The 144,179-nt window shown below is 33.5% G+C and overlaps 1 protein-coding gene across 4 annotated transcripts; it reads left to right on the forward strand.

Annotated features, from left to right (window-relative positions):
• The first annotated feature begins 810 nt into the window (after positions 1-810).
• Lmbrd1 (LMBR1 domain containing 1) lies at positions 811-103,142 on the forward strand. Of its 4 annotated transcripts, XM_040282899.2 has the most exons (17): positions 818-1,104; positions 9,151-9,327; positions 17,866-17,926; positions 41,966-42,063; positions 43,756-43,823; positions 49,202-49,290; positions 55,756-55,829; positions 63,166-63,291; positions 66,176-66,328; positions 70,131-70,195; positions 70,982-71,084; positions 71,827-71,931; positions 73,488-73,637; positions 75,011-75,089; positions 97,089-97,180; positions 97,353-97,484; positions 102,444-103,142. In XM_040282899.2, the coding sequence occupies exons 1-16, from the start codon at positions 1,030-1,032 to the stop codon at positions 97,464-97,466; spliced, it is 1,629 nt and encodes a 542-aa protein (XP_040138833.1). In that variant the 5' UTR covers positions 818-1,029; the 3' UTR covers positions 97,467-97,484; positions 102,444-103,142. The 4 variants fall into 4 exon arrangements, with proteins under 4 accessions (XP_040138834.1, XP_040138833.1, XP_077875937.1 ...); XM_040282900.2 differs by lacking the exon at positions 102,444-103,142 and having other exon boundaries at positions 811-939; positions 97,353-97,819; XM_005334423.5 differs by lacking the exon at positions 102,444-103,142 and having other exon boundaries at positions 819-1,104; positions 97,353-97,819.
• Positions 103,143-144,179: the final 41,037 nt, after the last annotated feature.

Here is a 144,179-nt window from a genome sequence, read left to right on the forward strand (position 1 = left end):
GTAGAGTAAAGTTCAAACATCTGCAAGCACAGAGAACTTATTCGTTTATGATACCGGTTCACATTACAATTACATTCTCTCCTATTCTCTTCTTCCCTCCTTATTCTGTCCTGGTAGAATTACCAGGCCATCCCTTAACTACTGCAAGTTTCCTGCCAGAAGTGGGTCCTAGGTAACGGATAATATAAGAAATTGTAAACAGACGATGATGTTCATTCACAAAGTTGTGTTTGGCCTACATCACAGACTATGCTTGTTAAACTCAGTGATAAAACTCACGCTAAACACACCAGTGGACCCAGCCAAGGCATCCCAGGAGTTCTCTTCCTCTGTTTCACTATGACCTATGGCAGTGTCTGTCTTGTTTACTTCTGAATATTATAAAAGCCTATCATCTCATTTTGAATGTTCACAAACTGAATTCACAAGTATGCACAGATCTAAACAAAAAGGCCACAATATGATAAGGAAACGTCTAGCCAAGCAGTTGCCCTGCCTGGCATCACGGCCAGCAAATTAGAAAGTCTTTGGGGGCAGTGGGTAAACTTAGTCTGAGTCAAGATATTCTCTTCCTGCATTCTGGTGAGTTTTGATAATCATATCACCCATTCTACATTTTCGGGAAGTGGAAATCCGTAAAATTCGTTTGAATCTCCACATGTATATAGTCCATGCTTTCCAGAATTTCTTGGCTCTCTCAGTCCATCCGCTTAGGCTAGGTTAAACATTCCAAAAATGCTGTGTTGCTGTGAGACGACCTCGTCCTTTGGAACTCAGCCGGTGTGAGGCAAACCAGCTCGATGATGTCACTGCGTCCGGGCGTGCCCCGCCCCTAGCCCGTTCTTCCCGTCCCGCCCGGCTCGACGCCAGGGGACGCTCGCGGGTCGGGTCTCCTAGGCAACCAGTTGCTCCGCCCCCTCCGCCCCTTTAACCTTTAGGGTGAGCGGTTCCGCGTCCCTCGCCCTCTCCCCTTTCCCCCTCCCCCTTCCCTATCCCCTTCGCTCAGGCCTGTCCGGACCGGAAGCGAAGATGGCGGCGGTGACTGCTGGCGCGGCTTCAGCCGAGCTGGTGATCGGCTGGTGCATATTCGGCCTCTTACTACTGGTAGGGGAGGCGCTTGGAGTTTCCCCAGTGTCTGCACTGGTGGGAGAAGGGAGGGGCCGGTCCTCCCGCTGGCCTCTCCAGGCCCTGGAGACCCTCCTTGCCCCGCCCTGCTTTTAGCTGGGACTCTGGGTTGCTTTCCATCGCGGGGGCGGGGGCGGCTCCGGGAAGTCGAGGAGGGGGAGCTGATTTCCGGCCTCTTTTGCTTCCATTTCACCGATGACGTCTGAAGAGCTGGTGTCATTTACCGAAACTCTTGCCCCAAGCCTTGATTGAGGCCTGGGGCCGGAGGTCTGTAGGCGGAAGAGACCCTCGGGTTGAGAAGGGTGTGGTGGCCTTTCATCCCCATAAGGCTGTACCTCTAGTACAGGTGTGCGGCGGCAGCGCCAGGTCTTTTGCAGTTTTGTAGGCGCTGGCGTTGTTGACTAGTCAGATTTTCTAAATGTTTTTTTCCTCCATGTTCCCTATCATTGGCAGCCTTCAGTGCCCATTGTGCGATTCCGCCTTGATGACGTGAGCTACTGGTTCTGACTTTGAGGTGTCACATTCTTTTCAATCTTTTATTGCCAATTGTAGAACAATTGTAAGGTAGAGCGGTAACCTCTTTCTAAGGCCAATGCCAGAGTATGTTACTCCCATTTTACCTCAAGGGCCTTCTGTTCCCCAAGATTCTTGTTTTTGATTATTCTATGGGACTGTAATGGCCCCAAATGGCCTTGTTTTTACTTCTCTACCCCAAAAGACAATTCTTTTTCCCCCAATTTGTTCTTCTTTATATCCCTCTACGTTCTCAGAATTCTTTCGTCCTTTGCCTTCATCCTGCCCTGTTGTTTTCTGTTCCAATGTATTTTGACTTCCTGCATTACAAGCGAAACAAAACAAAACTTTTCACTTCTAGAAATCCCACTTATTTGAATTTATGAGATTCCCTAGAAGTGTCTCTTATGTGTTCTGTTAGTAAATTTTTTAGCAGAAACTACAAAAAAAAAAAAAAAGAAAAAGGAAAGAAAAACTATTGAAAATGTAAGGAAAGGCTTTTCTTGCTGCCCTCACTTTCACAGATGCCTTTGCATCAGAATATGCTTTACCCCCTCATGAAGAAACTGGAAACACTAAGGGTTGGCTGTGGCCTTCAGAGCCATCCACTCCTGTGCTTGGAGAATTCCCTGGTTTTCCAACCCATCATATTTAGTTTATTTGGAAGAAAATAAACAAGTATGCAACTAGTATTAAAGTCTAGCGGGATTATTGTGTCAGTGGTTGGTGAATAAGCATTTAAACTACAATAGGTTTTCTGTAATTTGTAGAAGGATGCAAATGAAACAAAACATGGCCTTTAGCAAGGCTTGGAGATAGGTGGGAAAAAGAAAATTCTTGAAACATGTATTTTAAGCAATGAAAGCAGGAGTTTTAAAAAGAAATAGTGTTTCTGGGAATAGAGAACAACTTTGAAAGTGAGTATTGAGATAGATTTTAGATAGAAGAGGAAAGCCCACTTTAATTAGTAAAAGCACAGCAGGAACAAATGAAATGAGAAGACAGTTAATAAACCAGTAACCTGGATATTGGAGTGGGGAAAAAAATTAGTAATGCGAATCATTGTTTAAATTTCTGTAGATATATTTAATTTCTGGTTTTAGAAGAGAACTGGATTCTTATATCTACTTTTTCATTCAGTCTTTTGAGTTATTTTGGTTGAAGTATATGAAGAAAATCCAGTTTCAACAATACGTGGTTAGAAGCAGAGAAGTATTTTATGTATAGTTGCAGATGGTATTGGCTATTACACCAAAGCTCAACAGTTAGAAGCTTCTTATGTTTAGTTGCAATATGCAATCTGAAACCCTGTCAATGACTTTTCCTTGATATATTAAAATTCATTAGTCCAACATGGACTTTGAATGGATCTTTTACCCATGCATAGTTTTATAAGACAGTATGTTGACCATTTAGAAAATACTGGTTAACTGAGTCATGCACATTTTCCAAATATGAATGCATTTTTTTTTCTTTTTGCAGTACTAGGGATTGAGCCCGGTGATACTTTACTACTGAGTACTTTTACTACCAAACCATTTTTTTTGAGATGGGGGCAATCTCACTAAATTGCCTAGGCCAGCCTTGAATTTATAATCTCCCTCCCTCAGTGTCCTGAGTAGTTGGGATTACAGGCCTGCACCATCCCACCTGGCCAAATATGGATACATTTCATTATAACATATCCAAATGTCACATTCATTAAATCACTACTGATCTTATCAGAAATGTCTCAAACTTCCGAGTATTGAGAATTTGTCAAGCTCACAACTTTTCCAAAATTCTTTCTTTTTTTAAAAATTTTTATTTTTTAATTGATTTTATTTTTTAAATATATGACAGTGGAATGCCTTACAATTCTTATTACACATATACAGCACAATTTTTCATATCTCTCTTTGTATATAAAGTGTGCTCACACCAATTTATGTCTTCATACATGTACTTTGGATGATGATGTCCATCACATTCTACTATCATTGCTACCCCCCTGCCCCCTCCCTTCCCATCCCACCCCTCTGCCCTATGTAGGGTTGGTCTATTCCTTCCATGCTCCTCATCCCTACCCCATTATGAGTCAGTCACCTTATATCAGAGGAAATATTTAGCATTTGGTTTTTTTGGGATTGGCTAACTTCACTTAGCATTATCTTTTCCAACTCCATCCATTTACCTGCAAATGCCATGATTTTATTCTCTTTTATTGCTGAGTAATATCCCACTGTGTGTATATGCCACATTTTTTTTAACCCATTCATCTACTGTAGGGCATCTAGGTTGGTTCCACAGTTTAACTATTGTGAATTGTGTTGTTATAAACATTGATAAGGCTGTGTCCCTGTAGTATGCTGATTTTAAGTCTTTTGGGTTAGACTGAGGAGAGGAATAGCTGGTTGAAATGGTGGTTCCATTCCCAGTTTTCCAAGGAATCTCCATACTGCTTTCCATATTGGCTGCCCAATTTGAAGTTCCACCAGCAATGTATAAGTGTGCCTTTTCCCCCACATCCTCGCCAACACTAATCTGTGAGGTGAATAGAGAGTCTACATCTTTGGAGCAAATTTTTACCCCTCACATATCAGATAGATCACTAATCCCTAGGGTATATAAAGAACTCAAAAAGCTAAGCACCAAAAAAGCAAATAACCCGATCAATAAGTGGGCCAAGGACATGAACAGACAATTCTCAGAAGAGGATATACAATCAATCAACAAATATATGAAAAAATGTTCATCATCTCTAGCAATTAGAGAAATGCAAATCAAAACTACTCTAAGATATCAGCTCACTCCAGTGAGAATGGCAGCTATTATGAAGCCAAAATTCTTATTTTCATTTGAAAGCTTGAATTTTAACACTGGTTAAAAAATATTGTTAGTTTTTCTTGAAGAGATTGTTTTCTTTGTTCATTTGATAAAATTTGCTAAATATCCAAAACTGAATTATCAGTTTCAGTTTTTCTTTCAAGTAAAAATAGTTTTGCTTGAAAAGAGTAGCTGGTTCTACTTTTGACTCTTTAAGTTTTCACGTTTTCTTGGTGAACAGCCATCATACCTTGGTATGCAGTGGGAGGACTTTACTCATGCTTTATATTTTAACCCGAAGTATTTATAAAAATATCATGGGTCAAAATTTAACAAAATTTTTACTGCTTTTTCAAGCACAGTCTTCAGTTAAATTGCTTGTGTGTGTGTGTGTGTGTGTGTGTGTGTGTGTGTGAGATAGTAAAGAAGGCAGTGACAACTGGCAGTCTGATGCCATTGTCTTGATTTGTGGTAATGCACCAACAGTTTAATCTACTGTGGCTTTTCACTTTAACCATGAGTGAAAAAGGCATATGACATCTTAGTATTATTATGAGAATAGTTTTCATTTTTGAGTTGAAAGTTTGAATTGAGATTTGGGGACAAGCAGGGTCTGGGGACTTCAGGCTTTTAGAACTGCTGCCAGACATCTACTGAAGAATTGTGACACACATGTTCCTACTTTTGTGATCTTGACCAGAGTGGATTTCAATTTCTTCTACCACATAAAAATGATTAAATTTGGTCTTTCATGCTTATATACTGTGTTTACTATAGCAGTTATAAACTTTCTACTTAATTCCCAATGTCCTCAATAATTTGATTCAATCCATCTTTCAATTGTTTTTTCCAGTACTATAGAGATGATCTTCATTTCTGTAAAGCAAGTTTATCTTGTTTCTTAAAGTGTATCATCTGAGAACTGGTTAGAAATAGAAAATATATTGTCCCAACTTCACTGGATCAGAATTGCTGTTTAACAGGATCCCAGAAGTATGTATGCTTATTAGTTTAGTAACTGCTCCTTTATTCTCATTCCTTCCTCTGCTCCATTGGTTTTCAACCTTAGCCACTCATTAAAACTACCTAGGGAATTTTTAAAATCCCAGTATCTAGGCTAGTTAAGTCAGAATCTCTTGGGAGGAGTTGGGGAACTATTTTTAAATCTTTTCTGAATTTTAACAAAGTTATATATTAGTTTACTTTATAAAATGCTCTAAAATATTGTTTTGAATGACACTTCATAATAATTCCTATTTTTTTTAAAGTACAATGGACAACCATACTTCTTTTTTTTTTTTAAAGAGAGAGAGAGAGAGAATTTTAATATTTATTTTTTAGTTTTCGGTGGACACAACATCTTTGCTTGTATGTGGTCCTGAGGATCGAACCCGGGCGGCACACATGCCAGGCGAGTGCGCTAACGCTTGAGCCACATCCCCAGCCTATAATTCCTATTTTTTAAGCAGTTACTATAGCTAACCACTTTGTAAAACATCTCATTTAATTCTTACAATCTTCTGTGAAGGAATTCTTATGCTTATTTTATAAGACATTGGTTTATTTATGGTACAATTATATTGCTACAACAAACCTACATAAACAAGATTTTTTTGGTTCTTTTAAAATGTAAAGGGATTCTGAAACCCAAAAGTCAAAACCCATGCCTTACCTATTTGCCTGGTTCCCCCTTTTTAATTTGTCTTCTTGATGCTGGCATACTCCTTCCTTTTGATTATACCAACCACTTTGAAATTTATAAAAGTGCAGATATTTCTCAAAATCTAACAAATTTTGTTGAGCACTTTGTGTTGAGTACTCTGTAAGAATAGTAAGATAAGTCTCAGATGCCAATGAATTCAAAACAAATTTAAGGAACATTTAAAATATTTATTTATTTATTTATTTTAAATTTTTAAATCAAACTCAAAACAAAAAAATATTATTAAACAGTTAAACCAGAATTTAAGTCTAGGTCCTTTTATTTTTTTTGTACTAGTGATTACACTTAAAGCTTAATCACTGAGCCATCCCCAGCCCTTTATATATATATATATATTTTATTTTGAGGCAGGGTCTTGCTAAATTGCTTAGGGCCTTGTTAAGTTGCTAACACTGCCTTTGAACTTGGGATCCTCCTATCTCAGCCTCCTGAGTTTCTTAGATTATAGGCTTGTACCACTGTGCCTGCTCCAAGTCCTTTTTTTGTTGTTTTGTTTTATACCAACATCTAGGTTCTAAAGTCTAAATCTTTTCTCACCTGTTTTTTTTTTTCTTCCTGTTGATCTGTCACCAGTTGAAATGACAGCAATGTGAAGGAATGAGTCACAACTTGGATTTCAAATGCATTGTGTCATGTGAAAAGCCAAACTCAAATGACAGAATACTACTATATGAGTACCTAATGACATTCTAGAGAAGACAGAAATTATAGAGGCAGATAATAGATAGTAGTTGTGAGGGTAAAGAGCATGGTTAATTACAAAGGGATAAAGGGAAATTTTCTGGGGTGGTGAAACTGTTCTTATATCTTGATTGTGGTAAGAGAAATTGAAAACTGTAAAACTAATTAGATGGTTTTATTATTTCCATGCAGACATCTGAACTGGGATGCCTAGAAAGGAAATAACAGATCGTTCTTGAAAGTGAAAGGACAAAACAAGGCTTTTGTCCCAAAACTCTTACTTTATTTAGAATAATGGTTTTCAAGTTTGGCTGATTGAATCCTCAGGCATTTAAAATACTGATGCCTAGAGGACCCTAATTGACTTGATAGGGAGTTGTGGGGGAAGCAAAAACTATGTATTTTATTTAGCTTTATATATTATTTATTTTTAATAGAGCCTTACAGTTATAAATAGTATAGTTGGGTTCATCTTGGCAAATTTGTACATGCATGGAATTCTATGTCAGTTCATGTACCCCCCAATCCCCCTGCATTCCTTCTCCTCCTGCCTCAGCCCATTTTCCTTCCTCCTCTTTACTGTTCCTCCTTTTGCTGTGTATTTATTTATTTTTGTTTGGTTCTTTCTATTTATACATAAAGGTGAAATTCACTATTGTATATTTGTATATGCCCATAGCATAATTTAAAAAACAAATTCATTCCACATTTCCCTTTCCTTTCTCATCCCTCCTCTTTCCCTCTCTGTCTCCTTCTTTACTAATTTTTTGCATAGGTTTATGATATCCAATCCTCCTCTTTTTTTTTTCCCTTCTATTTTGCTGTAGCTTCCACATAGGAAGGAAAACATTTGATCCTTGATTTTTTTGAGACTGGCTTATTTTATTTGGCATGCTGTTCTTGATTTCCATCCATTTACCAGTAAATGCTATAATTTCATTCTTTATGGCTGAGTAAAATTGTATTGAATATATATAACCACAGTTTTTTAATTCATTCATCTATTGATGGGCATTGAGGCTGATTCCATAATTTGGCTACCTTGAAGTGTGCTGCTATAAACACTGAAGTGACTATATCACTATAGTATGCTGATTTCAGTTCTTTCACATAACTACCAAGGGGTGGGATAACTGTCATATCGTGGTTCCATGCCTAGTTTTTTGAGAACTTTGTATGTTGCTTTCCAGAGTAGTTGTACTTATTTGTAGTCCCACCAGCAATGAACAAGTGTACCTTTATTTGTGTTCTTTATAATTGTCTTTTTTATTGGCAGGAGATGAAATCTTAATATAGTTTTGATTTACATTTCTCTGATTGCTAGAGACATTGAACATTTTTCATATATTTGTTGGCCTTTTGTGTTTCTTTTTAAAGAAATGCCTGTTTGGTTCCAAAAGATATTTTAAACCTACACAGGTGATTCTAACTCATAGTCAAGGCTGAAAAACATTGATTTCATATGTCTGCAACCCCCTATAATTGAGTAGAGTGGATACTCTTGAAATATATTCCCTGGACCAATAGCAGCAGCATCTGAGAATCTATTACTAATGCAAAATTTTAAGCTCACTTCAGACCTCTTGAATCTCAGAATCTGGGGTTGGGGGCCAGCATTCTGTGGTTTAATAAACTCTCTACTTGATTCTGATACTCCCTAAAGTTAGAGAATCACTTTGGTAATTCAGTTGTTAGAAAGGTCTTGATAAAGTTATCAAGAGTACCTGATTGACAAGAGAGGTTCACTGAAGTATCTCTGGGTGTACTTTTTCTCATTTGCTCTGCATATGAATCCATTTTCTTTATTGATTTTTCTTTATTTAAAGCCCTTTAAAATTTGAATTATAGTAATTGCATAATAATTATTGCCAGTTAATCTTTTGAACTTTCAAAAGTTAATTTCAGTCTAAGTTATATTCCATGTCACTTCAGTAATAAGCCTAGGTTAGGACAACATCTAGTTATATTTCCTTTGGATGGAGAGATCCACGGGAAAAAGGTATTCAAAACTGGTTATAATTATGACATTGTATGTAACCACTAATGGTAACACTGTATTTTGTGAGGGTATATGTAACTGAGCACTGTTATCAGTAATGTATGTGTTAGCATTGAAGCAAAGTTGTACTACATTCATGAAACAGATTTTGAAAATGCTAAATTTTACAATTTTTTAATTGTACATGTAGAAGAACCTTCACATTACATAAAGTTTTTTTTTACTGGAAACCTTTAAACACATACAAATTCAGGGTTGGAAAATACATAGGGGAGTAATAAACATCCTTTTTGTTCCATTTCAGGCTATTTTAGCGTTTTGCTGGATATATGTTCGTAAATACCAAAGTCAGAGAGAAAGTGAAGTTGTCTCCACCATAACAGCGATTTTTTCTCTAGCAATTGCACTTATCACATCAGCACTTCTTCCAGTGGATATATTTTTGGTTTCTTACATGAAAAATCAAAATGGCACATTTAAGGTATGTATTATCATACTATGTAATTTTTTTTCTTTCAAGTTCTGAGCAATTAAGTCCAGTGTATTTTGTGTTTCCTTTTTTTGTATCTGGGTTGAAATAAGAATAGAAATGAAGTATAAAGGCTAAGAATGCAACATGGTAAACTAGAAGCAAACTATTAATTGACATAAGAACCATGAATTCAATAACCTTGCAAATGTGAGAAATGCCTTTTGTTGATCTGAAAATATTTTAAGCATAATAGATTTATTCTTGTGTTTCTCACAACTCTTTTGAAGCTAACATTTGTTGAATATTTACTATGTGTCAGTCTCTATTTTAAGCGTTTTACATATATTAACTTTGTTTGATCTCCTAAACAACCCTACAATGTAGATAAGATTATCCATAGTTTTATGGATGAAAAACCAAGGTTCAGCTTGTCAGTATTGTAACTGGAATTTGAAGTTCTGCAATCTGGTTTCAGAGCTCTTGTTTCATGAGGTTTCTTGAGAAGATGGCCTCTTAAGTAAAAGATACTTTCAAGTAGCTCAGTAAATGGGATTTCTGCTAAGGAGTCTATTGTTGTTGTTTTCATTTAAGCAATTCATATTGTGTATTGAACTGTCATAATAAAGCAAAACATTATTTCAGCCCATATTTTGGGCTGAAACATTATTTTAAGAAAAATGACCATTTTTTTGTGTGTGTGTTTGTGTATGTGTGTGGTATACTTAAAATTTCTGCTTTTTTTATTGGGCAAGAAGTAATATACCTTTAATAATTGTGTACACAGTACTTAAATGATTGATATTAACATTATAAGGTTATTATCTGAGAAATATTTCATTTTAAATCTAAATTCCATAGAAATGTTTGATTTCCTATAACTATGTAAATGGTTGTTTCTTGCATAAACCATTTAGACATTTTAAGAATGTCTGAATATTCTTTTTATTTAAAAACTGTAGTTAAGGTGTCGAGGCGTGTGTTATGTAGGGTAGACTGCTGCTTAGCATATTGGAAGGTCCTAGGTTCAATCCCCGCTTCTGCTAAATATACACCTGTGTGTGTGTGTGTGTGTGTGTGTGTGTGTGTGTGTGTATGTGTATGATAATTCCAGATGGATAAGACATAATTATAAACTTCTAGACTATTCTCTGTGAAGTTAAATAACATACATATATACACATATATGCTATGCATATATATATATATATATACATACATACATATATTATATATGATATATACATAATTTTTTTGCAGATATAATAGAAACAGTGTAATTATTCCTGTACAACTATTGTTTGAATAGGAGTTTTTAGTTGTGAATTTAGAATATTTGATTTTAGATTTTGTGGGGAAATATTTTCATCTTGAAATTTCTCAAGTAAATATTTTCATGAAATTGTGAACTCTCTCCTAGATTAAGTAAGTAGTTGTTTTGTGCCCATATTTTTAGCAGTCATTGCCTGGGTGATGATTTTAATTATTGTTTGTTTGTCTGTTTTTGGTGAAATTGCATTATATTCATTTGAGCAAAATTTTAAGAATTTATCTTCCTAAAGAGCAAAAATATTACTTGTTAAAATTTAGACTGCTTATTAAATTTCTCCTAAAAGAAGAAAATACACAGTGGTAATTTATGTGCTTACTTTATAGTTATTAAATATAAATGTGATATAAATGACTAGAAGGGAACAGAATTCATGATGAATTTCTCATACTTAATACAAAGCTTTTAAAAATTATTATTAGGATAATAAAACTGTAGGTTGTACTTTTACTTTTTGGGGGTGGCGGGGTGGGTTGGGGAGTACCAGGAATTGAACTCAGGGGCACTTGACCACTGAGCCACATCTCCAGCCCTATTTTGTATTTTACTTAGAGACAGGGCCTCACTGAGTTGCTTAGTGCCTTTCCTTTGCTGAGGCTAGCTTTGAATTCACAATCCTCCTGTCTCAGCCTCCAGAACTGCTGAGATTACAGGCCTGTGCCACCACACCCATCTATTTTCTTTATTTATCTCTAGTGTTGTTTGGTTTAGCCCCTTCAATTTAGACAATGTATAATTTTTTTTTTCTCTGTACATTGACACTTTTTTGATACCTTGAAACATTCTTTGTATGTCTCCCTTCCACTTTCTTCCTCTTTCCCTCTCTCTTTGGCTTTCTCTTCTTATCTTCTCTTTTGTTGAATAAAATTCACAGTTTTCATTTGGAGTCAGCCTGTTTGCTAACTCTCAAAAGTAGAACCAAAAACATTTTTAAAACTTTTCACTGATAAACTCTTCTCCAGAAAGCTACTGCTGAATTCTTTTCACGTACTCAACGACTAAGGAAAGTGTAAAGTATTTAACAATTAGTTCTTCAGATGTTATGCTATAACTATAAATATAGTCATGTTAATGTAAATATGCCACAATGGCTTTAGATCTATTCCAGGTTTATTTGTTGCTATAAATGTATGTTGGTTAGCAATATGTTCTGGTATTGCTTTCCATAGTGAGTGATACTTGCATTTTAATGTGCTTTTGTCTCTCCTTCCCTCCACTCTCCTTTCCATTCCAATCTCTTTTTTGGTACTGGAGATTAACTCAGGGCTCTACCAAATGATCTACATTTCCAGTTCTTTTTATTTTATTTGAGGTAGAGTCTCATTAAATTTCATTGTCTGGCCTCGAACTTTGGATCCTCCTGCCTCATTCTCCAGAGTAGGTGGGATTACAAGCAAGCAGCACCCATGCCCAGCATCTAACATACACTTCTTATTCCTAAATTCCTGCTTTCTCTGCCTTTTTATGGAAGCTGTACATTACAATGCCCAAGTTGTTTCTGTTGACATTTCTTTTAACATAAAGCATTGTAGATAATTGTAACTAAATAACTGCTTTGTTTCTAACTTCTTGTGAAGTAATCAACTTTTTATATTAAAAAAAGACCTTAAAGCTTAGCTATAAGTGCTCTATTAAACAGTCTTGTGTAGTTGGCCAGTGACTTTGGATAGTGAACTATACCATTAAAAATGATAAGTTGACACTAATATGAATAAATATTCTTTATTTTATACAACATGTAAAAAAATTCAAAGCTAGTAGTTAAGATATGGCATCAAAACACTTAGTATTTATTTACTCTTGTCCCCTAGTGATTAATCTCTTTGCGGCCTGCTATTACAACATATCTGGGTTGAACTCTGTTGCTTCCTTATTCCTATTTTCAAACAGTGGGTATTATATCTTAGAACTTTGTCTTGTTCTCTGAACCTTAAATACATTTATTTACTATTTATTAAGTACATAGTATGTGGTAGACAAGGTAGTTTCTGGAGATTATGATGAAAATAAATGAGATTGCAATTCACATGGAGCTTAAGAGTATGTAAAGCCAGACAAATGGTCAACAAATAAATGCAACAAGGTACTGTATTAGTGATAAATTCTACAAGGATATATAATATATTGACACAAAAGTCTATTTAGGTGTGGTTAACACAGAAATGGTGATAGGGAGGCCAGACTGCTGAGGTAAACCAAACTAGTGGGTTAGATGACAGCCAGCTAAGAGCAAAAAGAGAATTCTCAGCAAATACAAAAGACTTTAGGCAGGATGAATTGGCTTTTTTGACTGAAGTGTGGTATTGAGGTTTTGCTTTTGTATAAGCTAAGAACCAGTGGAAGGCAAGGGCCAAATGGCTTATAATTTTTTTCATGTTAATGAATTTGGATTTTTCTCTTAATAGAAAGTTAATGAAGGTAAAAGGTGCAGGTAAGTTGAATTGGAGTGGTGCTAGTGGACAAAAATGATTAAAAGTAATATATATTTTGGAGGTAGAACTCAAGAATTTGTTCATGGATTGGATATGACAGGATGAAAGTAAAAGAAAATTGGAGTGCCTACGTTTTTATACAGCTTAGAGATATAGGGAAGTCTAAAGGAATAACAGAGCATAAGCATGCACATGGGTATATGAGGGAGTGTAGAGGGAAAAAATGTGTTTTAAATAAGTCACCTTCAAAGTAACCATTATATATTTGCAAGTGTAGGTATCAAGTAGGAAGTTGAAGCTCTGAAGAGAGGTAGGACTGGAGAGAAATATTTGGGAGTAAACATGAATGTCAGAGCTGTATACTGGTAACTGGGGAGACTGAGTAGTGAGAGAAGACTTGACATTGGAGTGCTTCAATATGTAGAGGCCAGTCAAAGGGAAGAAGCTGGAACCCGAGAAGTAAGAAGAAAAGTAGATAAGGAAAGTAGGAGAAGAATATTTCAGGAATAGAGAATGATTGCTTTTTTGAGTGTTGTTGGAAGGTTAAGTGAAAGGGGTAAAGAAATGACAGCTGGATTTGGTCATTGGTAACTATGAAGAATAATTTTAGCATAGCAGTAGGACAGACAGGTTGGAGTGGGTTAAATATGGATAGCGAGGTGAGGATGTAGTGATAAAGAATACTGTCAACTTTTCAGGAAATTTTGTTCTCTAGGTGGGCATCTGTGTTTTTATTTGTTGTGGTGATGTCTTTATCTCTTTGAGGTTAATGGGAATTAGTTGAGTTTGTATACTTTAAACTTCATTAGAATAGGAAGAATTTTTGAGAGTGGAGATAGTGTGTCATTGCAGGTGTAAGATGCTTGACAGATGCTGAGGTAGGCCAGACCTCTAAGTCAGTAGTTCCCCACCATTGACATTTTGTGCTGGATAATTCTTTGTGGTGAGGGACTCTCCTAAGTTTTGCAGATGTCTACTTAACAGATGCCTATTCCTCCCTCTGCCTGATGTCTCTAGACATTTCCAAATGCCCATGGGAACAAAATGGCTTCTGAATGAGAATTACTGATCTAAGGTGAGGTTATCAGGTAAAAGTATGGAGAGTCATGTTGGAATTTTAGGTTGGACACCAGGTTTTAGAAAGTCATCTTGAAGGATAGGAAAATGAATTTATATATGTGACCCTACTACATTTTTGTTCTATGGAATTCATATCATTTTCTTTTCTTCTGAAATATTCTTCTGTAGTAGTCTCTATTTAGTATTAATTTTTGAGTGTCTTTACATTCCTTTGAGTCTTAAGTGATTGAAGTTTCTTTTTGTTTCTACTCTGGGAGGCAATAGTTTATAAAACATATCATGGGTATAGTGGTTTTCAAAACGTAAAAGAAAGAAGATTTAATAAAGTAAGCTTTCTTGACAATATATCAAATATTTTGGAGGCAGAGGAGTGCATAAAAGCCAAATACACTAATGGTACTTGAGTGATGTTGTGTATTTTACACATATTTGTAGCTTTAAAATAGTAACAGTTTTACTCTCTATTGCCTCAATGATTGGTTAAACACAAGAAACTTGTAGAGTAAAAGATGTTAAATTTGAATGATTATTTGGATATAAATTACTTTCAAAATTTCTACTTTCAACTCCCCCCCCCCACTTCCCCCTGGGTTTGGGCTCTTGTCCAATTTTTAAGTTTGAATTTTTTAAAATTCTAATTTGTTATATATGACAGCAGAATGCATTACAATTCATGTTACACATATAGAGCACAATTTTTCATATCTCTGGTTGTATATAAAGTATATTCACACCATTCTTGTCTTCATACATGTATTCAGAGTAATGATATCCATCTCATTCCACCATCTTTTTTACCCCCATGACTCCTCCTTTCCCCTCCCACCCTTTTGCCCTATCCAGTGTTCTGTTGAGGACATTACTACTTCTTGGGGCTGTCTTGGAAACTCCTAGGGACTTTGCATGAAATGTTATAAGTAAAAAAGCTGTAATTATCCTCTAGTCCATCGATAAATTATTCTTAATTTGATCATCTTCATCAGAAATCTTTTTACACTTCCAATTTGATGCATAAGCAATCACTAAGGAAGTACATCTCTTAGGAGGTGAAGCTTTGGGGATTATGTATATATGCATTTGGATATTTAAATCATTGAGGAAAAAATTTCTAATCATTACATAGAATTTTCCTCAGGGCTTTCCATTCTAGTTAGTAAGTACTAGTATGCTTTCTTTGACTTTTTAAAAATATTTTAGGTGTTTCTTTTGTTCCTCCCCCTTTTCTTTCCCCTAAAGAGTTGGTTGCATGTGTTATAACTAATGGTGGCAATATGTTCTCTTCCCTCTATTCAAAAGTACTTCATGTGTATGTTTCTATGGCTGTTTTTTAATAGGTTTGTTTTTAATGTCTGTGTGATATTCTCTGTTATGAATATACCATAATATGTTTTACCATTTTTCCTGGGGTATTTAGATTTTCTTCAGTTTTAAACAACACTATACTGAATATGGTTGGGCAAAGAGCTTTTAAGCAAAAACCGTTATTGTTGCTTGGTGTAGACTGTCATTTACTGGAATAAAAATCAACAAGTGCTTATGTTCATGCATAAGTTGAAATATATGCAAGAATAAGCTCTCCCAAGTGCAGATACTTCAGTACTTCAACCTCCTTTCTTCTATCTTATAGGGGAGTTAGAAGAGTGGTCTTGTAGATAGATAAACACTTGGGACTTCAGTGTCAAGTAGTCTGAGCTGAGTAGGTACAAGCTGTTCAGAGGGTGTTAGGACATTCTCACTGCTGAATAACTGATGAAGACTGTGGGCTCCTTTGTCCCAGGAGTAGTTGAAATTAAGTGTATTCCTCTTGTGTGGGAAAGGGAGGCCGCCCTGTTCAGGCTATCTTGTTGCCAGGGAAATCAGTAAGAATCTCAAAGTCATTCATTGGCCACTACTACTGTTAAAAATGTCCCTGTACTGATATCTGTCTTAACTTGTGAATATTTTTAGGATGGATTCAACAAAGGATATCTAGATCATAGAGTCTCCTATTAATGTGAAGGAAATGCTTTCAACTCCACATTTTGCGACTACTTCATATTATTGTTTTCTATCATGCCAGTTAGTTAAATTAAACATTATTAAAATAAAACATTTTCATGTTTTACTAGTAAAATATAGTAATTAGGAAATTACTTATTGTTGGTCTTTTTTAACATATTAACATACTCCCTTGGTACATTGGGATTTCTTCTTTCCTCCCTCCCTCCCTTGCCCTTCCCTTCGTTCTTTCTTCCTGTTTTCTCCCCTCTCTCTCTCTACTTTTTCTTTCTTTTAAGAGAAAAGGTCTTGCTATATTGGCCATGCTATCACTGAACTTCTGAGTTCAAGCAATTTTCTCACCTTAGCCTGCCAAGTAATTGGGACTATAGGCACATGCTATCATGCCTGGCTCACTCAGTACACTGGGGTTTTGATTGGCAATATATATTATTTTTATAGATTAATTTGCGTGAATTAGTATTTATAATCTTTCATGTTGCACAGGTGATTTTCCACTTATCTAGAACTTTAATAATCTACAGTTAGGTTAGTTTTCTTTATATAGTTCATTTTTAAAATTTGATTTATTAAGCTATATTTTTATAGCTGTTTGGAAGTATTATTGTTCATTTTGTATATAGGTTTTGCACTTGCAAGTTTGGATCGTCCACATTTTTATTTTAGTTATTTATCAGCAAGAAATTCATAGATGTTCATTGCTAGATGTATTTGTAGGCAAAAAGAAGAAGAAAAGAAAAATCCTAAGTTATTTTAAGAAAATTAAGTGTTGATAATTTCCTTAACAGCACTTATAGTAAATGTTGACACTAACTTGAATTCCTGAAATGTTTATTAAAAAAAAATGACCTGCATTCGAATTTGAACCTTGCAACTTAATATCAATGACCAGTTCCATAGACTCTCCAGGTTTAATTTTTTGCATGCACAGAATTTAGGGTATTAGACAAAAATATTGATATTATTGATAATATTGATATTATTATACCTTCATTCTGACTCAGTAGTATATAGATTTTTTTTTCTATTGACAAGATTAATTTGAAATATAAGTTTATTAGTTGAAAGAACATTTATGGGGATGAATGCAAAGGAGTTTAGATGGACTTTTATATATTTCAAAAGTGATAATCTGTTCAAATCTTATTTTATAAAATACAAATTACATTTGTTAATGTCTGCATAAATTCATCACCATTTTTCATTACCTTTAGGACAAAGTCCAAAATACTTACTATGACTCACAAATCTCTTCAACATATGCTCTTCCTTTCCCTTATTCCACCTGTTTTCTGGTTTTTGTTTTTGTTTTTCTAGTGAATCTGTACTTAGCTTCTTTCAGTTTTTCTAACTCCATGCATATTCCTCTTTCCTCTTTCATCATTTTCTTTCTATTTTCTTTCCTTTTCCCTAAAAACATCTTCTTTTACCTTTGGTCTCTCATTTTAGATAATTTTGGGAAATCTATTCCTGATCTTCAGTTCAGTTAGGTGCCTTGGTGCTTCCCCAGAACTGTGTTATCTTATCTAAGCATTTCCATATTGAAATTTGTCTGTTTACTTGTCTGCCTCTCATTTTTTTGAAGATATAGACCATACCTTATTTGAATTAATGATAAACTTTAGAAGTGAAATTCTGTCAAATTAAATCTTAACTGTTGGGCAGGTGGATGTTAAAATTAATATTGCTATTGTTTCCTTACTGTCCTAGGACTGGGCTAATGCTAATGTCAGCAAACAGATTGAGGACACTGTATTATATGGCTATTATAGTAAGTATCTTTTTGTTATATTTCCTATTTGGGCTGCTATCAGAATGTAGAATAAAGCTACATATAAACTTTTAATTTTGATATCAAATATGAGATTATTGTTTTCTTTTATACCAGGAATGAATAAATAATATGTCTTCATTCTCAATATTCTAAAACTATTAGTGCCTATTTTGCATCTTTTAGGTTAGCTTATAACTTCTTTGTGGTAGTTCGATCTGATTACTTTATTTTCATGTCCCTTATGTTAATATTGCTGATTTCCCATACTTAATTGTGCTCTTTATTTAAAAATCTGTTTTCCAGAATTTTTTTGGTAAGTGTTGACAATAGTAGAAAGCTCTCTTGGAAGGGGAATTTTCACCAGTACCTTTATTGTGCTATACAGAGGTATTTAATTCAGAGGCTATGGTCGATAGGTAGCCTTTCTTCCTTCCCATTCCCCTCCCCTTTTTCTACTATTAGATCTTACAAATTTATAATAACTACCTACATTTTTTTTTCTTTTCAAATAATCATGAGACTTGTGCTATTTAAAAATGTAAGATTTCTTATTTAGAAAAGAGATGCCATTTTTTTCATCAGTAAATAAGATGTATAAGATTTTAGTTGGAAACTTTAAAAAACAGAAATTTCTGTTAATGGGAATTTTTTTCAAGTGTTTCATTGATTTTTTAATTTAGCTGTTTTGGTTCTAACCTTTGTCTTTTCTCCTGATCTAAAATATAAAGGACCCATTGTGAAATTCTATCCTTTTGGTATAGGTTTGGAAAAGTCTTTATAGTATTTTAATATTGAATAATATTTCTAAAAATGGCATTAATAGGGAAAGTGGTGACATTTGGGTAACTTCTGTAGTTAGTTACTAGTATTATACCAGCTTTAATTTTCTTGTTTTGATAAATTTTGTACAATTATGTAAGATGTTACATTAAAGGATGCTGGCTGAAGGGTATATGGCAACTCTTGGTACTACTTTTGCAACTATTCTACATGTCTAAAATTATTTCTAAATAAAAAACCTAAAGGACAAAGAAAAGAATTTAATATTTCCTATTTATACATTAAATTTTTTATAAATGTAATGTTAAAACTGTTGATATGGTTCTTATTAAGTAGAATGTTGCCTTTTCAGTACAAATTTATTGGAAGGATATGGCTTACTTCTTCAAAAACAATTTTGGTGGAGGAGCCTGTCACTTGTGTAACAATAAGATAAGATTATCCTGTAGACATGTAACAGGATAAGCCAATTTACATGTTAGGGAAGTCTAAGTCCAGGAACCACATCTTATCATTGAACCCAGAGGCTACTGAACTAATCTATTAAAACCAAGGTCACAGAGACTTGTAAGCCAGAATATTACTTCATCAGCTCTTTGAAGTTAGTATCATGTAGGAAATTAAACCTACAGAAAAGGCTTTTAGTATTTTTCTCAGTTCTCCCAAGGATAGTATGTCTTCAGTCCTCACAAGGATAAAGTGTCTATAATAGAATTTAAAATATTAGGAAATGAGTCAGTCCTTACAAATAATAGGTGCTTTAGGGCCTTAGGGCTAATTCTCTGCAGAACTTAGGCTATGCTGAAAAATATAACTTCCTTGGGTTAGGATAGTTGAGACACACTGGTCTAGGGAAGAAATTTGCATGAAAAGCCAAATGATGAATAGAATTTTTCGTTGACCATGAAGTCAAAACAAAATTTAATTGGATATTATTAATGGTTATTATTATAAAGTTAGTCACATCTTTTAACTATCCACCAAGGCCTTTGGCTTCAACTCAATGATGATCTACCTACAGCAAAGAACCTGAAAGGAAATAATTGTGTGGTTTCTAAGATAATTATTATTCTCAAACCCAGCTTTTTCTTCTGAAATGCTAGATACTATCTAGTTACTTATTACATAGACATCTTCTTCTGGATTCTGAGAACTAAAAAAATACAAAGCACTGTATTTATCTGTTGCCTCCATCAAATTCTACAGTTATCTAATCTCTCTCAATACATCAGCACATTTTCAGTCTAACCTTGTAGGCAATGTACAAGACTTTCATATTCAGCATTTTTAAAAATTTTCATAAATGTTTGTCTCCTCGCCACCCTGCTTTTTTTTTTTTTTTTTGTATTTTCTACCTTTTCTAGAGGAAGAAGTCGATGTTAAAGATCACCTTATTAGTGAGTGGCAGAGCTCAAAGTAGATCTTATTTCCCAAGATGGAGCTATTTGCCTTTAAGCAAATGATTCTGAGGATGTTTCCTATGGGAGTGGCTACCAGCATAGAACCTCCAGGAAAGCTTCAGAAATTTTCTGGAGACATTTTAATAATGTGGAATGCTAGATCATGTCCAGAAGTTCTGTTTTACTTGGCATGATAGGGAGCTTGGTAATCTATTACTGAAATGTTTATGATGCTGATTCTGATTTTAACACAGGCAGGTCTAGGAAGAAGTGATGGCTTTCATAATGTGTTTTTTTGTGCATGTATTTAGAGAGGTTTGAGGAATAGGGAAAATAATCAGGCTTGTAATTGTCTTCTGTGTTGTTTTCTGTCTTTCTTGTGTGCTTTTAAAAGAAAAGCTATCTGGTAACAAATCATTTGGCAGTCACTTTTCTAGACAAAGGTTAATTTTCATATGTTAATTAGTGATAATTTACAGTAGCTTATAGACATATTTTTGGAGAGCTGCTGTTTCAGGGCTCTCCTACCTTTGTCAGGTTCTTTTAATGCCAGTGTTCTAACTAAGATGCCAGTTTCTATGAAAAACCAAACAAAAACAAAACAAAACTGGTCACAAAGGTTTAAACTCTTATTAAAATTTTCTTAAAGTAGTTTTAGTTGTCTTCCTCCATGAAAATATTTAAGAGTGCTAACTACCTTCAAATTATTGATTTAAATTTATATGTTCACTGCCTTTTAATTCTTCATTGCCTTGAAATTCCATTTGCACTTTGAATCAATCTTTTACCTATACATGGTTTTTTGACATTTTATTGCCTTATTCATTTGGAAAATATTGGTTCAATGAATAATATAGGTTTTTCAAATGTTGACATATATCATTATACATTAGAAAAAACATTCAATATTGTCACCACTATTTTTATTAGAAAAGCCCTTTTGTATTGGGAAGCTGTGAAACTCAAGTTCTAAAGGTGATAAATTCAAGTATTCCTAAATTCTGATTTTTCTCTTGAAAGCTTGAGTTTTATTGGTGGTAATAAATACTGTTATTTACTTATTTTCTTTGCAGTTTCTTTTTTGTTGTTGTTTTATTTGCTTGCTTGTATTTTGAGATCTTGCTATGTTGCTCAGGATGGCCTTGAAGTCCTGGACTCAAGCAACCTCCTGCCCCACCACCACCTGAGTAGCTGGGACTGTGGTTGCATGCCACAGTGCTCAATGTTCACTGCTCATTTTTGACAAAGACTGCCTTATACATAAGTCTGGATAAACCATTACTCATTTGGCAGTTGTTCTTTCAAGCAAAAAAAGAGGATTTTTTAAAAATGCGGTAGTGTATCTCATAACTGGAATAGCATTATATTGAGACATTTGTAAGAAACCAGTAAGTATGCTTTATGTATACTTCTCTTGCCACAGAATATTAAAAGATACATACTTAAGGGTGGACATTTAATAGACAGTTTACTTTCATGAATAAAAGTCCAAACTACTTCTTCCCCTGAAGGATACAAAATGACTGGCAGTATAGCATGAGTCCACTGTTCTCTCTCCTTTTAAAAGGCCAGCAGTTTTATCAACTGTTGTTTCTGTTCCAACAATCAGTTCATGTTAAGCATAGAAGAAATGCAAATAAAAACTTAGTATCATTATAAAAAGAATTTTCATTTGTAGATGGCCTTTAAGGATCTCTGTAAATCCGAAGGTCTGGAAGCTCCATTTGGAGGGGATCTTGTGTTTTATTAATAGAACTCAGGTGTTTTTTTCCTGGCAAGTTTATAGAAGTCAGGATGATTGCTGTATCTGCCTGCGGATATTCCCCGTCTGTTGGTTATTAGCAATCCTGTTAACTGAAGCTACCTGAAAAGGAGATACAGTTTCCTGGAGCTTGTTGAAGATGAAATGTGAAGTTGCTTATTTCTGCCCATTTCCACTATGTTAGTAGTGATCTTCTAATCAGGAGACTCCCTTGGCTGGAGATGTTCTGTCTACCCCAGAAACATAAACCCATTTTGTCATATATTCCCAAATGTTTAAAAAAAACTTACAAACTAGTATGTAATATATAATTATATATTACATAATAGGCATATAATTATATTATGGCATACTAATTGGTATAATATTAATATTAGTATAATTATACGTAAACTCTAGATTATGATTTCCAACCTAGTTTACTATATCTGTGCCAATTTTGTTGAAATGTTCCTAGAATTAAAAAGTTGAGACTTGAAAAATTGAAAACTTAATGGGTTAAGCTTTCAATTTCTTTTTTCCTTTTTATTAATTTTATTTATTCATTATGTCTTCAAGTGTTTTGCTATTTTCTTTCATAAAACTGCTCTTGTATGACTTTATAGTTCTCAGTTCTGTCTAATTTTTTTTGTGTGTGTCCTATTTCATGTTTGTTCCCTTTTCTTCCTTTTAAAAGAAACATTGTTAATCTTAGGGGATGTTTCCTAAGTAGTTTCTGGTTAAGTCTGCTCAAGAGATTATCTAGATAAAAACTTCTTGAGACCTAAATGCCTAAGGATTTCTTTCCTCATTTCCAAGTGGAAATATCAGAAAAATAAGTAATCTCTTGGATTTATAGCTAGAGTGACTTGTGTGAGTTTGTCCATTGGTATCATAAACCTTCCTCTATATGCCAGATTGTGAAGAAACATATAATCTTGGTTTTTCATTTTACGTCCTTGGTTATGCCTTGTAAGTTTTCTTTGCAGCTTCTTTCTCTTCTTCTTGACCTCTTAATGTTGAAATGCCCAGGGTTTAATCTTTGGATCTGTTCTTTATCTTAGTCCTTTATTGATTTTATACTGTTGCTTGATTCTAAATATCATTTATATGCCAAACTTCCAAATTCAAATCTTTGTGTAAACCTCTTTTGAACTTCATATTCTTCTGTGCAGCTGTTACAGGAATTTCTACCAGAAAACCTCAAATTTCACTTGTTCAGAGCAGCTCAATCTTCTATACTATTATTTTCCTTGTTGTACTGTGTAGCAACCAGAAGGATAGAGTTCCTCAGGCCAAAAATCTTGAAGACTGTCCTTGAAACTATTTTTTTCATGTTTTGTATCAAATATGGCAGGAAATTTTCTTGTATTTGATCTTAAGAATTCTTTTAGAATTTACTTCTTACTACCTTCTGGCTACTATACTGTTTAACACACTGTTGTCTCTTTTTAGGTTATTATAGGAACCTCCTAACACATCTCTTACCTATCGATTTTTATTCATAATACAGAAATCATAGTGATCTTTTAAAAACATGACATATCCTATGCCAAGTCTGCTCAAAATCCTGTAATACTTTCCCATTTCACTCACAGTAAAAGACAAAGTCATTACTAGAACCTATGGAGCTTTGTATGATCTGGCATTCTTTCCCACCTCACAAACCTCTCTGACCTCATTTCCCACTACTCTCTTGTGGTTGGCTGCCTCTTAAGATGGCCCATAATGCCTTCTACTTCCTAATACTCATGCCCTATATATAATCCTCTCTTTTTCAGTGTGTTGTGGACCTAGTAATCGGCTTCTAACAAGAGGATTGGCAAAAAGGATGGGATGTCACTTCTGAGATTAAGTTATAAAAGATGATGACTTTTGCTTGTACTCTCTGGCTCTTTTCTCTTTCTTTCTTTGATTAAGCAACTTCCCTGTAGTACACTGCCTTATGGACAAACCCATGGAGGGACTAAAAGTATCCTCCAGCTAATAGCCAGTATAGAATGGAATTCTGCCAACAACTGTGAGTGAGTTGGGAAGTAAGGTCTCTTTCATTTGAGCCTTGAGAGAACTGCTAGATGACCAATATCTTGATTTCAGATTTGGGAGAAATCCTGAGTTGAAGGACTTAGCTAAACTGGGCTCATATTCATGACTCACAGAATCTGTCATAGTAAATGTTCTTTAAATTACAAAGTTTAGGTAATCTTTTTCACAGCAGTGGATACCTAATATATCTCTACCCCACTGATTATATTAATGTTGCTGTTAATGTTCTTTAACATTCCAGGTTCACTGTTCCCTTCCATTCTCCACTTTATGTTCCCTTTGCCTGGAATGCTTTTCTTCCAGTTATCTGCTTGATTAGTTTCTTTAACTCCTTTAACCCTCAAGTCTGCTCAAATGTTATTGAGTGTGAAAAGGTCTTTCTATCTTCAATTAATGGTCCCTTTTATCTTGGTCCATTTTATTGTATTTTTTTCTTGTAGACCTTAATCACCTTTTCATGCACTATGTATTTTAGTTTATTTTATTGTTTATATCCTCCTGCTAGAATTCATACTACACTAACAAAAATATCATTTTTGTTTCTTTTGGTCCTTGATGCATTTAGAAGAGTTACTGGCATGTATGTAGTTGCTCAAATATTTGTGAAATGAATGGGTCCTTTATTTGCTGTGTAACTTGGAGAACTCACGTAAATTTTACCATTTTTGTTAATGAGAGAGGATTATATGTGCTTCCATGTAGTTAAGATTGAGCTGGGGGTGGAATTTTATCCATGGCTAGATAAGAAGGTTGGCAGATTTTCTTCTATCCGCCCCCCCAAAAAAAACAATCATAAAGCTGGACAAAAATTGAACAAAACCCCAAAATCTAGTGCTTTGGAAATCAGACAAAGACATAAAACAGTCTGATAGGTGTTTGATAAATGCTGCAAGAATGTTGTAGTTCAATGTTTTAATCTAGGGATGCTGTATCCTACTCCCAGGTTGTTTATTGCTGATGGAACTCCAGGGCAGGGCAAGCCATTAAGACCAGAAACGGTCCTGTTCTGGTGGAAGGGACTTATTCAGATGGGTGGTGCTTATTTCTAGCAGTATTATTAGTGTAACTGACAATCTTGGAGTCAGCTAATTGGAAAAGGCCAGCAGTTCTACCTGCATAGGGTGTAGTCATGACAGACAATCTCATATCCAACTGTTTCTGTATACATGTATATCTGAGAATGAGGAGGATGCAAGTTAGTCATACACTCCTGTCTAGGGGCTGTATACACATATATAGAAGACCAGAAAGAGCCCAGCAGAAAATAAAACCCAGGGCCAACTTAAACTTGACCTGAACTTTTAATGCACTCTCTTGTCAATTATAGAGTAATTGGCAAGGGTTAGAGGACTTACTGGCTCAAGGCATTTGAGTAAAATTTCTTTCTGGTCACTGGTTGATCATTAAGCTATGTAGACACTGGAAGTCCCTAGAAACTGAGGCTTGAAGATAAAAAGAAGAATTTAAAAAAACCAACCCATAAACAAAAATCAACTGGGTAGACCAGCAGCAACTTAATGCTGTAGTTTACAGATATAATTCTGACAAGTAAGTGAATAAAGATACAAACTGTAAAACAGGAATGACAACCTTCAGGCATAATGACACAGTCCAGAGTTGATAAAATATATTGTCTAAAATGTTGAGTTTCAAAAATTATTAAGTATGTAAAGAAATAGGAAAATGTGACCCATGATAAAGAAAACAGCAGAAATAATATTTCTAGATTTAAAAACAGAGGCTTCAAAATACCTGTTATCAGTTAAAAGCAGAAAGTAAACTATTTAATTAAATGAAAGTGTGACAAATTGAGACTTTTAGTAAGGAGATAGAAATGATTTTTTAAAGAACCATACAAAAATTCTGAAGTTAAAGAGTATGGTAACTGAAATGAAAAATTCATTAGATAGTCCCATCAGCAATGGGATCAGATGTGGCTGATGAAAAAAACTCAGTGAACTTGAAGATAGATTATCTAATCAAAAGATCAGAGTGGAAAAAATATTGAAGAAAAATCAACAAAGCCTCAGAGACCTGTGTATCAGCTTCAGGCTTACCTATTCATGTATGATGGCACATTCAGAAGAAAGAAATCTTAGAAATCCATAAATATTTGGAAATTAAATAATGCACTTCTGAATAACCCTTGGGTCATTATAAATCATAGGCAACTGGAAAGTATTTTTACATGAAAATAAAAAATGGGACTTATCAAAATTTATAGGATGCTGCTCTAATGGTGCTTAGAGAAATTTGAAATTTTAAACTTCTATATTAGAAAATAATTCTTAGGTGCCTAAACCTATTACCTTAAGATAATAGAAAAAGAAGAGGAAACTAAATTTTAAGCTAGTAGAAGAATCAAAATCAGAGAAGTAGAAAACAGAAAAACATTAGAGAAAAATTAGTCAAACCAAAGTAGGTTCTTTGGGTGAAAATCTATACATTTGACAAATCTTTAGCCAGATTGAGGGCATGGAGCAAGGAGAAATAAGAGAGAGAGAGAGAGAGAGAGAGAGAGAGAGAGAGAGAGAGAGAGAGAGAGAGAGAGAGAGAAAGAAATAGAAATTATCAAAATGAAGAATAAAAGAGGTGTGTTACTACTAATTTTGCAGCAATTAAAAGGATTTAAAAAGACTCTAAAGAATGACTTTATAGCAACAAATAAGTAAGATGAATTAGAAAAATTCTTAGAAAGATGCAGATTACCAAAACTGATTCAAAAAGAAATCGCTCTATAGCACATAAAGAAATTGAATTAATTATTTAGTATATTTCCACAAAGAAAACTTGATACATAGATTTCATCACTGGTGAATTCTTTCATATGTTTAAAAGAGAAATTATACTAGTTTTTCACAAACCCTTTTAGGGATAGAGGATGGAATACCTTCCAACTTTTACCTTGACACCAAAATCAAACAAAAACATTACAAAAGGAAACTTTGGAATAATATTCTTCATGATGCAGACACAAAAATACTACACAAAATTTTAAAAAACCTGAATTGGACATCATATTTCCATTCTTGGGAATTAATTCCAAAAATGGAAGGCTGGTTTAATATTAAAAAATCAATTCATGTAACATACATATTAAAAGAACATAGGGCAAAAAAATGCATGATTTTCTCAGTAGAAATATAACAGAATTTGCGTATCCATTGTTGATAACAACTCTCAACAAAGGAGTTCTAGTAGGGAACTTCCTCAACCTGACATAGGACAGCTATGAAAAACTTACAATTAACATTATATTTAATGGTGAATATCTGAGTGTTTTCTCCTAAGATTAAGAAAAGAGTACAAACATCTCTCATCACTGATACTTAGCATTGTACTGAGGATTCTAGCCCATGAAGGAACCAAAATAGTTGTTTAAATAAATATATCTAAACTAGAAAAGAATTAAGATTTGTTTTCATATATGACAAAATTCTGTAGGTAGAAAATCTCAAGGTACCCATGTAAAGACAAATAAAACCAATAAAAAAGGTTGGCAGGGTCACAGGATGCAGTTTTGACATGAAAGCTAGAAACATAATTAAAAGGAAATAAGAATGTAATTCCAATCAGAAACCAGAAGTTCCTGTATTAATGCAGGAATGTTATAAGTTGAAATGATTGGATTCTGAGAGGTGTAACGTAATCAGCATTGAGTTTGTAGGCAGGTGGGGGGGTGACTGGAGGTGGGTCATTGGAAGTGTGCCCTGGAAGGTTGTCTTCTTTGTGGCCCCTTCCCCCACTCTCTGCTTTCTGGCTGCCTTGAGGTGAGCAGCTTCCCTCCACTATGTACTTCCACAAAGATGAGCTGCATCATCTTGAGCCCCAAGAAATGGATCTAGCCTTCTTTGGACTGAAACCTCTGAAACCATGAGCTCCCAAATAAACTTTTCCTCCTCTAAAGTTATTTTTGTCAGGTCTTTTAGTCACAGCAGTGAAAAAGCTGACTAAAACAGTTTATAAGCACATAAAAAGATATTCAACGTTTTTAATCATTAGGGAAATACAATGCATGGAAATGGAAGGAGACCCTCATTGTTATACAAAATTACATATAAGAGGTTGTGAGGGGAATGGGAAAAAAAATAAGGAGAGAAATGAATTACAGTAGATGGGGTAGAGAGAGAAGATGGGAGGGGAGGGGAGGAGGGATAGTAGAGGATAGGAAAGGTAGCAGAATACAACAGTTACTAATATGGCATTATATAAAAATGTGGATGTGTAACCGATGTGATTCTGCAATCTGTATACGAGGTAAAATTAGGAGTTCATAACCCACTTGAATCTAATGTATGAAATATGATATGTCAAGAGCTTTGTAATATTTTGAACAACCAATAAAAAAAAAGCTCTTTAAAATTAATGTACCCCTGCTACAGTTATTACATAACATTTTCTTTTTAAGAATGTATTAACTAGCAATATGTATATAACAATAACATAATAATCAAATATAGTATAAACAAATAAACATAAATTTATAAATCGCATTTTATAATAATATTGGTAAAATATGATCCGAGGTGAAAATAAACATTTAAATAATAAAAAAAACAAATTGCATTTCCAATGAGATATATAACACATAAATTAGAAGCAGAGACTGTTTAACAAAATAATATAGACTGGGTGACTAAAACAACTAATATTTATTCCTCATACTTCTGGAGGCTGCCAATAGATTTGGTTCCCTGATGAAGGTTTGCAGATAGCCATCTTCTTGCTGGGTTCTCAAAGTAATACACACTCTGTTCTTTCCTCTTTGTTTGATAATCCCATCATAGGGCCCTTTTTAGTGCCCTAATCTATACTTTATAACTTCCCAAAGGCCCCATCTTGAAATACCATCACAATTGGAGTTAGAACATCAACACACTATTTTGTGGGGCTTAATTCCTTCTATAATATTCCACCTTTGCATAGGAGAAGGACATGAAAATTCAAGTCCTTCTCCTATGCAGAATACATTCATTCCATTTCAGCATTCCCTAAAGCCTTAACTTATTCCAATATGAACTCAAAAATCTAAAATTAAGAGTCTTATTTAAGTATCACCTATCTGTGACACCCTTAAGTACTTGTCTATCGTGAGGCAAAAATTTTCTCTATGAACTCTAAAACCATATAAGTGATCTATTTCTAAAATATTTTTAGTGATACAATCATAAGATAGACATTTCTTTCCAAAAGGGAAAAATCAGAAGGAAGATAGGATCTCAATCAAGTGCAGAACTTACAAAGGCTAAGTTTGATGTTCTGCCCTTTGGACTCACTGGCACTTGGACGCTGGCCAAGTTTGGGCTTCCAGGTTCTACTTTGTAGGGTTTATGCTCCCAAGAATTTTCCATTTGGCCTTTGAAATCTGGGCGTTGCTACCTCCCCACACTCTTTGAAACCTAGGCGGCAATCTTGATGATTAAATAGCTTCTGGGGTCATTATTCCCTTGTGTTGTGGAGTAGTAAACTTTTGTCACCAAATATCTCTATGGTCTGGTAGAAGAATTTGAGAGATCCATCATCCTCTCTTTATGTTATCTTAGCTCAATCCCCTTTGGTTGAGACAGTGTTTCTGCTGGAGTAGCTGATTATATCCATGATTCTAGCTGATTATATCCATGATTCATATCTATACTAATTTGCTTATCAAATATTTTTAGTCTGTTGGGGGCACACCAACCTTTATTACACCAGAGGTTACTGTAAGGAACATGGACAATATCCAGCTGTTGACACGTACATAGAGAAAATTGAATATTCAAGTGCCACTATTTGGGAACATCAAATGGTACAGTTGCTTTGGAAAATTAAAAAAAAAAATAAACTTATTATATGATATGGATTTTCACTTTTAGAAATCTACCAAGAGGAAATAAGTGCAATGTCACACAAAGATATGTATGCTAACTTTCATAGAAGCATTTTTTGTAATAGCCTCAAACTGGAATGAGTACCAGAGCTCAACAACTGAAGAATGTTCAAGTAAAACCTATGTCCATACAATGGAATATATTCTGCAGTCAAAGTTAGAGATCAGCAAACTATGGTAAGGCCTCTGAGTCAAATCTAAATCTGGCCATACCTATTTGTTTACATGTTGTCTGTGGCAACTTTCATGCTAGAATAGCACAATTGAATAGTTGTAACAGATGTATAGGCTGCAAAGCAGAAAATATTCACTATCTGATTCTTTACAGAAAAAAAATTCCAAACTCCTGGGCCCAGATGAAAAAAAAAACTGTATCTATAATTATCTATACATAAAATATCCAGAAAAATTAAAATTTCTAGAGACAAAAAAGAAGTCAAAAGTTTGCCTCAAATTTGGGGTGGATGTGGCTATTATTTACAGACTTACAAGACAACCTTTTGGGGGTTATGGAAATATTCTAAAACTGTAAATTTATTAAATTCAATTCATACACCTACATTGTATAAGTTTTGTGATAGTAAATTACTTGTCAAAGTTGTTGGTAAAAATATTTAATGAGCTAATGTAAATAGAGCATAACAACAGTTTTGTGTTTTGTAGACAATAAAGGATAGTTGTAATACCAGTCAGGAATGGGTTCTCATTCCCAATATGTTAAAGATTAAATACCTGATAAATGCCAAGGCAAATATGGAAAGCACAGTTTTATTTAAGAGAGGGTTAGAAGTAGCAGACTTCTCCTGAAAAAGAGTACTCAGAGCTAGGTGCTTGCAGGAATGGGTGTGTCTTGCTCTTTTTTAGACCACAGAATGCCCTTTTAAATCCCTGCCTCCCTATCTACTCTGTGTATGTGCCTAAGGTCAGGAAAGGACAAGAGCACAGGGTATAATCCTTTGTGTTGGGAAGTGAGATCCCTGGAGGTGTTAGCAACCCCTTGAGCTGGAATGTGTGATCCCAGAGGTTAGCTGTTAGGAACCCAGTGATAAGCAGCCATTATCCTCTCTGGATCCCCATCATTCATAATGTACACTGACTGCCAGGTGTTCTCTCCACTGCCTCAGTTTGTTGAGGAATGTGACATTTCCTGCCCCCAGGCCAGGCAGGGCTGCAGGCAGATGCTTTTTGGCAAAGAAAGCATGTGGTGAGTCAGTACAGTGGGCTCATTTTATAGAATTATTCTCTTAATCTTGTGTTTCCACTATCCTCATCTATTTGTCCTCTTACAGTTACTATTGTTATAGCTTACAATTTTAGAGGACTTGCACTATGCTTTGGATAAGTGTCCCACAAAGATTTAGATGTTAAAAGACTTGATCCCTGATGGGTGTTATTGAGAGGTATTGTGGTCCTTTAGGTGAAGGGTTCTAGTGGGAGGTCCTTAGGTCACTGGAGGTGTGCCCTTGAAGGGATTTGTGGAACCCTGGCTCCTTTTTCTCCCTTTTCTTTTTACTGGCCGTGCAGTAAGCAGTTCACTCCATCATGTACTATTTGCCATTGCCATCCACCATTCCCAACAGAGCCCCAAAGCTATGGATCCATTGATCTTGGATTGGAATCACAAAAACTATGAGCCAAGAACTGATTCTATAATTTCATTCTGTCCAGCATTGGAATCTTTAATTTACAGATAAAAACATTGAGGTTAAGAAGTTAAGAAGACAGGCTTATCAATTGAAATGTGGTTCTTTGTAAGATTCCGCATGATCTCCAAGAGTAATGTGTCTGTAATGTGTATTAGTCAGGCTTCTCTAGAGGAACAGAATCAATAGGAAGTATGATTATCAAAAGGAGATGTATTTACTCAAATGCATTTCTATACATCAGTGATGAATCCTCTGAAAGAGAAATTAGGATTAGCCTTAAAAAAAAAATTCTTGGGAATCAATTTAACAAAAGAGGTGGACGATCTCTACAATGAAAATTACAGAACACTAAAGAAAGAAATTGAAGAAGACCTTAGAAGATGAAAATATCTCCCATGCTCTTGGATAGGCAAAATTAATATTGTCAAAATGGCCAAACTACCCAAAGCGCTATACAGATTTAATGCAATTCCAATTAAAATCCCAATGTTGTTCCTTATAGAAATAGAAAAAGCAATCATGAAATTCATTTGGAAAAATAAGAGACCTAGAAAAGCCAAAGCAATCCTTAGCAAGAATAGTGAAGCAGGAAGCATCACAATACCAGATCTTAAACTATACTACAAAGCTATAGTAATAAGACAGCATAGTATTGGCACCAAACTAGACTGGTAGACCAGTGGTACAGAATAGAAGACACAGAGACAAAACCCACATAAGCACAGTTATCTTATACTAGACAAAGTTACCAAAAACACATATTGGAGAAAAGATAGCCTCTTCAACAAATGGTGGTGGGAAAACTAAAATCCATATGCAGCAAAATAAAAATAACCCCTTTCTCTAAGCATGCACAGAGCTCAACTCAAAGTGGATCAAGGATCTAGGAATTAGACCAGAGATTCTTGTGCCTAAGAGAGGAAAAAATCGGCCCAAATTTTCATCATGTCAGATTAGGGCCCAAATTCCTTACAAGACTCCTAAAGCACAAGAAATAAAATAATAAATTAATAAATGAGATGGATTCAAACTAAAAAGCTTCTTTTCAGCAAAAGAAACAATCAGTGAGATAAAGAGAGAGCCTATATCTTGGTAGCAAATTTTTGCCACACAAATGTTAGATTATAAGAGCACTAATCTCCAGGATATTTAAAGAACTCAAAAAATTTAACACCAAAACAACAAACAACCCAATCAATAAATGGGCTAAGAAGCTGAACAGACACTTCTCAGAAGATATACATTCGGTCAACAAATATATGAAAAAATGTTCAACATCTCCAGTAATTAGAGAAATGCAATTCAAAACTATCTAAGAGTTCATCTGACAGTAGTCAGAATGGCAGTTATCAAGAATACAAATAACAGTAAGTATTAGCAAGCATATGGGGGAAAAGGCACACTCATACATTGCTGGTGGGACTGCAAATTAGTGCAGCCAATATGGAAAGCAGTAAGGAGATTCCTTAGAAAAGTTAGAATGGTACTACAATTTGACCCAGTTATCCCACTCCTAGGTCTATACCCAAAGGACTTAAAATCAGCATACTATAGTGATACAGCCACATCAATGTTTATAGCATCTCAGTTCACAATAGCTAAACTGTGGAAGCAACCTCTATACCCTTCAATGGGTGAATGGATAAAGAAACTATGGTATACATACACAATGAAATACTCAGCATTAAAAGAGAATAGATTAAAAAATTAAAATTAAATAAAAATTAAATAAAAATAAAATTATTCAGCATTAAAAGAGAATAAAATTGTAGCATTTGCAGATAAATGGATGGAGTTGGAGAATATCATGCTAAGCTAAGTAAGTCAATCCCCCGGAACCAAAGGCAGAATGTTTTCTCTGATAAGTGGATGTTGATCATGGGGGGAAGGTATGAGAAAAATGGAAGAATTTTGATAGGGCAAATTGGAGGAGAGGGGAGGAGAAGGAAGATGGGGACATGAAAGATGGTGGAATAAGATGGCCATCATTACCCTAGGTACATGTATGACTGCACATACATCATGTATAACCAGAGAAATGAAAAGTTGTGCTGCATTTGTGTACAATGAATCAAAATGCATTCTGCTGTCATATATTCCTAATTAGAATTTATAAATTAATTAATATTTTTTAAAAGGATATTTATTTAATATCCTTTTGGATTGGCTTACTCAGTCAGAAGCTGGATAGTCCATAATAGCTGTTGCAGGCTGGAGAGCTGAAAGAATCAGTAGCTGCACAGTCCAAAAGGCTTGAAGCCCCAGAATGTGAGAGATCAATGGTACTACCCTGGTCTAAGACTGAAGGCTTCTGGAAACTCCCCAGAGTATCACTGACAGAGTCTGCTTTGGAAGAGTGAAGAAATAAGAGTCCAATATCCTCAGATGATCACAGCACCAAGAAGAATGGAGCTTGCATCTGCTGCTGCTTCCTTGTTCTTCTTTTATTCCATCCAAGCCACCATCCTATAGGGCAGTGCTGCCCATTCTTAGGGAGGGTCTCTACTTCAGTTCCCTATCCTCATGCCAATCATTTCTAGACACACTCTCATCAACACACCTAGAAGCCTTTTAATCATAGGCATCTCTTAATCCAATCAAGTTGGCAATTTAAATTAGCCATTACATAATGCTAATTTATTTCATGTGTTTTCCACATACTGTTGTTTCTGTATTTCTGTGTAGCTTTGAAGTCAACATTATAGTCATCAGTTGCCATTCAATTAGGAGTTACACTATGAATTAATCTTTTTTTGGTTATTTAACAACTTATTGTTATAAAACTGGCATTGAAGTTTAAATCTTGGAATAAAGACTGTAAAGAAGGGAAACAATTTTTTTAAAAAAGGCATAAGTTAAATAAGTGTTGACCCATTCTTCAGAATAAAAATTCTGAGTCAAAGCTTAGAAATGATGTTATCCTCCAAGGTATGTATTCTCAGTATATACTCAGTATATATGCAATAGAATGTTTGAATGACTTTGCTGTACTATCAGAAGTTGTGCTAGTTATTTATTGTCATGTAACAAATTGTCACAAAATTTAGCAGTTTAAAACAACAAACATTATATTGTAATTTCTGTTGGAAAGGAATCCAGATGTATCTTAGCTGGGTCTTCTCTCTCAGGTTCTCTTGCAAGACTGGAGTGAATGTGTGTGCTGGAACATTCTACAGCTCCTCTAGGGGAAAATTGGCTCCCAATATCCCTCACAAGGGTATGAGCAGGCTTTCAGGTATTACCCTGTTTGGCCAGCAACATCAGTTTTGTGTCACATGAACTTTCCCATAGGGCATTTTATAACATGGCAACTGTGTTCTCTCAGAACAAGTCAGGGATAAAGTGATCAAGAGGAAAGCCAGTTTTTAAAATATCGCAAGATAATAGTTTTTGTTACATTTTCTTCATTAGCAATGAGTCACTAGGTCCAGCCTCTATCAAGGGTCTGTATCAGTCTGTCCCCTCCTTTAGAAGTAACCAGTATTTTAAATTTAGCTTGTGTTCATCCTTTGCTTTGCTTTATAGTTTTATATACATTACTCAGTTTTAAAGTTTTTAACTTTATATGAAATGACTTGTTTTCCTTCATCCTTATGTTCCTGAGATTCATACATGTTATCACGTATAGTGTGTAAATTTTCAGCATGAATGAATATATCACATATTACTGTGTACATTTTTTTATTAAAATTGTGCAATGAATGAAACTCATTATTCTTTCTAAGTGTTTGTACTACTTTATTCCCAAATAAGCCTTCTAGTTGCTCTGTATCTTAAACTATGATATTGTCATGCATATTTAGTATTTGTCAGTCTGGTGCGTATGAAATGAAGCCAGCCTGCACTTTATTTGGAAATGAAGTTGCAAGCCTTTGTATTTGTTGGCATTTCCATTTTCTGCTTGAAGGAACTATTTCAGTGGGTTTGTTGAATTAATTTTGGAATATTTTTATGTACTCTGAGTATACTATAATTCTAAATATTATGTTTTTTCTCCATTAGAATTAAGCTTTATGAGAGTGGGGACTTCTGTGTTTTGATGTAGCTATATGTGTACCTCCAGAATGTTGACTGAAACATAAATAGGTATTGGCTAATTGAATACATTTTATTAGGGTCTTTTTCTGTATCAAAATGATCATTTGAGTTTTTGTTGTGTTTTTATTCTTTCAAGTAATACATTAAATACCACATATCTAGCTAGATGGTTCTTCTTTTTTTTTTTGGTATTGGAGGTTGAATCCAGGGGCTGTCAACCACTAAGCTATATCTCAGCCTGTTTTTTTTTTTTTTTTTTTTCCTGAGACAGAGTCTCTGTAAGTTGTGAAGGGCCTCAATAAGTTTGTGAGGCTGGCTTTGAATTTGTAATCCTTCTGCCTCAGTCTCCTGAGCTGGTGGGATTACAGGTACCCATGCCAGCATAGATAGATTCTTCTTAAACCAACTTTGCATTCCTAGGATAAACCCAAATGGTCATGAATAGTGGCTTTTGTTTATTTAATTTTTGTAATGTTTTGCTAGATTTGATTTGGTGCCTTCTCATTCAGGATTCTTTTTAAAAATCCACCTATGGGTGAAACTGGTCTGCAAATTTCCCTTGGTCTTATTAGCCTTGCAGGGTTTAAAGTGAATCTAGAAGTTTTTCTCTCTTTCAGAGAATGCTGTAGACCCTTAAGCACATTATGGTTCTCTTTCTCCCATAATATGTACATGTGTTTCTTATAAATAAGGGATAGGAGTATATCATGGCAGTTTACATTGTTGGTCCTAATTCATCAGTGAATACATCTATAAGTTGTTTATTTTTGAGTAGTTGTTACTTACAAAACTTTTGCTTGTTACCTAGCATACTGATTTTGAATTCTTTTTTTTTTTATTTTTTGCATGGGTTGGGTAAAATTGTTTTTTTTTTATTGGTTGTTCAAAACATTACAAAGCTTTTGACATATCATGTTTCATACATTAGATTCAAGTTGGTTATGAACTCCCATTTTTACCCCAAATACAGATTGCAGAATCACATCTGTTACACATCCACATTTTTACATAATGCCCTATTAGTAACTGTTGTATTCTGCTCCCTTTCCTATCCTCTACTATCCCCCCTCCGCTCCCCTCCCATCTTGTCTCTCTACCCCATCTACTGTATTTCATTTCTCTCCTTGTTTATTTACCCATTCCCCTCACAACCTCTTATGTGTGATTTTGTATAACAAAGAGCGTCTCCCTCTATTACCATGCAATTTCCCTTTTCTCTCCCTTTCCCTCCCACCTAGTGTATCTGTTTAATGTTGATCTTTCCTTCCTGCTCTTCCTCCCTGCTCTGATCTTGGTTGTTCTCATTATATCAAAGAAGACATTTGGTATTTGTTTTTTAGGGGTTGGCTAGCTTCACTAAGCAGAATCTGCTCTAGTGCCATCCATTTCCCTGCAAAATCCATGATTTTGTCATTTTTTAGTGCTGCGTAATATTCCATGGTGTATAAATGCCACATTTTTTTTATCCATTCATCTATTGAAGGGCATCTGGGTTGGTTCCACAGTCCAGCAATTGTGAATTGTGTCGCTATGAACATCGATGTGATTTTGAATTCTTAATAGCTGTCCAGGAGTACTTACACCTTGGGATGAAACAGTGCTTTCATTGAATTTGAAGGTGCCATTCTCCCTAATCATTTTGATGTCCTTATTTCATTGAATTACTGGGAAATAAATAGTTACCATATCAGCAGGAATAGTAGGCTAGCCAGAGCTGTTATGTCAATATTATAATATAAGAGTCTGAAGTTTATTTCTCCTTGTCTTTCCATCCTTAGTACATTAGTACCACCTTAAGGAAACTACAGCATCCAAAATGAGATGGAGTTAAGCCATCATATATTTGTTTTCCTTCCATGGGTGTTGAATACTGAAAGGAAAATGGATATTCATATACAACTATTATTCTTGACCCCAAATTTCTTTAAGTGAATAAAGGATACTTTTAAAATTCTTTTAGGGTTCATATAATATCTTTATATTTTGACCCTCTAAAAGAAAGTGTTTTTTTTTTTAAGAGAGAGAGAGAGAGAGAATTTTTTTAAATATTTATTTGTCAGTTTTTGGTGGACACAACATCTTTATTTTATTTTTATGTGGTGCTGAGGATCGAACCCAGCGCCCTGCACATGCCAGGCCAGTGCGTTACTGCTTGAGCCACATCCCCAGCCCCCAAAAAACAAAGTTTTTTAATGACTACATTATTCTCTTACAATATTGACTGTTATTCTAAGTTTTTCTTGGACCAAATATTTTGATTTAAAGGTTAGCTTCTTTCATTGATAATCAGAAGGAATACATTTAAAATTTTTTTTTTATTGGTTGTTCACAACATTACAAAGCTCTTGACATATCATATTTCATACATTAGATTCAAGTGGGTTATGAACTCCCAATTTTTAAAATTTTAATCATTCAAAAGTCTAATGTATCCAATTTAATTTTATGGGAATTATAATTTAATGATACACAGCATTTATATGTAGATTTTGTTTTGTGTATATATTTTAAAAATCATAGGAATTATCCTGTATTCTTTGCCAGTTTTTTTTAATTTATTTTTTTAAATCAGTGGTCCTACATTCATTTGGTTTTGCTAGTTCTTAATAAGTTTTTTTTTAAAGAACATGTTTTATGTGTAATTCTTATTTATTTATTTATTTATTTTAGTTGTAGATGGACACAATATCTTTATTTATTTATTTTTATGTGGTGCTGAGGTTCGAACCCAGTGCCTCACATGTGTGAGGCAGGTGCTCTTCCACTAAGCTACCACCCCAGCCCAATATGAGTAATTCTTGTCAGTTTCTGTGGACATGAGATTTTAAAATTTGTTCTTAATATGTTCTTTGATGTTAGTGGGTCTATTAAACCAAAAATATATTATCTTTTATTTGCTAGTCTTTTAAAAAAAACAAGTTAAAAAAATCATACTTTATAGAAGTGTCATGAGAACATCACAACTGTTGGAGTTAAGAATATTTTTTCTTTGAAAATAGCTGTGAGTTTGAAGTATAATTTCAAAAGAAGCAATTTCTCTGTTTCATGATAGTAGTAGTTATAGCAATTTTTTTTCATTTATAGCGCTATAAACTCAACTTGGCATTAGAAATGATCCAAAACATACAATAAATGTTAATTTAATTCTTTCTTTACATTTCAACATTTATGGGCTAAAGGAGGAAATCTTTACGAAGCACACTGGAAAGAGCAGTCAGATTACCAGAAGACAGCTTAGAATGGGATGTCAGGGACATAAAGATTTAGGGTCTTCTAAATAAATCTGAATCATAAACTACTGGAGAGATATTAGAGAGTCTTCTTAATTTTATCTGTTCCTCACTTCCTTCCATGGGTGTTGAGTACTAGAAATTGTCTCTTTTTGAGCACTGCTATCAGCAGCTTCTCATTAGCCTTAGAAGCTTTCCCCAACCACTTTTTGTTTTTAATTCCTATAATAGTTTGTCTAGTGCTAGAATTTTCTTTAGTCATAGGAAATGTATTCTTGTGCCTGGACTTGTTTTATTCAAGTTTAAGGTTATGAAATTTATCTGTATCTCATTTTTTTTTGTTATTGCTGTGTGGTAATCTTTTGTATGAATACATTCAGTTTGTTTATCCACTCACCTGTTGATGGACATTGGGTCCTTTTTAGGTTTCTATGATTGCTAGAACATTCCTGCTGAGAGTTAATGCAGTAAATGTGCTATTGCTCAGCTCTTGTCTATCTTCAGGAGGATTAGCTTGTGTTACTGATCCTTGACCAACTCTTAGGAGCCTAGACCTTGCTATGTTTCGTGTGCTACTAATTGGTAAGGTGGTTTTTTACAATGGGATAAGAAAACATGTGGTACCACCTTGTTTAAATTGTTTTTGAAAACCATGATTTTTGGAGAACTCTTTTTTTCTTTCTTAGAGTCTGTAGTTTTGGTAATTGTACTCAAAACAGATACTATATTATAAGCCTCCAATAAAAGTCCTAGATTCCAGAACTCAATCAGGCTTCCCTGAGTGGAAACACTTTACATATATTATTGCACTTATCACTAGAGTAATAGAATTGTTGGGTCATAGAGTAGGTGTTTATTGATCTTGATAAGAAACTACTAAACAGTTTTCTACTGTGTTGTAACTTTTTACATTTCCACAGGAAAGTATGAGAATGTTGGCTGTTTTGTTTCTTGTTAATTCTTGGTACTGTCAGTTAATTTTAACCATTTTAGTAAGTCTGTATTATCTAATTATGGGTTTTTATGCTTTTCTGATAATTAATGGTAATGAACACCTTCTTAAGTATTTATTGGCCATTGTATGTATCTTCTATTGTGAAGCATCGTTTTAAGTCTTTACTTTTAAAAATGGATTTTCTTTTTTTTGTTTTGTTTTTGGATGAAGGTGCGTATTTATTGGTATGCAAGGTGCTTCATAACATAGTCATAAGCCAAAGAATCATATTTCAGGACAGCAGCTACTATATGACAAAAAGAGTTGCTTTTTAACTATAAGAATTTGTTTTATCCCTGTCATGTTAATTGAATATGATGGTAACTTATGCAATTAGAAGATAATTGTGTTTTATAAATGGCCTCCAGATAAATAAGATAGTGTGAGCAATTATTGAGATCATATTTAAAACTTCTATAACTCCTGCAGTTCTTCCTTCCAATGGAATAAGTAAATTGAGATTTTATCATGTATTAGTAACAAATGCTTTCTATTTTTTTCTTTTTATTGTGGCAAATTAAGCACAACAAAAATGTGTAGTCAACCATTTTATGTATATACTTCAGTGGTGTGAAATACATTTATAATGTTGTTCAGCCATCAACACCACATTTTTATAAATATTTTTATCTTGTAGAACTGAAACTCTATACCCATAAAAACAGTAACTCTCCATTCTTTTCTTCCCCTCAACTTCTGACAAGTACCATTCTGTTTTCTGGCTTTATAATTTTGACCTAAGTATCTCATATAAGTGTAACCATATAGTATTTGTCTTTTTGTGATTGGATTATTTTACTGAGCATAAAGTTTTCAAAGTTCATCTGTGCTGTAGTTTGTGTTACAGTTTCCTTGCTTTTTAAGGTTGAATAATATTCCTTTTATGTGTATGCTACATTTTGCTTCTCTGTTTATCCATAAAAGGATGCTTAATTTTCCAAAGGTATTGTGAATAATGCAGCTATGAACATGGTTATATAGGAAAATCTGAAACCCTGTTTTTTGTTCTTTTGGCTTTATACTCAGAAGTGGAATTGCTGGATCATGCAGTAACTCCTCCCCCCCCCGCCTTTTTTTTTTTTTTTAAAGAAAACATTATACTGTTTGCCATTTTATGTTCCCACCAATACTACACAAGTGTTCCAGTTTCTCTGCACAGTTGCCAACATTTGTTATTTTATATTTTTAATAGTAGCCATCCTAATAGATGTGAAATGATGACAAATTTTTTTTTAACAAAGGAATACAATATTTACCATTCTGTAATTGGTTAATATAATTATACTGGTACTATTGTTTTTCATGAACTTTATATGCAAGGAAATGTTAATACCTAGACTTCTAAAAAACAACTTTTTTACACTTATTATATCCCAAAGAAGTTGTTTTGGTTGTATTTCTTGTCTTTATGTGTGGTATTGAACCCAGGGTTGCTTTACCACTGGGCTTACATCCCCGACCCATTTTTTTATTTGTTTTAAAATTTGAAACAGGGTCTTGCTAAGTTGCCCATGCTGGCCTCAAATTCACAATCCTTCTACCTCAAATTCTAGTCACTGGAATTACAGTGTTGTGCCACCACACCTGACATTTATGCTGGTTTTAATATTAAACAATATATCTTTCATTATTCCAGTTTTTAACTTAGATCACTATTGAATTAATTTGATTAGTGTCTATAAAAGTATCTCAAATCTAACATTTTAAGGTAGAAAAATAGTAATTATTGTCAGTTAACTTTGAATCTAATTTTACTGTTGTACTGCTTTTCTTCTTGTTTTGTGTAAGGTCAATTTTATAATACTGCATATTTTAAACTTAGCATGGGGAAATTATTTATTTCAAAAGGACAGCAATATTTATAGCTGTTGTTTTAACTTGCCAGAGTGGCAAATGTTGGGTCCCTGTGATCAATTTTAAGTTGGAATGAATGCAAAAATTTGTTTAAATGAGATAGTTTACAGGAAGTTCGTAGCACTGTGGTTAGCACATAGCAAGAGCTCAGTGGTTACCTACCATATTTGTTGTTGGTACAATTATTTTAATTTTTTGTTATAAATTGTCCCATAGTTAACTTGAATTATAATATATTATTCTAATAGTGGTATTGATTTCTTGAGATGGAGGACAGCAAAGGCTACTTGAAAATCACATGTACAAAGTTATGAATACAGGAAATCAGATAGGGAAGTAAATTTTGGTAAGTTGATATATATATACATGCAGACATATAGTTAGATAACTGAATGTGTATGTATTAAGTAGAACTCAGTTTATTATTTGTTTCCACAGCTTTATATTCTGTTATATTGTTCTGTGTGTTCTTCTGGATTCCTTTTGTCTACTTCTACTATGAAGAAAAGGATGATGATGATACTAGTAAATGTACTGTAAGTTATCTCTACTTTAGAGGTCTAATTTTAGTTAAAAAAATATTTTCTTGTTTTACAAAGATGATATGACTCCATTTTAGTTTATTCTAGATCAGTGTTGTCTAGTAGAAATATAATATTAATCCCACGTGAAATTTGAAATTTTCTAGTAGCGACATTAAAATAAATAAAAAGAAAATTAATTTTAATTAAACATGGTAGTTAATGTTTCCCTTATTATAATTTCAAAGTAGTCAAATTATATTATTAATAAGATACTAAATTTTTTTTCACACCAAGTCTTTGAAATTTAGATTACAGCAATTTAACCAGCCACATTGTTCAGTAGCCACATAATGGCTTGTGTCTGTTGTTTTACACAGAGAAATTCGAAAGTAAACTTTCCTGTGAAAATTGTGTAGTAAATATTTTAGGCTTTGTGTCTTCACTATTCAACTCTGTCATTATAGTGTTAAGTATCCAGAGACGATACTTAATGAACATTTTGTGATGCATTAAAAAAGGAGTCAGGACATGGTTTGCTGACCCTTGTTCTGGGTTATAAGGAAGGAACACTTGCAGGTAGTTCAGACTAAATGACACTGAAAACAGAAACCTGATAAATATAGCACCCAGATGTTTCTAAAAGAGCAGACTAGTATCACTTAAGTATTAGCACAAAATCCCTAGCTATAAATATAATTGTGAGATGCCTTAAAAATATATTGATGATGCTGGGTGCGTTAGTGCATGCCTGTAATCCCAGTAGCTCAGGAGGCTGAGGCAGGAGGATTGCAAGTTCAAAGCCAGCCTCAGCAAAAACAAGGTACTAAGCAACTCGGCCGCTGTCTCTAAATAAAAATACAAAATAAGGCTGGAGATATGGCTCAGAGGTTGAGTGCTTCTGAGTTCAATCCCTGGTACCACCCCCACACACCCACCCACACACATTGATGTTGTATAACCAACTTAGTTCCATCTCTAGATTGCATGGATGGTTTAGAATAAAAAATCTACTATTATGTATTAGTTAATAGGTCAAGGAAGAAATTGTATTTTGAAAGGAATTTATCAAAATAAAACACTTTTTTAAAATTTAAGGCAGGGAAAACAGTATAATAGGAATAAATACCGAGTTACAGAAATTTGTTTTGTACTTTGTTTTATTTAAACACAAAAATATATTAACTCAAAAACCAGCATCATGCTTAATCATGCTTAAAACCTTAATAGCATTTAGTGTTAAGATTGGGAGCAAGTAAATCAACATGTTATTTATATTTTGCATGGACTGAGGATTAAACTCATGGTTGCACATGCTACGTGAGCATTCTACCACTGAGCCAAACCCCAGCCTATAAATCAACATTTTAAATGACTTCTAGAGTTACAAAGAATGTGGCATATTAGATGTTTATTTAAAGAGAGTCAAATGATTATTTGCAGATACTATATAACTTCATATTTAAAATGTGTGTAAGGTAAAGTGGCTAGTTACAAATTAAATAAATCTCAGTGAGATAAATGTTGTCATTTTCCCCAACCTTTGTTTGATCATTTTTCTTTAAATGTTAAGTCTTTTACCCAACTGGCAAAATTTTATATTGTTGATTCTAAATGCATATTTGACTTGAAAGTATAATTATACTGTTGCAAAAAATTTTTATGTAACAGCTTACTAAATGATATATTTTCCCCCCCGGCATCTAGCAAATTAAAACAGCACTCAAATACACTTTGGGATTTGCTGTGATTTGTGCACTTCTTCTTTTAGTTGGGTAAGTCTTAATTTTTTTATCCTGACAATGGAAATATAATTAGTTGAATAATAATAACAAAATGTTCATTCAGAGAAATCTAGGAAAGCAAAACAAAATGTGAAGAAAGAACAAATCACCATTTATACCACCACTGAACAACATAGCCCAAATCAACATTTTTCTCTGTATTGTGCCACATACACATATTTAATGCTTAGATGATTGCAGGGTGCCTGTCCCCACCTTGCATGCACCCTCCATGTTTCAGTTTTCCAAAAATGTGATTATATTTTATTCATTTCTTGATAATCTATTTGTTACACTATAGTGGGTACCTATTTAGGAAAGTAAGTGTGGGTCCATCAATTTTGTCGATATTGCAGTCCTTTCTTAGTAAAGCAGTTTTTTTGAATGATCTTCTAAGGTATGACTATGTAGACATTTATGATGTTTGCAGTTTCTTTTTATTATAAACAACACTGTGGTAAAAATCCTTGTCTCTACATCTTTATAGATTTGACCCAACAGTCAAATCTTTGTCAATAAGTTCCTTCTTTCGTGGTTCTTCCTTAAGCTTCATACTAATATCAATATATTTTACATGTTTGTTTAGACATTTAAAATTTGTTCTTGTTAATGGCACACATTTATCTTTGTTAAAATAGGTCTAGATTCTTTTTTTATGTTAGAGATACATTAAGTGCTAATAAGCCTTTAAAATTTTATAATTTGGTGTTACAAATTTCAATAATTAACTTTCAATAAATAAAAATTTCATTTATTAAAGGTAATTTGTGCTGAGAATGAAATTGGTCTGTAACTTTTTATAGCTCCAGGAGTTGTAGGAATGCAAGTGTTTTATAGTCTAGTCATGTTTCCAATTCCCTTTGCCTGCCTTTATGTGTCATGAAAAAGAGAACTTATTGAATGGATATTTTTTTAACGGTTTTGCTATTTATTTTAGCTACCAAATATACCTTTTAAAATCTTTTTTGGCTTTTAAAGAAAGCCAGCTCTATTTAATGTTAGTTCGCTTTGATAATGTGGAAGTCCCTTGTCTGTAAACTTAAATTATCTAGAACAGGGATCAGCAAACTCTTCATGAGGTATAGATGATAAGCATTTTGGGTTTGCAGTCTGTTTGATCTGTGTGGCTTAACTGTGCTCTCGTAACTCTGAAGTAATCATAGACAATACATAAACACAAGGTCTTCCAATAAAACTCTATTTATATAAACACAGGCAGCCAGTAGTTTGGAAATTCCTGACTTAGAACGTGACTGAAAGCCATCAATAAAAATACACATCTTTATAGCAGCCAGAGTAAAAGAGTAGTAAAAAAAGACTAGTAGTGTTTTGGTTACCCAGTGTAGTATTCTTTTCATTACCATATTTGAATGAGCATACATTTAGGTAAAGTGACTGATTAAATTCCTTGAAATTTCCTTGAAGGGGACATGCTATTGTTTCTTTGAATTGGTGTTTATTTGTTTATTTTAGCTGGTAAATTTGAGATAATTTTATTACAAAGATATAGCCTAGATATACTATTCCTATAGCTCATACACTTTTGGAGCACTTGTGTAATGGACGCTGTGCTAAGTAGTAGGGCCAAAAACAAAGTCCTGGTCTCTATTCTCAAGGTTTACCCTGGGAAAACATGCAAATAAATTATTTAAATTATACTGTTTAAGTACTCCGATAATATATATACCAGGTATAATGATGGAGGAACAAGTTCTTATTCTACCTTGTAAACTTGGAAGACCTAAGAGGAAGTAATACTTCAATTGAGATTTGAAGGAGTGTAAATTGGTTGGAGTGTTTGAAGAATGGCATAAAAAGTATGATATGAAGGGAAATATTGGGGAATGATATTGAACAGATTATATATGTGCATGTATGACTATAACAATGAATCCCACTATTTTGTATAATTATAGTGCACCAATAAAAACATGTAAAAAAAGTTTTTTAAAAAATATGATGTGAATTTAATTCTTCTAAGAAAAAAAACACACACATCCCCAAACAAAACATAAAGTATGATGTGATGTTCCAAGTATTCCTGTGAACCAGTGGCAGGACATGACATTAGCCAGGTAGGTAGGCTATGAATCTAATATGTAATGTTTAAGAAATTTTGATTTTTATCCTGCCTAATCAGTTGAAAGACAATGAAGATGTACATGTTTGTTTATGTGACTGTAAGAAAGTAAATATGTGTGACCTTGCTTTAAAATTTAAGATACTGTAAAGGGGTTATTTGGAGGTCGGACTGGAGAAATGATACATTAAATGGTAGGTAGGCAGATTAACTACCTGGCCATTGTAATAATTCAGGTGAGAGATGAGGATCAGAGCTAGTATAGTTACAAAGAAAGCAGAAACAGATAAGCCATTTGGAAGATAAATATGACTTGACTTGGTGATTGAATGTAGGAGGTAAAATTCTCATTTTCAGTTCTGCTGAAATTCATCATTTCAATTTCATTAGCCTTTTCTTTGTTTTTTTTTTCCTGAAGAAATAATCTGTATTAAGCTAATTCAGTGAGTCAGATTGGGTGTAAAATATTTTTAGTAAGCAATTTTTCATTTTTATTATTTTCAATGACATAAGGAGAAATTATAATCTTACTAGGTTTCAAGTTCTTATTTTGATCTAGTTTTGTGTCTTCAGAAACTGATATGCGTTTTATTTACTTTTTGAGAAGAATTGAGATTAAGAAATTATCTTTGCTTCCCCTGCATAAAATCCTACTATAACTCTTGATTACTGTGGTGTCATCACCACTTAGTAAATACATGATAATCTTATTAACTACTTCTTCCCTCCTTAAAACAGGTGTGTCTGTATTACATCTTCATTTGACTTCAGTTGCCTTTTTTTTTTTTTTTTTTTTTTTGTCATGCTGGGGATTGAACCCAGGGCCTTGTGCATGCGAGGCAAGCACTCTACCAACTGAGATATATCCCCAGCCCTCAATTGCCTTTTTATCCATTAGTAAATATTCCTTTTTCTTTATAGATCTTGTATGCAGGGCTGATATTTGGCTAATGAGCAGTAGTTTGTTCTTCCTGATGGTTAAAAGGTTGAAATGCTTCCCTACCAGTTAGCTGCTGTCCTATATTCCTGAGTCTAGTTACTTCACTCTAACCCCACTTAAAGGATAAAGCTTGATTTGTGAAGGTCCTCTAGAATTACGGCCAGCATCTGTGCTCATTGCATAGTGTCTTTGCCTACCAGTTGTTAAATGCTATGAATATTATTGATCAGAATTTACATCTATTTAGTTGTAATCATTTTGAATTCTCCTTATGGATGTTTCTCTTAATGTACAATGAGAATAGTTTTGGTTTGTTTCTTAGGTTATAAAATCTAGTGTTAAGGTAATTGAAAAATCTGTTTCAAATTTGTGCCTTGGTTTCTGCCTAAAATAATAACTGGTGCTCAAATGTTAATTCTCTGAAGGATTTTTTTTAAGTAAGTATTTTCCTGAAGTCATTCTGAAAATTTTTTGGACCATATAATTTTTTTAAAAGATTGCTTGATCATATGAGGTTTCTTCTACTCTTCATTAAAGACTTGAACTGCTGAATAGCCTTGCTCAGGAGTGTGAACACGAAAGTGTGTTTGCTAGTAGGATTACTTTATTTTTTTCCTACCACTGTACAATACCTTTGATTACCTAAAATTGCATATTCAGACTGAACTTTCTGATTATGAATGCTAGTTTTAGATATTTGCGAGATTTTTATTTTAATAATGTTTTAGATGATGTTTTATACAATGTAATTTTTTTCCCACATTCACACATTGGTTATTTCCAACCAACAAATTTCAAACATACTTTCCGGGATATTTAGAAAAAACTGTCTATATAGAAGTATATAAGTGGTTTTTCTTGCTTAGTTTGTATTTCTGTTAATGAAATATTAATACCAAATAAGTTAACATTATAGACATATAGAATGTAAAAGTTATTTAAAAGTTTGTTCTATCTCAGTACAATTATTCCTCTCTTTATTTGATTTTATAACTGGGCAACAAATAATGAACTGCTTTTACATTTATTTTTTGCTCTATATATTTGAGTGGTCACTTTTTTCCCCCTTAAAGTGGTGAGGTTTAAGTCTCAAAGATTAAGACAAGTGTAATAAACCACAGTCAACATGAATAGCTAGAAATTTAAATAACACCCTAATATGTTCTTCTTATTCATCTTTTTATAGAATTGTTAGTAGTTCCAAAGAATAAAGGTTTTTAAAATTAAAAGTAAAATTTTAGAATAATGACATTGTTCTACTTAAAATTTTAATCAGAACAAGATACCTTTATATATTCGTAAACTCATCCAGTATTTTCTTTTTTATAAAAGTGGATAGAATTTACATCTTGCTTATAATTAAAACTGGGCTAAGAAGAAGGAAGAATTAGAGTCACTTTTTACCTTACTGTTTGAATTTCAACATATACTATCTAAGGGATACCCAGCCCTTTAATCTCTTGATTACCTTTTGGTTCATGATCTGGGCTCTATAATAAAGTGACCATTTATTTATTTTATCTTCCATTTTTCTCAGTCTAAGCTCTTAGAACAATTCCTAGGACACTAGCTCTCTCTGTTATTTCAATGATTCCCCCTTATCTGTGGACCGAAAAATAAACAGAAACTGATTTTGTTATTTTTATTAAGCACAATATTGAAAGATATAAAGAAAAGAGAGCAAAATGAAACCCCCAATCCCACAATGTTAAATTTACTATTTATTATGATGTATTTCTTGTCTATTATTTTCAATGCATATAAATATACTGAATTAATTGCATGCCTATAGTTTGTTCTACTAATTTAATGCAGAAGATCTTCAACTTTTTTTGTGCGATGCACTATTTTGTCCATCTTAAATTTATAGGACTTTAAAAAATATTTCATGGGGCTGGAGTTGTGGCTCAGTGGTAGAGTGCTTGTGTGAGTCACTGGGTTCAATTCTCAGTACTGCATATAAATAAATGAATAAAATAAAGATCCATCAACACTAAAAATATTTTTAAAAAAATTTTATTTATTATTTGTTTTATTTTACTCACCTTTATGAAAGTATAATTGAAAAATAAGCCAAAATAGTTTTAAGTATAAAAATAAAATATATGGGGTTACAAAGGAAGGTAATTTTACTGAATACTGTAATAAAGTTATTAAAACAAATTATGGTAAAATATATACATAGATAAGAAAATTCTCATACCTCTGTATAAATGGTGCAGATTTATTAGTTATTCAAGGGAAAAGTTGATATTTGTTTCAAAAAACTACTAAAATTGAGTTTCAGACCATTTCTTTTATTCAACATTTTTATTTTTAAAGCAATTTAATAGTTATTTTCTGTTTTAGTGCTTTTGTTCCATTGAATGTTCCCCATAATAAAAATTCTACAGAGTGGGAAAAAGTGAAGTTCCTATTTGAAGAACTTGGAAGTAGTCGTAAGTATTCTTTTTATTTTCTTTTTTTCTTCTACTTTTTAAAATCTACCCATTGTAATTTATATATCCTGATCCTTAGGACTTTTCTTTGACAAGTAGCCCATTCTTACATTTTCTATTCTCTCACAGTGAAGCTGCTGAGAAAGAAATCAGGAAAACAATTGCATTTTTAAGAAATCAAGAAAACAATTGCATTCTCTCTAGCCTCAACAAACAAACAAACAATCCTGGGGGTAAATCTAGCTAAAGAGGTAAAGACCTCTGCAGTGAAAATAATTGAACAATTAAGAAAGAAAATGAAGTCTATGATGCAAACCTGTTATCCCACCTGCTTGGGAGGCTAAGGCCATAAGATCATGAATTCAAAGCCAGCCTCAGCAAAAGTAAGGCACTAAGCAACTCATTCAGACCCTGTCTCTAAATAAAATACAAAATAGGGCTGGGGATATGGCTCAGGGGCTGAATATCCATGAGTTCAATCTCTAATACCAAGAACAAAAAAAAAAAAAAAAAATTAAGAAGACTTTAGAAAGTGGAAAGATCTCCCATGGTCTTGGATAGGCAGACTTAATATTGTCAAAATGGCCATACTACCAAAAGTATTCAATCCCTATCAAATACTGATGATAGAAAACAGAACAGAGGGGCTGGGGATGTGGCTCAAGCAGTAACGCCCTCTCCTGGCATGCGTGGGGTGCTGGGTTCCATCCTCAGCACCACATAAAATAAAAAGATGTTGTGTCCACCAAAAACTGAAAAACAAATATTAAAAAATTCTCTCTCTCTCTCTCTCTCTTCTCTTTCTCTCACTTAAAAAAAAAAAAAGAAAAGAAAAAACAGAACAGAGAACTAAAAAAAAAAAAAAAAAGTCCTAAAATTCACATGGAAGAATAAAAGATCCAGAATAGCAAAAGTAGTACTAAGCAATAAGAGTGACCTCATCTCAATTTATACTACAGTGGTATAGTAACAAAAACATCATGGTAAGGGCACCAAAACAGACAAGAGGACCAGTGGAATATAGATTGGAAGACCCAGAGACATTTGATCCTTAACAAAGATACCAAAAACATATGTTGTAGAAAAGATAGTGTTTTTAACAAATGGTGCTGGGAAAACTGGGTATTCAAATGTAGGAGAAAGAAACTAGATTGCTGTCTCTCACCCTGCACAAAAATCAACTCAGAGTGGATTAAAGACCTAGGAATTGGATCAGAAACACTGAAACTGATAAAAGAATATATAGGGTCATACTCCAACATATCAGCAGGTACCAATTTCCTTAATAAGACTGCTAAAGATCAAGAAATAAAATCAAGAATCAGTATGCGGGATGATATCAAATTAAAAAGCTTCTGTACAGCAAAGGAATCAAATAAGAAAATGAAGAGAGTGCTTACAGAAAGGAAAAAAAATCTTTGATAGGTTACTATTCCAACAAGGAATTAATATTCAGAAAATATTAAGAAGTCAAAAAGTAACACCAAAAAATCAAATTAAAATGTGCATATAAACTAAACAGAAATTTCTTAAAAAAAGAAATGCAAATGGCCAACAAATATATGAAAAAAATGTTCCAACAGTATTAGCAATGCAAATTAAAAGTGCACTGAGATTTCATCTCACTCCAGATAAAATGGCAATCATCAGGAAAAGAAATAACAGTAAGTTCTGGTGAGGATGTGGTGAAAAAGATACACTCATACACTGTTAGTAAGACTATAAATTAATCCAACTTTGGAAAGCATTGTGGTGATTCTTCCAAGGATTAGGTATGGAACCACCATATGACCCAGCTATCCTACTCTTTTTTGTTTATCCAGAAGAACTGAAATCATACTAATAGTTTACAAGCAATTCATAGCAATATTTTAGCAGTAAAATTCCTGAAAGTTTCTATGTGATCTTTTTTTTTGGAGGGGGAAGGTTAACAGAGATTGAAATCAGGGGCAGCACCATACCACTGAGCCACATCCCCAGCCCTACTTTGTCATTTATATAGAGATAGGGTCTCACTGAGTTGCTAAGCACCTTACTTTTGCTGAGGCTGGCTTTGAATTCATGATCCTCCTGCCTCAGATGCTGGGTTACAGGTGTGCGCCACCGTGCTCGGCTTTCTATATAATCTTCAACTCACTTAAAATAATATAGAATAATTTTTAAAGAGCACTAAATTATTATTTGAAATGAAGTAATCTTTTATGTTGGTTATAAATTACTGAGACTTCATATACTTTAAGCAATGTTTTATCATAAATTTATCTCAACAAAACATTTTGGCATTACTTTTTCAGAAGTTCTAAAATGAATCCATGCAACTTAGTTTTTTAAAGGAAAAAAATAAGTTCAAGTGGTTAGGTTAAGGAAGTTGCTTAGTAGTTAAAAATAGCTTTGCCATTACAAAGTCATATAGATAAAAATGTGTATAATATTACTCAATATTTCATGTGCTTTTGGACATAGCTACTTTATTTTCTTTAATTAATTAATTAATTACATCAAATTAAAAAGCTTCTGCACAGCAAAGAAAACAAAAAAATGAAGAGCAAGCTTACAGAAAGGAAGAAAATCTTTGATAGGCTATTATTCCAATAGGGAATTAATATCCAGAAAATATTAAGAAGTCAAAAAGTAACCAAAAAATTAAATAGAAGATGTGCATATGAACTAAACAGATATTTCTTAAAAAAGAAGAAATACAGGGCTGGGATTGTAGCTCAGTGGTAGAGTGCTGGCCTAGCATGCATGAGGCACTGGGTTCGATCTTCAGCACCACATAAATGTAAAATAAAGGTATTGTGTCCACCTAAAACTAAAAAATAAATATTTAAAAAACAAAGAAATACAAATAGCCAACATATATGAAAAAAGTTCTAAAAGTCTTAGCAATGCAAATTAAAAGTGCACTGAGATTTCACGTCACTCCAGATAGAATGGCAATTAATTAATTAATTATAATTAGGTATCTTGGACAGCAGAATGCATTTTGATTCATTGTACACAAATGTAGCACAACCTTTCATTTCTCTATACAGGATGTAGCATCACATTATATGTGCAGTTATACATGTACCTAGGGTAATGATGTCCATCTCATTACACCATCTTTCTTGCACCATACCACACCCCACCCTCCCCTTTACCCAAAGTTCCTCCATTTTTCTCATGCCCCGCGCCCTGTGGATCAGCATCCACTTATCAGAGAAAACATTCAGACTTTGGTTTGGGGAGATTGATTTACTTCATGATATTCTCCAGTTCCATCCATTTACCTGAAAATGCCATAATTTTATTTTCTTTTAATGGTGAGTAATATTCTATTGTGTATATATACCATAGTTTCTTTATCCATTCATCCATTGAAGGGCATCGAGATTGCTTCCACAGATTAGCTATTATGAATTGAGCTGCTATAAACATTGTTATGGCTGCATCACTATAGTGTGTTGATTTTAAGTCCTAGGAGTGGGGGATAGCTGGATCAAATGGTGGTTCCATTCCAAGTTTTCCAAGGAATCTCCTTACTGCTTTCCATATTGGCTGTACCAATTTGCAGTCCCAACAGTAATATATCAGTGTACCTTTTTTTCCCCACATTCTCGCCAACACTTATTGTTGTTTGTCTTCATAATAGCTGCCATTCTGACTGGAGTGAGATGATATCTTAGAGTAGTTTTGATTTGCATTTCTCTAATTACTAGAGATGGTGAACAATATTTTTATTTTCTATGAAATGTAGAATACTTATTTTTATAGATACTATACTGAAAAATTTGTTTACTTTTGTGAGTATTCTTTCTATTAGGTACCATATATTCTTTGGTTAGTATTTCTTGTTTTTTTCCAGATACAATATTAAAATAATGATTAAATTGTGACTTGTTAGCTACACTATAACTTCTTAAATGTCTTGCTTTCCACTTAAAGATTTTTCTTGTAAATTGTAGTCCATTAATGTCATTCTGAAACCAGCAAGAATAAGGATAGCAGGACTGGCATCTACTAATAATGAATTGTTAAGGATTTATGCACCTTGATCCTTTTTCTCAGAAATAGTTTCTTTTCTTGCAGTTAACTCCTTCAGGTTTTTTACTTCTTCTGCCTAAATATTATTTCATAAATTATACTAGTACTTGAGTATTGATATAACTTGAATTAGTGATTAGACATACAATATTGTTCTGATTTTTGTAATCTCATTCTCTTTAGTCTCAATTTTTTTCCTCAAATTTAAATACCATGTTCTAAATTATATTTAATTTTAGGTCTGCCATCTTTTTAGGTTCAAAATAGTCACCCAGCTATTCTTAATTTTTAGTTTTGTTGTCCCTTACCACACCTCCTTATTTTTTTAGGCATCAACTTTATGCTTAAAACTTTATGACATAAACTTTAGACCTCTTTCTTTAGCCATTTTAACTTTTAAAAACTATACCTGTAGAGAAATGCATATGGCTTATACATACATGTATATAATCAGTGTAACTGATTGCAATCAAGATATAGAACATGTCCATCATTACAGAGGTTTCTTCAGTGTGCCTATTTAGTGTCATCTCTGATAAGAAATACCACTGTTATAATTTCACCTACTATGTATTAGTTTTTTTTTAAAAGAGAGAGTGAGAGAAGAGAGAGAGAGAGAGAATTTTTAATATTTATTTCTTAGTTCTCGGCAGACACAACATCTTTTGTTGGTATGTGGTGCTGAGGATCGAACCCGGGCCGCACGCATGCCAGACGAGCGCGCTACCACCTGAGCCACATTCCCAGCCCCTATGTATTAGTTTTTCTTTTTTCTTTTTTTAATATTATAAGTGGAATTATACATTATGCTTCTTCTTTTGTATGTCTGACTTATTTCACATAGTAATGATTTAAATTTGTGTAAGTAGTTGGTTCTTTGTATCACAGCAGTTAATGCATTTTATGAGTATACTATAACTTCTTTATCGGTAGGATCTCCTTATGTATATGCTCAGATCATAGACCCTATCTTATCAAGAGAATCTATGTTCAATGTCTTTGACAAGTTTATTATCTTTTACCAAAATGGGAATCCTTCTAAATGATTAATTTTGAACTCCTTGGCTCAATTGATTCGCTAATAAGTGAACATAATACTCTATCAATTCTAAGACATATTTTGTTTTCACATTTTTATATCTCTGGTGTTGGTAAATATAAGTTATAGTGCCTTAAAATTACTATCAGCCAGGTGGTAGACCTTAGTGGTATGAACACCTTGTATTGATACTTCTGTTATAAGAAAGTAACAACATCAAAATGACTTTGATTTGATAATAAGTATTTTTAAAAAAAGACTGAAAAAATTTGCCTTGCATAATTTGTGAATTTGTTAATGTTTTCTTTTTATTTTTAATAAAACTGATATTTGACTTTTAAGAAGATTTTATCATTTTATTTATAGATATGGAAATATTGGGAATATGTTAAATTGAAATATTATATTTGACTTTACTGGATCTGTATTTAAAGTAGATTAGTACAAGCCCATTAGAGCCTGTATTAAAGCTAGAAAAATTGTTACATCCTTTAACAATAATCAAATTTTCATAGTATTTCCTTATATATTAGATATATTTATGTGCTACCCCAGCTTCTCACTTGTGGTCTTTTTTTAAAATAAAGTTTTAAGTCCAACTTGTTAACAGTATTACTCTTTTTGTTGTTAAATTTGAATCTATTTTTTTTTTGTTTTTCTGCTAAGTGGGCAAGCTAATCTTTTCAAGTTAAAAAGTGAAGTAAACTCTTTTTAAGATCTTACTTTTAATCTGGCTGTGGTGGCACACACCTGAAATCCCAACTACTCAGAAGACTAAAGCAGGAGGACTATAAGTTCAAGGCCAGTCTAGGTAACTGAGGGAGACCCTGTCCCAAAAATAAAGTGTGAAAAGGTTGGGAATGTAATTCAGTATAATACCTCTGGGCTCAATCCTCTGTATAGGGGGAAATAAAAGATTTTGGGTTTAGGCTATATAGTAAAAACTCAATTAAAAAAAAACCTGGAAATATCAAGATTGAGGAGAGAAGGGAGAGTCAAGGTCAGTGGCTTTCTTATGTATTTTATTTATTAGTGTCTGCCATTGAGAAAGGCCAGGCAGTCTTTTCATTGCCTTTTGAGCATCTAACCATTTTATCAATCTCTTTTTTAGACCCAATAGACCTATAATTAAACAGTAATTTTTCTCTTAATTTTAAGAGATGAAGGAAAAAAATTTTAATTAGTCTGAAAGATCTTTTTAAAATCAGTTTTTGAAGAGGCCTTTAAAAAAAAACCTTTTTCCCATTTGAAATTAGCACTGCAAAGACATGGTAATATATATTTGTTTTATTACATCTGAATGTATAAGAAGTCTAATTTCATATATTTACATTGATTTGCTGAATATAAATGTGTGAGTAGTACATATGTGTGTTTCAACAGTCTTTTTCTCTCCACAGATGGCTTAGCTGCATTGTCATTTTCCATTAGTTCTCTGACCTTGATCGGAATGTTGGCAGCTATAACTTATACAGTAAGTGTAATGGTGTTAATTGAGTTAAAATTAAAGATTCACCCTATAAAACAGCTTTTTTTCAACTTAGTAATCTATTTAACTTAATTTTTTTTTCTTTAATGTTTTAGTTCTTCATTTTTTCTTCATTTTCTTAAGAGGATGATAAAGTTTGAACCACTTGGTCACAATAATTTTATCTGTATTTATAAACTTTAATATTCAGAAACAAATTTTATTATTGTGAACCTTGAAGATGGTTATGTATTTTACAATACTATAACTCTGACCTATAGATCAAGATCTATTACTGATAAACTGTCTTATTTAGGGATGCAGAGCTTTTAAAATAGGCTATTTTACAGCATGATACTTTTCTAGTATAGAAAATCTAATATTATATTATCCAACACTTTATTTTTTGTATTTCTAGAAATGACAAGGTGTGAATTATAAATGATTTCCAAATTTATATACGGACTGCTCTTTGAGTCTTTTGCTCAAATTATAGAGGAAAATTCAATAAGAAGTGCTCCTTTCTTACCTTCCAAAGATGTAGAAGCAGCATTAAAATTATCTTGGACCTTTTTAGATTAATGAACTTTTTGTTTAGAGCATTTTTGGTTCCTACAAAGATGAAAAATACTGTTTATAAATACTTTTGGATATTTTCCCAATATGTCTTCCTTTAGACATAAAGTATAGTATAATAGCAATCTGTGTTACATGCACATTCATATGTCATTTTGTATAATAAAAGAAGTCTAAAAGACATGCATTTTAATATCTTCCCAGTGCTTATATAGGTATTAAGTTTTATTATTTATTAGTACTTTTCTGTTTTTATTTGTTGGTACACAGGAATTTGCCATTTCTTTTAGTGGATGATTATCCTCCCATCTCACTAAATGTATGTAGAGGATGTTAGTTGTCATTTAAGAAGCAGTCACAAGTTAGAGGTTAGACCTGGAACACAAATTGCTATTCTCTGGTTTGTTATGCTGATCTTGGGTTTGTCTTTTACCTTTCCTTGGTCAGTGTTTTATCTATTCCATTGGAATAGGAAATATTTCAAAGGGATTTTTTGAAGGTCAAATGATAGATCCTGTTTATAAAGCACTTTGATGTCTATAGGGAAATTTGATAGCAGTTATGGAAGATTAGCCAGGAAAACCAAATGGAAAAGGAGAAAAACAACATGTAATTATACTGTCAGTAACTATAAGGAACCAAGTATGATCTCATAAGCCTATAATCTAGAGACTTAGGAAACTGAGGCAGGAGTATTTGCAAGTTCGCCGTAGCAAGGCCTTAGCAACTTAGCGAGACCTTGTTTCTAAATAAAATATAAAAATGGGCTGGGGATGTGGATCAGTGGTAAAGCACCCTGGGTTCTATTCCCAGTACCCCGACCAAAGAGGTAAAAAAAACTATTAAGGATCTAGAATTTTATTTTATTTGTAGCCTGCCAAAGTTTTATGGATTGTGATCAAAGATGCAAGACTTCTTTCTGAGTCAGAAACAAAGACTTTTCTTATTCACAGTAATAACACTAGCTTTAGAATTGGAATTTTCTTATTCTGTTTTCCTGAGTCCCAATTCCCACGAGAATTGTGAGTAGAACCATAGGAAACCTGTATATAGTGGGGTGCATTACAAAAGAGGAGCTCTGAGCTTAGGGAAACTAAAGCTTTTGTATGGACAGTAACCATGCCTGCCCCCACCCCTTTTTTTCCCAGAGGAGGATATTATGTCCTATACAGACATTATTGAAAAGGTAGTGCAATGCCTGGTTGCAAAATGTACAACAATTAAAGACCCATTGAGAATTCTTCCAAGGGTCAAGGAATAGATGCTACAAAGAATAATAAGCAGCCTAAGGGATTAGATAATAATAGAGGCTAATGTTACTGTAAAGGTCAGGAGTGCCTTTTCTAACATTTGAACAAAAGACCTAAATAAAATGAAAGCAAGCCATGATAGAAGATTAAGTGCAAAGATCCTGAGGTTTGTACATGTGTGCTGTTAGAGTAGCAACGAGGCAAAGCCCTTGTGGCTGGAGCTCAATTAACAAAGGAAAGAGGAAAAGGTGTAGATTAGATGTTGTGAGAAGTTAAGTAGTCGTAGTATAGACTGTGGTTAGGATTTCAAATTTTATCCGGATTGAGATTAGAAAGCCATTTGAAAATTTTTAATGCAAAATAAAGGGATTTGTCAAACATTTTGTTTTAATTTTTTTTGTAGTTAGATAATAACTTTATTTTATTTTTATGTGGTGCTGAGGATTGAACCCAGCACCTCAAACTTGCTAAGTGAGCACTGTGTCACTGAGCCACAGCCACAGCCCCTCTCAAACATTTTAAAGGTATTAATCTGCTGGCTTTGAATTAAAGAAGCTATCTTAATGGAGAGTAGAAGTGGAAAAAATGATTGAAATTATCAAAACTATTTGAGAGAGAACTTTTCCTGTAGGAACAATATTACTGTAGAGATAAATAGTTTAAACTAATATAATGTTTTGTATTGTTCAAATTAAAACTTTAAAAATTATCATTTAATCAAGTAAACCACATATAATAATCATGCTGAATTAGTTATCTGTCTAAAAGTTTTGGCTTTTCTAGAATACAGAGGGCTGAGCTTAAGGACATTGATAAAACGATCAGAGGACATTATGATGGTACTGAGGCTAAGAACCTGCAAGATAAGGAAGAGTTGCTGACTAAGTAGAAAAGACTGCTTAAAGCCTGATGTTAAGGAAGAGATTGCAATGGAATAGGACAAGATCAGACAACCTAGAAATTATGTTTTGTTGTATGTGGCATAGCAACAGAATCATGTACTTAGTGGAGAGACTTAAATGTGGATCTCAAGTTCTTGGGTTCCTTGACCTATTTTACCTACCAATTTTTATTGTCTTTAAAATAGAATTAATATTTAAGTAATAATATTATTGGGATTTATTAAACAACCCATCATGGATTAGAATCTAAATATTTGGTTTTATTTGGATCAAACTATAGTTTCTACTTCTTTTCTCTCTCAGTGAAAGTCAACCAGATGCTAAAAACAATTTTATCATGATTAGTGAAAATTGTGAATTATTCAAAGATGAGTAAGTCAAAGAGGCATCCGTAATTGAATGATAGTTGGAATTGGTAAGGTGTGGATAGACAGATGAATTTCCTTTAAATAGCACTTCAAGGATGCTCAAAGCTTAGTAAGAGAATGTTTTGCTACTTAAACTTTAGTTATACTTAATTGAAAAACTTATACCAGGGGCTGGGGTTGTGGCTCAGCAGTAGAGTGGTCACTAAGCACATGCAAGGCACTGGGTCCGATCCTCAGCACCACATAAAAAAAATAAATAAATAAAGGTATTGTGTCCAAAAACAACTAAAAATAGTTTTTAAAAACTCATACAAACTTTTATAAATTAATTAATTAATTTATAAATTTATAATTTATAAATAGGTGGTTTTATTATGAATAACTCATTAGTATTACTAATTTTTATATTTATCTGAAGTTCAGATGCAAAGTTATCTCCTAACTTGTTATGGAAAAGCTTGAGAATTGGGCATTTCATATGGCAAGAAAGAGGGTATATAGTATATGTTCATGAGGTACATTTTAACTAATGTACCCAAAGTGGGAAGTTAATACATAGAGTATTTCGGCCCTATATACAAAGACTTACTTAAACCTAAAATCATGTGTGTGATGGAATTTGTTATTTTTTTGCATTGGGACTAGAGAGACTTTTTACGTTATGTTAGTCAAGTATGGATTTCTCAGAGATATATATTATTGTTTAGTTTGGAAGCTACTTGATTATTTAAATTATATTTAGTTTCTAACCTCTGTACAGTGTCCTAAAGGATAGTCAGGCAATTGGGCATTCAGTTTTAGGAGAAGAATATCCAACAATATATTAGCTTGCTTATTATTTTAAGCTTAAACCAAAAAGAAATCTGATACTGCCTAAACTTAAAAAAAAAAATGAAACCTCTAGGAACAAATATCTTTGTAGGTATTTTAATTTTTTTTTTGGTGCCACCAAGTGGGGAAATGTTGAATAATGATGTTTTCATGCAAAATGAATTACATGGTCCAGAGAAAGGCCCCTATGAGAGTTTAGCAGATACAGCTAAACTTTTTATTATATATTCATGTTAGTAAAGCTTTTAATATACTCTCCAAGAGGTTTGTGAATTACAAATAAATATTATTATCCTAATCAATGTACATTTAATGTAAAACAAACTAATTGAAGTGATAATTAAAGACTCAAATATAGAAATAAAATGTTTTCTTCTTATGCTCATGAAAATTTGTCTTAGTTTGGTCTGCTGTAAATGTACTATAGACTGGGTGGCTTAAACAATAAACATTTATTTCTGACAGTTCTGGGAGCTGGGAAGCCTATCATCAAGAAACCAACAAATTGGTTATCTGGTGAGGGTTCACTTCCTAGCTTGCAGTTGGCTGTCTTCTCATTATTCCCGATATAGTAGAGAGCAGAGAGAAATATCACAAGCTCTCTTGTATCTGTTTTGTGTCACTAATCTCATTCATAAGGGATCCAACATCATGATTTAATTACCTCCAAAAGGCTTCAAATACCATCACAATAGAAATTAGCTTCAACATGAATTTGGGCGTGGGGGTAGGGGTGAGGGTAGGGAACAAACATTCAGTCCCTAGCACCCTATGAACTGGTGCAGTGGTTCTCAGTAATCTGGAGATAGAAATCCCCTTTAAAAATCAAATTTGTCACCTTTCATGTGACATCGTATGTCTTTTAGTCTGTGATACTTATTGGAAGATGCACCATTGTTTTAAGTGCATTTTTACCATTAAAGGAAAAATCCTTGGAAATAATTTCATTATTAATATTTTTCTATATTCAGTAAGAGAAGCTTCTTTGTCTTGTGTAGATACTTTTTATAAAAATCACATCAATCTTTGCAATATAACAAGGAAAATACGAGTGAAGGAAATTGGAAAGGTATTTCTAAAACTGCACATTTTCTAAGAAATTGTAAATCATTTTTTGAATTGGTTATGATGTTCTTCTTAACTGAACAGTGCAAGAAGATATAAGAAATGTTTGTAGTTTGTATATGTTATTTTAAAATATTTCTGTTGGCATTTTATTTTTGGAAGTCAAAACAAGATAAGAAGCAATAATGGCCAACCTAACCTTTTAAACTGTACAATCTTTTTAGCCTTTGTTGATTTTCCAGAAATTCACTAGAGGGCAGTAGTAAGTAATAAAAATTTGGTTTTTGAAAAAGTGTTTTAAGTACATTTTTTTCCCCACAGAAATTTGAGGTTACATTCGAATGGTTGTTATTTAAACATGTTAATTTTTTTCTATGTTTATTTCCAGCTTATTAAAATCTAAATAGTATAAATTTCCTGATAATCATTGAAACTTAAACATGCAATCTAAAAACAAACTAAACACTTGATGAAAAATCAAAAGATTATTTACTTTTATTTGCTATATTCAGAGAATTATGGTATAGTCTGGTCTCATGTTACTACAAGTTGTTACCAAGGATGTATTTTCGTTTTCTAATCTTTTACATTAAGCCATTTAGGAATTTAGTTCAGCTCTTTTAGTAAATATATCAATTTCATGCAAGGAAATAACTTCATGAAGAATTAACAGTTCTCTCTTCTTAAAATAGTTTTAGTCAGATATTATCTTCTTACAATAATTATTTTATTAATAAACATTTGTTCTTTGAATAACAGTAGAAGGACAAAGAATTGGGACCTACCTAGTCTTAACAAACCCAATATTCATTCTCTGGTTGCTAACTAGTTTGGGTCAGAAATTTGATTAGTCAAGTTTGGCAGATCTAGTGAAAAACCAAGTGAGCAGACTGATAATTGTTAAATATATTTTATGTATTGTAAGCAAGTGACATTTACAAATCGAGGAACTTTTCTCAGACACAGTATAAGTAAGCTGAAACCTGAGTGCATTCAGATTTACTAATGAAGTAAGTTAAGAAGGTAGGCATAGAAGAGAGTGCTGCATGTATTAAAGTATGAAGGCCTGAAGTATTTTAAAATTAGAGTGGTTTAAGAACTATGGACAATTGTGAGGCTTAAGGTAAAAATTTCTCTGACAAAGTAGCAGTGGATCACTCTGTGGCTCTTGTCTTTCATACTGGCCATGGGGTCATCTTCCCAAAAGGTGCTTCTACTAGAGCACTTTGAAAAATATCCTTCCTTTTCCTGGAAAATCTTAAAGGATACTAATTAGAAGAATGACATATTCTGAATTGGGTGTTCAGAGTAAGATCATTTGGAAACAGTATAGAAGATGTATATGTAGAGAGTAAGAGCAACAGAGAAAATAGTAGATGACCTTGTATTTAGATGACCTTTTATTTGACAGTGGATTATAAATAAGGGCCGTGTTGTTAATATTAGTAGACCAAAAGATTCTACAGAAACAGTATTGAGTACTGAAGTTAGTACATTATAGGATTCAAATCCATTCAGCATAGAGTTGGGTTAAGCCTAAGAAGTAGCATTTATCCTGAGTTTGTGTGCTCAGCAGAAAAAATGGAACAAATTTAAAATTATATTCATGTATCTGCTTTAGAGCCTGTCGTTGCAACCAGCAGGTATTTCTCAGTATTTCTTCTAAGAATTTAAAGTCAATCGATTCTGAACCATGGCTATATGGCAAATGACATTGACTGTTAAGTTAATGATTATAATAAAAAGTTATTGAGACTTTTTGGAATTGAGTAGTATATACAATAATATGTTTATTTTTAATGCTGACTAAAAGTTAAAAATTACTTGTTGGAAAATATTTAAAATACTTAGTAAAAAGATTGGTTATAAATAGGTAGAACTTTTAAACAAATTGTCCATATAGATAATTGGTATACTAATGAAGTACTGTGTATATATTACTGTACATATGTTTTTCTAAAGATACATTGTATGTGCTTGGAGAAAATTACTCTTGTTTTAATAGAAAATAATTTTATAAATTGTTCTCATTAATTCATCCTATCATAATTTGATTAGCCTAAAGTTATAACTTATTACTTTGATAAAGTATTATATTGACATTAAATGTGCAACTTGTCCTTTGAGGAAGGAGTAATATGTTATCACATAACTGCATAAATGTAAGTGTAAAATAAACAAGAGAATTATAATATGATCATGATTCACTTCCTTAAAGCATATTCTTCAGCGACTGTACACTGCTACTACTGCTCACTTTCAAGTTATTAAAGGACATGTTATTACCTGAAAATTGTGTTAATCTGATTGAAATGAAATTATTAAAGCATTTGAATTTTGTTTATTTTAGGCCTATGGTATGTCAGCATTACCTTTAAATCTAATAAAAGGCACTAGAAGTGCTGCTTATGAACGTTTAGAAAACACTGAAGACATTGAAGAAGTGGAGCAACATATTCAGACGATTAAATCAAAAGTGAGTTAGTGTTTTGTTGTTACTGGGAAGCATAAACTTACTTTACCTTTGAGCTGCTTTCTGATGTGACTTTAATATTGGGAAACACATATATTTTTATATTGTTTGATAGCTTTGTAACATTCTTCAAGAACTATGTGTCTATTTTGAAAATTGATATCCTGTGTAAGGTGGGACACTGGCAGTTTTAGAATTTCTATCAGTACTCTAACAATGAAGAAACAAAACTACATATTTATGATCAAGACCTTTCCAGTTCTCAGTTACCCTTATTCCATATGTAACATCATATTTTACTGTTACTTATGTTCAAGTTTTGTGTACTTAGTTGAACAAGCTAAAGAGTACATGTAATCACTTGCCAACCAAATGGACTTCTAAAAATATAATAATTTTTTCTTCCTTTTTTACCATCAAATAACACATTAATTTTAAAGAGTTTAGGAAACATGTTGAGCTTTCTGAATTAGTCTACTAACCTAGCATGATCCTGCTTTAAAAAAAAAAAAAAGAGCAGACAGTAATAGCACCCAAAAAGGAAAACCACATACTCTCTTTCATATGAAGGTAGAGGCAAGTATTTTAATAGAAATATAAATATCAGCAATGCAAAACCTGTGCTGTAATAAAAGCTTATCATAATGATCAGGCTGTATTTATCTTAGAAATACAAAGATGATACATTAGAAAATACATTAAAGTAGTTTAATATATTGAGACTAAAAATAAATAAACATCTTAACAGATGTCAAAGAATAAATTGGTAACAGTCAATTTATAGTTATGATTTTTAGAAAGCAAAAAAAAAATATCTTACCAAATTAAGAGAAGAAAATACTAAATCAAGGAATCCTCTGATGAGCATCATACTTTAAAGTGAAAGAAACATTCCCAATAAAGTTATAAACAGGGCAATAATGTCAGTATGATTGCCACTCTTTAGCATATTCCTTGAGATTCTAGTCAAATTAAAGGAAATTTAGATAAGAACATTGAAAGAAGGAGAGGAAAAAAAGGAATTCAATCTGTGTTGTTTGCAGATATCGTCTACCAAGACAAGTGAAAGAATTAACTACAAACTACTAGAACTAATAAGAATTCTTCAAATTGTCTAGATACAATTGTCTAAACATAAAAAATCATTAACCAGTTAAATGTTGTTATAGAGAATTTTCCATAATAGCACAAACTATAAAATATTAAGAAATGTCAACATCTACCTGATGGAAATTATAAAATTTTCTGAAGTACATAATAGGAGATTCAAATAAATAGAGAACTTCATCGGTTTGTAATTGGTTAATTCAATATTATAGATATATTACCTGAAAATTGTTTTTTAGTAATTTTGGTATAAATTTAATAGTCTATATAATACAAAAATTAAATTTTCATAAAATTTTATACCATCTAAAACTGTATTCTAAATCTAAATCAAGTATAAAACTTATAAAACACTTTAGAAAGTATGAATTTATCTTGGTGTGGAGAAATCCTTTCTAAAAAAGACACAAAACCAAGTTGCTAATTAAGAGAAAATTGGTGAGTCTTCAATTTTTATGTTATGAACCTGAAAAGGGCACCTAAATGGACGTTAAAAACCAATTGTATGGGAGAAACTCTCAACACAGATGGTAAAGATAGTAAATAAAAGGACAAGCACTGTTCAGAAATAATGAAAGACCCAAAGGTAGTTCACTGAAGGAGAAATTAAACTGTTTAGTAAAATTATAAAATGATGTTTTAGGTAAATAGTAAATAGGAGGTTGATCAGGTGTCCCAGTTACCTGGGACCCGAGGACTTTTCCAAAATATGGGACTCTCAGTGCTAAAACCAGGAGAGTTGGTAACCCTAGTAATCAAAAGTATAGACATTAGAATGACTTAATATGTATTTTTTAATCATTCGAAAGTCTTTTAAATGGTTACCTGTGTCAGGAATTGATGATATTTGGGGAGGTAATAATACTGTTTGTGGGAATATGAGACATACAGCTTTTTAAAGAAAATGAAATGTTGTGATGCCTACCTGTATAATCAAACATACAACTTTTAAAAATTTAATCTAACAGTTTATCTATAGGAATCTATGTTTGCTATATGTACACATTGGTATGTAGATATATAGGAAACAACCTTAGTATTAAAAAATAAGGTACTTATTAAATTAAGACACCATGCTGTAATGTGCTATGTAGTGATAGAAAGGAATGAGGGAGATTTATATAGCTTGAAAAATATGTCTTATAAAACCAGATTATCTCAGTTCAAATTCAGATAGATTGACCAAAGAAAGCGTTACTCATTTGCAAGTATACTTGGACAACAAGGAAGTGCCAACTCTTAGCAGTTGTTATAAAAACTCCTGCATGTGACCTATGCATGATATTGCATCACTCTACTGATATTTGAGGTGGGCTGAGAATCATCAGTTCAGGGAACACAACCACTAAACTAAAGGATGGGAAGGGGCAGGGCCAAATATATTAAAATAAGGAATGGAGGAGTTTGGAGGTGAGGAAGAATAATTACAGTATATAGTGGTTAACAGTTTTTTTAAACAAACACCTTTTTAATAGGGTATTTTTACAAATACGTATCTTTTTTTTTTTTTTACAAATACATTTGGAATAAAGGAACAAGGAAAAGATCAGTATTAAATGTACACACATCTCCATTTTCATGCTAATCTTGGTTCAGAGACATTTATTGTTACATTGCATTTGTCAATTTTATTATTTTTGTCAATTTGCCTAAGTAGTGTCCAAGCTAAAAGTATTTTATTGCCTGATTTGCTAGATCTGGTGGATGCTTTATTAAGACCTTAATGGTGGGGAGAAAAAAAACCACCCCCAAACCTTTAATTTTGTTCTGTTATTTGCAGAGTAAAGATGGTCGACCTTTGCCAGCAAGGGATAAACGTGCCTTAAAGCAATTTGAAGAAAGGTTACGAACACTTAGGAAAAGAGAGAGGCACTTAGAATTCATTGAAAACAGCTGGTGGACAAAATTTTGTGGTGCTTTGCGTCCCCTGAAGGTAAATGGAGTTTTTAAAAAAATGATGCTGTCACTCTTCTCTCAAGTTTTTGTAGTGCCTCTTAGAGATTGAGTTCTTCTATTGAGGCACTATAGCATGATATTTCAGAGTATGGATTTTGGTGTTCAGATAATCTGGTTTTTAATCGCAGGTTCCTTGCTTAAGTCAGACAAGATATGAACCTCTCAGAGCTTCATTTATTTCATGTGTAATATAAGTATTATAATCGAGTTATTAGGAAATATAAATAAAAATAAAGGTAAATAAGAAATAAGCTGTTAGCATATTTTCAAGTTTGTAGTTATCTATCAGTAGGAGACCTGAGAACCACATTAGAACAGAAGAACCCTAACTGAAAAATAATAGAATTTGCCTCATTATTAGATTTTAGATGATATTTCTGAAAGTATGTAAAAAGATGTTATTGAGATAGAAAACCTTTTTATTTTCCTTTTTTTTTGTTTTTCAGGGGCGGGGGGAGCCATTGTTTGCCAGCCTTGAATTCTTGGGATGTTAGTGCCTAAATTTAAGTACCTAGATTGAATTAAAACATTATAATATGACTTAGACTATAAAGAAACTAAAACTACTGTCCACCGACTTCCAAATTTGCATGTTATATATATATATATGTGGGGGCATTTCAGAGACCAGAATTTTATACCATAGTATGTAAGTTGTAATTCAGAAAGTACAATGAAAAGACTCAGATGAAGAATGTAAGATGAAGCTAGAAGGTCCATTTTGGTTAAATTTTGAAAGAAATGTTTCAGAGTATTTCTGTCAAAGACAAGTGAGTCTTGTTTAACTTTGTTGCTACTGTTCACTCTTTAAAAACTTAAAAAAAATGCATTAACTGCTTACCCTTTTTAAAACCTCCTTTTTTGAAAGAGTTTTTAAAAAATATACTATAATCATGTAATTCTATGTAACCTCTTTTTAAACCTTTTGTTAGAAGTGTGTGTGTGTGTGTGTGTGTGTGTGTGTGTGTGTGTGTGTGTGTGTGTGTGTGTTTGCTGAGAATCTAACCCAGGACCTAATGCATGCTAGGCAAGTGCTCTACTACTGAGCTATACCTCCAATCCAAAATAAATTGTTTAAGGACTCACTCCAATCCTTTTTCCTAAGATAATTTGTCTTCATAGCAACAAAGGTGTACAAAAGCCTCTCCAACCCTTATTTTAATTCTAGATTCTTTATAATGTCTTATAAATATTCATATCCTTATCTCTGTCATCAGTTGCCTTCTTTTAAACTTCTGTTTCATTTCACTGAGCATATGTTTAGAAGGATTTTAAAATCAACTTTATTAAGTATACGGATTGATTTTGCCAAATATAAATGTATAGATATGTAGAACATTCACATCACCCCCAAATTCTACCTTCTCTTGCTCCTTGAACTCAGACTCCAGGTAATCACTGGTGCCCTTTCTGTCATTAGAGTTTAGTTTTATGCATTTTAGAATTTCATATAAATGGAATCATGGGATATAAAACTTTTTGTCTAGTATCTTTGGCACAGCACTGTAGTTTTTAGATTCATTCACAGTACTTCTTTTCTTTTGGTGGTCATTCCATTGTGTTGCAGAGTGGTATTCTGATATGTATCTGTATCACAATTTGTTTATCCATTAATCTGTTAGTGGATATTTTGGTTGTCTACAATATTCAAAGTTTTTTTTTTCCATTTGTTTCCTTTCCTCTTTCTTTGAATCCCATGTTTGTGTTGGTTTGCTGATGATGTTCAAACATCTCTCTAAGACTCTGTTCACTTCATTGTTCCTTCCTTATGTACTCTCAGTTGATTTCTCTTCAAATTGCTAACTCTTCTGATGCTCAAATCAGCTGGTCAGTTCTTCTAAAGAACTTTTTTATTCAGTTATCATTTTCCATTTCCAAAATTTCAGTTCACTCTCTTTGTTAGTGTTTTTAAAAATATCTTTATTGGTATTCTTTATTGCTGACACTTCATTTTGAGACATGGCTTTTTAGAGTTTTCTGAATATATTATTTTAAAGCATACTTAAAGTTTTTGCCTCGTAAATCTAATGTCTGGGTTTCCTAAAAAATGTCTGTCAGTTGTCCCCGAATCCATGCACTTTTGGTTACCAATACTTCATTGTTTTTGTTGTTAACACTTAGAAAGTGTTAAATAATATGATAACTCTAGAAATCAGATTTCTCCTTGTTCCCAAGGGTTTATTGTTACTATCCTTTCTATCATTATTTGTTTAGTGACTTCTCTGGACTGTGTAAAGTCTCTATTTTTTTTTATGTGACCACTATAGTCCCTGCTCAGTTGGTTTGTTAATGATTAGATATAGATTTTCGTAAACACCTGCAATCAATAAGTCTCTCAGTCTTTAACAGAGATTTTCATGTGTGTTAGTACACTACTTCAACACCGAGGGAGACACTTTCCAAATCAACCTTAGCCTTCACTTCCTCCTTGTACTCAGTGCTTGTCAGAGGTAGATTTTAGTCCTCAGATCTTTTCTGGTCATGCACAGAGCCCTGAGCATACACAAGACCTTCTAGATTCTTAGAGATACATCAGAATATCTAAAATAGCTATTTTTTAAACCCCTTATTGATATCTCATTTTTCTAGGCTTTTGTTTTAATCTTTTTGGTTAGTTTAATTTTTCCATTGTCCACTGGCTTTGAGGTCATGAAGTTCATAGATTGCTTGCAAATTTTTTTGGCCAACACTCCTTTGAAAAGGCTTTTAGCCTCATGTGAACACCAGTTTAGGTCAAATACAAACATCCTTGCAAGTGGGGGCTTCTAGAGAAACACACAGGCCAAATAATGACAGTTCTTTGGGAGTGAGACTGTAAAAAGTGTCAGCCCTTTTTGCTTCCTTATTTGATTTCTAGGATGCTGAATTTTATGGCTATTTTTCAAGGCTGCCGTGGCGATACAGTAACAGAATTGGGACTAGAGCAAGTTAGAATGTCATAATGTTCTAGATTCTGATATTCAGCCATTTTTCTTGAATAAATGCTCCTATATTGCTGCAAACCTTTGGTTAATTTCCAGAATGTTGAAAATGTTGATTCTGATTATTTATGCCAGTTTTCTTAGTGCTTTTATGGAAGAGGAAATTTTCAGAGGTTCTTACTCTTCTGTTTTTACTGTGTTACCTTTGTAACTTAGTTTTTATTTCAAAATTGACAAGATTGCTAGAATATACATTAATATGTGTTCAAGGTTAACCCAACATGATCATCTCTGAAATGATTCCATAGGTACTAACTTGAGTTCTTATATTTAAATATACATAGTTTCCTTGGTCTTTATAAAGTATTTATCTTTTTTTAACTTTTTTTATTAGTTGCTCAAAACATTACAATGATCTTGACATATCATACATTTGATTCTAATGGGGTATGAATTCTTATTTTTCCTTGTGTACAGATTGCAGGATCACATTTTTTTTTAACATTTATTCTGTGTTCTTTTAAGTGACCAATTAAACAATTTAACTCTGGTTTCTGTTAAGATTGGGAAGATAGCTAAGGATATATTGTATTTTTTACTTTTTTGCCAAAATGGAAATCAAGGGAAGGGAATTTTAACTTGATACACTTCTATGTCATGTTTCTTTACTACAGAGTCTGGCAGGTATACTGCCTTGTGTCACTAGCTATTTCTTATTAACAGACAATTAGGAAGTAACATATTTTATATATTGATCTTTAGTTTTCACCTAGGTGTCAAATACAGGAGCTGGAATCTGATAGAAGAAAAATGTGTAACTAGTAAACTATATTGTAATGAATATATTTTTGCTTTTAGATCATGTGGGGAATATTTTTCATCTTAGTTGCATTGCTGTTTGTAATTTCTCTTTTCCTGTCAAAGTAAGTACAATACACACATTTTTTATTTGTTCTTTTTAGATATACATGACAGTAGAATGTATTTTGACATATATACATAGAGTATAACTTATTCTAATAAGGATCCCATTCTTTTGGTTGAACATGATGTGTAGTTACACTGATCATTTATTCATATATGAACATAGGAAAGTTATATTCAATTCATTTTACTGTCTTCCTTATTCTATCCCCCCTCCCTTCCCTTTATTCTCCTTTGTCTAATCCAGTGAACTTTTGTTCTTCCTTCCCCCCACTAATTGTGTGTTATCATCTGCATATCAGAAAGAATATTCAGCCTTTGGTTTTTGGGGACTTTTTTTTTTTTTTTACTGAGCATGATAGTCTCCAGTTCCATTCATTTACCTGGAAATGCCATCATTTGATTCTTCTTTTATGGCTGAGTAATATTTCATCAGGTACACACATTTTTTAAAGCACTTATGCAAATTCTGTGATTTAGATTTTTGGTGTTAAACTCCATTAGTGTAGCCTGTTCATTTAAAATAGCTATTTTGACATGAAATATTCTACAGTAATAACTCAAAGAATAACTGAAAGTTTCAATAATAGACATTATTTCTTTATTCTGTATCAGTTGAACAATATCTGTGAGATGTTTAAGTGAAGCTTAATTTGTTTTCCATGTTTTTCTTTGACTCAGCTGAATTTTCATGTTTAAATTATAAGATATTCTTTCTAGATCAGTTAAAAATGTGATAGTAAAACACAATTATCTTCTTTATGATTTTTTTTTCTTTGTTTTAGTTTAGATAAAGCTCTTCATTCAGCTGGAATAGATTCTGGTTTCATAATCTTTGGAGCTAACCTGAGTAATCCACTGAATATGCTTTTGCCTTTACTACAAACAGTAAGTAAAGCATCAAGTCATTTTATGTTTCAGCAAACATTCTGATACTGTTAAATTTAAAGTTAGTATTCTGAAAATTTGTTAATACTTTAACATACATATGTTCTCTGCTAACTTGACTTTTTATTTGCATATAATTTCAACATTAGAGTGTTGTTTTAAAGACTATTTTATCAATATATTGCTAAAGTTTTAGTTGAACATAATTTGATTTGGGGTACATTATGTAAGGTGAACTTTTCCAAATAATTTTTGTTTTTAATTTTTAATAAATTCTTTTAAGTATATAAATGTAATTTGATGCTTAATTTTTTTAGTACTTTTCTTAGGATAATCATACTAAATAACTTAATAATACTTTGTATCTTTGAGAATTTTTATGTTTTTTTTTATTGGTTGTTCACAACATTACAAAGCTCTTGACATCTCATATTTCATACATTAGAATCAAGTGGGTTATGAACTCCCATTTTTACCCCAAATACAGATTGCAGAATCACATCGGTTACATATCCACATTTTTACATACTGTCATATTAGTGGCTGTTGTATTCTGCTACCTTTCCTATCCTCTACTATCCCCCGAATTTTTATGTTTTAATGGTATTGTAGTAACCTAATCTAAATCAGAGTTGACATTTTAAATATTTCTCAAATAAAATAATTCAGTTTTTAGTTAATTTTATATGACTTCTAAAGATTTCATAGTTTGTATATTAAATTTGATTTTATCTTTTTCTAGGTTTTCCCTCTTGATTATATTCTTATAACAATTATCATTATGTACTTTATTTTTACTTCAATGGCAGGAATTAGAAATATTGGCATATGGTTCTTTTGGATTAGAGTAAGTATATATTGCATTATTATTTTGATGTTTTTCTCATTATTTTATATATGATCTCTATTTTTACAAATTACATTTAAAATATATGTGTTGTATCTTGATACTAAGAGTAATGGTAATATTAAACTTTCTCACTTCATGTTAACATATAAGTGTTTTTGTGTCTAGAGCAGTACTTCTTAAACACAAGCCATTTTGTCCCCCTTCTCCTGAAGATATTTGACAATATCTAGAAATGTTTTTAGTTGTTAGAAGCTAGGGAGTTTTACCGTCATCTTTGAATATGGCCCAGACATGCTGCTAAACATCTTGTAGTAAATAGCGCACAGACTAATCCTGCCCAAATGTTAACAGTGCCAAGGTTAAGAAAACCTTGTCTAGAAGATACATTGTTTTCCTTGGTGTTTTGCTGCATGGAAACATACGGATGCTCAAAAGATTGCCTTTCCTATTAAGAGTTATAGATTATTACTGTCAGCCCTCTGTATAAAAGCCCTTGTGGATTTAATCAACTATGGGCAGAAAATGTTTTAAAAAATTTTAAAAAATTGCATCTATACAATATTTGCAGACTTTTTAATGTTATTTTTCCCTAAATAATATAGCATAACAACTATTTTTGCAATGTGTGCATTATATTAGTTATTATAAGTAATCTAGAAGTGATTTAAAGTATATGGGAAGATATACAGAAGTTATATGCAAATATTTTTCCATTTTACATAAGGGCATCTATAGATTTTGATATCATAGTTTGTCTTAGAACCAGTCCCCCATAGACACTCATGAAGGACAACTGTACGTGATTTGTAATTTCTTCTTACACTCATTTTGAAATAATTTGAGAATTTTAAAATGAAGCTGATTCAGGTAGATACTACTTGCAGCTATGAGTAAAAGAAAACCCAGTTCATTAGTGATTTTAACGAATGCAAGACTTCTTATTATGAAGGTTATCATATATTTAATTTCCCTTTAGTTTGGATACATGTGAAAATGTAATCAGATTGTCATAAATTATCATAGACTACATTTTGTAGCAGAATATGATATGAGGATGTCATGAGTATTTCATAGAAATTAATACTTATAAATGAGACATGTTTTTCTACAGTAGTATGTAAAATAATACATATATAAAACCATAAAAATTTACTAATACCTAGAATTTTAATTCATACTTTTGATCTTTAGATAGAAAGGGAGGTAGTTCACAATTCTTAGGTCTATGTACTTCTAACAGATGCTATTGTATGGTAAGTGAAGAAGGTTTGTCTGCAAGCTAGTCACATGAACACTGATAAATTTTGTAGGTCTTTAGTTTTTAATGGATCATTTATAGGATCCTTTGGATATAAATGCTCTGTCGTTATTGCATTATCTTTTTCATTCTTCTAATTATTCGCAATGGCTAAGACTTTTCAGTATTTATTTTGGAACAAAGAAATGGTTGACTGAACTGTGTAAATTATTCTCCATAATGTAAGAGCAGTACTTAATGCTTTACAAGTAAAATATATAGCTGAAATTTTGTCACTGTCTTTTTTACTTTCCAGTTATATAAAATCAGAAGAGGTAGAACCAGGCCTCAAGCACTTTTATTTCTGTGTATGATACTTCTGCTAATTGTTCTTCATACTAGCTACATGATTTATAGTCTTGCTCCCCAGTATGTTATGTATGGAAGCCAAAATTACTTAATAGAGGTAAGTGTACTTGATTATTTTTATATTTTATAGACAGTGATCTTTAAGGCAAATTTTAGTTTTGAGGGCTAGCATATTAACTCACCATATTAAATTTAATATTGCTAAAGCTGGTTTTTTAGTCAATTTTGAGTATATTTAGATTTGTTTTATACTTTCTTTTTAATAACCCACAGAATTTCATTTTCATTCTTTCTTAAATGGATCTTGTTAGGTACTAAGTTCCTGAGCATTATCTTAGCACTTTTAAGTAATTTTAATTATACGACTTCCCCTCAAAAGTTTGGTGAACATAGGATTTCTGTTTATTGATTCTATGAATCCCACAGGAAAGGCTGTCTGAATATTCTATTTGTAAATTACTTGACTTTCTTTCAAAATGATGGGTATCCTGATATCTGACTTCTTGATGATGTTGATCTCCTAAAAGCCAGTTGTGTTTTTTGTTTTAATTAGACAGCAAGTTTAGATTTTTTGACATTTAAATATTTTTACAATAACTGATTCAACCTTTGTTTAGTTTGTTTCTTTGTCCTAAATTACTTTCTTGCTCTATTTCCTAACAATTCAAATCATATTTGTGTTTCAAAGCCTATTTCAAGCATTGCTTTAATGGAATCTTGCATTGCTAACCTGTATTGCCCAGATTACTCCTTTTTTTATACTGTACTTCCTACATTCTTTCTTTAGTTTAACATGTAATTAGAAATGAAAAAAAAATCATAGCACATCAAACCCTCAGTTGATACCATCTATAATATTGCTAAATATTAAAAAGCTAGTTAGTTCATTGAAAATTTTTAAGTAATAATCTAGGTGAATCAGAAAGGCTTAGATCATAATGGAAGTACATGAACCACCTTTGTTTGACATCCACTGTGTTAGATCACTGAACCATTTTTTTTTTTTTTTACTTCTTAATGACATTTTATTCTCTTTCTTCCTTTTCCCCTGTATGTAGTCTACTAAGTCATGCTTAGTAAGCATTTCTCTAGGAAAGAAGGAAGGAAAGTTATGTTTTGTGAGGACAAAAGACATTCTTTGCCTGCTTCACAAGTCTAAAATTAAGTACTCTGTTTCTTTTTAGATGCCCTATTTAAACTAGAAGTTTATTAATGACTTTATGTTTGTTCTGGGAAGCAGCTCTGTTGTTTAATACAGGACCTAAAAAATTTACTGCAAAAAGATCAGATATTAAATTTACCATAATTCTCTTTCATCTAATTGAAATTTGCATTAAATTTGCCATTTAGAATATCAAATAGATGTAATTAATGGAAAAGAGTATAAAGTTCAAACTACGATTACTTTTTAAAATCCAGGTATAGTTAATAATATAATATTTTCACTTTAACTATATATTCATCTTTCAGAGCAATGTAACTTCTAATGATACTAAAGGCAATACAACCATTTCTGTGCCAAAGAGATGTGATGCAGATGCCCCTGAAGGTAAAGCAGATTTTTTTGAACAATCTTGTACTTTATCATTTTATTAGAGAAGACATACCTTGTGTTTTGCTGTGTTAAACATTTGATGCATCTATTTTAATGTGTGGTAACAAAGGAACTTTCAGCTAGTAGAAGATGGTAAGTGTCTTTAACAGAATTTCTTGGTGATGGAAGGATTTCCATTAAGGAATCAACCATTATCAATTAGTTACTTAGGAAGTAACAAAAGGTAGTTATTATTTTTTACATTTACTAATATAATAAGCAATTACTATTAAATTTTTTTTTTTGTTGTTGTTGTTTTAGAAAATTCCAAGAAAGTTTTTTGGAATCTGTAAATTCTGAGACCAAAAGTACCTATGATCTGGAACAATTTTTAATCCATCCTTATCACTCTAGTTTATAGTAATAGTATTAGTTATAATAGCAGTTAACTTGTAAGCACATACAGTTGTGTTTGAACACAGTATTTCACTGTTTTGACAAAATCTCTGACTTTGCTCTTAACTACTGTATATTTTAGAGAATGATTTTTTTTTCTGTTTTCCATGATTTTTTCTTTGAATATTATAATATTCAATTCTGATTACAGAATACCAATTGATTTTTTTCAAAATTTATAAAAACTTTTTCTGTTTGTCTTCAAAATGCTTTTATTTACTGGTGTCAAATATGGTATATTTATTACTCCATGTGTCAAATATAGTATATTTCTCATTCATGCATTACCATTATCAAAAACATAACTTCTGAGGTTTTATTTTAGATGGGTAAACTATATAATGTGATAGAGAGTAATAGGAGCAGTTATAGAGAACAGGGATAGCCTAAAGGAAGAAGTGAGTAGCTTTACCTGTTGGAGATTATTGTAGAGTAATAGTTAAGAATAAAATTTTCAACAGATACTAGAGCTGTATTTCAAGATGAAAGAAGAATTTATCTGGCTTATGTCAAGGTAAGGCTGTTCTATGCCAAGAAGAAAATTGCATGAACAAAATTAAATTATACAGATTTATGTTCAAGAGGGACACAAAACATTATTTTTTAATGCATTATATATACTATCATATCGTTTTTCAGTTATGAGAGTAAGTATGTGATGGAGGAATGAAATTACAGAATTCGAAACCAGATCATAAAAGATCTTAGAAAATGACTGAAGAGCTAATAAAGAGTTTTTTAAGTAAGAAAATAGAAGTTATCATCTGATTTATTTTCAGTAGGTTATTTATAATAGTTATATAAAGAAGGGATTTAAGAAATTGAGACCAGAGTATGGAAATAAGTTAAGGGTAGGGGACCTATCTATAGTAATTCAATAAGATGGTAAAAACTTGAATTAAATATAATTCATGATGATACAAAATGATGAAAGAAATTTGTGAAATAAATTTAAAGAATTTCTGATTGCTTAGATCCAAAGTAGTGATGAAGAAAACAGATTCTAGAATGACCCTCCAGTTTCTAATTAGTTTTATAAATTTTGATATTACTACACAAGATAAAAGTTACTAAGATTAGAGAGAGATGTAAGACATGTTCAATTGACTTGAAATGTCATGGGGACATTCTGTTGGAGATTTCACAGGCAACCAGATATAAATGTAAGGGATTCAGAGGACAGAGAGTAAGAAGAGAATGGAGACTGAAACTCAGGAAATCATTTTCTAAGGGCAAGCAGATAGAGAAGGTACAGGGAAGACAGAAAAGAAGAAAAAAACTAATGGAGGTAAAACTAATTTTATTGAATAGAAAGAATAGTAGTCACAATTTATATTACTTTGTTGAAATTATTAATAGATACTTAGAGAAGGTATGCATGCCAAGTTGAATTATTGTTTTGTTTTTTAAAATTAGGAAAGACTTTAAAGTTGATGATAGATTGGAGGTAGTAGAGCAGAAGAGGTTGAAGAAAAATGTCAGCAAGGCTGATTGATAGACCAATATTATCCAATTCGGGAGAATATGGTTAAAAACGCATAGTGTGCTAGAAAGAATGAGGCACACCTCTTTCTCTAGATCACTAAGAAGGAAACAGGATAATAAGTCTTGGATAGTAAGTTTTTACACTCTGAGGGTGGCAGGAAGTGGTATTTCTTGATTAGCTATGAAATATAAGTTCATATCATCTACTGAGAATAGACTATTGAAGAAAGTGGCAAAAATTTTTGATAGTCTGTGAAGGAAAATGTATGGGTTCTGACTGGAGATAAGGTAATGATAGGTAAATATGTGAAGGGACAGAGATGAAATTATCAATTTCTATTTTTGTTGAACAAATCTGAACAACTGGTATGATTGTTATTCATACCAGTTTGGAGAAGGCATGACTTGAGGAATTGAAGTGGGATTGGGGATATAAGTATGGGAAGCAAAGTACACACTGAGGGTTAGAGCATCAGCTGACCAACCAGAGTCCAGAGGCATAGGAAATAAGGAAAGAGAACAAAACTAGAGAAAGGAGCAAAGTCAAGAGATGAGATAGAAAAATAGAGATTATTTTACCTTGTATGAAGAAATAATAGTTTAAATCTTACTAGTATGAATAAATGCTACTTAATGTTTGAATCTACTTTATTGGTGACTTTATTCCTAGATGTTTTATTATAAAATGCTATATACATCACAAATGAGGGTCAATAGTTAAAGTGCTCTGGTTATCATCTTTAGCTAAATGAACATAGAAGGAAAAATTAGTGTTGGTTTAGTTTAGTTTTGTTTTTTTAAACTAAGGGGGTAGTTACCTTGAAGATCTATTTCCCAAATTATTATAGTGGTCTTGAAACCTAGAAAAACAAATAAAAACATAGTGAGGTTTCAAGAATATATTTTACTGATAAAGGGGATTTTAAAATGTCCCTGTGTTGCTGAACTGCATGAATTAGTATATTATAGACCTTTTGTCAAATGAGACACTTGTCTATAACTTTTTTATGAATCACATTCAGTATTTTTGTTCTTTAGTCTGATCTAATTTACTGTGGTTAAAATGACTCTTTGAACTACCATTTTTCTTAAACATTTCAGTTGTCTCATCTTTTGAAATGTTACTTTACAGTACAAAAATTTACCCTTTAGGTTTATGAATTACATTTACTTTTCCTAATCCTTTTTTTTTTCTATATCACATATCTAAACATTTAACTTGCTTGTGCATGCTTGAAAGAAGATGGTAGAAATAAGGTAATTGAATTTGGGGTAGCAGGATAGTTTTTTTTTTCTCCCAAGAGACTGTAGTTTAAATATTGATAGGGTAAGATGAAAAGGACATGATATTAGATATATAAGAATAGTCTGGAAGTGGCATATATGGTGAGAGACTGGTACATTTGTATCCATTTAAATGGAAACTAAGAAATTTAACAGGTAGGGAAAAAATTCAGTACTGTTATTTACGACATTTTGGTGAGAACATTTGACTAGAGTAGTATATATAATGCATAAGATATTTAATGTGATCTTTTGTAAGTAATAGAATTTTTGTTGTTTTTGTTCTGTGGTGCTGGGGATCAAAATCAGGACCTTGTACATGCTAGGCAAGTGCTCTCCCACTGAGCTGCCACCCCACCCCTTGCCCCAGCAAGTAACAATCTTAGAGAATGATTTTTAGATTTGGAAATGAAATAACAGCATGATAATATAGGTTATTTCCAAGATTGCTAGTTTCCCTGAAAAAATTTTTGGCAACAAATTCTAAAAATATGCACATTTATTTCTTCTTCATATCAGCCACATTTTAGAGACTTTTTACAGTAATATTTTATTCATGTGTGAGTTGGTCTGACATTTATTAAACATATAGAAAATACTACTAAAATTTTGAGGATTATGTTTAGAATGACAAAGTCATTTATCAAAGAATAGTTTACACTGTGTTTAAAATAATCTATTAAATAGAGTGATTTAGCAGTAATCTGTTTACTATGTTTATAAAGTTCTCTTAACGAGACAGGAATACTTAATTTATCCTGACAGGTATTCTGCGTAGTTTTTATGTTCAAAGTGAGCCAGTTGAGCAGATTCAAAGATAAGTTTTAAATTTCTTATGCAAGGGGACTTTTAGGTTTCTATTTTTATATTCTTTGATTGCTACTTAATTTAATAAGGATTAATAATAATAATAAGGATTAATAATAATAATAACAATAATTGATTTATATGTAGATCTGAGGAAAATACTTTAAAGTCAACAGTTATTAAAAGGAACATATATTCATAATTATGAATATTTGAGTGAATATAGGAAAATGAAAGATTAGGGTGCTCTAAAGGACAAATACAATAGGCAGTATAAGTACTGGATTAGATTTTGGAGAAAGGGAAAATGTCAGAGGAAACACATATAGAATTCTTCCCTTCAAAAAGCATATAGGCTAATAGAACTGAATCCAAAAATAAATAATTGTAATAATTGTAACGGGAAGAAAATAAATGGCAAACTATAATGAAAGTATGTAAAGGTGGAAGGAATAATGATTTATTTTGCCCAGGGGGCAGTATAACATTTTAGTTGGACTCAAAAGAATAGTTAAATCTGAATGAACAAACAAAACAACCTGAAGATATTCCAAGAAAAGGGAAAAAATGTGCATTAACAAGGCATAACGACATAAATATATTTGGCATGTTAAAATTGTGGCAGGAGCACAGATTCATTTGAAGAATATGGAGAGTGATCAAACAATACATTCCCAAATGACCAGTTTTAAAAATCCATGAACCCAAAGTCTCATTTCTGTTGTTTCATTGAATTATTTTATCTTTTCTTAAAGTAAATTTGTGTTGTCTTATTTGGACATTAAAGTTACTAGAATGCTCTCTGTGGATTAAACTTTATTTTTGTGGATTTATTCTGATTATTGTTAAAATAATACATATAAAGAGAGGAGCCTTAAAAATTATCAAATAATCCATAGGGTTAGGTTTTAACTTGAAGATATGATGTTACTAGGACAAATTGAGTGAAGTTAGTTGCTAAAATAGGAGCTGTTATGTTAAGCCAAACTATATGAATTACAAAGAAGAAACTGAGCAGACAAAAATATAATCTAAAGCAAACTTAATTGCATATCAGAATGTTAAAAGAAAAATTTTTATTGATAACTTACAAAGTAGATGAACACTGTTTTGTAGTAAACAAGTCCATCAAGAGATGATTCAAAATATAATCTCTATAAATAACACTTGTTTATCAAACCATTTTGCTTTGGCTAACAAATATTCACTACCTCTCCTTCTGAAATGGTTTACCTAAGACATTGCATAGGTTAGGTTAGAAAATATCCCCGCCCCCAGATGTCTGCATGGGAGACAGAAATGGTAATAAAAGCCATAAAGAGCTGCGTGGGTTAGAAACTATTTCCTATATATCTTTCTATCATTTCTGGTGAACTAAAAAATCCTAGAAAGATTATCTAAATAATTTAATTTTGCAGATGAAGAAACTAGAGCTCCAAGAGTTAAGAGTTAAAAGTTGCACAAATAGTATCAGACTGAGACTTTAATGCCAAGTATCTTTTTCCAAGTCTCATTCCAAGTCTCTTTTTCCTACATGTAACATATTTTGTGTTTTGTTTGAGAAAAATAAAATGTAAAACTATTTCATCATTTGCCCTTTAAGTTTAAAAATAAGTTGTTGTTGCTTTTTAAATAAAATGGAAGTGGTTATTTGAAGCCACAAGAGAATGAAAGGCACAGACAGTATACAGAAAGCCAGAAATCAAAAGGCTAAATCTAGGTGTTGGAAAAGACATACAATTTTGGAAAATAAGAGATGAACCAGAAACTACAGCATATTAATACCCAAGAAAATGCCATGTCTAGTGGTCAATAGTGTTGATGCTGTAGAAAGAAATTTAGTTAATGGCAAATCTTTAAACCATTGAGAATGGTTTGAATGGGCTGAAGTAATAGAGAATTATTCTGCAACTCAAAAATAATTAACATTAAAAAAGTAAAGTGAGTACATTTTTCAATGAGAAAATTCCTTAATGTGTTTTCAATTTGAGATTGAAATAGTATTGATTAAATAGTATTGATTAAATAGTATTTTAAAATCCCACATATTGGATGTTATATGAACTAAAAGTATGTAAATATTACAAATAGTACATACAACTGATTTTTTAATATAGTTTTTTAAAATTTATTTTTTAGTTTTAGATGGACACAATATCTTTATTTATTTTTATATGGTGCTAAGGATCGAACCCAGTGCCTCACATGTGTGAGGCAAGTACTCTACCGCTGAGCCATAGCCCTAGCTCCAGCCCCAACAACTGATTTTTAATACAGAATCATACCAAAGCATTCAAGAGCTTACTATTTGGGTAATTCCTCTTGATTTTTTTTCCACAAATGAATGCTTTTATGTATTCTGTATGTCAGTTTTCCTACTTCATGCATTGAAAGAGAACATCATTTAGTTTTGAGCGTTTTTTTTTTTGTTTGAATTATTCGTTAAACATTCAAGTAGACATATTGAGTTGGCAGTTGAATTGGATCTAGAATTTTGGAGGAAAAAGTCAGGAATGGATGGGAAGAGACTGTGAAGGATCACTAAGAGAATGAGTATAAATGGAGACTTGCAACTATTCTATAATCTGTGTGACTACTGACATAGATTATAGAATAGTTAACCAAAGAGAAGATTTTGAGTAAGGCCAACTCAAAATATTGGCCAGTAACAAAAAACTGTTTTAAAATGAATGAATGTACCAATGAAATTCTGACTTATAAATGGCCCAAACAAAACATTTACAGATAGATATAATACTAGTTATTGAAAGTAAATTCAATGTAGGGAACTATGGATTAAAATCACAAAGAGATCTGTCCATAGATTATTTATTTGTATAAAGAGGGAAAATAGTAGCTATATATTAGAGAAATTGGACAATATCTGCATCAGGTGATCAAAATTAGCATCACTGAGGAATAAATTTGCTTTTTGTGTTTCATTAAATGACACCCTGAGAAGAATGGATAACATGAATTAAATCAAAACGAAAGAGCAGACAAACCCAAATTGAGGAACATACCATAAAGTAATTGTCCTGTGTGCTTCAATAATGTCAATGTCATAAAAGACAAAGAGGCTGAGGAACTGCTACAGATGAAAGAATATTAAGGAGACATGATAAAATATAATACATAAATCTGGATTGGATTTTGTACTTGAGGATAAAAGTACTATAAAGAATATTAGCAAGGGAATATACCTGTAATTCCAGCAACTTTGTAGGCTGAAGTGGGAGGATTGTAATTTGAGGACAACCTTAGCAAATTAGAGAGACCCTGTCTCAAAATAAAATATAAAAAAATCGGGGCTGGGGATGTGGCTCATGCAGTAGCGCGCTTGCCTGGCATTCATGCGGCCCGGGTTTGATCCTCAGCACCACATACAAACAAAGATGTTGTGTCCGCCAAAAACTAAAAAAAATAAATATTAAAATTCTCTCTCTCTCCCCCCCCCCTCTATCTCTCTCTCTCTCACTCTATCTTTAAAAAAAATAAATGGGCTAGGGATTTAGCTCAGTGGTAAAGAGCCTGTAAGTTCAATACTCAATACCAAAACAAACAAAGAAAAAATTTAAAATAAAAATAGAAATTAAAAAGATATATGATGGTGTTGGAAAATGAATGGCAGGATAAATAAAAATATAATACCAATATTAAATGTCCTGAACTTAATACCTGTACTGTAGTTACATGTCAGAAAGTATCCTTCTGATTAAAAAATGCGGAAACATTAAGAGGTCAAGGACCATGAAACATCGTTCAAAAAATGTCGTGCATATGTTTAGAGAATGATTCTAGGAGGAAAAAACCTACAATGAGAATCACTGCATACCATCTGAATAGCTGTTCTTTAAAAAAAAATTACAATAATCAAGTATAGACCAAAATGTGAAACTGTTGAAGAAAACATTTATGAATACCATTTTAGAGATTTTATACAATGTCATTTGCATAATTATGTGTTATGTGTATTATAAATATTTACATTATATGCATTATTTTTCTTATTTCTGTAAATTTAACTTTGTATCTCCAGTGATTTAACGTGATATATTTTGTCCCACAAAATGACAGGATTTATTTTGATTGTAAAAGTTAGTATAATGCTATTTGCTGATTCCCTAAGCAATTTAGATGAAAAGTAAAACTTATGAAAGTAAGTTAATCTTTCATGTTTACTTTTAATTTTGAATTTGCTACAAAATAATTCATTCCTTATATCTTTCTATCATTTCTTGTATATATTTTTAGTATCAAATAAATTTTGACCTAATTATAGACATAACCAATCATGTAAAGTGAGTCATTGACTAAGTTTACATGATATATTCTTTTTGAGACTGAATGGAAAAGGGCAATTTAAATCCACAAAAAACATATTTAAACCTCTTCAGAAATTAAAATCTTCTCTAAAGGCACATAGTACTTTAAAACCTATTGAAGATTTTTTTTCATTTAATTTTAAATAATTTACCAATTAAAATGGAAAGTTGGTGTTCTATATTTGATGATGTAACCCAGCTTCCTTAAACAGTTTAGGATTTTTCTATGAATTTCCTTTCTATTTTTTAATAATAGAACTATTTTTTTAAATTTACATATGACAGCAGAATGCATTACAATTGTTATTATACATATAGAGCAAAATTTTTCATATCTCTAGTTGTATACAAAGTATATTCACACCAATTCATGTCTTTATACATGTACTTTGGATAATAATGTTCATCACATTCCACCATCATTTATAACCCCATGGCCCCCCTTCCCTCCCAACAACTTTGCCCTATCTAGAGTTCGTCTTTTCATCCCATGCTCCCTATCCCTATCCCATTATGAATCAACCTCCTTATATCAAAGAAAACATTGGACATTTGGTTTTTTGGGATTGGCTAACTTCACTTAGGATTATCTTATCTAACTCCATCCATTTGCCTGCAGATGACATGATTTTATTCTCTTTTATTGCTGAGTAATATTCCATTGTATATATGCTACATTTTTTTATCCATTCATCTATTAAAGGGCATCTAGGTTGGCTCCACAGTTTAGCTATTGTGAATTGTGCTATTATAAACATTGATGTGCCTATATCTTTGTAGTATGCTGTTTTTAAGTCCTTTGGGTATAGATCTAGGAGAAGGATAGCTGAGTCAAATGGTGGTTCCATTCCTGCTTTTCCAAGAAATCTCCATACTGCGTTCCATATTGTCTGTACCAATTTTCAGTCCCACCAGCAGTGTATGAGTGTACCTTTTTTCCCCACATCCTCACCAACACTTATTGTTGTTTGTATGCATAATAGCTGCCATTCTCACTGGAGTGAGATGAGATCTTACAGTGATTTTGATTTGCATTTCTCTAATTGCTTATATTAGACAAAGGTGCCAAAAACATGTATTGGAGAAAAGATAGCCTCTTCAACAAATGATGCTGGGAAAACTGGAAATCCACGTGCAACAAAATGAAATTAAACCCCATCTCTCACCATGCCCAAAACCAAACTCAAAATAGATCAAGACTTAGGAATAAAACCAAAGACTCTGTGTCTAATAGAAGAAAAAGTAGGCCCTAATCTCTATCATGTGGGATTACGCCCCAACTTCCTTAGTATGACTCCTGTGGCACAAGAATTAAAATCAAGAATCAATAAATGAGATGGACTCAAACTAAAAAGTTTCTTCTCAGCAAAAGAAACAATCTGTGAGGTGAATAGAGAGCTTACATTTTGGGAGCAAATTTTTACCCCTCACATATCAGATAAAGCACTAATCTCTAGGGTATATAAAGAACTCAAAAAGCTAAACACCAAAAAAAAGAAAAATAAACCAATCAATAAATGGTCCAAGGACCTGAAGAGACACTTCTCAGAATATGATGTACAATCAATCAACAAATACATGAAATAATAGAGCTATTTTTTTAATATTTATTTTTTAGTTCTCGGCGGACACAACATCTTTGTTTGTATGTGGCGCTGAGGATCGAACCCGGGCCGCACGCAAGCCAGGCGAGCGCGCTACCGCTTGAGCCACATCCCCAGCCCCAATAGAGCTATTTTTAACATTTTCTTATGTGAAGATTTTGCTTTGAAAGCTATGAACATAAGCAAGCAGATTTTCTAATCAGAATAGTTTCATAAATTGTATCAGGAAGTTAGCCTTCTTACTGGTTATTTTCCAAATATACTTGGTCAGCTCCAGCATATTGTCCATCACAGAGTATCATATTTAATTTCAACAATTTATAATAAAATCTAAGCCATTCCCAAGTGCCAACTAATAAATTTTGAAAGCTTTAACCCTCTGAAATGTGTGTAGCTGGTGACACCAACATAGTGTCACTACACTAAGCCATGCTGAATGTAGGCGTATTTCCCTGTCCTTATGTTCAGTAATATTTTTTTTAAATTGGTTTAGTTACTTGCTCTAGGAAATACTCCTGATTGAAACCACTAAAATAGCTCATTTAGCAAGATTAATTGCTCAGTAAGGCTTGCTTCAAGATTTTCCCTTTCACTGTACCTACTAATCCAAAACTATTTCATCATAAACTTTGTCTAGTTCTAGCTATTTCCCCACCCTGCAAGATGTTAAGTGGTCCAGCCAACTGCATCCCCTAAAACCTTATAAATATTCTTCTCAGTATTTCTTCTTCATGTTCTCTCCCATTACAGTTTCTCTAATAAATTTAGCTTTGCTAGGTCAATGATTTTTATTAGTGATGTTTGGAGAATTGACAGTTGACATATAGAGGTTATTCATGTTTAGTAATTCAAAGGGATGAAATCAAGAATTCAGAATGTTAAATTTGTGCTCTTATTTTCTAACTGTCTTCTAGTTCATCTGTAGGGACAAGCATGTCCTGTCAACCCCTGAAACATAAAGTCCAATATTGAGCTCCTTTCCTTTTCTTTTCCACTTTCTTATTACCTTCCCTGGCCATGGGGTAGTGAGGAGTGATCCTATTCCTTTTTTGTCTCCTAAACTATTTATTCAGATGGAAGTCTTGAAGTTATATATGTATATTCTCTCTTCCAATAGCTAACCAGTTTTCAAGCCCTACCAAGGTTAGAAAAGAAATAGCAAAATCAAAAGATACAACTGTGTATTTACCCATTAATGATACTACTTTAAATAACAATAAATAAAATGTATTGGTACAACTTTATATGTTTTAATAGAAAAGTAAACATCAATGGTAAGTGGAAGAATATATATATATATTATCTCATTTTTTGATGCTTTTGTGCATAAATGAAGACTAAAATTCTGGTTTTGCCTAAGGCAGGCAAGAAGTAGATATTTACTCTGTTCTTTAAAATAAATACTTTATATTCTCTAATTGAAAAAAAGCACATCTTTAAAGGCAAAATCAGTGAGAGACAATATAGTGATATGCATTTGCCAAGTAAATATTGATTTTAGGAAGATGTTTGTTCTTTCCAGTTTGTTAAAAATGGGAGTGTGGAAGATAGTTACTTTTCAAAGATTAGTTCATTCTTTATACCATCTTTTCTCAGAACATGGAATATTTTTTTCTCCTTGAACTTTTGTGGTCCTTTGAAATTTTATTTTGAAGTTTGTATCTAAGCCATACTGTTTACATTTACATTGTCACTTATAATGGATTCAGGTGATTTTTTTTTTAACCTCCCTCCCCAAACTTTGGCCTAGAAGAAAAGAAAAATATGTTTTATGCATTTTACTTGTGTTTAAAACCAATGTTACTAAAAGAGTTATTATAGTAGATGATGCTTGGTATTTGATATTTACAGTTACAGATAAAATGTTCATTTTAACAAAGACTAGTTTTAATAGGCTGAGAATGAAGCTGGTTGAAAGATTTCTCTAGAAACTAAGCCTTAAGTGATTCAGTAGAAAAATGACGCTAGTGCTTTGAGATGATGGTGTTTGGGATGTGGTGCTCTGCCCAGTGGTGGTTCATAAATACAATTTGAAATGAAAGCAATGGAAGACTGTTATTGTCTTTATTCAAAAGGCAGGTTTGAATGTGAACTATCGACTTAACACTTCCTAGTCCATATTTAAGTGAAGCTTTCTGAAATTTTATAATTAACAAGATGACTTTCTTTAGGAGAATAAAAGTCACTAAGTCCCTCAGAATCAAGAACATGGGATAGTGACCTTTCAAAAAGCTATATTTGGATTGTGTATGGTGGCTCATTCCTATAATCTGAGTAGCTCAGGAGGCTGAGATAGGAGGATCAGCCTCAGCAACATAGGGAGGCCGTAAGGAACTTGGCAAAACCCTATTTCTAAATAAAAATATAAAAATGGGCTAGGGATGTAGCTCAGTGCTTACATGCCCCTAGGTTCAATCCTTGTTACAAAACAAAACAAAACAAAAATCTATATTTGTCCTTTTGTTTTATAGTCAACAAATTTGGGGATGCAAGTCAAAAAGTTGGGATGATCTATAACATGAAGACAAGTTAACTCTAGTAATAGAGATAATTTTAATAACCTTATCTAGAAAACAATTCTGTATGAGGGATAAAACATAATAATTGCTATATTGTAATTCAAGCATCTTTGGAAGTTACTGACATTATCTTCAATACCATTGAGAGTCACAGTCCAGTTAGTTTCTAAATTATAACAAATTTATATATTTTAATTTCAAGTGCCTTACATGATCTTTTAGTTCTGTTTATTCTAGCATTCCTGTGCTTTTCATTTAACATATGATTGTTGATGACTGCTATGTGCCAGGTACAATTTTAAGTGACAGAGATACAAAGTAGTGAATGAAACAATCACGGATTCTTGTCCCCATAAATCTTACTTAGAAGGAGACAGACAAATAAGTATATCAGGTGATATGTACTATGGAGAGAAATAAAGGGCCAAAGGAAGGGTAGGTAGTGCTCATAAGGAGGAATGGTTCACATTTTTCAATATAGTAGGAAGGAAATTGTTTCTGAGAAGATGGCATTTGAGCAAAAATATTTTAAGGAAGTAAGGAGCAAACTAAGATATCTGGGAAAGAGCATTCCAGTAGAGATAATAGTAAGTTTGGTGAGGGATTAAGCTGAGAAGGTAGAAGAATAGCAAGCAGTTAATCTTAAAGACTTCGACTTTTATTTTCAGAGGAAAGTATTTGGAAGATTGTGAGCAGAACAGGGATATGATGTATATATGTTCTTAAGAGATTGCTCAGACTGTGTTTCATATAGTCCAAAGCTTGGCAAACTTTTTCTGTAATGGTCCACATAGTAATATTTTAGGTTTTGTGGGACATAGTTTACTACAACCATTTGTCTCTGCCTTTGAACATGAATGCTGCCATAAATAGTATATAATGGATGGCTGTGGCTGTGTTCCAATAAAACATAAAATAAGTGGCAGTCCTAACTTTTCCTGTGTGCCATATTTTGCCAACCTGTGATACAGACCGTAATGAACCAAGGACAAAAGCAGGTTAACAGGAAGTTTTTGCAGTAATCCAAAGCAGAGCTTATGGTAGTGGCCATAGCAACAAATGGTCAGAATCTGGAAATATTTTAAAGATAGAGCCAATAGGATTTGCAGGTGAGTGTATGAGTAGATATGAGAAAGTGGTTAGAGGCAATGCCTATGGTTTTGAGTTCTAATTAGAAAATAGTTGCCTAATGTTTCACCTTCTATAAGGTTTGATTATATCTAGAATAATTATCTTTAAAACATATTTGCACCTATTAAGAGTATGCATTACTTTCTTTTCTTTTTTTCCTTTGAGCCTATGTGACTTTGTTTAGTTCTTGGTATTTCTTCATAAATAAAGAAGAAAAAGGATAACTAAATAACTTCTCAGAGCTACCCGGTCATTGCTAACTCATTAGATTTTCCTGATGGCTGAAAGCATGTGTATAGTTGGAATGTGTTATATAGGTTAATGTGTATAGGTCAAGGAAGAAAGCAAAAGAAAGATATTAGCCAGTTATCCTGCTATGAGTAGTTCCAAATGAGACTGAGCCATTATGTGAAATTAATACCCCAAGCTTTGCCTTATTTTGGTACTATATCCATAAGAATGTTTAAAGTGAATAGTTCTTAGAGAAGACAATACAAACTATTAGATAAGGACTTTGGATTATACTTAGAAATTCCACTACCCGCATTCTTATACTACCATCATTCTTCAAAGTACATTTAATCTTTATTCACTCCTACTCACACCTAGTTATTTTACTAAAGGATGCAGAGTCAGTTGTCATAATGACCTTCTCATCTTACCTTCATTACATCTCACTTAAATTACATTTTCAGTATTATTACACTCTGATTTGCACTACATACTGATACTGGCTTAATTGTTCTGGAAAACTAGTTATCAAACTTTTGTATACATCTGAATCACTTGTAAGGCTTTTTAGACACAGATTGCAAAGTTTTTGACTTAGTGGTTCTGAACTAGAACCCTACCTCCTAATTTTCTCATGGTTCTAGTTTGAGGACCCATCATAGAAACCACTGTTCCAAAGTGTTCTGATAATGTCATTTCATCAATAATAAACATAAGACCTTCCCCGTCTCCTTATCTGATAAATTCTCTGGGTTTTAAGGACTGTCACTATGTACCCTGTCATACAAGTTTCTAGCTTTTTAGAATATACTTTCTGGACATGGACATCTTTACCATCATTGCTTTTCAACTGTTCTTTATCCTTCCCATTTTCATTAGTCAGAGTCATAATCATCTTATAAGGTTTATTTCAAAGGAGACCTTTATTAAATCTCCAAATGTGTGCATTCTCCTTTTTTTTGATTTCCTAAAACATTTATATTTTTTAAAACATCAACTTTCTCTTAATTGATACCTGTCCCAGTCTCTTATATGAATGTAAGTAAGCTCCTTGACAATGAAATACACACATTCAGCCATCTCTCTCTCTTGCTTTCTCTGTCGCTTTGTCTCGTTCAAACAACATTTGTAAACCACCCTTTATATTTTTTCTTTTTCCACTTTTTGAATGGTGTAATTAAAATAGCCTAAGACATTAATATGCCTAATATCTTCTAGCTTCTTTATGTTAGATGAAATTCATTGTATAGACTTACAGGCTTTCATCTTGGAACCCACTGACTTTCTCTCTTATTTGGTTCAATTGCTCTGATTCTATTTTACAAATTTTAATTACAAACTTATAATGCTATAATTTCTGATCATTAAACTTTTGATGTATTGTAAACAATCTCTTCTTGATTTTCTCTTCTATGTCCCTAGTTTTGCTATAGTAAAAAAAAAAAAAGTGTATGTGTGTGAAATTCATATTTGAAAAGTATTTTGTGTATCTGAAAAGTATTTTTGTGTCATGCTTGATGGGTAGTTTGGGCTTAGAATTCTACATGAGAAATAATTTTTCTCTTTTAAGGGCAATGCGTCATCTTTGTCTTTGATTTTAACTGAGGAGATAGCTAATACCAGTCATTTTTTTTTTTTTTAAGCTAACATCATGGCTTCTATTTCCTGCTTTCCTTTTTGGGATTTCCTGTTCTTTAGTTGCAGGGCACCTTCAGTTGATCATCTGTCTCATCTCATACTTCATGTATTCTGCCTACCACTTTGTTCTAAATTCTTAAATATGTATTCATCTTTATGAACTATATTTTGAATTTTTATTTCATGTAATGCATTCTTACCGACACTTTATTCTTCTGATTGTTCTTTTCCAGTCATCCTTAGTCTTAATGGATGTAACATCATCTTCAGTATCTGAAGACACTAAACATTTTCCTAAATGGTTTTCTTTAAATAAAATTACAGTTCTATTTATCTTGGAACAATTCTGTTTATCCTGTTCTTTTCCCCTCATGCTGATATTTTTCTGTATATCTGATGATCTATTCATATTCATGTCAATTCATATTAAGTGTCAGAAACTATGATTTCTCATTGCTGGGAACTCTGTGGATATGGTTGAGACTTCTTGATCTTCAAATTATATTTTAAAATAAATGGGAGGAAAATCATCTGTTTTACTGGAGACCTTAAATGTGGCTTTTCATCTTCCAAATTATTGTTGAAGCCTCTCATCATCTGATGGTCCAACTTCTATTCTCTTCACAGTTAAAGGATTGCTTCTGGCTTTATTCCTGTACTGTAACTTTAATAAGGTCTTGGGAAGGATAAGAAACAAATGACTGTCATTTTAAACCAGAAAGCTTTGTTTTCAACAGATTAAAATAGATCTTCATAGTTATGTACTTTATATTTACATATAATCTTTCATTTGATACATAATACATTTGGATGGATAACCTCATTTGATTGAAATCTAGTAAACCCGTAAAATGGGTAGTACAATATTAGAGTAATGAGATGGAGAACTAAGGATTACAAACTACCCTATCTTTGTCTCTAACATCTATATTTAGCTTCATATAACCCGAGAGGAGACTAATATATTCATCAGATGACTGTTTATCAATTTACTATAGTAAATGTTAAGTATTAAAAAAACTAAAGGCTCAGGATTAGTGAATTCTGACCAGGGAAAAAGAGTCTACATGGAAAACCAAATTTATAGTCATAAAGTTTAGGTAAGCATGAAGGCACAAAGAAGGCCTCATTGATCTTATTGGCTGGGATCATCTAGTTGAGATAGCCTGATATATTATGTCCATTTTCAGGCAAGGTTGCCATGTAGACCAGAAAATTGAGTATTGATCATGACATCATTTTTCCTAGATTTTGCTAGAGATTGAGAAAGTTTCCTAATGTGGAGGTTCTTTTTCTAGGTGACATTTTGATTGTCCTGATAAAGTTCAACTAAGACAATATAATGAAGTTAATTAGTTATAAACTTTCTAAATTCTTCAGAGTCCATACTAGAGCCAGCTTAACTAATTTTGTGAAGCTTCTCAGCTACTTACAGATTATTGCTTAAGATTGCTAGCTCAGAAAACATCACTTTTCCTTTTTTTTTAATCAAATATAGATCTCTAAATTTAATTCTCAAAAGGTCGATCTAGCCAATCACCACATAATATAAGCAGACATTAACTTTATGTCACTTATAAAGAAATTGATACTCAGAAGTTAAATGGCTCATCCCAGAATCTCACAGTATATTAGTGGTTGATTCAAGAACTAAATTTCAATTTTCTGTCTCTAATTTTTTCAAGTATAGCCCTTAAAATGCTTTTGTTTTATGAGAAAGATAAAGTAATAAAAAAACAATTACAAATTGCTTGGAGGGGAGAATGAAACTGAAGGATTCTCAGTGAGCCCAGCCTGGGTGACAAAGCAATATTCTGTCTCAAAAAAAAAAAAAAAAGATTACTGTAAAACTTATTCATTCGTTACTGCAAAATATATAACAAATCCTATCTTTTTTGGGAGGAGGTGCCAGGGATTGAACTCAGGAGCACAAAACCACAGAGCCATATCCCTAGCTATGTTTTGTATATTATTTAGAGACAGGGTTTCACTAAGTTGCTTAGCACCTTGCTTTTGCTGAGGCTGGCTTTTAGCTCTCGATCCTCCTGCCTCAGCTTCCCAAGCTGCTGGGATTACAGGTGTGCGCCACCGTGCCCGGCTGACAAATTCTATCTTTATTAGCCCAATGCAGTTTGTTTTTAAGATATAATAAAAATATTTATTTTCCTTAGAATTTCTGTGATTATTGATGTTCATCAGTTCTTTTCCCCCTTTATGGAGCAATCCCAGTGAGATTTAACAAAACATTTACGTAGCTATGCAGTTTGCTAAATTTTTTCTCTGGTACTGAGGATCAAACCACTAAGCCATACCAACAATTTTGTTAATTTTAAGCTAAATATATAACTTTAGCTTTTATTATATATTTTCATTTTTTTCTGTCTTCCCACATTCTCTCTCAAATGTTTTATGTGTATGTATTTCATATGCTGTAAATTTATTTGACTATGAAACTGATAAACTGGGACTTTACGTCCTAAAAATCTTTTCAGATTCAACCTTTATCATCCCTACAGCTAATTTTTTCACTTGAATTGTCTTCTTAGTGAACCTCTCTCTACTGTGAGTTCCCTCCTCCAATCTGTATTTCATGTTATATCCCCTCTTAACACCACTTGATGAGTAACTCCTAATCATATCAAAATAAAGTCCAAAGTTTCTTGTCCTGTGTATAGTTAATATTTATATGCCCCTTATACTTCAATAGTAGTAAGACCCTAATCAGAAACCAAAGTTATTATAGTCATGGGCAACCATGAGACATGAGTTTTCTTAAATGTTTTCTATTTCTAATCACATAAGGATTTAATTAGTAAGTACAATAATTATTTATAAATGATTTCTAGAGAAGGTTTAACTTAATTGTGACTTAAATCAACAGTAATTTTTTAAATATATTTAAAGGAAAAGATGCTATTTATTATAATCAACGGCTATAGTTACCTTAGTAGCAGTCAACACACATTTTTAAAAAAGGACATAGTAAGTACTCTAAGAGGAAACAGGAATTATATATATATATATAAGTTATCAGGAAAAGTTTCTAATTAAATGCCAAACAGTGGTTTCCTTACATTTTTGTATTATTTCTGTGATGATAGAAGAGAAGAGATGGAAGAAGGGTAGAAGTAACAAGAGTTAAACATTTTTGATTGTATTCATATGCTTCACATGACTTTCTTGACTTTATAAATTTTAATTTTTTTCTTTTTGTGTGGCCACTATCATCAGAAAGAAAAATATTGCATTTTAGATTTTATTGTCAACATTTAGTTGTCAGTTTAATTGGAACTTCTATGTTTTTTTGAACTACAACAGTCAGAAGTCCTTTGAACACCTCTGATTTTAAAACAATCCCTAACTGGAACATTCACCAACTTGAAAATTTCCTTTGAGGTAAAACCAAGTTCAGAATGTTTTTTTTTTAAACTTTATCAGATAATGTCGAATGAAATTCATAAATCTAGATATTTGTGATTCAGGTGAGCAGCAACAAGTTGACAGATTGTAGAGAAGAAGCTCCCCTCCATTTACTCAGTGTGGAATCATTCCTTAAATTTGAAATGTGTGCATGGAACTTATTAACAGAAATAATTCTGTGGGTGTATGCCATTTACTATAAGTAGAACTCAATATAATATACGTATAAAGATAACTATAAAAGCTGCTACATATTCTTATGTATGTACTTTTAGTCATGTTGTATTTCAACAAAAAAGACTACTAACAATGTTGGAAAGCTGTGTCAAAGATCAATCACAATCTTTAAAAATAGTGAGCATGTAAATAATATGATAGGAAAAATATTTAAGGTATGATTTTGATAGTAATCCAAAGAATCTGAGTATATGCCAATTTAAAATGTAACTGGATGCATTATTAGATGACTAAAGAATAACAATTTTATTTGCTTCTGCCAGCTCAATCTCTGACTTAAAATTCCTGTTGTAGATCTGAAGTTTTTAATTCAGTCAAATTCTTATTCTTAGAACATCTTTAAGTATGAAAATATGTAATAGAATTTTTATATTTTTTTATTAGTTGCTCAAGACAGTACAATGATCCTGACATATCATACATTTGACTCAAATAGGGTATGATTTAAGTTTGGAGTATTATCAGTATTGAGAAGACTGACTTTTTACAACCAAGCTTATACTTGTTCAGTTGAGCTGATATTAAATGGCACTTTGCACAGGGTTTTTGATAATAACTTATTTGGTCTTTACACAAAAATGATGAGATTCTCATCTTACAAGTACACAGGCACCACACTTCTGATTTGCCCATTCACATGGCAAAGAGACCAAGTGGTAGCCACTTCCAGTGGGTTGGAGCATAGAGCCATGGCTTTTCTTTCATCATGCGGGACATTTCATTTATACTTCCATTTTTAAGATATGAAATTCAAGTGTCTTGTTTTAATAGCCTTGGAATCATATCAGTTTTTAATGAATAGAAAGTATACTGTTTAACAATATATATTTTATTTTATATTTTGTTTTTATTTTTTGGCGGGTACCAGGAATTGAACTCAGAGGCACTCAACCACTGAGACACATCCCCAGCCCTATTATGTATTTTATTTAGAAACAGGGTCTCACTGAGTTGCTTAGCACCTTGTCCTTGTTGAAGCTGGCTTTGAACTTTCAATCCTCCTGTTTCAGCCTCCCGAGCTGCTGGGATTACAGGAATATGCCACCACACCCGGCAACAATATATAGTTTAAATAAGATATTCCCTCTCTTAAATTTAATTTTGCTTCACCAGTCATGTTGAATATGAATGAACAGGTATGCTCTGATGCATACTTGAGAATACTCAGGCTTATTGAATAGGAGAAATGGCAAATTAAATATATTACTATGGAGTAAATTCTGTAATTGAAGTGAGAATAAAATGTGGTAGGAGCAGAGAGTAAGTGACAATAGGATTCTTATCTAGGAGTCTCCTCTGGTATACTGAACTCCCAGCACTTGGTGTAAAACTGTAATCTTGCCTCCTTATTACAGGAAGGCAGGTAGACATTTGTTCAGCCACTACTGCTTGAAGGCTTTTTGGGTTTCTTAGAGAACTGTGAATATTCCTTCTAGGCTCTTCTGTTGATAGAGTAAAAGGGATATGGAAGTAGCCCTTTAGGGATCAATAGAGAGGAATTAGATTGGTCACTGTGGAAGGAACAGGTTGCTTCTCTATTAAACTGCATGTTTTGCAAGAAAAAGAGACAGGTTTGTCCAGTTTCATATTGAGCAATTCAGAGGTAAATATTGGAGTACAATGTTGAAGTGGAAGGTATGTAAGATTCACAGGCTCAAAACTTTACATATTCTATATGATAGTTCTTGTACTTTGGTAAAATATAACCTGATTTCTACTTTTCAAAAAATCATGTATCAACCAAAAATATTTTTACAGTATATTAGATCCTTTATATAAAAGCTGGGCTGCAAAGTTCCCAGCTCAATTTTGTTTTATGAAAAAATAACACTCACTTATTGAACCTGAGAAGACAGTTCATAAAAATAAAAGGTGTATTTCCTTAATCACCAGAAAGATGTTATATTGGTCTTCTAATTGAATGCAGGATGTTTTGCTGTTGTCCATTTTGGATAAAAGTAATGCAGAAATCAAAATCTCTTTTGTAATTAATAGACTGAAAGAAGTTGCCTTGTAAGATGAAAATTTTCTTTTGTAAAGAATAAAGGCCACTTAAAATATATGAGGTTGTTTTCCTCTATTAGCTGTAGCAAATAAAATTTTTCACACAGTTATGCAATATTGTTCAAGCCTGGCCATTCTGAATAGCTGGGGTGAGCAAGTATTTCCTTAAACATCATTTACTAGATATATGTGAATATGTATACATGTATTTGTAACCTAATGGCAGTAATATATTTAGATAATACTAATAGAATCTGACACAAATATCAAAAAACCAGTCTACTACCTTATGAGTTACATTTTATTTGTAGAAGAAAAATATGATTTATTTTTAATTGTAGCCATAAATGATCTCTAAAGTTTAAACAGGAAGAATAGCAATGAATAATGATTTTGTATTTTTTCAACAGCATTATTAAAAAGAAAAAGATTCAAAAGAACCTTCCCATGTTTGATCTGTTCTGAGAATTCATTTCTTAGAAAAGTGCAAGTTAATTCCAATTATATCTGATTCCTTTGCTCATTTTTCCTGCTTTTCATTGGAAAAGTTTATCCTTCTTTTATTTTAGGATGTCTGACACTCTAGCTTAAAAGTATTTTTGTTTCAAATAAATTAGTCAAGATAATGTTTTTACACTTAAAATCCAGATTACAGTGGTGGCATTAATTTTTTTTAAATATGTCATAATAGTTGGCAGTTTAACACTATATTAAGGTGGTTAAGAGTGGGCTTGGGAGAGAAACTTAGATTTCAGTTCTGTCTATCTCTAAACATTTACTGATTGTATGATCTTGGCCATTAGCTTTGGCTAATCACATTTTAGATATGTAAATGGAAACTATCTCACCGTAGTTCTTTTTGCTATTTTATAGATCAGTGTACCGTTACCCGGACATACCTATTTCTTCACAAATTCTGGTTCTTTAGTGCTGCATACTATTTTGGTAACTGGGCCTTTCTTGGGGTAAGTACAGATATCCCAGGCATGATTTTCCTTTATAAAGTTCAGTGTATAAACTCCTTGTTTGTATATCAGTAGTCCTTTTGTATCACAGTACTGCCATTGAATTTTAAATGCATTTCTTTTAAGTGATTTTATGTTTGAAAAATAACACCCAGCTTTTTTAAATTTACAGGTATTCTTGATTGGATTAATTGTATCCTGTTGTAAAGGGAAAAAATCAGTCATTGAAGGAGTAGATGAAGATTCAGACATAAGTGATGACGAGCCCTCTGTCTATTCTGTTTGACAGCCTTCTGTCTTAAAGGTTTTATAAAGCTGACTGAATATCTGTTATGCATTTTTAAAGTTTTAAAGTTATACATTAGGATAAACTAACTAGCTTTCATCAAAAATGGGAGCATGGCTGTTAAAAAGGACTATATTTTTTATGTTTCTGAAGTAACATTATTGTATCATAGATTAACACTTAAAATTGCTAAAATTAATACTGTGTAAATATGAAACTACCAGCTTTGTGAGGGAATGTTTGTGGAAAAAAAAATCTTTAATGTATAATAGTGTTAAATTGATTAAAAATCTTCCAGAATTAATATTCCCTTTTGCTGCTTTTTAAAAACAATAATAAATCACTGATATCTATGCCTTAGAGTCTCCAGAATAGTATATCTGTCTCTGATTGTCTAAAAATAATACTCATAGTATAGCATAATAAACATTACTCCCATATGGAATTTGTTTTTAATTTTCTACTTAAAATCATTAGGGCCACTCAGGTGGATTTCATGAAAAAAATTCTAACTGCTTAAGATAATGGCATTCTAAGATGTTTGTTATATTATTCAAATATTAACCATTAAGTATGTTACCACTTCTACAAGAGTATTTAAGACATTTATGCATATATATACAGACATATATGTAAACACAAATATGTATACATATATGGATCAATCAGTCTATCCATCCATCTATCTATCCCTATGGGTGGCATGTGTTTTATAGATGACCTTAGAATTTGTCTTCCAACATAAATGGAATTGACTAGAATAATTCTGAAAAAAGATCAATTTACTGATCTTGACATCATATTTAAAAACATGTTTTCATTTTAAGGATTTGAAATTTGCACAAGAATATAGTGAAAATTATATATACATATCAGTATTTTGAACACATTCTGAATAGTTAAAAATAACCACAAACAGTTATTCTAACTTACTAACACAAACAAATTACAATTCATAAAAAGTATACAATATGATCCTTGAAGTAAAATTTTAGTTTCTGAAAAAGATTTAAGAATTAACAATTATTCTTAAATCTGAATAATTGTTCAACTGAATTCTTCTGTCAATTTTTGTACCACTTTTTTCTGTTTTCATTCTTTAATTCTCTTGACATACGTTTAAAGACTTCATGTTTGACTTCAGATTCTTTATCTAATCTTTAGTGTTATTCATCAGGATTTCATTCTCTTCTGTTCTTGTTTTACATTTTCTCTGTGGATAATCTTACTGTATCCTTAGTTTCCATACATATTATTTTTTCTTACGTTCTGAAGTTTTACTTCACTGTCAACTAGAAATTACTGTTTCAATTGTATCATGTTGAAAGTATAACTAAGCCTCTCTCAGTATTCTTTTTTTTTTTTTTTTTTTGACAAATGGCCTAATTTTTCAAAATCAGGCCCACCTGATTGTCTAAACCAAATATCAAGCAGACTTTATGTCTCAGGTATAACTGACTCATCAAACAGTAAGTCATATTGATTTCTACTTTATATCTGTCCTTCAGCTTATCTCCTTTCCACTTTTACTACAACTCTGTTAAGGACTGAATAGTGAGTATCTCTCCAAACTTCCTATGTTGAAGCCCTGAACTCCTATACCTTGGAGTATGACTATATTTGGAGATACGTCTTTTAAAAAGATAATTAAGATAAAAAGAGCACTAAGACAATATGACTGTTGTCCTTGTAAGAGACATCTGGAATGTATGTGCATAAAGAAGAGGCCATGTGAGGACACGATTTTGAAGGCAATGGTCTGCAAGCTAAAGAAAGAGATTTCAAGAGAATCTAACCCTGCCAGTACCCTATACTTGGACTTCCTGACTCCATATCTGTGGGGGATTGGGGGAAGCAGGAATTCTATTACATAAGCCACCCAAGTCTGTGACATTTCGTTATGGTAGACTAATGCACATAATGGTTCTTGAACTTCCTCAATGGGTTTTCTGCCAAGTCTTGACTCTTTTCAGTCTTTCCATGGCATTTAAAATACAAATCAGTTTCTTTCATTTCTTTGCTGTGAAAAGATTTCAGTTATTTTAGAATAAAACCCATAGGCCCTTATGTGATATTTAAGGCTTTTCTGACTTCATCTTTCTCTGCCATCTCCACACCATTTATATGAGCCAGACTGACAAACTATCTACTTGGCTAGGATACCTCACATCTGCACTCTATGAACTATTCCTTCTATATGTAATGCCCCCCTTTTTTTTTTAACCTTCCAAGAAAATCCTTATTCTTCAAGTGTCAGTCTTAGCACTTTAGGTTCCCCCTTCCTTAAGTCCCTCAGGCTAGGTTCCTTGCTGATTCTAGTACTCAGTGGCACCCTTTGCAGTGTCATTGTAACTAATTGCCTTTATGTCTGCCTCCTCCTGACTGCAGATTTTGGAACACAACATCTGGTTTTGTAACTTTGTCCTGGTGCCTGCAGTAGCTCCTTGTACTTGGAACATATTCAGTTGACATGTAAATTTGCTAATTAGAAGTTTTAAGCCTATAAACTGGATTTTGATTAGAGTGGAAATGTATAGTCAATCTGTTTTTGTTTTTTGTTTTTTGTACCGGAGATTGAACTCAAGGGCACTTGACCACGGAGCCACATCCCCAGTCCTATTTTATATTTTATTTAGAGACTTGAGATTTATTTTGCTACCTAGAAGTTTAGAGTTTAGAGCTTGTATCATGTGTGTCTTAAATAACCCATACACTTACACATCATTATTTCAAGGAATAATTTCTTTTTGTCAGACCAACATCTTAGCTTTTTTTTTGTTAGTTATATTTTTACAATGTGATTTTTCTTATTAGTTTCTCAAATTTTGTTGCATACATATTTAGAAGTCTACTTTGATTCTAACACTAAGATGTTTTCCCCCCTCCTAGTGATATGGAATGCCTTTAACTTTATGATTTCATGAAACTAATTTAAGTGTTAGAATTACCACTAATGAACAACAATGTCCTTTGAAATTCTTCTGAAAATGCCTAAATTAGAGGTCTTCTCGAGTAATAACTTTCCAAAATACTAAGACCCTCATGTTCCATGCAAATCTCAAAGTGAGTATTTCAGTTGTGTAGAAGGTACTGGCAATATGAGGAACCTGGAACTGACTTCAAATTCAGGGCTACTATACTAGGATATGGTGAGGAGGGTGGGAAAATATATGTTTGTGTGTGTGTGTGTGTGTGAAGAAAAGAAATTAGGAACTCCAGGAAAACAAAGCAAAACAATACAAAAGATATAAGAAAAAATGTTTTCAAAGTATACTACTGAGCAGTGATATGCTGTTTTAGAATCAATCCATAGACAAACACAGTAGTAGACATTGATTATAGCACTGCATTTAAGTATCAACTTTGATCACTGTTTATGAGTTTTGTCACTGTGAAAAAAATACCTGAGAAAATCAATTTAAAATGAGGAAAGATTTATTTTGGCTCCTGGTTTCAGAGGTTTCAGTCCTTGGTCAGCTGGCTCCAGGTTTTGGGCAGAGCATCATGGCAGGGATTGTGTAGTAGAACAAGGCTGCTCATTTCATGGTGGCTAGGAAGGAGAGAGAGGGAGAGAGAGACAGAGAGAGAGAGAGAGAAGGAGGAAGGGACTGGTGTCTTAACTTTTCTGCCAAGGGCAGGCCCCCCCAGTGACCTAACTTCCTTCCATTAGACCCCACCTCCTAAAAGTTTCCAGCACTTTCCAATAGTGTCATTGGCTGGAGACCAACCTAGTATAGCATGTGAGCTTAACGAATATTTAAGATCCAAACACTAACAATATAAAAAGATTGTTGATGAAGATTGGAAGGTTGAACAAGAGAGGTACAAAGAGACCTAAGGGGAAATGGGTGTTAAAACCCGCATTATACAGTGAGTAAGGAGAAGAAAAATGAAAAGATACTATCTCTGTTAGAGGGAGTATTGAAGGGTGGCAGAATTTGCTGCCACAAAGTAGACATTTTGGCATAAATCTACTGTAGATATTCTGACCGTGGAAATAGGGAAGCATTCCTCCGGTGAGCAAACTCCTGGGGGTAACTGGTGCCCTGATTCCCAGGATTAGAATCCCCGGCAATTCCCTGCTGAGGCTATGAAGTTAACTATGCAGATGCACTCCCTGGTTTACATAATGACATCCTTTAAAGGAGAGAGGCTTTGTTGCATTAACCTGGACCTTATCTCAGTTGGCTAGCACTCAGGATTAAAAGAAATACTGGCTAAAGTGTAGTCATTGGTGGTGGGTAATATGTAACTTTGGGTTATTAAAGATGAAAGCAGAGGGCTGGGGATGTGGCTCAAGCGGTAGTGCGCTTGCCTGGCGTGCGTGCGGCCCGGGTTCGATCCTCAGCACCACATACCAACAAAGATGTTGTGTCCGCCGAGAACTAAAAAATAAATATTAAAAATTCTCTCTCTCTCTCTCTCTCTCCCCCCTCTCTCACTCTCTCTTAAAAAAAAAAAAAAGATGAAGGCAGAGGGGTAGGATACCCCCTTTTGTCTGCCATCCTTCTGTCTGTCTGCACCTTCCCTGTGTGTCTGTGTCTGTCCTTTGTGTGCCTCTTCTACAAGTCTCCCCATACAGGTGTTCCTTTACAAGCTACTTTAAAAACAGCAGGTGCAAGAACATCTAACCTTCCCCCTTTTCTTCCTAAAAGCAGAAGATAAAACCATGCTAGAAGATATCCTTTCTATATCAAAAGTAAAGCACTATTCTTATCACTGGGACCATAATACCTTTATCAACAAATCTTGTGAAACTAACTTTTGTCTTCCTAGTAACTTTTCTACCATTAACTGTTCCTAGCCCAAGATTCTTTGTCTTGTTCCATTTCCATAATTTACTTCTCTTTATCTAATTCAGCATGTAAGCATTCAACTCTACTTCTTTGAGTCTTCATTTTCTCATGAGGGCTCCTGTGTCATGTAAAACTTAAATTTTGCACGTATTTCTCCTATTAATCTGTTTTTTTGTTACAGAGCCCCAGCTGGACTCCTAAAATGGATCAAGAAAAGATTATTTCACTACAGTTCATTAAAGTTGTAAAAATAAACGTAACTGGTGGACCATCTGAAATGGTAGTTTAGCAATGTTGTTAAACATTGTTAAAATGAGGAATTTCATCAGAAGATAAAATAGTTTGCAATTATATGTAAATGTATCTTTGAATCCTGGCAGCCAAGACAAAAGGAAGACGATGGATGATGACATTTTTACACTTGATAGAGGAAAACACTGAGTTTGTGTGAAGATAATGTTTTGGGCACTGAAATTTAGTTGGAAGTTACATTTTGACTCCTTATATAAAGAAAGTTAATGAGCAAATGTCTTTGTTAAAGTTTAACTAGAAAGTCATGTGCAAAGAGAATTTGGGACCTCCAGAGGAAATCTGGTTGGCTCTCAAGAACTCTCCAGATGGATTAGCTTTTATGTACATCATTCATTTATTTCAGTCAACTAATACCCAAGTTCCTGCAAATTCCAGGCACTGGATAATGACTACTGAATTTCTAGGATGGAAGAAAATAGCCCCCGTCAGAATGTGTAGGCAAGTGGCCCCATGGCAGTAACTGGACTTTTATCAATATCACCAAGATTTGTATGTCTGATGTGAATAAATATACATGAAACAAATTATCATATTTTGAGTTATAATAAAAATTTTTCTAGTGTTGGAATGCTGTCTTCTCCAAAGCACAACACATCCTCTCCTCGCACCGTATCAGAAGGTTTCTTAATTAGTTTGGAGTTAGAGTGATGCAAGATAGGTCCTTGGGAGGAACATTTCTGGCATTTTAGAGTGATGCTTCATAAATATCCACCATTATCAGAAGAATCAACTCCATGTTTACCAAATTGCCCAAGTTCCTGATATTGAGTTGTTTCCCTGGACAGACCTAGAAGCATACCAGCAGCATTTAACTAAATCTCAACTGACACATTTCATTAGATTTGCACATATGGATTAAGCTACACCCTGTTGCTAGGAAGGTCTCTCTCCCCCTCCCTGCCCCCACACATTGCCTTAATGAATTTTGGAGGTTGCCTTATTTCCCTCATTAGCAAGTTGTCAGGAAGCAACCCCTAATCTTCAACTAGGATTGCACAGAGGATGTAAAAACTTTCTTCTAGAATAAAGTCATTAAACAAATATTAAACCACAACTTAGGGATGACATTTTTCTGGAGACTTAAGCTAATATGATTCAGTGTTTTCTCTATGTAGTTCCCCCCTAGACTCTCATCTGCTTCAGCTAAGTAAAAGTGGGATTCTCACATATGTGTAAAGCAATGTCTTCTATTACTCATAGAAGACATTTTGCAGCAGATGAGCAGTCTAGGAGGTACCCAGAGCTGCCTCTTTTTTGCACATCAAGTTGGGGTATCTAGGACTCAGACAAAATTTGTGGGCAAATGATTTTTTTTCCTTAAAGTTCTTCAATGACTATCCAAGTTGTATCTTTGATGAGCCAGACTCTGTTGTGTACTTTGTTCTAATATTTAATGAAAAGCAATCAAACTTTATTACATCCACTCTCCTCACTGGTCTGGTCCCACTTTGTATTTATCTGAAGTCTTTTGAAAACCTGGAGAAAGAGAGAGAGAGTAAGTAAATATACAGAGATATGCATGCACACAATTTCTGTTGATATAAGGGAAGAATAGTCTAATTTAAGGAAAATTTAAGTTTATTTCAGATGTATCTATAGCTCAAATGCTAACAAAACTATAATCAAGTCTGAAAGCCTATAATGGATTTAGTTGCACATTCATGTGAACCAATGTTTGAATATCTAGTATGCTATAAATTGGAGACATAGAAATGAGAAGCAAAACAATGCCTATTTTCAAGGTGTTTCTAAAGGACAAGTAAATTCAAAAATAGAAAATCATAATGTAACAAATACTATAAAAGGTATTATATAGAATGTAATGAGGCTGAGAAGTGATACCTTCCTGAGCTTAAGGAAAACTCAGGCTCTTAAGACAAGCAAATGCTAAGCCACTTACAGGCAATAAATCATCCAAGCAGACAGAAACTGGCTTCTGTTTAGTGAGCCTGTAATGGTCTTAAACAGAGGCAAGGAACTAATGGTGAGAAAAGACCTGAAGGGGCTGTGATGGAAAGTGAGGCAAATGGGTGATCCAGGAGCAGGAGGAGGGCCTGTCTTCCAGTGTAAAGAGCTGGTACTTAATAATCAGCAAAGTCCTCTCAAAATTAGGCTCAACCCTAGGAAAAGGGAGACCCCAAATTGATGGACATTAATTTTCAGCTTCTTTAGTGGAATGAGAAACAGAAGCCATTAGAGAAATAAGTCCTATTTCTTACATGCCTAAATTTGGAAGATAATGTTTGTACCTGCCAAAGCTAAGTACACATAATTGCACCAATAAACATTTGATTTGACTTGCCACTTAATTGTTCTCTATTGGAACAGAGAAAAGAATTTTACATTTACACTGTGAAAGTAAAAACCTCCTTAAATTGTACCTGTTATTTCAAAGTGGTTCATTATTCCAAGAGTTAGTAAATTTTTTTATATAAAGGGCCAGCCAGTTGAGTAAATATTTTGTGTTTTCCAGGATCACTCCAGGGCTTTGCTGGGTGTCTCTCTCTCTCTCTCTCTCTCTCTCTCTCTCTCTCTCTCTCTCTCTCTCTCTCTCTCTCTCTCTCTCTCTCATCTATCATCTATCATCTATCATCTCTCATCTCCTTTTTACAACCACTTCATATATACACACACACACACAAAAGAAAACTTATTAATTTGGTTTTGTCTAGTAGCTACGGTATGCCGACCCTTGAATTATTCCATTAATAACTTTGCTTAAGGTAGTTTGAACAAACAAAAGTTGGCTAAAGACATAAAATTTAAGGGGAACTATTAATTTGAAAGCATTTTTTAAAAAATGCTGTTGAGCATATTGCATAGTTTTTAAAATGACTAAACCTTTAAGTTTAGAGGTGATAGAAACTTGTAAAAGAATTTAAACAATTCAGGAATTGTGACTAACCAAGAGAGTCAGTGACCTCTAAATTGACCAGGGATCAGTTTTTCCCACGTCTTTTCATACAAAGCCCAGTTGGAGAAATGATGAAGAAGATGATCCCTAAGTTGTCTTCTACCATTACTATTTTGTTAAAGACCTTTTTTTAAGTTTCTTTTTCTTCTGTTTGTTCTAATTATACATAACAACAGAATCATTTCAATACATTGTACACAAATGGTGCACAGCTTTTCAGAACACAATTCATTATTACATCATTTTTGCCATCATAGATGTACCTAGGGTAATGATGTCTGTCTCATTCCACCATCTTTCCTATCCCATACCTCTTTCCCTCCCCTCACTCCCCTTTGCCCAATCCAAAATTCCTCCATTCTTCCCATGCCACCCCCCTGACCAACCCCTCTCCCCAACACACACATTATGGGTCAGCATCCACTTATCAAAGAAAATATTTGGACTTTGGGCTTTGGGGATTGGCTTACTTTGCTTAGCATGATATTCTCCAACTCCATTTATTTACCCACAAATGCCATAATTTTATTTACTCTTAATGCTCAGTAATATTTCATTGTGTGTATGTACCACAGTTTCTTTATCCATTCATTTATTTTAGGGCATCTAGATTGGTTTCACCATTTAGCTATGATGAATTGAGCTGCAATAAACATTGATGTGGCTCCATCACTATAGTATGCTGATTTTAAGTCCTTTTGGTATAGACCAACAAGTGGGATAGCTGGGTAAAATAGTGGTTCCATTCCAACTTTTCTGAGGAATCTTCATACTGCTTTCCAGAATGGTTGCACCAATTTGCAGTTCTACCAGCAATGTATGAGTGTGCCTTTTCCCTGACATCCTCACCAATACTTATTGTTGCTTATATTCTTGATAAGTGCCATTCTCACTGGAGTGAGATGAACTGTTAGAGTAGTTTTGATTTGCATTTCTCAAATTTCTATAATGTTGAACATTTTTTCATATATTTGTTGATCGAATGTATATCTTCTTCTGAGAAGTGTCTGTTCAGCTCCTTAGCCCATTTGTTGATTGGGTTGTTTGTTGTTTTGGTAATTTTGAGTTCTTTATCTTTCCTGGAGATTAGTGCTCTCTCTGATGTATGTGTGGTAAAGATTTTCTCCCACTCTGTAGGCTCTCTCTTCACATTATTGATTGTTTCTTTTGCTGAGAAGAAACTTTTTAGTTTGAATCCATCCCATTTATTAATTCTTGATTTTATTTCTTGTGCTTCAGGAGTCTTGTTAAGGAAGTCAGGACCTAATCTGACATGATGAAAATTTGTGCCTACATTTTCTTCTGTTAGGTACAGAAGAAAATGGTCTAATTGCTAGATCCTTCATCCACTTTCAGTTGAGTTTTGTACATAGGGGTTATTTTCATTTTATTGCATATGTATTTACCGTTTTCCCAGCACCATTTATTGAATAGGCTATCTTTTCTCCAACGTATGTTTTCAGTGCCTCTGTTTAGTGTAACTGTATTTATGTGGGTTTGACTCTGTGTCTTCTATTCTGTATCACTGGTCTACATGTCTGTTTCAGTGCCAAAAGCATGCCATTTTTGTTACTATAGCTCTGTAGAATAGTTTAAGGTCCCACTTCACTCTTCTTGCTAAGGATTGCTTTGGCTATTCTGAGTCTCTTATTTTTCCAAATGAATTTTATGGTTGCTTTTTCTATTTCCATGAGGAATGTTGTTGGGATTTTACTAGGAATTGCAATAAATCTGTATAATACTTTTGTTAATGTGGCATTTTGACAATATTTATTCTTCCTATTTAAGAACATGGGAGATCTTTCCATCTTCTAAGGTCTTCTTCAATTTTTTTCTTTAGTGTACTGTAGTTTTCATTGCACCTCTTTTGTTAGATTGATTCCCAAGTTTTGTTTTGTTTTGTAGATTGATTCCCAAGTTTTGTTTGTCTTTGAGGCTATTGTGAATGGGGTAATTTTCCTAATTTCTCTTTCAGAGGGTTTATCACTGATGTATAGAAATGCATTTGATTTATGAGTATTGATTTTATAGCCTGCTACTTTGCTGAATTCATTTATTAATTCTAGAGTTTTTCTGGTGGAATTTCTGGATCCTCTAAATTTAGAATCATGTTATCAGTAAATAGTGATAGTTTGAGTTCTTCTTTTTCTATGCATATCCCTTTAATTTCTTTTGTTTGTCTAATTGCTCTGGATAAAGTTTCATGGACTATGTTGAAAAGAAGTGGTGAAAGAGTACAATCCTGTCTTGTTAATTTTTAGAGGGAATGATTCCAGTTTTTCTCCATTTAGAATGATGTTGGCCGTGGGTTTACCATAAATAGCTTTTACAATGTTGAGGTATGCTCCTACTATCCCTAGTTTTTCTAGTGTTTTGAACATGAAAGGGTGGTGTATTTTGTCAAATGCTTTTTCTGCATCTATTATTATGATCATATGGTTCTCATTTACTTCTAAGATTTTTTTATGTCCTCCCTATGTCTTCTGCTATCCATTCAGCATTCAATAGCATATTATTTAGTCTCCAGACATTGTATTTTTTATTTTGTCCATGATTTCTAATTTCATCCCATTAGAATGCAGAGGTATGTGAGGTGTGTGTGTGTGTATGTGTGTGTGTGTGTGTGTGTGTGTGTGTGTGTGTGTGTATATATATATATATATATATATATATATATATTCCTTTTTGTGTTTGCTAAGACTTGCTTTGTGGCATAACATATGGTATATTTTAGAGAAGGATTCATGTGCTGCTGAGAAAAAAAGTGTATTTTCCCATTCATGGGTGAAATATTTTATATATGTATGCTAACTCTAAATTATTGATTGTATTATTGAGTTCTATAGTTTCTTTGTTTAGTCTTTGTTCAGAAGATCTATATAGTTGTGAGAGAGGTATGTTAAAGTCACTCAAATGTTATTGTGTTTTGATTTATTTGAAAAAATACATGTATGATGATGTGAGGGAAAAAAAGAAAGAAATGTGTCACATTAGATTGGGTAGAGAGAAGTGATGGGAGGGGAGGGGAGAGGAAGAGGGGACAGGAAGGGCAGCAGAATAAAAGAGACACTAGTATTGCTGTATGTATATATGTGTCTGTATAACCAATGTGATTCTGCAACCTATATACTCAGAAAAATAAGAAAGAATACCCCATTTGATTTAAATGTATGATATGTCAAGATCATTGTATTATCATGTTGTAACTAATAAAAAAAGAAATTAAGAAGGGTTTGTTTGATATACATAGATGTTCTATTGTTTGGGGCATAAATATTCACAATTATTAGGTCTTGTTGATGTATGATTTCCTTAAGCAGTATGAAATGTCCTTCTTTGTCCCTTCTGACTAATTTTGGTTTGAAGTCCACTTTATCTGTTATGAGGATGGATACCCTTGCTTGTTTACATGGTCCATGTGAGTGTTATGTTTTGCCCCATCCTTTCACCTTCACTCTGTGGATGTCTTTTCCTATCAGTTGAGTCTCTTAAAGGCAGCATATTGTTGGGTCTTTTTGTTTAAATCCAATCTGCTAATCTATGTCTTTTAATTGATGAATTTAGGCTCTTAACATTCAGAGTTATTATTAAAGTATGGTTCATATTTTCAGTCATTTTGGTTTGTTTTGGGTTTCTTACTTGATTTGATTTCTTCTTTGATTGACTTTTACTTAGTGTAGTTCCTCCCTTTGTTGATTTTCATTGTTGTTTTTCCATTTCCTCCTTGTGAAATATTTTGCTGAGAATGTTTTGTAGTGCAGGCTTTCTTGTATATTCTTTTAACTTTTGTTTATAATGGAAGGTTTTTATTTCATCATCAAATCTGAAGCTTAATTTTGCTGGATATAAGATTCTTGGTTGGCATGTATTTTCTTTCAGAGCTTGGTATATCTTATTCCAGACCTCCTAGCTTGGAGGGTCTGGGTTGAAAAATCTGCTGAGATCCAAATTGGTTTCTCCCTATATATAATCTGAACTTTTCTCTTGCAGCTTTTAAAATTCTATCTTTATTCTGTATGTTAGGCATTTTCATTATAATGTGCCTTGGTGTGGATCTGTTGTAATTTTGTATATTTGGTTTTCTGTAAGCCTCTTGTATTTGATTTTCCAATTCATTTTTCAGGTTTGGGAAATTTTCTGATATTATTTTATGGAAAAGATTGTGCATTCCTCTGGTTTGTATTTCTGTGCCTATTTCTTTGGTCTTTTCATGTTATCCCATAATTTTTAGAGAGTGTGTTTCTGGTTTCTTACCATCCTCACTGTGTGATCAACTTTATTTTCAAAATTATATATTTTGTATTCATTGCCTAAGGTTCTGTCTTCCAAGTGATCAAGTCTATTGAATTTTAATTTGATTGTCATTTTCTTCATTTCAAGTATTTCTGTTTAGTTTTTCTTCAGAATCTCTACCTCTTTGTTGAAGTAATCTTTTGCTACCTATATTTGCTCTCTTATTTCTTTATTGGAATGATTATTTATTGCCTGTATTTGCTCTCTTATATCATTCTTTACTTAGTAGATCATTTTAATTATGTACATTCTGAACTCCTTCTCTGACATCTCTTCTACTGTGCTCTCAATGGATTCTATTATTGTAGCCTTTTGGTTTGTTTGGGGGCACTTTCCTCCCTTATTTTATCATGTTATTCATGTGTCTTCTCCTCTAGCAGTGTGGATCTAAGTTATTACAGTTTCTACCCTATAAACTTTTATAAGAGTCCCTGCAGGTTTCCAATACCTCTCCTTTAAGGGGGAGATCAATATTAACAATATCCACTGCAAACAATATGTAGCATTAAACCAGATAGCTCCTATTTAGATGATTACAGTTTTGTCACAATCAAAAGAAATGATGTGTTAAATTAATAACTATAATATAAACAGTAGGTTTTCCAAAGGGTCTACACTTTCTAATGGTAGACAAAGAACAGGGCAGTGGGTGGTGTAGGATGTGGTGTGTATGAGGTAGGATGTGAGACTATAGAGGCATTAGATCATAGGGAAAATGAAAGAGAAATCAAAAAAAGTTCGCTAGCAGGGATACCTCTGGTGTAATCAAGTCTGCAGGGACTTTGGTGATAGTCTCCCAGGTCCTGGCTATTGTCCCTAGATGGAAGCAATCACTCCCTAGTTGTTGGCGGTGGCAGCATCAAATCTGTAGCTACCTTGATGTTGGCATCCTCCCTAGCTTGTGTCCTAAGATGGAAGATGCCCCAACTAAAGATGGCAGTGGCAGCGGAGGAGGTAACCCATGATGGTGGTGGAGTTGTCCCAAAATGGAGGCAATCGCTCTCAGAGATGGCACTGGGACAGCAGCCTGTGTGGTGGTGTTGGGCGGCCTGTTTGGAGATGACACACTGTGGCAGGCTGCTGCCTCCAGGCCTTGTCCATTGTCCCTAGGTGGAAGCTACCATATGCAGGGATGGCTATGGTGGTGGCTGTAGTGTCCCAAGATGGAAGTGGGCTTGGGAGCCACACGTTGGAAGGTGGGGCCTTCTCCATGGGTGTGGCCGCTCTTCTTCTCTGTGCGGGATGGTTAAAGATATTTTCAAGTGAGATTCCAAAGTTAGAAAATTTGAATACTAGTGATTTTTTTCCCTTGTGCCTGTTTGCTCTTTTATAAAATTGGGATGATAATTCTACCCCCTTTATGGGATTATTACAGCACTAAATTAGTATAAAGTGCTTACTTAGTATAGTGCCTTTGGAATGGTAAATTTTCAGTATTAAACATTGTTGTTATATCTAAGATGTTTATCTTTATTTCATAACACTCTTCATAATTATCAGGGTTTCAAATACCTTATATTTAAGAAATATTCTGTGTCTAATCTCTATGTTAAATATCTACTGAGTAAAAAATGAGCATTTGAATGTATAATCAGAGCTCAGAGTATATGAAATCTTAGTATTTTTGAGATTAAAACAAGTAAGCAAACTAACAAACAATCAACCAACTTTGTAACAAAAATCATCACTGAGAGCATCTTTCTTTTGTTCTGTGTAGTGATCTTCTTTCCTTCAAACTGTGTTTATGAACTCCAAGTAATGAAATTCAAGAATAATCACAGTTATTTCATGTATAGAAGCAGTCAGTCAGAGCTCTTATTTAAGAAGCACAAGCCATTGTGTCCTACCTTTTCTACATTGCTCTTTTGCTGGGTCACTTTGAAAGGACTACAGTATACATAGTCTTTGTTTCCCAGGTTTTGTTCTTCTGCTCACCTTAATGTACAGTGAGAAGATTTCTCTTCATTTCCTCATGGGAACACTGTGAATTTAAACAACAACAACAAAAAAGTAACACTTGTAAAGTTTGTTTGTTTGTTTGTTTGTTTACTTTTAGAAATGAATAAAATTTTGTACCATCATTGCAAATTTTAAAAAGTAAAATAGAATTAAACATTTTCTGTCACTGTACAGGCTAAAATTTATGATTTAGTATATAAACTTCTGTTTCCTCATCCCTTTCAACAAGCTTCCTGACATAAGCAGCGGAGTAAAGCCAAAAATAAAGACATGCCTGGGTCAGCTAGGAACTGGGTGATTTTAGAAAAGTTATTTTACTTCTTATAATCCTGTTTCTTTTGTGAAACAAATTTGCATTACTTACCCTGTAAACTGTCAAATGAATTCACAGGACCTAGAAAATACTAAGCACTCAGCCAATGTCACCTAGAACCATTCTACATATGGACAGCCTGAGGAAAGCCCAAAGTTTTAAACCTAAAATGAATTAGAATGCTTTGGGGTAGGGCATGTGTACTCCATTTGACCACACTTTCCACCTAGTACCATCACAAGTTTGAAGTTCATGCTTCAAGAAGGCTTTTGAGTTGAGTTCTAGGTTCCAGGGTCTGTTCCCAGAGTACAAATAGAGCTTTTCTCAAAAGAATGTTGAGCAAGCTACTGACAGACCAAACATTCTTCTGTAAGAACGTATTAAATAACAATAAATTCACAATCTATAACACTTTCAGTGGTTGCAATTTACCAAATAGTCATGGGTCACTTAATTGAAACTAGGCAATGACAATTTCTTTAATTTCATTTCAATCTTAATTTCTAGTATCTATTAACACTCAAGTTACATGTACTTCACACTACACATATGTATAGATCAATCTGTCACAGAAAGACTAAGAAAGGGTTAAGGCAGCAGCAGTGTTTCAGGATTCTTTAAGAAGAGCAAGGCAGAGAGCAGATAAGAATGCAAACAATCTCTGTATGTGGTCAGATGGTTTTAACAAACCAGTTCAGCAGAGTTGTCAAGGATCCAACCAAAGTCAGTTTCAGAATGTCAGCTTGGAGTGAACCCTGCATCAATTGTCATGGGCAGGAGAAACCTGCTGAGCTAAAACTCAGGACAGAGACCAGGAGATTGGTCACTGTGGCAATTTTCCTGGGCAATTTTCCTGGGCTCTTGATGAGTGACCAGGTGATGGGGTCATGTTTTCAGTGTTTTCATGTGACATGTTTTCAGTCTTTGCAGGAAGGAGGGGGTATGTCCTCTTATGAGTCTTAAGTAATAAGAGTTACATGTGGTGAGGTTGATAAACCCCTTAAATGATCTGGGCTGTCCATTTGTCCAGGTGCTCCAGATTTAGTTTGATAAGGTGGCTCAAATAAGTTATTTATTAGTCTGTATCTTATGATTCTACTGGGAAGATGGTGGTTGTTTACTTGTACAAACAAAGTATAGGCTCATTCTACATTGTCAATTAGACTCAAGATTGATTTGTGACAAACTTCTAACTTACAAAATGAAGTAACTCAGGGTTATGCACAGTCTGAAAACTATTGTTCATGGAATAACTCCGAGCAGGGTATAGCCTGCTGTCCACAGATTGTTAAACCAAAAATCCAAAAACAGGCTCTGAGAGCTCAAAACAAAAAGCCAAAACATTGATTCTCCCCACCCTCATTTATTTAATATCATTTCCTATAGGTTTACTGAACAAAAGAGGAGAGCTACAAAGATTAACTCATGTCCCCTGACCAAATAGAACTTTTACATTCAATGATTGTTTTTCCCTGAAGCTTAAAATTTATAATATACAATTCATAATATAAAACTCATAAAGACAAAGAATAGAAGGGTTGTTACCAGGGGTTGAGGGAAAGAGAAAATAGGGAAATATGTTTCAAAGGTTAAAACTTTCAGTTATAATATGAATAATCCTGGGAAACTACTGACTAAAGTTAGAAATAATGTATTGTATACTTGAAATTTGCCAAGAGAGTAGGACATCAAGTATTCTTAAACACCTACAAAACAAAACTTTGTAAGATAAGTTATTTAGATTGACTATTATTAGATTGACTAATCATTTCACAATGTATATAAACATCACATTGCACACCTTAATCATATATATAATCATAAATAATTTTTTGTCAATTATACCTCAATAAAGTTGGAAAAAATTACATATTATGGCCAGTGCAAATAAATGCAGCAAGCTGTAAAGACATGTAAATACCAAAATATAATGAATTGGTTTTGTCTTCTTTAAATTTTAATTTATTATTATTATTTTTTGAGATGGGTCTTGCTATTTTGCTCAAGCGGTCCCATATGCCTAGGCTCAAGTGGTGCTCCTGCCTCAGCCTCCTAAGTAGTTAGGCCTACAGATGTGTGCAGCTACATGCAGCTTTATTTTCTGTCTTACCTTTAACTCCTTTCGGACATGGTCCTTTTCATCTTTTTCTTGCTTTAAAAGCTGAACCTCTAATTTTTCATCTGTGCTACTTCAGGTATCAATTTTCTGTATAAAAGTACTGTGGTTTCATGTGTATCAAAGATGAACAACCCCCAGTAGTTTTGCCAACAGGGTGGCTGTCTGTTATCTCAACGTCTCCTTATGTAGTACTTATAGTAATTTCCCTGGGGGATTTTTTTGCCTCTCTTTCAAAAGTGTCTTTCTCTTCTCTTTGGTTTGACAAAAAAAAAAAAAAGAAGAAGAAGAAATTTTAACTATGGAGGCCCCATATTTCCCTGCAAGACTCTATTTTTCTATTTGGTAAAAGCAATTTCTCACCTTTTCTAAGCCATGGTCAACTCTTCTGGACTTCTGGATGACTGTTGAAAGTTTTTGCCTTGATCAGGGCTGCTGCTATATAAAAGAGCCTTACATTCTTCCTACTATATATCCAAATAATATTGAGAAATGCATCTGGTTCAACACATTTAATCCAATGTATGAATCTGCTCCTTCACCATAAATGTTTTAATGAAAAAAAAAACAAATAAAAATGTTCTTACTACACAAAAATCACTGCAACTTCAAAGTTCTACATTCTGTACAGACTGTCCTTTTGAAATAGCATTATAAATGTGTAACCTTTATAAGATTAAGCATTTGTAGAGATAAAAAAAAATCCATAGAAATTTCCAGAAGTTTCCCTAAAACTGTGCCAGGAGTGCCATGACTGTAGCTTCAGAGGGCCCATCAAAGTGTTTTCCTATTCTGCTGTAGCCATTTATACAACTATGCCAGGAATTGACTGATTTTTAGCAACTGACTCTAGCAACCTTGCCTTTGTCATTCTCAGACCTGTTTTTTACTTAGCCCTCCATCTCAGTCTCATCTTTCTTATTTTCCACACAAAATTCAAGCCCTCTTTTGTTTGCTGCTGCTCAGCATGATCCCCCTCCTCACCTTAGCTTTAGAGCAATATCCTAGAGAAGTCCCCTGACCTGGTGATTGTTGAATCTGCTGGGATTGCATTCAGCTCAGCTAATTAACTGTGATCTAGAGCAGCTAATTATGAGAATTAGCAGTACTTATAACCGAAACACCTAGCTACTGTCATGCCTTAGCTTTAATAGGCATCCAATAAAAGGTTGGTTGCCATTATTTGACACATTGGCATCCTGCAAATAGAACTAATTTGTCCCGATCATCTGTCTTTTTTTTTTTTTTTTTAATGATTGTTCAAAACATTACAGAGCTCAAGACATATCATCTTTCATACATTTGACTCAATTGGGTTTTGAACTCCCCAAATACATAATACAGACTCACTTCTGTTACATACTCACATTTTTACATAATGGCATATTAGTGACTGTTGTATTCTGCTACCTTTCCTATCCCCTACTATCCCCCCTCCCCTCCCCTCCCCTCCCATCTTCCCTCTCTACCTCCTCTGCTGTTGTTCAATTCTCTCCCCTTTTTTTCCCCCCACCCCCTTGCCCCTCATAACCTCTTATAATTTTGTGTATCACTGAAGGTCTCCTACCATTTCCATATGTTTTCCCTTCTCTCTTCCTTTCTCTCCCCCCATTCGTCTTAGTTTACTGTTAGTCTTTTCCTCATGCTCTTCCTTCCTGTTCTATTCTTAGTGGCTCTCTTTATATCAAAGAAGACATTTGACATTTGTTTTTTAGGGCTTGGCTAGCTTCACTTAGCATAATCTGCTCTAATGCCATCCATTTCCCTGCAAATTCTATGATTTTGTCGTTTCTTAGTGCTGCATAATACTCCATTGTGTATAGCTGCCACAATTTTTTTATCCACTCATCTATTGAAGGGCATCTAGGTTGGTTCCACAGTCTAGCTATTGTGAATTGTGCTGCTATAATCATTGATGTGGCCGTATCCGTATAGTGTGCTCTTTTAAGGTCCTCAGGGAATAGTCCAAGAAGGGCAATAGCTGGGTCAAATGGTGGATCCATTCCCAGCTTTCCCAGGAATCTCCATACTGCTTTCCAAATTGGCCTCACCATTTTGCAGTCCCACCAGCAGTGAACAAGTGTGCCCTTTTCCCCACATCCTCGCCAACACTTATTGTTGTTTGACTTCATAATGGCTGCCAATCTTACAGGAGTGAAATGGTATCTTAGGGTGGTTTTGATTTGCATTTCTCTGATTGCTAGAGATGGTGAGCATTTTCTCATGTGCTTGTGGATTGATTGTATGTCCTCCTCTGAGAAGTGTCTGTTCAGGTCCTTGGCCCATTTGTTGATTGGATTATTTGTTAGCTTATTGTTTAATTTTTTGAGTTCTTTGTACATTCTGGATATTAGGGCTCTATCTGAGGTGTGAGGGGTAAAAATTTGTTCTCAGGATGTAGGCTCTCTATTTACCTCTTTTACTGTTTCTCTTGCTGAGAAAAAACTTTTTAGTTTAAGTAGGTCCCATTTATTTATTCTTGTCATTAACTCTTGGGCTACGGGCGTTCTATTAAGGAATTTGGAGCCCGACCCCACAATATGTAGATCGTAGCCAACTTTTCCTTCTATCAGACGCAGTGTCTCTGTTTTTATATCTAGCTCCTTGATCCATTTTGAGTTAACTTTTGTGGCTGGCGAGAGAAAGGGATTCAATTTCATTTTGTTGCATATGGATTTCCAATTTTCCCAGCACCATTTGTTGAAGATGCTATCCTTCCTCCATTGCATGTTTTTAGCCCCTTTATCAAATATAAGATAGTTGTAACTTTGTGGATTAGTCTCTGTGTCCTCTATTCTGTACCATTGGTCCACCTGCCTGTTTTGGTACCAGTACCATGCTGTTTTTGTTACTATTGCTTTGTAGTACAGTTTGAGCTCTGGTATCGCTATACCTCCAGATTCACACTTCCTGCTTAGAATTGCTTTTGCTATTCTGGGTCTTTTGTTTTTCCATATGAATTTCATGATTGCTTTATCTATTTCTACAAGAAATGTCTTTGGGATTCTGATTGGCATCGCATTAAACCTGTAGAGAACTTTGGGTAATATCGCCATTTTGATGATGTTAGTTCTGCCTATCCATGAACAGGGTACATTTTTCCATCTTCTGAGATCTTCTTCTATCTCTCTCTTTAAGGTTCTGTAGTTTTCATTGTATAAATCTTTCACCTCTTTTGTTAGGTTGATTCCCAAGTATCTTATTTTCTTTGAGGATATTGTGAATGGAGTGGTTTTCCTTATTTCCATTTCAGAGGTTTTGTTGCTGATATACAGGAATGCCTTTGATTTGTGCGTGTTGATTTTATATCCTGCCACTTTGCTGAATTCATTTATTAACTCTAGTAGCTTCTTTGTAGATCCTTTTGGGTCTGTTAAGTAAATTATCATGTCATCTGCAAATAGCGATAATTTAATTTCTTCTTTTCCTATTTTTATGCCTTTAATTTCTTTTGTCTGTCTAATTGCTCTGGCTAGTACTTCGAGAACTAAATTGAATAGAAGTGGTGATAGAGGACATCCCTGTCTTGTTCCAGATTTTAGAGGGAATGCCTTCAGTTTTTCTCCGTTTAGGATGATGCTAGCCTGAGGTTTAGCATATATAGCTTTTACAATGTTGAGGTAAGTTCCTGATATCCCTAGTTTTTCTAATGTTTTGAACATAAAGGGATGTTGTATTTTGTCAAATGCTTTTTCTGCATCTATCGAGATGATCATATGGTTCTTGTCTTTAAGCCTATTGATGTGGTGAATAGCATGTATTGATTTCCGTATATTGAACCAGCCTTGCATCCCAGGGATGAATCCTACTTGATCATGGTGCACAAGTTTTCTGATATGTTTTTGTATTCGATTCGCCAGAATTTTATTGAGAATTTTTGCATCCAAGTTCATTAGAGATATTGGTCTGTAGTTTTCTTTCTTTGAAGTGTCTTTGTCTGGTTTTGGGATCAGGGTGATGTTGGCCTCATAGAATGAATTTGGAAGAGCTCCTTCTTTTTCTATTTCTTGAAATAGTTTGAAAAGTATTGGTATTAGTTCTTCTTTGAAGGTTTTGTAGAACTCCGCTGTATACCCATCAGGTCCAGGGCTTTTCTTGGTTGGTAGTCTTTTGATGGCTTCTTCTATTTCTTCCTTTGTTATTGGTCTGTTTAAATTGTGTGTGTCTTCCTGTCTCAATCTGGGCAAATCATATGCCTTAAGAAATTTATCGATATCCTCGCTATCTTCTATTTTATTAGAATATAGGGTTTCAAAATACTTTCTAATTATCTTCTGTATTTCTGTAGTGTCGGTTGTGATATTGCCTTTTTCATCCCGTATATTAGTAATTTGAGTTCTCTCTCTTCTTCTTTTTGTTAGCATAGCTAAGGGCTTGTCTATCTTATTTATTTTTTCAAAAAACCAACTTTTAGTTTTATCAATTTTTTCAATGGTTTTTTTTGTTTCAATTTCGTTTATTTCTGCTCTAATTTTAATTATTTCTTGTCTTCTACTACAATTGCTGTTGTTTTGTTCTTCCTTTTCTAGGTTTTTGAGGTGTAGTGTGAGTTCATTTATTTGTTGGTTTTTTCTTTTTTTGATGAAAGAACTCCAGGATATGAATTTCCCTCTTAAAACTGCTTTCATTGTGTCCCATAGATTCCAGTATGTTGTGTCTGTATTATCATTTGACTCTAAGAATTTTTTTATCTCTTCCTTTATGTCTTCTGTAACCCATTGATCATTCAATAACATATTGTTCATTTTCCATGTGGTGTAGGATTTCTCCTTCCTTTTTTTATCATTGATTTCCAATTTCATTCCATTATGGTCAGATATGGTGCATGGTATTATCTCCACACTTTTATATTTACTAAGATTTGCCTTATGGCATAATATATGGTCTATTTTTGAGTAGGATCCATGTGCTGCTGAGAAGAACGTGTATCCACTTGATGATGGTTGGTATATTCTATATATGTCAGTTAGGTCTAGGTTATTGATTGTGCTGTTGAGTTCTATAGTTTCTTTATTCAGTTTTTGTCTAGAGGATCTGTCTAATGGCGCGAGCGGTGTGTTGAAGTCACCCGTAATTATTGTGTTATGGTCTATTTGACTCTTGAACTTGAGGAGCGTTTGTTTTATGTAGATTGCAGCTCCATTGTTTGGTGCATACAAATTGATAATTGTTATGTCTTGTTGGTGGATGGTCCCTTTTAACAGTATATAGTGTCCTTCTTTATCCTTCTTAATTAACTTAGGTTTGAAGTTGATTTTATTTGATATGAGTATGGCCACTCCTGCTTGCTTCCGAGGGCCATGTGAGTGGTATGATTTTTCCCAACCTTTTACCTTCAGCCTGTGTATGTCTTTTCCTATCATATGAGTCTCCTGAAGGCAGCATATTGTTGGATTTGTTTTTTTGATCCAGGTTGCTAGCCTATGTCTCTTGATTGGTGAGTTTAGGCCATTAACATTTAAAGTCACAATTGAGATATGATTTGTACTTCCAGTCATGCTTCTTTATTTATTTATTTTAGTTTGGCTAGTTTTACTTTTTTTGGTTATTTTCCTCCTCCTTTACTGAGATACCTCTTGTTGTTAGTTTTGGGCACTATTTTTCAATTCCTCTTCTTGTAGTATATTGCTCAGAATGCTTTGCAGTGCTGGTTTTCTTGCTGCAAATTCTTTTAGCTTTTGTTTATCGTGAAAGATTTTAATTTCGTTGTCAAATCTGAAGCTCAATTTTGCTGGATACAGTATTCTTGGTTGAAATCCATTATTTTTCAGCGTTTGAAATACATTGTTCCAGGATCTTCTCGCTTTCAAAGTCTGTGCTGAGAAATCAGTCGTTAACCTAATTGGTTTACCCCTGAATGTAATCTGTCTCTTTTCTCTGGTAGCTTTTAATATTCTCTCCTTGTCCTGTATGTTGGCTATCTTCATAATTATGTGTCTTGGAGTTGGTCTATTATAGTTTTGAATGTTTGGGGTCCTGTAGGCTTCCAGGATTTGGCAATCCATTCCATCTTTCATCTCTGGGAAGTTTTCTACAATTATTTCATTTAATATGCTGTCCATTCCTTTGGTTTGAATCTCTGTGCCTTCTTCTATCCCAATGACTCTCAAATTTGGTTTTTTAATGACATCCCATATCTCTTGAATAGATTGCTCATGGGATTTAAGCATCTTTTCTGTGTTGACTATACTCTTTTCAAGTTGATAAACCTTGTCTTCATTATCTGATGTTCTGACTTCTACTTGATCAAGTCTATTTGTAATATTCTCATTTGAGTTTTTAATTTGGTTTATAGTTTCCTGCAATTCTAGGATTATAGTTTGATTCTTTTTTAAGATCTCTATCTCCTGGTAGAGCTCGTTCTTTGCCATTTGAATTTGTTTGTTTAATTCATTTTCAAAATATATTTTTATTGCTTGGACTTGCTGTCTCATGTCTTCTCTAATATTCCTTTCCATTTGAGTTAGGAATGCCTTGAGTTCTTTCCCTATCCCTGCTTCTGATGTTTCTATGTCCTCTTGTAGAATTAAGTTGTCTTGCATTGTTTGTACTCCTTTTTTCCCTTGTTTTCTCATGTTGTCCCCGTTGCTTTCCAGCTCTATTTGATTATCGTGTTTCTGTTCTCTTCTATAGATTTGTTTTGGTTCTGTTTTGCTCTGATACCTCTCCTTAGTGTTGTTAAACTATGCCTGCTGACGTGGATTCCACTGTGAAGGATGATCCGACGTCCCAGCTCCAGTGACGACACTACTTTGCTATGACCGGCCCCAGTTCCTTGCCTGGGTGTCCTGATGAGGTGGTGTGACTGGACTGTCTCTGTTTGATTTCAGCTCCCAGTCGCGGCAGGCAGGCGGTCTCTAGCCGCCCAGTATCACAGGCCGCGGGCGGGTGATCGGTCACCTGTGGCCGGGTGTTCTCCTACCGCCCAGCTATGCGGGCAGTGGGTGAACTGTCGCCGGCGGGCCTGCAATTTCCAGCTGCCCAGTCTTGAGGGCCTTGCCTCTAGCCTCCTGGTTTCTCCTGCTAGCCTTCTGTAGCCGCAGGGCAGGCCGCATGAATCAGTGGGCCTGGATCTCCGGGGTCCCACAGTTGGCAATTGGGATCCCAGGCACTCTGTCCTTTGGATTTTCCTGCTTGCCCCACCCCCAGCTCTAGCCAGACAGGTTTCCTTTTGGCTGCAGATGGGTAGGGGGGGTTGCAGGTCAGGTGCCTCTAGTTACCCCCTAGTCTTTATGCAGGCTCACTCTGGTTCTCCCTCCCCCGGCAAGCCTAGGAGAGAATTTATTCGAGTTCCCGGTGTATGGGGAATGGGCTGAGTGCCACACACCTGTTTTGTTGTTGAGATCTGTCGGAGAATGGGTGGATATATCAGCTGTTCAAGATGCTGACTGCTGATTCCCTTGGTGGAGTGTCTGCTGTCTCATCTATGTCTTAATAGTTGGAATAATGGCTTGTTCATCGATTTCCTCCACCACTCTATACCTTTATCCTTGGATAAAAGTTGTCCCTGTTGGAAATGTTTAGGTATTTAGGCACGGCAGACGTTTTCTGTAAAAAGAAATTTCTGCGGTAATTTTCAAAAGTATAGAGACCTTACTTAGCTAATCTCTTGCACAGGCTTCAAGTAACAGATACTGAGAGGGTAACCCAATTTTGGTTATACATCCATTTCAAGATAAACCTCTATGTTACAGCAATGTTCCTATGATCTATTTGCCTGAGGGCAGTAATTATTCTGAGTCAGTTTCTTACCCAATAAGTCAGAAATGCGTGGTCAACTTTCATTGTGTGGCAGATTTTTAGATGCTGCTGGGATTACCAAAACTAACAAGAAACACAAGATAGTCACATTTCATAAATGTCACATTTCAAAAATTGACTCACTTGCGAGCTCTCTCAAAAGCACAGATTTGATGATTTTGAATAAGAGTGCAAGAAGGATCATCTCAATAGCTCTCACTGCCAAGCCTCCTTTGGTTGTGGTTATAGTCCTTGTCTCTGAAATCCTTCATCATCTTTGCTATAAATAATTTATGACCTTTGCTCTGAAGTTCTGCCACAGTCCAACTGCAGCAAAATAACCGAGGGGGGGGGGGTGATGTGATGAATAACTTGTGCACATTGATACAGCAGGAGTGGAAGCCCTTAATTTTAGCACAACAGAAGTATTTATACATTTTGCACAGCTTATCTTAATTAGCATAAAATAGATACATCAGTCAACCAATAAGGAATCTCCACACTTAATGGCTCACTTTTGTTACTTCACAAACCACTCCCTCTGGCATTTTGCCAGGCACCATCCAGACTTGTTCACGAACTCTAACATTCCCCTGGCAAAATACCAGGTGTTATTTTGACTTGTTTACAGATCTTAACAAAATTCTTTGTCTAATTCAAGCCCCTCAAAATGCAGTGGTGATTCCCAGGTATCAGCAGGCATCCTAGAACCACCTTGTGATGCATGTGTGTGACATCTTGATTTAAACTCAGCTATACCTAATAAGCTAGTAATCATACTCCTGATTATTTTCTTCTGATCAGAATGCCAATTCAGACTGTTTATTCCACCTCACTGATATGCATGAAAGAAGTCAGGATTTTTATAAATAAATTAAAGGAAAGATCCTTTTAAGTACAAAAAGCTTTATGTAAACATTGTTAAAAGTAAAGGATTAGGAAATATTAACACTGGGATTTGATTTACGATGTTAGGATTTGAAAAATAAATATTTACAGGCAATAAGTAGAATCTTTCATACCAAAGAGAAGCACACTGCTCTGTTAGCTTACCTGCAGAAATTATAAACAGAGCTCCAACTCTGGAATCCCTACTCTTTCATGTTTCTCAAACCCTAAGTTTTTGCAATTTGACAGTGTAGTTCTTGCTTTATTGTAAGCAATGTTTAAAAAATGAATATAATTTTCACTAACTTAATACATAAATGTTAAATCTTATATTTTCATTGTTATTAATATTTTGAATTAATATTTTTAAGAGGAAAACATCTCCAGCTGAACGTTGAGTTAGTGGAGGAGAGAATAGAAATTCAGTATGAAAATGACTTAGAAAATTTATTTTAAGCTGCTCAGGAGACACATCTGAGGCACACATTAGCATCAGGTTTATGCTTTTGACTTAAAAAAGTAATAGAGTCATATCAACTTGGATAATACTCTCCTGTCAAACTCCTTGGATAACACTGTCTTATCTTCAATTTGGGGAAAAAGTAAAAGTTGATATGATAAAATTCGACATTTCTATGATCTTCCTCACTTTAAATATTTTCAAATTTTTACCTTATATGTATGGAGCTGTTTCGTGAAGTTTTTGTTATGAAAAACTATGTTGAATTTGCAAAGCAAAAGGAGCAACCTTTGTAGTAACTTTTAGGATGGTTTGGACTTTTGTAGGCTAGTCTTATGGTTCTCAAAGTTTAGGCTGTAGACTAGCAGCATGAGAAAAGTGACAAAAGGAAGAAAATAATGGGTTTGATTATCCAGATGGCTCCCTGAAAAGCTCCACATGTCCCAGGTTTTCAGAGCAGACTTTTCTTTATTTTTCACGTCTTTTCGGTTTTACTCTGCGATTTGGGGCTATTTAAAATTTTTTTTTTTAAATTTTTCAGACTGCTGTGACCATCTTCTCTTAGTTTATTGAAAATTTTAATTACTTATTACACATAAACTGTACAATTATATGTGTAATTAAACTTTAATTAGGTGATTATAAATTAGTTTTAATTGAATGATTATATGCTAAATATATTAAAACCAATTAATTAAATTTTTATACATGATTTTTCCAGAAAAATCTATTTTATGCTGTAATTTCACCTCTTTGAGAATTATTTTTAATTTCTTTGTGTCTTCACTTCTTTATCAAAGGTATTTAATTCTCCCTTCTTCTCTCCCACCTCTTTTCAGTTTTTTGCTGCTGGAAATCAGACACAGGCAAACCCTTGGGAACTCCTTAGTCTATATGATGAATTTGACCTTACCTTTTTTGAATAGGATTATTTTTTTTTGTTCTTCTTAAGTATATTCTATTTTGCTTTGCTTGTTAAAGCAATTATGTTTTTTTCAGCATTCAGATTTTTTTGGACCCTTAATCCCCATCAGCAGGATCTGTTCTGGTGGTCAGTGGTGAATGAACTGTCCAAGTGCTTCTTTAATAACTAGTGATGATAAAAAAATTTTCATGTGTCTATCTGCCATTTGAGAGTTCTTATATATTCTAGATACAGGTCCTTTATGTGATTGGCAAATATTTTTCCCCAGAATATGCCATGAGACTTCATTTTCTTATTTGTGTCTGTGAACAGTAATACTTCTCAATTTTGATAAAATCTCATTTGTGAACGTTCTGTAATGTTTTAAATGTCATATCTAAACACAACCTTTGCCTAAATGTTTTCCACCAAGATTTTCCCCAAATTTTCTTCTAAAAGTTTTGTAAGTATAGGTTTTACATTGAAGTATATGATCCATTTCAAGTTGATTTTTTTATGTGGTACAAGGTAGGGATTGAGGTTCATTATTGTGCATATGCATACTCAATTGTTCCAGCAACATCTATTGAAAGGATTGTCCTTTAGTCACTGAATTGCCTTTGCATCTTTGCAGAGAGTCATTTTCTCACATATGCTTGGATGTATTTCTGTGTTGTTCTTATTCATTGAATCATCTTTTCTGTCTTCATGCCATTATACTGACTATGATGTTTTGAAGCAAGATATTTTACTTTCTACAAGTTTTAGCCTCCTTTTTAAAAAAAAAAAAGAAATAAACTCATTAACCAGATAGATTTAATGGACTACATAAACCTTAAAAGGATTTTATGGCAAAAGGGAGAAATAAAGAGAGTCAACAGAAAAACATAAGAATTAGAAAAATAGCAAAGTTTCATATTCCTGGAAATCTATACAGTTTGGACCACTCCCACCCCAACACACACACCAGAATAGAATGGATTTTTTAACAAGGATATATTGATTTCTACATTATTTGTAGAGGCAAGAAGAGAGAGAGAGAGAGAAAGCAATAAAATAGAATGCTCGAATAAAGTATGTCTACATACCATCATATTATTTTTTTCAGTTCTAAAATCCTAAGTCATTCTAAATACCAGCACTCAGACTTTGTATACTAGTTGTCTCCTTTGCAACCGCCTCCATGAAATGTTGGCAGGCTAACTTTGTTACCTTTTTTTTTTTTTCTCTCTTCCAATTTGGACACTTTTTCAAGCCTCTCAAAGCTTGAATTCCTCCCATTTTTTTCTCCCATTTTTGTTGGAAAGAAAAAGGCAGCTTGCAAGACCCCTAGGTTCCTAGTTTTTGAGAACCATGACTTTTTCCTTTAGTTCTCCCAGCCCTGGTTGAGGAGGTGATAGAAATAGAGGTGGTGGGTGGTAGAACAGCTGCTTTCTCTAGGAAACCTCAGTGTCTCCTCACTCACTGAACCCTTCAACACTTGTATACCCAATTTTGTATATTTAATTTTATTTTTTGAAATGATTAGTGTATTTCTTACTTTCCTAACTGAACACTACTACACAGTTTTAAAAACTTCTAGCCCTGGATTTTTAAAACAGGTTTCCTAAACACTAGTTTGCATATAGTTTCCCTTATATTTTCTGGTAGTACTTAATTTCCTGTATACTAAAGTCTTTAATATATCTGAAATTTAGTTGGGAAACCATGATTCCCAGATAAAAGAAAAAACAAATTTTAATATTATTCTCTATTAATACTCAGTTGGGATAGTAACCATTTATTAACTAATTCATCCTTTTCTGTGGAGTTATATGTTAAGTGTCATGTACACTGATATATATCAGAAACCTAAATCAATGTTTTTTTTTAAGTTTCATTCCATGAAAACAAACACATATAGCTACCTATACATATCAATTATAGGTGACAGACATTTTTAAAATTGTGACATGAAAATTATATATATTTATGGAGTACCAACCATGTGATGTATTGATTTATGTATATGTTGTATAATGTTCAAATGATGGCAAACATGTCTGTTTTCTCAAACATTTATCATTCCTTGTGGTAAAGCGTTCAAATTTTTTCTTTTAGCTTTTTTGAAATATAAAAGTACATTATTATTTATAGTTACTTCATTGTACAATAGAACACCAGAACTTATTTCTCCTACATTACTCCTTGATCAATCTTCCTCATTTCTTCCCTAAACTCTACTCTCCCCAGCCTCTCTCTGGTAACCACTATTCTCTCAGATTTTGTATAACCAAAGTTTTAGATTGCACATTTGAGTGACAGCATTTGATACTTGCTTTCAAAGCTTAACCCAATGACCTCCAGTTACACTGATATCTTAAATGACAGGTTTTCATTTTTATTATAGCTGAATAATATTCCATTATGTATATGTACCATCTCATTTCCTTCCTTTATTCATCCATTGATGAACATCTAAGTTGATTCCATATCTTCTGTGAATAGTGTTAATGTGGAAATACAGATGTTTCTTTGACATACTGATTTAATTTGTTGGATTACATGGTAATTCTTTTTTAATTTTTTGAGGATCCTCTATGCAGTTTTTAATAGCGTTTTCACTAATTTACAGTCCCACCAATAGTATGCAAGTGTTCCTTTTTCTCCACATGCAAGACTATAGTTGTTATCTTCAGTCTTTTTGATAACAGCTGCTCTAACTAGAAAGAAGGGATATCTCATTGTGGTTTTGATTTGAAATTTTCTGATGATTAATGATGTTGGCATTTTTCATATGCCTGTTGGCCATTTGTTTGTCTTATTTGGGGAAATGTCTATTTAGGTCTTTTGCCCATTTTGTAATTGAGTTACATGTTTTATTGTCTTCAAGTTTTGGTAGTTCTTTTTATATTTTGAATATTAACCCCTTGTCAGATGTAAAGTCTGCAAATATTTTATCCAGTTCTGTAGATTAACTCTCTGTTGTTTCCTTTGCTGTGCGGAAACTTTGATTTAATTCATTTATTTATTTTTGCTTTTGTTTCTGTATATTTGGGGTATTATCCAAAAAATCCTTGCCCATTCCAATGTCCTGAAGCATTTATCCTATTTTTTTTTCTAGTTCTTGTGTTTCAGATCTTACAGTTAAGTCTTTAATCCATTTTGAGTTGATCTTTGTAACTGGTGAGAGATAGGAGTTTATCTTCACTCTCCTGCGTGTGAATATCCAATTTCCCTACCACATTTATCTAAAAAATCATCCTTTCTCTGATGCATGTTTTAGCACCTTTGTTAAAAAATCATTTGGAGTTATTAATTCAGTTTTTTTTCAGTGTACATGTCTTTGTGTGTGTGTGTGTGTGTGTGTGTGTGTGTGTGTGTGTGTGTGCCAACCTCATGCCATTTTGATTAGTAAAGGTTTGGAGTATGTTTTGAATCAAGGCAGTGTAATGTCTCTTGCTTTATTCCGTTTGCTCAAGATGGTTTGGCTATTCGTGGATTTTTGTAGTTCCATATAATTTTAGGATTGCTTTTCTAATTCTGTGATGAATGTTATTGTTTTTTTTTAAAATAAGAATTACATTGAAAAAAATAAGAAACATTGAATCTGTAGGTTGCTAGTTGAACTCTTAACAATATTGATTCTTCCAGTCTATGAACACAGGATGTATTTTCATCTTTTGTGTGTCATCTTCAATTTCCTTCATCAATGTTCTATAATTTTCATTACAGAGAATTATCACCTCTGTACTTAAATTTATTCCTAGGGATTTTATTATTTTTGTAACCATTATAAATGAAATTACTTTCTTCATTTCTATGTTAGAAAATTACTATTGGGATATAACAATGCTAGCTATTTTGCTAGTTGACTTTGTATCCTGTAACTTTACTGAATTCATTAGTTCTACACGTTTTTGGTAAAATTTAAGGTCTTTTTTATATAAGAATATATTATCTGCAAACAGTGACAATTTGATGTCCTTCTAATTCTACATGTACTTTATTTATTTTTGTTGACTGATTTTCTGACCACGACTACTAACACTATGTTCAATAAAAGTGGTGAAGGCAGGCGTCCTGTCTTGTTCCAGATCTTAGAGAAAAAAATATTCAACTTTTCTTTATTTATGGTAATGCTAACTTTGGCTTTATTGTACCTAATTTTTTTCAGCATTCTTGTCATGAGGGATATTGAATTATATGAAATGCCCTTTCTGTATTTATTGAAATGACTATGTGGTTTTGGGTCTTCATTTTGTTGATGTGATATATCACATCATTTAATATTTATTATTCATTGTTTTTTTGTGTGTGTGGGTTGAACAGTCCTTGAATCCCTGGTATAAATTGCACTAGATCATGGTGAAAATTCCTTTTAATATGCTGTTGGATTTGATTTGCCAATATTTATTGCTGATTTTCTGCATATGTTCCTCAAGGATATTTGACTGGAGTTTTCTTTTTTGTTGTGTCCTTTTCTGGTTTTGGAATTAGGTAATGCTGGCCTCATTGAACACTTTTGAAAGAAGTCTTTCCTGTTGTGTTTTTCTTTAATTATTTAAAGAAAACTGCTATTAACACTTTTAAAGTTAATAGAACTCAGCCGTGAAGCCACCTGCTCTTTTCTTTGATGGGAAACTTTTTATTACTGATTCAAACTGGTTACTTGTTATTGGTCTGTCCAGGTTTTCTGTTTCTCCATGATTTAATCTTGGTAATCTTGGTGCATGTGTCTAGGAATCTGTTCATTTCTTCTAGATTATCAAATTTGCTTTCTGCGTTCATTGTGTTCATAGTACTCTCTAATGATCCTTTGTGTTTGGTGTTAGTTGTAATATTTCCCTTTTCATCTCTGATTTTATTTATTTGAATTTTGTCTCTGTCCTAGTTTATAGAACTAAGGTAAGGTTTGTTTCTTTTGTTCATCTTTTTAAAGAACCAGCTCTTTTTTCCCATCATTTTTATATTATTTTTTATTTATTTTTTTCTCTACTCTTTTTTTAAACTTGTCATACTGAAGTAATGAATGATTTGGGCACCATGTTTATAATATTAAAGCTTTCTGAATTTGTCTGTATAATTCCTCTTTCCTGGTGAGTTTTATATCTTCCCACATTTTCTTCCTACTCACTAGCATCTCTTTTGGGTATCTGGGTTTGAATCAAGGGACACTTTTCCACTGAGCTATATCTCCAGCACTTTTTGTTTGAAGCCAGGATCTCACTCAGTTGTTTTGGATCTCAGTAAGTTGCTGAGGCTGGCTTTGAACTTGTGGTCCTCTTGCCTCAGCCTCCTGAGCCACTGGGATTATAGGCATGCACCACCATACTTACTCTGCTCTATTCTTTACTGTTTCTTTTCTTCTGCAAATTTAGGGGTTAGTTTATTCTTAATTATCTTTTTCCTTGTGATGCAGCAATTGGATCTTTATTTGAGATCATTCTACATTTTGGATGTAGGCTATAAATTTTCTTCTTGGCACTGATTTTTCTATATCCCATACATTTAGGTATGTTCTGTCTTCATTTTCAATTGTTTTAAGAAAATTTTTAATTTTCTTCTTTATTTTTTCCCTTTATCCATTGGTTGTTCAAAATAAGTCCATGTACTTGTGGAAAAGATTTTCTTGTTATTTATTTCTATTTTTACTGAACTGAGGTCAGAAAAGTTACTCAATATGATTTTAATTCTTAAAAATTTAAATGCAGTACAAGTCTTGTGGCCTATCCTAGGATCTGTCCAGAATATTATTAGTACTGATGAGAAAAATATTTATTCAGCATCTGTTGAATGGAATGTTCTGCAGATGTCTGTTAGGTCCATTTGGTCTAGGATGGGATTTAACTCTGCTCTTTCTTTGTTGATTTTCTATTAAAGTCCATTGCTGAAAGTGTGGTATTAAAGTCTTTTACTGTAACTATATTGGAATCTATCTCTTCCTCTAGGTCTATTAATATTTGCTTTGTATATTTGGAGTCTCTGATACCAATATTATTAGAATTATTATTTTCTCTTGTTGAATTGACCCCTTTGTCATTATATAATAACATTTCTTGTCTATTTTCACTGCTTTTTAAGTCTATTTTATCTGATATGAGATCTCCTGCTTCATTTTTAATGCCATTTGTATGTATTATTTTATTTCATTCCTTCACCTTCAGTCTATGTGTGTCCTTAGAGGTAAAGTGATTTTCTTATAAGCAACATATGATTAGGTCTTGTTTTATTAATCCATTTAGTCACTTTATGTCCTTTGATTAAAGAATTTAATACATTAATATTACTTATTGATAAAGTTTTACTACTGACATTTTTCTGTCATTTTGTAATGTGTTTTAATTCCTTGCACATTACTTTTAGTGTGACTATTTTAGAGTTTTGTTTTGTGGTGACCATGAGGTTTACAAAAACATCTTTTGATTATAAGAATCTATTTTAAAAAAATAGCAACGTATCATTGAAGAAAATAGTTATAAAAGTCAGGAACTTATGACTCAGCCATAGAGTGCTTACTTAGAATGTGCAAGGCCCTGGACTCAGTTTCAGGCCTACAAAATCATCCTAGTCATTGTTATCTTCTTTCTCCTGATCATCTATACTTGCATTACATTCCTACTCAAAGTTTGAATCTTTGATGCCCTATCTTATACCCTTCTCTGCTGTCCATCTCTTAATATATTAATGAAGATATTATTTTTAAATGTGTGTTTTTTAATCTTTATAATGAAGTAATAAATGATTTATTCACCATGTTTACAATATTAGAGCTTTCTGAATTTGTCTGTATAATTCCTCTCACCCAGTGAGTTTTATCTCTTCCTATAATTTCTTCCTACTCATTAGAACCTCTTTCTTTGAGTTTGAAGAACTTTGACATTTCTATACCTGGATATTTGTATCTTTTGCTAGGTTTTGGAATTTTTCATGTTTCTTTGAATAAGCTTTCTACTCTTTGGGATTGTCAAGTTCCTGTTGAATCTGAATAATGTGAACATTTGCTCTAGTTAATGTTTTATCAAAGTTTCTGCAAATTTTATCAATTCCTCCAAATTCTTTTTTTCCCCTTCAAAAGTGTATTTTCAAATAGAATGCTTTTGAGCTCACTGATTTTTTTTCTTCCATAGTGTCTATTCTGCTATTGATACCTTCTAACATATTTTTAATTTGGCCTAGGTATTTCTCAGCTAAAGATTTCTGTTGTTTTTATCATTATTACTTCAGTCTTCATAATCCGGCTTTGTCTGTGCCTGTACTGACAGAAATTCTTAATCAGACTGCTTATTTTTTCTGATCTTGTGGTCACTTCTGCTATAGATCACACCCTAAGTCCAGGTGTGCTATTGGTCCACAGATCGTATGTACTATATTAATAGCAAAGGGTTTCCCAATTCCAAGTTTTTCTCAAATCTGCAGTTGGTATGTTTTTCATAATGAACTGGGAGAGTTCCTTAAAAGGGTTTCACATCCTCACAAACCTCTCGAGTTGAGGTGGCCCCAGATCCTCCTCCACTTTCACTAGCCTGTGATCAGATGTTATGACATTTTACCTAAGACCAGTGCAACTAATTGCAAGTGATGTTGACTGGGAAAAAAGTCCATCCATCTGTTAACTTGGTCTTTGGGTCTCCTCTACCTGATACTTGAGTGGATCTAGAAGTTCTTTCCATAGACATTGACCTGGGGAAAGGCACTGTTGAGATATGCTGGGTTTGACTGGCTGGACACTGAGTTACAAGGCAACGTCCTGAGCTCATTTCTTTGTCCTATTCTCACCTCACAGAGTTGATAGATTGTGCTCCACATCACACTGCTTGAGGTTTGGAGAGGGGTGATAGGAATAGTCCTTTGACTGCCAAGGATGATATCAAACTGGGTTACATCTAATCTCACTGCTGCTGCAAAGACCCACACAGCCTGTAGGGTGCAGCCTAGGCTTGCACCATGGCTGGTGGTGATGCAGGCCAAATGATGAGCCCATCCCACTGAGAAGCAGATCTCTATCTGATACCAGGGCAGATCCAGAGGATCCATCCATGAATTCTGAACTAGATGCAGGAATCTTTGGCTTCGTCTGGTACTAGGCTTCATCATAGTGGTCTTACAACACTGAGCTCGAAGGCAAAGTCCTTCCTTTTCTGTCTACTCCCAGTGGGTAGCGTCCTGCTTTGCTCTGTGCTGCCTGGACTCAGGGAGAGTGGTGGAAGCATTCTGCTGACTTCCTGGCCCATCAGGTCCAAAACTGGTGGTAAAGTTTGTTCTAAGGCTGATAGTTTGCCAACCTCTGTCTTAAACATTAAAAAACTAAGAATACTTCAACTCTATTCATACCATCTGTTTTTAGCTTACATTAAAATGTAGTCAGATGTTATGGTTTGCATATGAGGTGTCCCCCAAAAGCTCTGTTAATGCAGGAATATTCAGAGGTGAAATGATTATGAGAGCTGAAACTTAATCAGTTCCTCCTCGTGTGAATGGACTGAGTGGGTGGTAACTATAGGGTGGTAGGGCTTGCCTGGAGGAGGTGGGTCATAGTGATGGGTGAGGGAGTGCCTTGGAGGAGTTCATGTTCCTTACAGCCTTCCTCTTCCCCTACTTCTCCACCCCCACTTTCTGATCCTACCATGAGCTGAGCTGAGTAGCTTTCCTCTGCTGGGCCCTTCCCAGGATATCCTGTCTCACCCTGGGCTCAGAGCAATAGACTTAGCCATCTATGAACTGAGACCTCTGAAGCTGTGAGTCCTAAATGAACTTTTCATCTTCTAAGTTGTTATTGTTGAGTATTTTGGTCACAATGATGCAAAAGTTAACTAAGACACCAGGCAGTCTATTTACATCTTTTTAAAACATTCTACAAATTGAACATACTTTTACTGTTTATTCCTTATTATTTATTGTTTTTATTGATAATTATTTAAATTTGTCCACATTTACTATTTTCTTTATTCACAATTCTTTTTTATTTACCAGAACTTATTGTGGGTTCATTTCCGTACCATGAATTACATGCTTTTGATTTTGTCTTAGTATTTTGATGAAAACTCATTTTACCTGAAAATCATTTTATTTTGAACTTTCTTGGAAAATAGTTTCACAGAGTATGAAATTGTAGGTCAAAGGTTAAAATTTTTCTGTTGTTATTGTGGAGAACTCAGTTGTCTTTTGGTGCCTTTTCTCACTGGGCACTTAATATGTCTTTGGCAGTTTCAGGTGATGAATCTTGATGTGGCTTTCATCTATTTATTTAACAAATACGTACTGAGTACTCACTCTGTTGAGCATTCCCTTTGAAATTTGGGATAAATCAGAAATTAAAAATACAAAGACTTTCAAGGACTTCCATTCTGTGCTGTTAGAAGGAAACAAAATGTAAGAATTCTGAATAGTGTGTTAGCTAAATACTCTGGAAGGAAAAGGTTGATCATAGTAAAGGAGATCAGTCCTACTGAGAGGACAAGTCAGGCTGAAGTAGAAAATAAGGTAGTCAGGGGTGCTTCACCTGGAAGACAAGGGTTGATGAGGGAAAACACTAATGAAGAGGGGCTGAGTGAACACAAAGGGGGAAAGGTATTCTAGGTAAAGGAAAGAACTAAACTAAAGCACAGGCCACATATCCTTGTTCAGCTGGAGGAATAACAGAGAGAGCAGTGAGTATGGAGTCCAGCAAGTATGGGAGGGAGTCACTTTTAATTTTCTTTCTTTAACTCCAATAAAAGGTGTTTTAGAAATTTCCAACTGTTCTCTGTGTTTTAAAATCTATTTATTCATATTTTCCATCATGTTCTTTCTTTCTGAGCTTCCCTCTGGATATTCTTTTTGGATTCATTATTGCCTTTTAGATTTTTCTTCACCTGGGTTTACTTTGTTGTTTAACCTGCCCAGGGAGTTCTATTTTATTTTACAATTTTTGTTTCACTGCCTAGAAACCTTCTTAAGACAATGAGGTGAGACTATCCTCATTTGTTTTCTGGTTCTCAGGGAGCACTGTTCTTCCTTGTCTCATGTCCAATGTCTTTATAAAGCATCGTTAATATTTTATCTACTTTGTTTTTCATTTGTGTTGGTAGGAAACTAAACCTAGTCCATCTGACTATAACTTAAATAGAAGCAGAAATGACCTCAAAGATGACATATGACCTGCCCTTAACAGCAAATGTAAGCATATTAAAGAGTACAGTAAATGGGAAAAGTTGAGATGGACAGGAGCTTGACATATTCTACTAATGGGAAATGTGTTCTAATATCTATGCAGCTCGTGAATAAGAGAAGTCATTTCTGATGAGGGCGAGAAGGAATGCAGGACCCTGATCATGTAAGGATGTTTTGTGTTTGAGAATTTCTTTTTTCTTTTCTCTCTCTCTCTCTCTCTCTCTCTTTGGTACTGAGGATTAGATACGGGGTGTTTAATCACTGAGCCATATCATCAGCTTTATTCATTCATTTCATCATTCCTTCATTCATTCACTTTGAGAAAAGACCTTGCTAAATTGCTTAGGTCCTCTCAAAATAGCTGAGGCTGGTCTGGAATTTATGATATTCCTGCCTCAGCCTCCTGTTTCCTTTTACTTTATGATTTGCTTTATCTTGCACTTCTCTCATTTTTCCTTGTACTTTTTTCAATTTGAATCAATTTGGCATTCATTTCATTTTTTTTCCATTTGATAATTTGAAAGATCAACTGTACTTTCCTATTCCATTAATTGTTATCTCGTTTTCCTCTGTATTCATAATATGTTATCTGTGGCAGTACACTGCCAATTATATTGTTCATTAAGGTGTTATTTTCTCTCCCTATGTATTCTTATCTGTATCCTACTCTTATTAGATGAAATCTTTAGAATATTTTAACTTCTAAATTAAGAAATTAATTTTTTGGGGGGTGGTTCTTACATACATGACAATAGTGGAAAGAAATTAATTTTTATCTACCTCATTCTGTTGACACAGTGTCTACTCCTAACTCCATGAGACATTTGGAAAAGTGAAACTTTCCTCCTCTGCTTTCCACTGTATCAATTCTTAAATTTTACTAAAGTAGTTTAGTATTTTTAAATTGTAAAATATTAATAGAATTTCTATTGAATTTCCTTTGTGGAAACTATTCTATTCTAGGAACATGTTTTACATTTAAATAACACAAAATTAATCAAGATGTCATTATTTCTTATAATATATATAATGTAATAAAATTTCTTACATTTAAACAGCAGTTTATCAGGAAGTCTAAGAGATGAATCCATAGACCCACTCATCTTCTCCACTGTTTCTTCTTGATATATGTCTACCTTGAAGTCTCTGTTTTGTATCAATTTTTAGTTTGAGCAAATCTTTTTTTTCTCAGTTTTTGGTATGTGCTTTGCTCTCCAAAGTCGTTTTGTGTGTGTGTGTGTGTGTGTGTGTGTGTGTGTAGTTTTTTGTTTATTGTTTAATTGTTTGTTGTATTTTTAACAGTTGGGGGCTGGCAGAGCCTGAGGCAGGAGGATCCCAAGTTTGAGGTTGGCCTTGAACTTAGTAAGTCCCTATTGTAAAATAAAAAAGGGATAGGGATATAGCTCAGTAGCTTCTGGGTTCAATCCTCACTTCAAAAAAAAAAAAAAAGAGTTGGCTTTCCAGTCCCAGAAAAATGTAGCATATATTTACTTTTTTTAAAGAAGGTAAAATTTACATGTAATAAAATGTGTTATTATAACTGCCAGGCACTACAATGAAACAGAACATTCCCATCCACTAAAGTACCTCCTTGCCCCTGGGGGCCTGGATAATCCCAGCCCCAGGTGATCACTGATCTGCTTTCTGTAACTATTGATTACCTTTTGCCTTTCTAGAATGTCATAAATGAAACCATATAGTATGTACTCTTTGTATCTAGCTTCTTTCTGTCACTGTAATGGTTTTGAGAATCATACATGTTACCATGTGTGTCTGAAGCTGGGTCTTTGTTATTGTTAAGCAATATCCCCTTGTATGGATAGAATCACATTCATTCTTCATCATCATTCATCTACTGATAGATACTTGAATACTTTTCAGTTGGGGTTCTTTTTTTTTTTTGGTAGCACAAACCCAGGGCCTCTTACATGCTGGACAAGCATTCTTACCACTAAACTATATCCCCAGTCTTGAAAAAAGTGGCTTTTCATATAAGTTGTAAATTTTTTTTTAATCAATTTTTTTGGTTTGTATTTTGACTTTACTCATGGTATATTTCCATGAAATTAAAAGGCTAATTAAAATTAAAATTAAAATGGCTCCTGATTTGAAGACATAAGAAAAAGACCCATCTAAAGATATAGCTCAGTGGTAGAACACTTGCCTAGCAATCTGAAAGCCCTGCAAAAGAAAAAAAAAAAAAAGGAAGGAAGAAAAGTAATTCTATGGGGGGTGGGTAACTGGGGATTGAACTCAGGGGCACTCAATCACTGAGCCACATCCCCAGCCCTATTTTGTATTTTATTGAAAGACATGGTCTCACTGAGATGCTTAGTCTTGCTTTTGCTGAGGCTGGCTTTGAACTTGTGATCCTCTTGCATCAGCCTCCCTAACCTCTGGGATTACAGGCATATACCACTGCACCCAGCAGCAATTCCATTTTGAGACCATTAAAGAATTATGTATACTTTCATTTTTTTTTCTTTTTTGACCCAATTAGAACTTAAATGAACACAAAGTATAAATATATATATACCCATATATATGGGTATATATATATTTGGTACTGGGGATTGAAACCAGGGCACTCAACCACTGAATCACATCCCCAGTCCTTTTTTGTATTTTATTAAGCAACAGGGTCTAGCCGAGTTGCTTAGAACCTTGCTAAGTTGTTGAGGCTGGCTTTGAACTTTTGATCCTCCTGCCTCAGCTTCCCAAGCTGCTGGGATTACAGGTATGTGCCACCAAAATTGGCTGGAAAAACATTTTTTTCTTTTCTTTTTTAAATTTTTTAATTTGTTTTAATTAGTTACACATGACAGTATAATGACCTTGACATATCATACATTTGAATCATATGGGATATAATTTCTCATTTTTCTGAGTGTACAGGATGCAGAATCACATTGGTCATTCAGTCATGTATATACACACAGCAATAATAATGTTTATTTTATTCTGCTGTCCTTCCTTTCCCCACTTTTCCCCTCTCCTCTCATCACTTCTCTCTACCCAATCTAATGTGACACAATTCTTTTTTTTCCTCACATTGTCATACATGTATTTTGTATAACCATGAGGATCTCCTTCCAAATTCTTGCATGTGTGCAAATATCTTAGGCTTTCTGGCAAATCATTTTTTTGACTAGGAATAGAATTTGGGGCCATAATACTTTTTGCCACTAGTCTCCCACAATCTATTTAGAATTCAGTTTAACCTGGTTTCTTATAAGCAACAGTGATGACAAAGATGTGGAAAATCTGAGTCTAGATTTATTATATTGTCTTCTCCCAATATCAGTCATGTGTAGGAGAAGTCTGATGCTAACATTTGGCATTTTTCCTCTATTTTGTTCAGGTTTTTATTTTTATTTGTCATCCTATAAATTATGCCAGAATATGTCTAGGTATGTCTTTTTCCTACCTTCTTGTCTGAGCTCATCAAGTTACTTAAATTTGCAGATTCAGGATTTCTTCAATTTAGGTAATTGTTTTCCTTTTACGTGTTTAAACAATTTCTTGTCCTCCGTGTGTTTCTTCTTCTCATACTGGAAACATCTATAATTTTTATGTTGTATCTCCTGACTATCATCCAACTTTCTGAACTTTTCCATCATTATATCTGTGGTAGGTTGAATAATACTCTCCACCAAAGATGTTCCTGTCTCAATCTGTGGAAACTGTGACTGTGTTACCTTGTGAATATAATTAAGGGTTTTGAGAAGGGGAGATTATCCTATATTATCTAGATGGGCTGAGATAATCACTAGTGTCCTTTTTCTGGAAATTTTATATATATGCAGAGTATCAGAAAGGAGAGAAGATGCTCTGCTGCTGGCTTTGAAGGTGAAGGAAGGGGTCATGAGCCAAAGAATGCAGGTGGTTTTTAGAAGCTGGAAGTGCCAAAGAAATACATTCCCTCTTAGAGCCTTCAGAAGATATGCAGCTCTAAAGACTTGCAGACTTTGATCTTCAAAACTGTAAGAAGTGTAAGATAACAAAGTTCCTGGGTTTAAGCCACTGTATTTTTGGTAATTCATTATAGTAAGAGTAAGAAATTAATATATCATCATTTTATATTTTAAATTTGTGGTTTGGTATATTTATTTTACTGATTGCCCATGCCTTTAACTCAAGGGTCAAACGTTAACTATTCCTTTGCTTTTACTAAAATATTTCATTGAAAAAAAATTTTTTTAGAACTCCAAGAAGTCTCTTCTGTGTACTCTTGTGTCTAAGTGTACCTCTGATCATTTTATTCATGTTGTTCTTTCTGTAAGTTTACTGTTACATATTCTGTCCTGTCTGCTATTTCCCTTTCTAGTTGCTGGGCTGTGTGTGATGTGGTACCATTTTTCTTTGTCATCCCACTGGGAATTCCATAGGATGTGGGAAGTACAGCTGTCTCTATCCCTATTCCAACTGTGCAGAAACAAGCAGATTGTCAGGCTGCTAGCCAAGGCACCTGGAGGAAGCTTCCCTGCTTTCTTGTCTCTTTTTATACTCCTGAAAACAGGGCAAGGAGAACTCAGCCCACAAGTTCATCTCCTGCTTGGTCTTTACAGGATTAGAAAGAGCTTCTAATTGTCAAAAAAAAAAAAAAAAAAGGCTGCTGTTGATTTTGTGGACAATTAGAGACTGCTGGGGTTCAGACAGCTCTGGTTAGGATTCTCCCTGGGGTTTTTGGCTGTTGGTCTCTCTGCAGGTATTAACCTACCTTTGCCTAGAATGACCGCTAGAAACAGGCTTCATTTGGTCTTGGTGCCTCTTGGTAACCATTTGACTCAAGTGGGATAGAATATTGAAATTAGTACAGAAGAAGGATGCTGTTTTTATGTCGTTGTCTTCCTGGAATCCCAGGATCCAGGATTTTATTTTTATTCTTTTGAATATTGTTTTTCTGATGCCTTATTTTTCCTATTAAATTTAACTTACATAAGCACTAGTAATAAGTGTTTTTGCAGGTGCCATCTTGTTTAAAAATTAATCTTTATAAGATCCTGAGATCACTTTATTTGGGTCCTCAGAGTGTATTAGTACATTTTCGGATGATATGAAGACGTGGGAATTTCATTCTAGTGACTTTCCACATAAGCAAAACCTTAATTGTTATTTTTGACTATACATACATGAAGTTGCTTCAGGTGTAGAACCTTTGTTCTGGCTTTGATTTGTCCAGAGGAGAGAAACATCTCTATGATATCTCATTTTCTATCCTTTTATATATAATACTCTTTTTAGATTGTTTTTACAGAAATCATTTTTACTTATAGCTAATAATTTTTTAAAACATGATTCATGGTAATGGCCCCCACCTTCTCTCTTGATAACTATTTCTAATCTTAGTTGCTATTTTACTTATGTTTGAAACTTTTAAAAAATTTCCCATTTTTAACAGTAATGTTAACATTCATTCATTTTGTGTGCTTTGGGAGATGCCGTTACTTCTCTATTTCTATGCTTTACACTTCTTGGTTATCATCTTTTAAAAACTTAGTATTTTTGTTTATTTTTCAGTGGCAATGATACGATAGTCACTTTCCTCTCTGTTTTGCTGATTCAGCATTTTGTTGCAAGACCTGCATTATTATGGTTTCAGGTGAAATTAACATGTTTAAAGTCTCTGCCTATGCTAGTAATAGGTGGCATAACAGGTATTTTTCACACAACAACTTTTAACCTACTGCACTATCTAATTCCAAGGCACCGTCTACTTTATATTCCCCAAGGTTGTACAATGAAATATTTCTGATCAGCTTATTTTATGTATTAAGCACCAGAGAGGTTGAGTTATTTCTGTCAGAATCACATAGTGCATAAGTAACCAAACCAGTTTTAATCCAGGTATTTCAAGCACCAACTTTCTCACAAGCACTCTTCACTTGCTCCTAAAATAGCTTCTTGTGATAACTAGCTCTTAGCTTCTTCCAAAAGTGGTTTTGTTTGGTCTACTGTAGATTTTATTTGGTTTTGTTTTATCCTGTATTGCTCTCCTTTAATAGATATCCTGTCCCTTCTTATCTCTTTGAAAATAGATTTTATCCCCTTTCTAAAATCTTTTTGCAACAAATCTGTTTCAGGATAATGTTTATCTCTGAGCTCCCACAGTTTTGTTCTCCTTCAGTGCAGACAAAAACTGATGGAAAAAAAGTTTTTAAATCATCCAGATTTTTTTCTGTTTATTCTCATTACCTTGAATTTAATGTGTGGAGCTGTTTCTGTTGAAAATGATCTTTGTGTCAGCTATTTCATAGTCATATAAGTTCATTTAAGAAAGGGACTGGGATCTAGCTATCCACAAATTTTGCTTGTCTGCTTGTTAGTTTACTTTTGAGAAATCCACATCTGCATAACATGTCAGTTTTCTAAGTTTATATTAATATTCTAATCTTTTTGAAAGAGATAATTGACCCTTGAACAAATAATAGTCTATTGTTGACTAAATCTTAAACTACTCAGCTCCATATGAGATAGGGACAACTTCCCACAAGACAATTAGCTTTCTGTGTTTTCTAACAAGTTATTTCTAGTATTATAATTTTTCAAATTCTACATTCTAAAAGATCATCTTAACTAATGGAAGTTGACTTATTTTGGAAACTAAATGATTCTCAATAGATGTTTTCAAGTTACCGTGAATAAAAGATTACTCAGTACGTGCAGAATATTCACTTATTTGACATCTCTTCAAAATGGATGTAGGTTTATTTTATTAAATTCCCTGCTTGTCTGATAAGCCAGTCTGCTTCTTTGATACCAATATTCCATTTAAACCACTTTGTTTTTGAAATGTTTAGCTTGGAGCAAAAGACATAGATAAACTAAATTTATCAAGGTTGCATGTTCCTGTCCAAAGACTTATGTGAAAAGAAATTGATGGTCTAATCTTGAGATACACAGGTGGTTCTTGCCATGGAAATAAATTCTAAATAGGAAAATTCAGGGTAACTAAATAAATAAATGTTCTTATCTTACTGTAATTAAATAAATAAGGAACATTTGTCTATTGTTTGCAAACCCCATTTGGTTTTTATGGTATCTTTGGTCCCATCTTACTTCCACCATTAAACTCTTCTGCCTAAAAACAACTCAGAATAATTCAAACTGATATCTTTACTATTCCGACTTTAATATGTTAGGTTTACTTCACTGATGAATAAAGGGATTTAATCTTAAGGGTGAATGATTCTCAACCAAATAATGGTACTTATGAAGACTTTTCTAAATTGTGATTGTGCCTTCAAACAACATTCCAATAATTAATTTAAAAATTAAATTAAATATGTTTTTAACTCAGGTCCAGTTTTGGTGTTTAGATTCTTCCCTACTTCCTCCAGGGATATATATAAGCAGTGATATATGGGTTCACTAAATCTACTGAGCTACTTTCACTGATAAATGCACAAAGCAGCTCACCTAAAAGTGTCAAACACCTGGTCAGGTATGACAGAAATCTTGAATAGATCGATTTAAAGATGTAATGGGAAGTAAAGGCAGAAAAGGAAAAAAAGTATCAAGTACTAAGAGATAAAGAGTGACAAATCTCAGGATGAGAATGAAGTGATAATGTACTCATTAATGAGGATGCCTATCTCAACCTCACCTGAGCTTGCCTTATGGATCACAGCATCAGACTTAGTGTGCCTGGTAGCCATTAATGTGCACAGCATCAAAGATACCAAGTTTCAATGGGTTATTAGGAAACCTATGATACTCACCCATATTAATGAGGGCAGCTTAGATGAAATGAGAAGATTATATGGAATTGAGGAATTCTTAAACATGGAATTAATTAGGAAGAAGAATTGTTTCGGTAAGTTTGAATTATCATTTGTAAGGAACTAGAACCATCTACCTCTTAGCCATGAGTTTCCTAATTCAAAATTCTAGTATGTATAGCTACACTTAATTATGCCCTTTCTTACATAGCATTGACTATTGTTCATCACTCTTTGGAGATAAATATACATAGAGGAATTAAATTGTGAATAGGAAATGGAAGTAAAGCAAATGGTAAAAAAGAAAAAAAAATTCTTATGATGAAGTTTTGGCAAGATGAAGGACACTGAAGTCCTCAAATTGAACTAAGATTTAACTATACAATTAGGATATTTGCATAGGCACAAGTGAGCTGCATATGTATGTGTTTTGGAAAGAACCCTTGAGAAATGACTCTTAAAATATCCCCAATTTCTAAAATGTACTCTAATCATTCCACTGTTTATTCCTTGGCAGTAGAACATTTGCCAATTGGGACAAATCCTCCCTACCCTGAAAGATGCTAGTAAATGAATAAGTTCAGGTAGCAGAATTCCCTTAGGCTTCTTCAGCCCAGGGTCATTTTTCTTTTCAATTTTCCTTCGTAGCTTGTTAGGATTTGTGTCAGCCATTTTTAGTTTTTGCAGCATCCTTATTCCTTTATGCTGAGCTTCACCCAGAAAGTCTCCCTATTTCTGGTCATTTGTCGTTGATTCTGTTTTTCTGCATTTTTAGATGTCAAGTTTGAGTACAGGAAAAGTAAGGTCACCAATGAGGTATAAGAAATAAGAAAGCAGTTGCAAATTTGTATGTAGGATTAGACACAGAAGAAAATCTCCCCTGATGCATTTTGTGTTAAATTTGGAGGTCCACCTATCTTAGATTCACAATGTAAGAGAAAGAGAGAGATGGAAGGAAGAAAGGAAGGAAGGAAGGGAGGGAGGGGGGAAAGAAGGAAGGAAGGAAGGAAAGTGTTATGGTTTGGATATGAGGTGTCTCCAAAAAGCTCATACATGAGACAAGGCAAGATGGTTCAGGGGAAAAATGATTGGGTTGGGAGCCTGCCTTCTATGGATCAAGACCTCTGAAACCATGAGCCCTAGAAGAAACTTTTCTTTGTTACAGTTGTTCTAGTCAGAATCTTTAGTCACAGAGGTGAAAAATCTGACTAAAACAGAAGGAAGAAAGGAAAGAGGGAAGAAGGATGGAAGGGAAGGAAGGAGGGAGGGAGAAAAAAAACTTTGGGAAACACATGAGCTGTCAGATTGTCACCTTCTCTCTGTCTTGTACATGGCCAGTTCCATACATAACTCTCAGGACAGTGCAGTCATACTCTTGGAGAAAACCATTGTTCTTAACCTCCTAAATATCATCAATGGTTTGGGACTATAGGAGGCTGAAAACAAAATCTTTGCTGCCTTTGAAATTACTATCAATTATTTCATCTTAATCCTCTTGCTTTCTCCTTGGCTGAACTCTTTCCAGAGGGATTTCTTCATATGTGCCCTACCTAAAATTGATGGTGGAAAAATTTTCTTCTTCTTTTTATAAAAATTTCTCTAAAGATTTTCCTTTTAAAAATTTATTAGTGCATTATAGTTCTACATAATAGTTGGGTTCACATTGACATATGCATAAATACATATAAAATTATATACATATATATGCACACACATATATATGTATATATCTTCCTCCTTTTCAATCCTTAATATTTCTTCTTTCTCTCCCCTCTTTTCTCCTCCTGATACCCTTCTTATACTGATTTTTGTTCTATTTATTTAATTAATTATTTAATTGGTGCAGTATACTTACATACAAAGTTAGAATGAATTGTGATATATTCATATGTGCACATAGCATAAATTTGTCAACTTTATTCCCCAGTTCTTCCCCTATCCCTGACTTCCTCCCTCTCCTTTGTACTCCACTTCTATTCTACTGATGTCCCTTGTACTTTCACAGAATTCCTCTTTTTAAATTCCTTTTTCTTCTCTAGCTTTTGTACATGAGAGAAAATATTTGGCATTTGACTTTCTAAGCCTGGCTAATTTCACCTAGCATGATGGATGTTCCATCCAATTACCAACAAATGACCTAATTTCATTGTTCTTTATGACTGAGTA

The sequence above is a fragment of the Ictidomys tridecemlineatus genome, chromosome 8 (assembly GCF_052094955.1).
Source record: "Ictidomys tridecemlineatus isolate mIctTri1 chromosome 8, mIctTri1.hap1, whole genome shotgun sequence".
NCBI classification, from domain to species: Eukaryota; Metazoa; Chordata; class Mammalia; order Rodentia; family Sciuridae; genus Ictidomys; species Ictidomys tridecemlineatus.

Coding starts and splice junctions, on each gene's coding strand:
- Lmbrd1 (XM_040282899.2), top strand. CDS start 1,030: ATGGCGGCGGTGACTGCTGGCGCGGCTTCAGCCGAGCTGGTGATCGGC. Junction 17,927..41,965: donor TGTATTATATGGCTATTATA/GTAAGTATCTTT, acceptor TTGTTTCCACAG/CTTTATATTCTGTTATATTG. Junction 49,291..55,755: donor TGAAGAACTTGGAAGTAGTC/GTAAGTATTCTT, acceptor TTCTCTCCACAG/ATGGCTTAGCTGCATTGTCA.